The sequence below is a fragment of the Phaethon aethereus genome, assembly GCF_964289735.1.
Source record: "Phaethon aethereus genome assembly, chromosome: Z".
Taxonomy (NCBI): Eukaryota; Metazoa; Chordata; class Aves; order Phaethontiformes; family Phaethontidae; genus Phaethon; species Phaethon aethereus.
The window spans coordinates 48,522,607-48,666,785 of record NC_138577.1 but is presented as its reverse complement, the minus strand read 5'-3'; the positions used below and the strand labels follow the sequence as shown (position 1 = coordinate 48,666,785).

At 38.7% G+C, this 144,179-nt stretch overlaps 1 protein-coding gene across 1 annotated transcript; it reads right to left on the bottom strand.

Moving 5' to 3' along the window:
• Positions 1 to 68,397: 68,397 nt before the first annotated feature.
• LRRC2 (leucine rich repeat containing 2) lies at positions 68,398 to 125,794 on the bottom strand (the record flags this gene model as incomplete). The annotated part of the gene is made up of 8 exons (XM_082013650.1): positions 125,652 to 125,794; positions 115,574 to 115,784; positions 107,718 to 107,874; positions 97,340 to 97,476; positions 73,670 to 73,815; positions 71,352 to 71,507; positions 69,920 to 70,056; positions 68,398 to 68,447 (listed from the first exon to the last, which is right to left on the bottom strand). Exons 1-8 carry the CDS (start codon positions 125,774 to 125,776, stop codon positions 68,398 to 68,400), a joined length of 1,119 nt encoding a protein of 372 aa, XP_081869776.1. The 5' UTR covers positions 125,777 to 125,794.
• Between the last annotated feature and the right edge of the window lie 18,385 nt (positions 125,795 to 144,179).

The window sequence follows — 144,179 nt, the reverse complement described above, 5'->3', positions numbered from 1 at the left end:
AACATACTTAGATCCTCTGCAGATCAATCTGGAGCTCCACTGAGACACCGACAGACTCTCATGCTAACACATGTATATAAATATACTACTTTTCTTCTTGCAATTTGTTAGACCTATTTCTTCTAGACAACATGGAACAAAAATGCTTGGAGATTAACCCCTTCTGTACATAGAAATATATATTTTGACCAGCAGACATACATATAAAACTTCAAAATAAAAGGCCTTGGGTAACAAAAATTTTTAGACACATTTTAAGTATAATGCCCATTAACATCAAGGCTGTATAAACACTCTCTTTTTTATATCATGGCCTCTGTTTCTCAGGCATGAAGTTTTCTAAGGAGTTACCTCTTTTTAACCTTTATTTATTTCTGTATTTTTACCATTTCTGTAGCTGTGAAGGAGTCATCAGGAAATCATCTCAGTGTACCATTAGAGAGTAACCTAATCCTCTCATCAAATAGCAGGACAATTACTTGGTTTGAATAACAATTTCATGAATAGATGAACTGCCCTTTTGTAATACTTGGAAGGCTCAGGACATGCTAAGAAAATTCCCAATGCATTACTTAACTTTGCAGGGATTTTGTCAGAGTGGCTGGGTCATGATCCTTGGCCCATAAGAATTTAGGGGATAGACAAAGAAGTTAAGCAAATAGAAACACATAAGCAACCGAGAATTTAAAAAAAAAAAAAAAAAGAAAGAAAAGAAAAACAAACTGGTAGCTAAATTTGAAAAATATTTTGCCAGCATTTTTTGACAACTGGCTGCTTTTCACACCAAGATTCTCCCCTTAAGCTAAAGTGAACAACTCTCACACATTAACACATCTCCTAGAGACAGTGGTGATCCATCTGGATGTAATGGTGCATTCATTGCTTTGGTTGGATGTCAGATTTAATAGCTGCAGATATTGGAGGTTTTCTTGCAATGCAGCTAGCAAGTCTTTGGTCTGCCTCTTCTCTGAAGCCCTTTAATATGCCACAGAGCACTTTTGCTAAAAAAAAAAAATTGTGTAACTTTGAAATGCATTTTTCTTTCCTTCCCCTTTGTTTAGCAAGCAAAAATAATCATGAGGTTGCATAAAGTGTATTTATTTTGTCAAATGCTAAGTGAATGAAGTGGAAATGTATATAAATGTACAGAATATCCTAAGACAAGAAGAAATGAAGATTTAAAACTAATTGCCACAAAGACACAGAGAATATTTCAAGTGATTTTAGAAATGCTCAGCTTCTACTAAGGAAAGAAACCAGAGATGTTTTTCATCTTGTTGTTTACCATTCATCTTTTTTTTTTTTTTCTACCACGTCTCAAGTTTGCAGGTATTTCTAAATCCTATTCTATCCCTTACAAATTTTTTTGTCATTTTTATGCTTGAAATGAATTTGAGACTAACATAATCTTTCCCAAAAGAAGTTTCAACTTCAGTTATCACATTATACCAACAACATATATTTGCAGCAGTAACAATGATCATTATCTCAGCACTGAAAGAAGACACACCAAAGACCGTGTTTCCAGGTTGTACACATGCAGAAAAACTCATATTTATGTCACTTTAAAAAAAAAGAGATAGTAGACTTATTTGGGGAAAACTGGTCTTTTTTTAAGAGGTTTTTTTTAAGGTTCTTCTTTTTAAGAAGTTTTAAAAATAGATGTGACTGTATTTACCTAGCCTGAAGACAGTGAATATGATCACCTTGATCAGGGGGACAAAATGAGGTAATTCAAAATATGTGTTAAATACAACTGCTCATTTATCCTCCAAGACATCGACTTAGGGTCACGGAGCAGTTTTACCAGTATGAATTCGAATGATAATTTTGTGTGTATAAAAATGGGGTTTGATAACATTTATTTTTAGCAATCATTTCTGAATGGGTGAGAAAGAAATACAAAACTTTTCCTGTAAATTTAAACAAGGCAGCCTCCTATTTTTTATGTCCATCACTGATGTATATTTAGAGTTATTAGGTATGAAGTGGCTATATTATTTGGAATCAGTAGAACATTCCTATGCAAGTTCTATGACCCAAAATAGGTCAAGTTTGGTTCTTGCAGCTTAAAGTGTTTCCTTTTATATAAAAAAAATCAATATTCATTTTAAATCAGGAAAAAAAAATATTGCTGTGCACGAAACAGTGCTGAACATACACATTTCAATAGAGAGACTGCCTAAAGGAAAATAGCCAGTAAGATTGCAAAGTCTTTTACCTGAAACTAGATATTTAGGTTAAACATTAACCTCAGGTCTTGACCAATATAGTACTAAGGGTACAATTCTGATTTTCTTATTTTAACAGGCTTTAAATAAAGTGAGCAAGAGCTTTAGCAAACCCAAGTCTTGCATAGTAATAGGGAGGAAAACTGCCTTTTTGTAGGCTCTGGAAAAGAAACAATGCCTTTCTTTGGTGCTGCACACATTTACAAAAGGGGAATGAGTGTCAAAGTCTTGGATTTGTGCAGCCACCAGCCCCTCCCACTCTATTCACTTGCAGTCATACTAACACATGAAAACATTTAACTGGCAGCCTCAAATGGCTTTCTCACTGTAGCAATTGCTCACCTCTCTTAAATTGGAAAAACTATCCCAGGAAACATACTTAAAGTATCCCTGAGAAAAAAATAATGTAGTCAGGGAAAAGTGAAGTGTCACGGAATTACTCTGGTTCCTGCCTATTGCACATACCTGAGAATCATGTTGAACAAACATTGGGCATTGTTTTTGTTTGGTTTTTTGATTGTTTATTTGTTTTTAATGGAAGTTCAAATGTGGGCAAAGATCTCTTCTTGGAGCAGCTACTCATTTATATTCCTATCCAATAATGCAGTAGCAATACCTGTGGAGACAAATATAACTGAAGTTGCTAGAACTGTCCAGGATGAGGAGAAGAGGAAATGAGATGCGAGCACAAATGAAGACTGAGCCAACATAACAGCCCAGTCTCTCAATTTTTCTTCTCCTGACTGTATGTAGCAGTGTAGTCAGAGAAGCTCAATCCAAAACTGCTTCAAGCAGACCAGTTTCAGAAGAAAGAAAAGTCATCTGAAGGAAAGACCACAGCCACAAATAAAAACTACTTTTTCTCCCTCTCACTGCCACAAGGTCTCTGTTTAGTTTCTCTCGTAATTGTTCTTGTGTCTTGAATTGCTTCTTTCTGGACAGAACCTGACTGAACTGTAATTTGTGTTTTTAGAAGAATTTAAGGTGAATAATTTTTGGAATATAGGTTGTTTGCTTTCATTGTTTCCCAATCAGATTGTGTAAGTCAATGATAAGTTTCCTGAATAATGGAATTTTCAAATTTAAACATCTCCAGCCGTAACAAAGCTGAGGTGTGCTATCTCAAGCATAGCAGACATTTGTGATACTCACTAGACTTTTCAAACCCTGAAATGTTTCCACAGATTTCAGCACCTTGAACATAACACCTTCATTTAAAAAAAAAAAGTGAAATAATTTTTATTGGAACATCTAGCTACCTCTTTCTAAAACTAAAAACAATTACAATAAGACGAGACCAAAGTAAACCCTCCTACTAAAATCATTGTCCTAGAACCAGTGAGTCACAGGATGAATTGCATGTCAAGAAAATTATTTGAAATAATACATTGAAAAATAAAATTGTTCTTACACCAGTACAATGAACAGAATCCTTTAGACAGTGGTTTTCATTAAAAAAAAAAGTCTCTCTACATTTCTGACTGTAGCAGTTTGAGTCCACATATAACCCAGAAAAACCCAGGAGTAAAACAAAAAACCCCAAAAAACCCAACCAACCAAACAAAAAAAAACCAGCCTGGGTATAGCTAAACAGGTAGGTCTGTTTATAAATAGACTCTGCATGCACACTCCACATCTGCTCAGAATATTCCATTGAAATTTGGCCCAGTTTTGGATCCCATGCCACAAAAATGTTCCTCATCAGTCTAGACTATCCTACAATGAGCAGTCCTTCCAGAACAGCTGATTTCTTTGTGTATGCCCCTGCCATAAACATCTTAAACTATCAGTGGTTCCAGACCACAGGAGTTTGTAGTGACACATTTATGCATAAGATGCTTCATCTGCAAGACCTCAATAATGAAAAGTAAATATTCCTATAAAGGCAAATATAAAAAGGGCAGTGCATATCTTCCAGGAGAGTGTGGAAGATATGCCTGAGAAACCCACAGTGCCCCTCCTCTGCTCCAGGGGTGTGCCCAGATTTTATTCCAACCTACTACAGCTGTTGATGGACAAATTGATGGGGAATCTAAAGGTCTCCATACTCTCTTTCCTCCTCAGAAAGCATGTGAAAGCAGCTACTGTGCCCACCAGACCCTCTGGGTGAACACACACTTTGTGTGGGTCATGAAATGGGGAATAATGTTTTTGCCTTCCTCTATGGCACATGCACTCCTCCCTTGGTAATATGGTCACACAACCAGTCTCAAATTCTTCATGAACTAGTTATCTGAAAGCTGACAATTATTTTTTATGTTCCAACCACAGCTGATAAAGATTCCTCATGTATCCTGCTCTTCGTACTGCCAAAGCCCTCTTCCTAAATGTCAGATGGCTTGCTCTAGAACAGAGCATTGAGAGTTGTGTTTTAGGACAACTAATAATGTCTGTAATAGAGATGATTGCTAGCATGAGTAAAATGGCAATTAAGATTATGAAATGTATAAAGCACCAAATACATTTTATCACAAAAGACATTGAGAAAGATAACTTTTATTACTGTACAGCTCTCTAACAGGTCAATCAATTATAATTTTTTAATATTGTTGAGTGATAAATCACCATCTATAAGGGAAAAATTCTGTGGCATTTTTATTGTGAATAATTTGTGAATGATTAAGCATGAGGAATGCTCCTGGGTTTACCTGCTGCCTGTAGTTTCCCAGCTGAATTCAGCACTGGAAATTAACCACTGAGCTAGTTCCTGACACATTGCTCCACCTTCTTCTGTTGCTGAATGGGCAAAAAAAAAAAAAAAAAAGAGTAATGCTGTATGAGGACAGACTGGTCTAAGTGGCTTCCACTCCTCATATTGGACTGCTCCCCCAAGTGCAACTGGCGTAGCTCTTACAGTTCCTTGGGGGCTGCTCTTTTTGCATTATCTTAAAGCAGCAGTGCCAAGTTGCTCTGAATTTTGCCTGCACAGATTAAATTTGTATTGGGCCAAAGATTAGGAGGGTGGAAATTTGTTTAGAAATTTTTTCTTGTTACCACTAATATCTTTCTTCTTCTAGTTCATATGCTGGGAACATGTTGTTCTGACAGCAACCAGTAATTAATCCATCAAGAAAGTAATGCAGCCAGTAGCTCTTTTCAGTCTCTCTCCTCAGGACTGAATGCAAGATAGGGTCTTTATTACCAGTCTTTACTACCTGACTAGGCCATTTTGTGGTCTTGAAGAGAACCCTAACACTGACAAATGAAAGCAGCATGGTGCTTTTTTAGTGCCTGAAATTTACTTGCAGAAGGGATCAGCATCCCATTTGAACAAACCCACACCATCAGAGAAGCCTCATTTATTGTTTTGTTTGAAAACAGATTTTTCCTCTTGTTTGTACACACAGCTGCTGCTGTATTTCAGATTCACTGTCTGACTAAAACCAATTCTGACTTTTACACAACACATTAAGCCCAGAAAGCACTTGTGCCCTTGCAAGGCATATTCAGTGAGTTGTCTTGGGCAGGCTGTGCAGTAGGTGCAGAGATGACCTCACCCCACCTTTTAGGCGTGCGCACAAAGGCTACTCTCTCAAGCAGTCTGTGAGCACGGGCTGTGAGCTGAGGAGCCTTTGCCAAACACAGATACCACGAGCAGCGTACCCTACACCCACCCAAGGGGAGCACGCTGGCACCATTCCCAGGGACAGTGTAACGCGTACAGGCACAGTGCTCCATCGTTTCTAGGAAAGCATTTCCCAGACTTCTTAAAGACTTACCACATTGCTTCTGGCGTCTGTTACACAGAATACCTGCAAACATTATACTGAGCTTAGGTAACGTCTTTTTCTCATGTTCATAAAATTAAAATGCTAATTATTTTTCCAGCCTAGAATCTGAAGGCAATTACACAAACATCAAGCATTTTTGATGAAACTAGGAATTCCCAACTAGGATGGGTTTGGGGGGAGGGGGAAGTTTTTCCCCATGACATCAGAATACTTGGGGGAAAAAAAAAATCATTATTCCACTACCTCAACGAAAACTATAAAGAGAAATTGCCTGCTCAGGTGAGCAAGAAAAGGATAGACTTGTGGAATGACTCCTCTCATATTTACCATGCTTAGTTCCCAGTTTAGACTTTCATCTGAAACTTGGATTTTGACAGCCTTGCTACAGGCAATAGCCTGCTTTTATTAAATAGTTTTGCCAGTTGTCAAAACAGGATTTGAGGTGTCAGTGCTTCAGGATGACTAAAACACATGAAAGGCAGAGCAACTTTGTCAGGTACAAAAGCAAATTGTTCTTTTTGAAATTCTTATTTTATTGCTCTCAAGTTGAAAAGAAAATGACAAGGACTTGTAATTAAATATATATGTATATATATATAAAAATATTTTTAATATATTTTTACGTGTGTACATATGTATACAGTATCAGCCTTTACACCTTCCAAAAAGAGACAATGAGTAAGCAATACCCAGCACTCCTTAACCAAAGATATTTTTACTGAAGAGAAATAGCAAAAAATGCTCTTTCTAGTTTCAGAGCTTCTGCAAGCGCCATATGGGAATCCCTGTTGTCCTGAGAACCTTCAATTAAAGAGTGCGTTGCAGTAATAAGTAACAGCTGCATGGGAGGTGGAAGTGTTGGATCAGGAAGGCAGAGAAGGAGGTTTTCATCATTTCTGTCAATGCTGACTGCACCAGAGAAGGCTATAGCACTGTTCATAGATGCTGTAAGGGCTGCATGTGGAGGATGCTGGTTCTTGTAATTAAAGAGGTGTAGCAGAGGGCATCTTTCCATCATTCCCCATAGAGGAACGTTGCCTTTGAAAGACATATGGTTGCCAGGAACCAGGGCTCCAGCACTGTAAGTCCTTCCCCTTCCCAGCATGGTTCAGCATTAGAAGAGGCATAATTGAGTACTCACAGTGTTAAAGGAAAAAAAAAAAAAAAAGAAAAAAAAAGGCTCATCTGGGATACAATCCAAAGCACATTGAGGGTAATGGAAAAAATCCCACTGATTCCAAAGAGATTTTGATCAGACCACAGTGTACTTAGACAAGACTTTTTTTCATTCTTTGACTACATAATTTTCTATTTGCAATGAAAAAAGACAGGTCAAGGAACTACACAGAGGTGAAGCAGTGTACAGGTTACCTTTTTAGTCTAGAGATACTAACACTAAGAGAACAACTTGGTTTTCTCATGTTTATGTTCATCCATATAACAAGCTTATATGGAGAAAATAGGTGAATCTTGTAACAATGATCTCTTTAGCTGGTAAGAGAGTTGTCAAGGGACTTAAAAACACAGAACTCTTGTCAAGGGAAGTAGAGAAGCTCCCATGGCGCAAAGGATGGGGGGACAGAAAAGGATTTCTGAGGTACAGACACAAGCAGAATGAAAGGTCAATGAGTAGACAGGAACATGAGAAATGTTTATAATTTGAGGATAAAAAAAAGAGAACAGAAAGGATAATTCTACAGAAATAAAAATGCATTTGACATGCTTAGAGGAAAAGAAGGCAAAGATGCAATGGAAAGTTTTCCACACATATAGTTAGACTGTATAGAAGAGGAAAAAGGAGAGAAAACAGTGTAGGCTGAAGCAACTGATCAACACTATCACCAGACCAACGAGGAGATTACTGAAGCTGGGAACACACTTAACAGGGAAAAACACCTCTAGATGAGGTACTGTGGACAAAATGGTAAGAAGCCTTTATAATATCAAAGCAAAACCTGTGATGATAAATGAGAAGACAGGGTAAGTCATTATACTCCAAGCTGGTTCTAGATGCCCTCTTACTAAAAGGAGATATTACTGCACCAGAAGTTAAATTCAAAGGTTTGGTGCTAAAGTTTACTAGAAGCCTTGCTGTGCAGTGAGATTGTGATTGCATTATCACAGAGGTTAATTATTTATATAACACTTTTTCTTCCTCAGAAACAAGGCGCACAAGACTGAACCTTGAGTCAAACCTGGTGACATATCTTTCAGAAGAGAAGGCCATCATTGGTTATATTCCAAGTGTTTTAAGATCACAGCTTGCAGTATATATTACTTTCACTTATTCTTGATTTTTTTTAGTGGGTGAGAGTTTCAGTATTCAGCTTTACCTAACAGCAGTGCAAGAATACACCTAGTTTCAAGAATACAGCTAGTAATATTTCAGCATGATTTCCTGAGGTGAACTCAAAACGAGGAACTACTTTACCCAAGATGGTTTATACCTTTACAATTACAAAACAGTAGAATAACCTGTCTAGAAATGAAGCCAGATCTAAGCCCTGTGTAATACCTCAATTCCTAAGAGCTATGAGCTAGGTCTCCAATAACTGTACCCACCAGCCCACCAGCACAACTCTGAAAAATACAAACAGAATATCCCTCCACACCGATCTCTCTATTCAGTGCTGAGAAAGGAAGTTGTCATCAGATCACAGTTACTTGGCCATTGCAGAAGACCTGTTTAATACAACAGTCTTTTCATAAACTTTCTGAGTTTCTGAACGGGAAAAGGTGATAAAGAAGGATTATATTTCACATAATGTCTTCAAGATTATTTAACATTTCTGTGAGGAGAGAAATTCTTTAGGTAGCAAGAAGCAAACACACAACTGACAGTTGTTTTTACAAAGTGAAAGAAAATGTGTTATAAAAGGCTACCAAGTCAGAATAGATGCCCAAAGGGAACTGACTACCAGGAGGCACAGAGTAATGTTAGGATGTATTGAGGCTACATTCTCATCATTTCTTTTTCAGTCCTCTCTCTTGGTCTCTTTGAAATTCACCTGTTTGTAATCACTTTTTGCTTTTGGCAAATTATCATAAGCTTGTTCCAAAACAGGTAGTTGCTCAGAGCAGGCCAAATTTACTCTCTTTCCTCTAACCCTTGCCTACCTGCCATTTTCAAAGAAACATTTCTGGATGGCATAGAAAGAGCACCATAGTCAATGAAGGAAATATTTCTGTGGCTGAACTACCCGTTTACTAAGAAGTCAGAGTGTACACAGGCAGTTACCTGGCTGGTTAACACACTGTGTGTACACTTTAGCTATTCCACAGCATCATGTTTGCATATACATCCTTTTGTTGAAGAATAAGAACACAAATATCATAACTCCCTTTTAAGAAACAGTCATTTCTCATGAAGATTCCAATGGTGACAATGATTCAAAGAAAGTTCAATGGATCTATAATTGAATTGGCAGTGGATATATGACCAGAACATCTTATGTGTGGACTTGTATCTCTCTCCTTCTAAAAGGGAAGACTATTGTATATTAAACCATTTATTTTGGACTTGATTTCCAGGTGAACTGCAAGTAGTAGGATGCATTGCCATTGTCCAATATGAAGGTGACAAATAGGTGAATCACCATTGCCAGACCTGCATTCCAGCGATAAGTGTAGCTAAGAGAGGGAAGCTGGTATTTTGGCTACTGCTATACCCTGGCAATAAAGAAAAAAATCCCTCATATATGTTTATTTTACCCTCTTCTTTTCCATTTCTAATGGACTGCTGATGTGCCCAGAAACACCTAGCAACCACAGACCTCCTTATATTAATTATCAGCTATTCTAATGGAAAATTAGAAGCATCATAAGAGCAGCTAATCTCCCATGGATGGAGGAAAACAAAAATCAGCAGGCACATATTTCAGCCGGAAGACAACAACTCTTGCTTGAGTTCTTACACAATTTTGTAGCGCATCTTCAAGCTTCCCTGGATTAAGAGACAAGTCACTGAAGCTCCGTTAGAAAAATTTTTAGACAGTTAATGGAGGACAAAATCAACATGGGTTTACATCACAAGTAATATGATAAGAGTTTCACTGTCAGTCTCTGAGGGACTTTATTGTGTGGATAGGAAAGGAAGATAGACTTCAGGATTTTTAGATTATGTAAATCACAAAGGAACATGATTTGTTCTAGTGCAATTACTGAATGATCTACTTGTTTAATTTGAAGATTACCCTAAAAGAGTCACGCTTTTCCCATCAACATAGTACAAATATTTAATCCTGAAGTGCTGTATCCTTTTCTATGGAAGTCTGATACCCTTCCACGAGCAGGCTCCCCTGTGTCTAACACAGTAAGGCAGACTGGAGAAAACAACTTCTTCTAACTTAAACCCAAAAACCATCCAGTAAACATTGCAGCAGCTAATACTTAAGCTGTATATAGCCAGTACAAGAATCTTCCTCCTTAAAAGCTTTAGAAAAAGTGGTAACTGGGCCAATGTCAGCTCAATAAATCCAATCTTCAATCTGCGCTTTTACCTGCCTGCTCATTCTCATATTAACCTGCATTTAACTTCTGGCTTCAAGTTTATCATTTATTTATCCAACCTGAGAACAAATAATCTCATTCTAAAATTGGTTCCTTGAAAATTCTAAACATATTATTTCTATTATTATTCATGATGGTTTAGAAACAAATGCACGTAACTCATAATTTGAAAGTTTCCTTCTATTATTTACAGAGTGTCTAAAAGAAATCCTCAGCCTTTAGTAATTATGTTATTTTAATTAAGTCTTCCTATATTTGGGTCTTTAAGAAACTAATGTTTGTCACAGAAAAATTGACCTAAGCAAAATTTAAGAATCTGTATGGAAAGAGGGGTGAAATTTTGAGGTGACAGATCATAAATTATTTGTTTTAATAAAATAGAGAGTATATGTTCCAAAAATCTTTAATGCCCTCATACAATACTCCCTAAAACTCTATTGCTTCTCCTTAAACAAACACACCAGAAGAGACCACACAAAAATCATTTTTATGTGATGAAGTGTACTCAGCATGACTAGGTAGAGACACTACAGAATTTTCCTAATGGTCAAGATCTCAAAAAAATTACCATTGCAACTGACACTAATTGGTGCCCTTACTGGCAGCCTGAGCGTAGCTACTAATCCTTGTCCCTGGAGAAAGTGTCTCTAAGTCAGTGTTTCTATATATCAATTGACCTGCATGGGCAGGCTTGCATTGCCACTGCCTGTTTTATGTCTGTACTTCCAGCATGCTTCTGTCTTTCACGTACTTTTTAAAGAGCATCTGTGCACTCTAGTGAAAATGAAGGTGTGCCCTAATCACCTAAATTGGACTGAAAGAGGAAGGGAGCAGGAATTTTTGAGAGCACAACGTTTAGGAACATTAAATACTACGCATACTCTAAAAAGTAACCAAACATTTTGCTGCAAATCAGGGAATCCGAGGACTAGATTAGTGTGGTGCAGTAAATCAGAGATGATAGACATGGCAAGAAAATTCTCCACTGGCTGATTGGGAGATCCCAGTCAAGGTACTGAAGTTTAACTCAGTAAAAAGATCTGCAAACCCCTGTTATCCTTTAATTCCCTGAAACAATAATTTAAATAGGAACAGATCAGCCACAAGGATGCAAATTATGTTACCTTTCAAACACTGGGATGTCATCCACAGAAGATTGCACAACTCTGTCAGTAAACTGCTTTGTGATATAATCCAGAGCATCTTTATGGATTTTTTTCCCAACTTCTTCTAATTCTAGGTAAAGACAACCATCTTAAGAAACAATCTAGTCCTCCATTTTACATTAAATACAGATCACTAAAATAAATCAGTCTGAGAGAGCAGGAAAAAAATAGTCCGGACTTTGCTAAGTCATAGTGAGATCAGGTGCTATTTGAGACTTTCAGATATATCAACACAGACTCTATCAAATTAATCTTACCTCTGACTCACAACACCTGTAACATTCACCTCCTGAGCCTCTATTGACATTCACCAGCTAGAGAGGGGATGATGCTCTGGTAAAGCCCTGTGAGACAGTACAAAGCCCCACATTGCCCTGAAGTGAGTCCACCACTCCTATATCCTGTAGGCAAGTCTCACACTCCATGGCCAACCTTAATTTCTATGCCCAAGTTTAAAGCAATTGATAAAACATTTACTTAATACAGTGAGAAATGTTCTAATAAGCACATTCTGCCTCTCATTATCTAAAAACATTTAATGATGGCATCCCAATTACTTTAGATATGCAAAGTATTCTACAATGAATTTTAAATAATTGCTTTTTCAGTTCTCCTTTCCCTCCACCAGCCCCTTATATTAGAATTCTTTTAAGCATAATTTTTATTAAGATATTTGCCAAAAAATGGAAAGAATATTCTTGATTAGACAGGTTTCAACTACATTAAGCTTCCATAGTTTAGCACATAACTTTTAATAACAAAGATGTTGCATCTCTAAATGATGTGTGTATTTAGCCTTCTCGGGCTTTAGTAGAGTGCTTCCGTATTCTTCATCTGGGGACTCCTTTTTCTATTTTTTTTTTCCTTTTTTTAAACAACACTTGCTCCATCTAGTGGCCCTTTCTCAAGGCAGGAAAAAAAAAAGCCCATACAATGCCAAGTATAAAATGCAGCATGTAGAAACAGAAATCTCGTGTCAAAATGAGGAATGTTTCCATTCAGATAATTTGGCCTGTTTCACAGCTTTTTGCTTTAACAACTACACAGAAAGAAGTAAAAACATATGACAACTTTTCATCCTTACCACAAAATAAACAGATGAACTACTATGGGGTAAAAATTCGCTGTATCTTTTTGTACAACATCATTAGCAAATACATGAAAACAAATAATTCCTGTTTTAACTCTACGGAGATTTATTGTAACCATTTTTAATGTACTGATTAGCATCATAAATAATCTACTTCATCAATAAAATACCTCACCTTGCTGACCCATCCAGCTGTAATTGGCTGGTGGTGTCTATTTAGTCAGGCCTATTACCTGATAGCACTGTTTCAGGTACACAAGGGAGAGGTTATCTTTAAACTAATTACACTGACTGCATGATGAGCAGAACCTCTTCTGGCCCAGCTTTGTCTCACAACAGTATCTCGGTAAGCACCTGCCAGTAGATCTGTAAATTATTTTTTGATGGCAATAACTGAAGTGCTAATGGCTGGAGATTACTGTTTCAGCAATTTTTTTATTTACGTTTTTTTAAAGTATCTTCCATATTAGTTACAAGATGCACTTTTTTTTTTCCCATATGATAAGAGTAGTCATTCTTACAAAAAAATTGTCAGATGCTGAGGGCACAGACAATTATTTTTTTTTATATATTTTCTCTGACAGCCTACTCTGAAGAAACAAGGGATTCATATTAGCTTATCTGTACTCTTCTTGGTCCTTTGTTTCTCTCTCACCTTCTCTGCCTGAAAACCTGGAGAAATATAGCTTACAATTCCAAACTTAAAATCAGGCATTCCATGTTACGTATTTTGGCAAAATGAATTAGTCACTAAATTTCTCCATATCTCTTACCCCATCTCTAGTCATTGTAGAGACTAATGTTTGAACATCGAACTATTGAAGCTGATTAATACCAAGACCTCCTCTAGTTTTCCTAAAGTAAACCAGGGTGAAAGTTTATCATCTAAAGTCTTAATAAAATTGAGAAAGGCTAACTACTCCACATAAAAATGGGATTTTATTTAAGTTGGTTTCAAGTAATGCCATTTTAATTTCATTTGTTCATAATACCATTTTAATTTCACTTGTCCGTACAACAGATTAAGTGGAAAAGACTACACAGTTGAATAAACAGACTATTGAGGAAGGTGGCTGTAGAATATCATAAACAATATAGCATTTTACAGACACATTCATGTCCCTCCCTGACCACTCTACACAAAAGCAAAGCATGCCTTCCTGTTTGCACACTATGCCGTGCTCACTGAGTTGAGGAGAGACAAGAACTCCAAGCATACGTTTCAGCAAATGCCTGACCAGCCAGCTCAGTTCAAGTGAGTGCTGTTTTTCTGCAATCAGAAAATATATTCTTCCATTAGAAAATATATCCTTAACTGCTGTTTGCCTGGTGTAAATTCTAAGAATTTATGGTGTCATATTCTGCCCCACTGAGTACCGTGACACTTGTTAGAATGAATGATTTAAAAGTGTAGGTACCTTTTTAGTCCAAGTTCAGTTACTCTAAGCTTATTGAGCAAAAAATGTTACGCTTGATTGCCTTGGGGATGTCACACTCAGAGTATGTTCACATGTTACTAGAAATTCTAGCGTGCTGCAATCACTACAGGCAATATCAGTCCTTCACTTACCATCTGTAAGCCTCACACTTTTTGTTTAACTAGGTAACCGAATAACTGAGAAACACAGTGATACAAAAAGAGAGATAACATTCAGAAGATTGCAGCCAAGAGTATTCTTCAAGTCTGAAGCTAAATTGAAAAAAATATTGTTTGGGGGTTAACACAATTTCTCCTTCCTCTTCTTTGGTGAGAGAAAATGAAGTTTTAAGCTGAAAAAGGCAATATTTTAAATCAAAACAAAGGAAATAAACACTTGAAAAGTTAGACATAAAAACATTTCCCTACCAGTCACAAAACAGTAGCAGAACCAATATATGAAGTGTGAATTCAGATAGTCCCTTTGCCTGGTAACCAGAAGACTTGGGTTTAAGTGGCTGTAAGACAGAAGAATGTCCCGTATACCCAGCTACAACACATGGCATCTCTGCTGGGGCCTGCGTGTATATCTACTCATTAGTGGAAAAACTGCAACATGAACATCTACCAGTCAATGTGATAGTGAATGGGTACAAGCAGGCAAACACACATCCCTCCATTGCAAAGAATATTTTATGTAACATCAAACATTTGAGAAGGACAGCAAGAGTTACCCACAGAAATGTTGCATGATCCAGTATTTGGGACAGTCTTTTGGATTCCCATCTTTGTTCTAATTAGAAGATAAACAGACAACTCTAAAGAAAATCAAGACAGTACCCTTCTCAAATGTATAGCAGTCATCTCCTTTATCAGTTCTAGTCCCAAATATCTACCAAATACATTGGATTGGGGTGGGGGATATCACTGTTTTGGGGGGGTTCTTCTAAAGTATCTGCAAACTGACTTAAAACCACACCTTTGGCAAACAAGAAATCTACCTTTTTAGCAGTGGTATTATATAGCTTTGATGCCTACAACTAAGCAATTCTATTGGTTTGAAAGGCATTTAAACAAAACATCTATTTTTAATTGCTCAGTGACATGCTATTCAAAGAACTCTTTGGGAGCTTCAGGTGACCTCTACCTCTGGGAAAAGGATTTAATTGCTGAAATAAGTACATGTTGGTCTACTTTTCTGCCTGACTCTATTTTTAAACAACAAAGAGGATGTGTTTATGAACTGCAAATAACCCAAATAGAAGAAATTAATGGAGTAAGGGGATTAAACTGCATAGAAATTTGCGCAGGTGCATGCCAAAAAACCGGATACCAAACAACATCAGCAACTATTACTTTTGGTGCCTATTTTTAGTTTGGGGTTTTTTTTTACCTCACTGAAGCAAGTTAAGAAAAAAAAAATCACTCCTTACCTAAGGTAAATTAGAATCTGCTTTATCTGGCATTTTGATATCTTTGGTTATTAAAACCCTCTTCCCGGAAGATAAAAGAAAGTTAATGCTCTCTGTCCTCAGTCATTATTAGATTTACCTTAGATTAACCCTCCTTCAAATCTTTATGAGCATGTTTTGTACAAAGTTAAACAATGCTGAAATCATCCTAATACTTCACAGTTTATGTGTGATTGTCTAGCAGCCCAATTAGCCACCACTTACACTAGAATGTTTTGATTGGATTAATTGATCCAGCCAAACTGGAAAAGACTCAGCCTTTAGAAGAAGTGAGAGTAGTAAGGTTAACTGGAGCCTTGCAAACTGAATAGATAACCTCTCATTAAGTCTGTAAAGAGCGGAATGTTCTCTTAACATCCATTTCAAAGTACGTACGTCTCATTCCTACATCTAATCCCAGCTGGCACCAAACTAATACAATTGTACTTTGCATTGTTATGTATACAAAGGATTGTTGTATACAACAGGTATATCTGGAGCAGTTTTGAAAAGGAAGACACCTGCCACCAAGACAATTAAGCCTGTAGTCTTTTCCTATCTCTCACATGAATCTCCTAAAGCATTTTTTCTTCAGGCATGAGTGGCTATTCCCTTCTGAAATCCCAGCATCTTGAGCTATGCATAATCTTCCCTTTGAGCCTAAACTTCCATTGTGTGTGTGTAACCCTGCTTACTACCTCATCTGCTGCATTAGGTATGAACACAGTTACTCCAGTCTTGGCTGAATAAGTTGTTTCTACCTTTTTTCAGTTACAAAATCCTGCAGTTTCTAAATCCAGCTGCCTGGAAAATGGCTGTCTTACATTCCCACGTGCATGTCAGCACATTTCTGCATGCACAAAGGCAGACTTCTTCTCAATTCAGGATGAAATTTTCAATTACATTCTCATGGCTCCCAGCTACACTCTTGGTTTTCTGCCTGCATACAACCCCTGACTTGTTGCGATAAGAATCACTCCTGTCTCAGAAAATAACAGTCTCTCATTATCACTATATTTTTAAACCTCATCTTAACACCTCTTCTCCTCTTTGCTTTCACTGTGGATATCTTTCTTATTCTTGCCTGATGGCTGAAAGATTTCATTTATCCACTGAACAATGTTTTTCTGCCATTTATCTGCAATTCAGGCCATGTTATCAACTTGATTGTTTCTTCTCTCACACACATGCTTTGACCATTTAAATGTATTACTCAAGTTTTAATTTCATGTATCTTAAAGCATTAAGAAGTTCATGATGATTTTTCTGCTACAAATTAAAAAACAAAACAAAACAAAAACCCCACCTCTCTACTCTAGCTTCTGTCTCTCTTTTTGAAGTTACATTTGACAAATGACCAATATAAGCTCCCTGACAGTATTAAAACAAAGTAACTTTCCTGAGTGGCTTCCCCAGCAGTTCAAATGGGTCAGCAAGCTGGTGCAAGAGAAACTGGGAGATCCCCATTAGCCTCTGAGTTATCATTCGTCTGGACAGAAGTAACATAAATATTACTTTTCTTAACCTGTCAGAAATGAGACCAAAGTGTCTTTCACATGTGATAGCAGGTGTATCACAAAGCTCATGGACGTACCATATTATTACCAGAGTCACACGTCCACACTGAAGGGATTAATACAAACACAACCTTTTAAAGAAACCTCTCTCAAACATTCTCTTGGATCTTTTGTAATTAGTAATAGACGTTAGCACAAACAAGGACAAGCCAACAGAGTATTCAGATTTCAGAAGGGTCTCTGGTCTGAGTTCCACACAAAATGTAAGAAAAACATACAGCCTCCTGGTTGTAAGATGCACTATTTTATTACTGTGAATCAAACCAGAAGACAAAAGAAGAGGAATAAAATGTCAATTTTTTAAATGGTAGAAGGTTAATAGTGCACTCCCCTCATGGCTCACATGAGATCTTATGCTTTTCAGGGGTCTGGAAACAGAGAGACATTAGATTATTTTGAAACTGCAGGTAAGAAAAAGCAATTCAGATTCAACACAAAGAGAAGCCATGAGGAACTTCAGGGACATCCTTACCCAAGTTAGGCAAATGGGCAAAAGGATGGCAATGGAAACTGACTATTGGCATATACAGACTATGAACACTAGAGGGGAAAAAACAAACTATTCATATGCCTTATCAATTCATAAAAGCACCTTGCCACCTCTGTGGGCAGCATAATGAAAACTTTTCTTCAGCATTCCAGCTGCAATCAAAAAAAAAAAAAAGTAAGTACAACGTTACTCTACATGGAGTGACACTGTGATAAAGCATATTATGCTCTTATATTGAAATCAATGGCTCACAAAGCTGTTTAAAAGAAACACTTTTAAAACATGACCTGTAATTATCTCTTGAATGTTATTGACACAGCAGGTTGCAAAGGACAAGAATTTAAACACTAATGAAATGAATGAAAATGGATTAGATATTCATTTGAATATCACAAATAACCAGTGCTGTAAATGTAGGCCTTCTGCCAAGCACTGGCTGGCAGCAACCAGGATTTGAGGGGTCGTTATTAAATTATGTAACAGTGGGTAAAGCCACCACCACCAAAAACAGGATGCTTCCCCATGTGTTAATTACACCACAGACATTGTAATGTGGGGGGTAGCACTTCCCCACTCAATGACAGAGTTAAGGAGGCTCCAACATAAAGGGAAAAAAAAAAATATTTTTAAGAGGACGAGAAAGAACACAATAGATTGATTTGAACAAAACAATTTGTCCACAGAGGGCAAAACTCCCAACACTCCCAGAACATATCTCCCAGTCCTGAAAACATACCTGACTGTAGGTAGGCAAGGCAAGGTTAATTTTTTTGCTTGGTTGCCCAGCCACATCACTTCGAACCTCCAAGCTCTGTCTGTTGTGGTCTACTGGGCCACCTTTCAGAGAAACCCTGTCAGTGTTCCAGTTCAGAAGTGCAACAGCCTTGAGTATTCACAGGCATCTTCCTGTGAATCCCAATTTATGACTCTTCCTAATAAATATACAGACACACACACACAAAAACATACACTGAAAAAATCCCCTCTCAAGAACTACCTTTTCACACATTTTATTCATCCCAAGGCTTCTCAGTTAAGAAGAATGGGTAAACAGGGCAGCTTTCCACAATAAAATTAAAAAAAAAAAAAAGGCCTAAGTGTTGTGACAAAACCCACCTTTGCTGTATTTAACAGCAAAAGCTTTCCCTACCCAAGATCTCAAATTATAAGTGTGAATTACACCTACAAAGATGGATTCGCTAGTTTCTTCTGCTGGTACTGATTGCTCACTGTCAGAGGCCCTTTCTCTTAATGGGCCTTCATTCCTCTTCTCACAAAGCAGCTGATATTTTCTGTTGGACTGGTTAATATAACTAATCAGATTTCAGAAATAATATTAATATTTTTTAAAACCTAAACCAATCTCTAACCAAAGCAGCTGGCTGGTCTTTCACTGAGGAAGGTGCTGGAGCAATGTGCTGGAAGACACACTGCAGTGGCTGGACACCTCTCTGCTAAGATGTGAAAAAAATGACCATGAGGTATCTAAACAAAAATTCAATACAGAGAAAACAAAGGAGTTGCACCTACGTGAAGCATCTAGAAACTGCAGCAAACAATGACACGAGCCTACAGCAGCAAAAAATTGAGCTTATGCTCCATGTAGGAAAGGAAATAACTTGTATTTCTGTTAAATATCATCAAGGTGAAATCTAACATAACGTCTCTTCTCTGTCTGCATTCTTCCCTGCTCCCAACTTCTCAGCACGGCTACTGGCGCCCCGAGAATCAAGGCAAGCACATCAGCTGCACCTGCAAGGTGAAGGCTGTAAGGAGGAGACAACCTTTCCCAAGGGACAGGCCACAATTTCTGTTTTCAGTTGTTTCCGAAGCACAGCCCAATGCACAGCACCTCTGTAACAAAAGTCACAGAACTGACCTAGCCTTTCCTGTGAAAGGTGTTTGATAGGATCCCTGCATGAATGTTTATCTAGCTGTTGTCAAAAAATCTCCCATATATCCATGCTTCTCCATATTCTTCAGGTAAGAGGAGAGCTTACAGAAAAATTTACCTCATATTGTATGTTTTCCATCAGGTCAGTATTGCAAAACAGCTGCTAATTCTTTAGTCTTCAATAAAACTTAGCCAAGTTCAAATATTTCATTTATGATACAAAGAAAGTTTAAATACAGCTGGTACAAAACAAAAGCAATCCTGTTTTTGTAAAATACTGAGAATGCACTGAAATGCTAAAGTACCGGTCAGGCATTGAGTACAGATTATACATTCCTAGCATTCCTGAAAACATGTAAAATGAAAATGATACACCCAAAGAAGCACAGGCATGAAAACTGGCCCCAGAAATAAGCACTGCAGTTGCAAGCTCCAGAAAAAAAGTCCAGTGCAGTACAGACAGAAAGGAGTATTCATGGCAAACAAGATGTCACAAGAAAAATAAGAAAAGTAATAAGAAAAGTAATAAGAAAATAAGGAAATACAGAGCTCAGGAAATACATATCTATGGATAGACAGATAGAAGTACATATATATATATATGCGCCTATCTTTAATGCTGGCAGAAAATGTAATACATGCAGTTCTGCTGTTTGTTTCAATATTTGTTTGACAACTGTTGTAAATTAGGACCCATTAGATTACAGTAGGGTATGAAATTTGTCTCCCTGTAATGTTTCCCAAGAGTTACATATAGCATGAAAGCAGAAATTAACATATATCACAACTACTACAGTATTAAATGTTAATTAGGTTTTCTATCACAACTGCAAATATTTATTGGCCAAAGTTCATGTTAAATGTGTTGAGAAAGAAATGGCAAGAAGTTGTACAGATGTTTCTGTTGGAAGGAAGGAAGGAAGGAAGGAAGGAAGGAAGGAAGGAAGGAAGGAAGGAAGGAAGGAAGGAAGGAAGGAAGGAAGGAAGGAAGGAAGGAAGGAAGGAAGGAAGGAAGGAAGGAAGGAAGGAAGGAAGGAAGGAAGGAAGGAAGGAAGGAAGGAAGGAAGGAAGGAAGGAAGGAAGGAAGGAAGGAAGGAAGGAAGGAAGGAAGGAAGGAAGGAAGGAAGGAAGGAAGGAAGGAAGGAAGGAAGGAAGGGAGGGAGGGAGGGAGGGAGGGAGGGAGGGAGGGAGGGAGGGAGAGGAAACATGCTGAGGCCCTGATGCAGACAAATGTGAATTTCTCTGCTGGTATCTTAGTCATTTTAACAGCTGTATTGGTCCAACAGACTTTCATATAAACTGCAGACTTTGGCTAAAAGTTAAAAAAAAAAAAAAGAAAGTGGAACCTTTTACACTCTTGATTTATACCACTCTAACAACATTATAACAGTCTTAGGTAGCAAGCAAACCAGTTTTCACATTCAGAGTTAGACTTGAACTGTAACAGACAAAAGTTTAAAGGATTAATATTAGACATATAACCAAACTCAGTACTTCATAATTATAACTCTTTTGTCTCTTACCAGAAAACACCATTATTAAAAAAATGTATTTGAATGTAATTATTTATGAACAGCTCATATAAGGTGCATTTTGAAGTTTTGATAAATAAGTATGCAACACAATTAAAACTGATTTTGCAAAGCAATTGTCAGAGACTAATTGCATCCACAAAAACAATAGTTGTCAAAAAAATCACTAGTATTTCACAGAATAAATATTTGATTTTATCTGAAACATTTCTGATTTAACTTCCTAGTTCAAATTTAAAAAAAACAACTTCCTTTTTTTATTTTACAGTGTGACTTATCCTCACACACAAACTTTAAAACATGGCTGAAAGAGCATCTTGTCTGACAAAGTGACATAGTTGCAATCTTTTACAGGTACACAGAGCTTAAGCATCAGAAGAACACAATATTTAATTCATCCACAGCATGTAATCAGATTTGTATTTCTAAAGTCAGCTCAGTTTTCTCTTAATTTTATATTATTTTCTTAAATGTCAAAATAAATACAGGTCTAGAAATTTAATTGGATTGTTTCAATAGTCAATTTTATCTCTTGAGGAGCTTCAGTAGTTTCAGTCAACTTGTATTTCATCAGGAGGGAAATAATTTTTCAGTTCATAAAGTTGTACTCAAGATTTTTCTGTTCCATCAGATATTTTAAAATTACTAGATACTTACCACTGCTTCTTGAACAAATTTCAAGTTTTTCTTCATACAACCATTTTAGATTAAACCTTGAAACATAGATATTAGGCCATGACACTGACTTCACAGGTAGATTTCTTTGCTTGGATAATACAGGTCTTGGTAATACTTTAATATTATATGAAAACATTCAAAGCAATCTATACATTCTTTAAAAAATAGATGTTAAGCATATTATTTAAACAAGCCCATTTGTTGAAGAACAAAATATAGCAAGAGCATCCTGTTCTTGTATAACACCATTTTGGCCCTGAATCAGCTAATTTTTTAAAGAAATGTCTAACTTTGAAGACAAAATTAATGCCAAGAACTTTAATGAAATTACATTTTTTTTTAATTAAGGTTTCAGCTAGGCAGAGTCCTCTAACTGCATTTTTTCTGGATAGTGTAACAGACTTCCCAACAAGAGAAGTGAGCAACCTTACAGTAATCTAGCACAGAAAAACATAAAAAAGTTCAACAGGGTGGGCTTGGGATCTGAATGTCAAAATGCACTCTCTAACTCTTTTCACATGATATTAAGGAGTTCAGAAAATGTTTTTCAATCCAGTTCTGCCTCTAGAAATTTGTTTTACTGATTTTTGTACTAGCCCAACTCAAGAAATAGTACCAACAATAATCTATTCATCTCAGTATTCCTTTCATGTTTGTAACCACAATAACTTCTTGTTCCCAGCAAACACTGAAAAATGGGTTACTACTCTGACATGAAAACAAGACCAAACACTACTCTAAGCATGACAACTGACTTTTTTGTTTTAAGCTTTACATTATAACAGCAACTCACATACCCAGACTGCTCAGGAGTTGCTCATTCCCTTGATCAGTTTGTAACTTCCCAACGAGGTTAACTTTATTAGATCATTTTAGCAGCACTTGCTAGTCAAAAGATTTAGTTATCTCCAAGGTACATTTCCATACTTCTCCAAACATTTAATATCTTTATCAATTGGGGTGCTGCAGCATTGTAATATTGGGGGGACATCAGTCAAGAGGAAAAGACAGCAGCAATCTCCAGAAAGGAAACAGATAAACAATTCAGAGAGAACATTATTTTATCAAATATTTTACTAAAATGTTAATTTTTCTTGATAATGTCTGAGAACTTTCCCCATGGCTTTCAAAATACCGTTTCTAACCATTTGTACTCAGAAATCTGTGTATGCACCCATGTTTCTCATTTGAAGATTCACATTGAAATGCAATGTTATGAGGCAAAGTCTTAGGAAACCATGCCTACTATGTGTCTTTCTCTGCTGGAAGAATTGTTTTTCAATTCTACAGGTTTCCTCTACAGGGTCAGGCAGGCATCTACACAGGTTTTGAGGGTGCTTCCTCAAAAACCACAGTACAGCATCATATTCCAACCAGTTGATTAATTCTGGTGCACAGGAGAAAAAAGACAACTTGCTGGTGTGGTGCACCACAGCTGATACCTCATCAAGTGCCTGTATAAAGTGCTGCACTGCACTGTAAGCATCACCCAACACATTCAGAGGCAGCTCAAGTATCACCAGCCTGTGCAGCCTAGAACACCACTGCTCTTTTCAATGCCTTAATATGCTATAAATGCAGTATCTCTCGTACTCACAGAATTTATTTATATTTAAATATATATATTTCCTTTTTTTCCTTCAAATAAAAAGAAAAAAACCCCAATGTTTCACCAAAAATGTATCACTTGCTTCACACTGCTCCCATTGAAGACAGTGTTAAATCTCCTGCTAATCTCAACAGCAGCAGAGTTTGGTCAACATCAAGTACTCTTGAAAAATCCCAGCCTTCATCTCTAGTGTCTTGAGAACACACAATGAAAGGCTCAAGTTGTTACCGTACGTGTGTCATAATGTTTCCTGCAAGAGATGTCACTGTACCTTGAGTTTAATGAGCTGTGACATTTGGTGGTGAGAATTTAAATGGAATTTTTTTTTCTTCTTCATACTGTGGTACAAAAGAAAAACAAAATTTAAATTACATTCTCTTGTTTCCCAAGATGTGTTTACTTAAACAACACCTCTCACACCCTCTGCCTCCCTTAGTGACTCACTCTCCACAAACCTCAGGTGTACACCAGAGAAATGTGACACCATTTTGAAACCCCACAAGGCATTTTCGCCTGGGACAGGGGCCTGAGCATAAAGCGGTGCTTAAAATACTCCAGCTGCCGTTCTCATCCACGGGACTTTTCTTGGCCCTCCATCATGGTATGGTTATTAACCTCTGTTTCTGTGGCCAGAGAGGTAGACAGAAGGTTTGTTGGATGGGGGGTAGCTGGTTGCCCATGCAGGGGCCCCCAGCTTGACCCTTCAAAGCAGCCCGGCTCTCACCACTTCCTCACTGTGCCTATATTCACTAAGGAAGGAAGACATTTGTCAAGAGGACATGGTTTTCCACAGCAACATTGGTGTTTCTTGGGCTTGATTTTGAGGGCAGAGTTTGCGTGGTGTGAGTGGGAAGCAAGGGTGGAGGAGAGAAAGGAGAATACAAAAGCTTTGAGAAATATCAGTTCAGCTTAAAACGTCTCAGAAATCAAATCAGCCAGGAGAAAAATAGAAATCATTAGGGAGACAAAGAATTGGATTCGTTTAACCTGTTAGTCTATAATAAGAGGTATGGACAGAGCTGTTCACAAAAATTCTACGTGGAAAAACTTAAGAATTCATAACTGAAGCAAAAAGGCGGCTGTGTCATTTGGTGTGTTTCCTGGCTCAAAAATGACAAAATCCAGAAAGCACTGACTGACAGTCAATGCAGGACTTCCTGAAGCAAACAAAAAAGAATCAGAATTTCAGATTGGCAATAAAGTTTTCGGTATCTGCAGGAATGGAAAAAACCCTTTTCTTTCACCAAAGTATTAAAAAGATATTATGCACCTTACTCCCCCTCTTTACCACAAGTATGTTAATCAGGTGAATTACAAATCAACATACAACATAACTTGCTCACGTGCTTCTTGCTTACATCCTTACTTCTTACTCGCTTACATTGCTCACATGCTTACTTCTGACAGTAAGGGACTGGAGGTTAGCAGTGAAGGGTTTTTGTCTCCGATGGGAAGCCATGAATTAATTCCTTGTTTTGCTTTGCTTGTGTGTGCATCTTTTGCTTTACCTTTTAAACTGTCTTTACCTCAACCAATGAGTTTTCTCACTTTTACTATTCTGACTCTCTCCCCCATCCCACTGTGAGGGACTGAGCGAGCAACTGTGTGGTGCTTTGTTGCTGGCTGGAGTGCTAGAGGTATTGACTGATGAGCTGAAGTTTTCCTACACAATGTAAAAAGTAAAACCGAAGACATTGCATTCTCAAAACCAATTTCTATATAATTTCAAAACTTGCATCTCTATACCAACATATACTCCTTCCAGATCCAGCTGAGATTTTATAGTTCAAAATAAGTTTTGTTTAATTTTAAATATTGCTTGAGGATACTGCTGCAGGGTATAATAATGATTTCAGGCTTGAGGGTAGATGATGCTCCCATGACAAAATCCACAACAAAACTCTTCTTGAATTTAGTGGCATGAGGATCAGACCTGCTAGTCTGCATTCTTCACTTCAACAAGACAAACTGCCTGTGTCAGAGTACATCTGAAATAGCCAGTTTGCAATAACAAAAAAATTATATTAATATTCTTTCTACTGACTAACCCTCTGGCTGCAATAGAGCACAGGGTTCATTATCTTTGATAGACTAAAAGTTAATAAATTATGTAGGCAGTAAATCTAACATGATGACTGAGTAAAATGAAGATATTAGTGAGGAAAAGTTTGGGATTATTAAATTATTTGTGTGTGGTAAAGGAAAGACAGAATTCTATGGATCGCACACAAATGGCAATAGAAGTATAAAGTTAACAGATGCCTGATCATATGTTTTTTTTACTTAGGCTGTGTTTTGGAAAAGTTCAGTTAGTAAATGCCAGTAGTACTAATGCTCATACATTCCAACTATGCAAAGTTTTTGAGTTTGTTTTCAAATCTATGTAATCTAGTAATATTTAAAAGCTATGAAATGAAAAATGATCAGATAAATACTGATATATCAGAACTGCTGAAACAAAATCTTTTGTCATAAAGGAAACAAAGTGGTCCAGTACATCACAACAAAGTCCAGAAAAGCACTAGAAAAAACCAAATCCTAGCTTTTCAGTGCAAATATTTCTAACACTAATCAATCATGCAACATGAGATAAAAGACACTCTAGAGCAAGTTCTACTCAGGACCAAACTAGGACTGAAAATTTCTGTTAATGCTAGAAGCTAACAGTAACTTTCAGAGATCATTCTTTACAGCAGATCTTCTATGTTAGAAAGAAAATAAAACTTAAAAGGAATTCAGAGGTTTTCTTTTTTGTGTCTACAAAAATAAGTCCATCAGAGATGTATTAATGAGCAAGTTACAGGAGAGCAGAGAAAGGGACAACTTGAATTTAACTGGTTAGATGGTTTTACAAATTATACTTTAAGTACAAATAAGGCTTTCCCAGAGCAACATATAAATTGGATCCTTTCTAAATTCCCAGAGTCGCTCAGGGAACAAGCTATCTGTATTAAACAAGTATCCAATTCTTAGAATTGAGCCAACATGTATAATCTGGCAAAAAAGCTTCTAAAGAATTTACAATAAGCTGTGAGGCATCATATATTTATAGAGGAAAGAAAACTTAATAAGCAGAAAAATGTTAGGTATGAACACTAACCGTTTCCAAGTGGCACATTCTGTCAACTTGAACATTCAGTAATCTATTACTGGCATATGTTTCATGTATTGAGATACATATCATCGTGATAACCCTATATGGCAACTCAGCACCACACAGCCACTCACTCGTTCCCTTGGTGGGATGGGGAAAAGAATCAGAATAGTAAAAGTGGGAAAACTCATGAGTTGAGATAAAGACATTTCATAAGTAAAGCAAAAGCCATGTATACAAACAAGCAAAATAAGGAATTCATTCACTACTCCCCATCAGCAGGCAGGTGTTCAGTCATCTCCAGGAAATCAGGGCTCCATCACACGTAATGGTTACTTGGGAAGAAAAAATGTTATTACTCCAAATGTCCCTGCCTTCCTTCTTCCTCCCCCAGATTTTTATTGCTGAGCATGTTGTCATATCGTATGGAATATTCCATTTGTCGGCTGGGGTTGGCTTTCCTGGCTATGTCCCCTCCCAGCTTCTTGTGCACCCCCAGCCTACTCGCTGGTGGGGTGGGGTGAGAAGCAGAAAAGGCCTTGACTCTGTGTAAGCACTGCTCAGCAATAAAGAAAACATCCCTGTGTTGTCAACACTGTTTTCCGCAGAAATCCAAAATGTATTTCTATACAAGCTACTATGGAAAAAAATTAACTCTATCCCTGTCAAAACCAGCACACATATGAATGTATGTATCAACTGATAAAAGCTATTGACAGGCAATGACAATTTACAGAAACAGAGAATAGTGCAGGCTAGATTCACAATTAAAAAATAACATTTATGTGTGAAGAGCCATATATTGTAACACTGATGATTGCAGACTGAATATTAATTTGCAAAGGGGTTGAACCTTCAGGATAATTAGTGATAGAAGCAGAGATAATTGGCTGAGGTATCACAGAAACAGAAGAAAAATCACTGTGGAGTGGAAACCACGGGTATAAATGAAAAAAATTTATCAAAAAATAAGAGCTAAAACCCAAATCTTCTTAAATATCTTTTGCACAGAGGTGCTTTAGAGCATATTTTAGTAGTTGTTTTAGGAATACTAAATCAGAAAAAAAACATTTTTACTCAGCCAAAAAACTCACCAAACCCACACATAGCTGGATCTGGACAGACTGGAGAGTTGCGTGGAGGGGAACCTCATGAAACAAGGACAAGTGTAGAGTTCTGCACCTCGGGAGGAACAACCCCAGGCACCAGTACAGGTTAGGGGTTGACCTACTGGAAAGCAGCTCCATGGAGAAGGACCTTGGAGTCCTGGTAGACAATAAGTTATCCATGGGACTGCAATGTGCCCTGGTGGCCAAGAGGCCCAATGGTATCCTGGGGTGCATTAAAAAGAGTGTGACCAGCAGGTCAAGAGAGGTTATCCTCCCCCTCTACTCTGTGCTGGTGAGGCCTCATCTGGAGTATTGTGTCCAGTTCTGGGCTCCCCAGTTCAAGAGAGACAGGGAACTTTTCAAGAGAGTCCAACGGAGGGCTACGAGGATGATTAAGGGACTGGAACATCTCTCATGTGAGGAAAGGCTGAGAGACCTGGGGCTGTTTAGTCTGGAGAAGAGAAGGCTGAGAGGGGACCTTATCAATGTCTATAAATATCTGAAGGGTGGCTGTCAGGAGGAAGGAGCCAGTCTCTTTTCAGTAGTGCCCAGGGATGGGACGAGGGGCAATGGGCACAAACTGCAGCACAGGAAGTTCCACCTCAACATGAGGAAAAAGTTCTTTACTTGTGAGGGTGACGGACCACCGGGACAGGCTGCCCAGAGAGGTTGTGGAGTCTTCTTCTCTGGACACCTTCAAAACCTGACTGGACACATTCCTGTGCAACCTGCCCTAGGTGATCCTGCCTTGGCAGGAGGTTTGGACCAGATGATCATCAGACGTCCTTTCCAACCCCTACCATTCTGTGATTCTGTGATAGCTATAGACCTTTTATTGTTTAAAATTGTGTGATGTGTTTTTCTTCACTTTTTTGTATTCTACACAGGAAATATGAGATACACTGTAGAAACTTCCTTTTTGAACTGAAGCAAAAGATATGTGAGAATGTAAGAACACAAGTTCTTAAAATTTTCACAAAAAACGACTTTCCTTCTACCATCCTAACACTAAGACTTGTTACATTTTGCCCCCAATTATGAAAGTCAGACTTAAAAATTTTAAAAAGCACCCAAAAACCTCCACACACACTGGGTGTGTTACTTATAGTCACCACGCAACGTTTTGCAGGGTGTGGTGCTAGGTTGAATTTCCATTTAAAATAGTTTTTAAAAATTTCAAGGTCAGAGACATCAGTCCTACCATTCATAAGATTACAGCCACCATGTAATGCATAAACTTGTCACAAATTTTCCTCAACAAGACCGTCAATTCTTAAAGCACATTTATATCATAATAGTCCTCTCAGAAAATAAGATCTATTCAGATGACCTCCCCTCACTGGAAAGAAGAGGTTCAATTAAATAACTTGTCTGAGCAGCAAAAGCCATTACCCAGAACACAAAGCTTGCTGAAATCATTTGTGACATCCCCATTTCCAAGACTTTGGATAGGAAGATTCTTGCGTTACTTTTACCCCTTCCCCCCAAAAGGCAATAACTCATTGGTGTCAGAAGTTTTAAAATAATTTATTCAAGGTCAGGTTGGACGGGGCTCTGAGCAACCTGATCTAGTTGAAGATGTCCCTGTTCATTGCAGGGGCATTGGACTAGATGACCTTAAAAGGTCCCTTGCAACTCAAGGATTCTATGGTTCTGTGATCTAACAGCAGCTGCTATCTTTAAAATCTAACAGATTTGGGGATTTAAATGGTTTATGAAGCAGACAATATAGTGATGACTGTCTGCAGCCCAGCAAGGCCCGAGACAGTTTGAAACTGAACAGGAAGAATCACACCTGGGATAGGTAACATGGGACATATTAGGCAAAAGAACTTGAAAGAACCGTAATCATTCAAGTTGCTTGAACACACAAGATCTATATAGAACAACATAACAAAACTTTTATCCAAACTAACATTTTGGCCAAAGCATAATATATTCAATACATTGCGATACAGCCTCTCATAGTACTAGAAACAAATCTGTAATGAATTAAAAAAAAAAAAAAACCCAGAGAAAAAGACAAGCCAGCTGACTCCATTGGTGCCAGTCACAAACTCCTGAGGATAATTGTTTCAAAAATATTCCTCTAGGAGATTAAATACCAGGTCCACAGACAACCTTACAGCAATTATAGTTCACTCACATTCAGAAACACAATCCTAAAAAATCTTGTCCAATATCATGAGTATTTGATTTTAGTAGATAGATTCCACAAACACCAAAAGATCTGCTTGGGCACATATTAGAAGGTCTTTTCTTTTGTAAGCGAGGAGTAGAACCTCTGAGATTAACAAAACAGATCCTTCCCATCAACAGCAGATGTACTCAAAAGTGGCCAAACACACATTTGCATTAACATAAGTCACAAGTTGTTTTGTGAACATACTTTAAGGTGAAGTGGCTTTTTTCCCTCTTAGATAAAGTTTAGCATTAGGAACTTATAGAACAATATAGAACAATATAGAACAATATAACATGAATTTGTAATGTAAATGACACCACTTTCTACCCAGTCAGAAGCATTTGATCCCATTGTCCCAGAAGTATCATCCCAAGTCACAGATTAATGTAAAATCCTGGGAATGAAAAAATGAGGCCTTGACCGTCCCACTGTTTTCAGTTTTGTGCAAAAGAGTTCAGACGTTATGCAGCAGGGTAAGAAAGAGGGCTCTGTCCCATCCCAACATTGATTTCAGTGTCAGTTAGGGTATTAACAGAATGGCACTTGTGACTGGGCTGCACTGAGCTGTTTCAGTGAAGCAAGAGTGTAATAAATGCAGCCTAATTTATTGGTTACATTTTTCTTACAGCTAATACTTGTTACTGACAGAAACTCAATTTGTACTGCAAGTTCTTTAGGTTAGAGACTATCTTTTCCATTACATATTTTTAACATGCAGGAAAAAAACTTGAGCTTCAGAACAGAAATGACTGCAACAGCAGCAAACAGAGCCTGCTCGTGAACCAGCTTGACATTTGTTCTAGACAGCTATTTCAGAGCACTGCTGTTTAACTTTGGACCACATGATTAGACTCATAATAAGTATTTACAGAGGGAGCCTCTGCTGGCTTTACATCATGTCCAAAGCAAATAAATGGCAAGTATTTCTACATCACATTTTCCAAATAAATATTTTTCCATTCTTTGGAGTGATGGAGACAAGGGGGAAGAATGAAAATGCCCCTTCCCAAGCAATTTCTCCAGTCTTGCTCTCAACCATTTTTGAGAGTTCAACATTTCTTTATCAGTTGTTCCAACCAATGCTAGCCTGGTAAGTTTAGCATTATGAAGAGTTAGATAGTGCTTCACCTTATGGAGCTGTAAATATCAATGTTACTCTTGCTGGCCTTTTCTAAAGTGAATATGACAACTTTGATTTTTTATATGTAGCATAATACAACATCAGGTTGAACAGCTGGATAGGCTAGAGCAGAGCTTTATACTGATTACAAGGTTTTCTGAAATATTAAATCAGAAATTTATTTACAATATAAGCTATTTTCTTTCCTGTTATAGTCAAAAATCTGAAAGCTTGAATAGATCTCATTTTTTAAAAAAATATGTACTTGTGCATGTGGAGGTTGTGTGTATATAAGTACACAAACTTTGCATGTATACAACCTCTCACACATCACACACACATGCACAGAGATCACTGAAAGTAGATGTTTGGGGTTGGTTGGGTTTTTCTTTAATTTCAAGGAGGTTTCAAGATGTCTGTCAACTTTCTGACTCAGCATCCTTCCACAACTTCTTGTAAATTATTCTTAGGTTTTATCCTGTCTGAAATCAAACATAGGATAGCATAGCATAGCTTCAGCTGGAAGAGATCTACAATGAACATCTAGTCCAACTGCCTGACCACTTTAGGGCTGATCAAAAGTTAAAGCATATTTTGAAGGGCATTGCCCATCTGCCAAAGAAGGGTCCTTTCCAAGTGGAGGAGAAAGAATACCAGTGCCAAGGCTAGATCTGGAAGAGCAGAAAGGAAGCCTGTGCTTGAGGGCAGCAGCATGGTCACTTTTCCCTGTCTGCTTTCCAGCCAGGCAGCCCACCACACGTGTTGGTACCTGGCGTTATCCCTCCCCGGGTACAGGTCTTTGCACTTCCCCTTGTGGGAAGTGCACTTCCCCACTTTCTGGGGCTCCTGCCTTGGCAGGGTACAACCCTAGGCTGATGCAGAGAACAGTACCAGGTTGTGACTCTGTGCAGGAGGAGCGATTTGGGTGCTGCTGCAACAAGGCTGCAGCCATCAGTGCCGGCTGGCAGGAGAGCAGAGACGCGTGATGTGGTGGTGGAGGGTGCGGTGAGGAGGAGGCCAGACCTGGGCTGCTGAGCGGTGGGGCACGGGCTGGCCCTGGAGACCCTCTGGCTGAAAATACCTGCCCCAGGACCAGTTGCAGAGGTACAGGCCTGGAGCTGGGCAGTGCTTGCCTTTGTGGAGAACAACAGAAGAGGACCTGGCAGGCGTAGAAGGACCCCTCAGTGTTAACATCCCACCCCTCCCAGCAAGAAAGCAAAAAAGGGTGAGAATAGCAACTCATGAAGTTCAAAAAGGACAAGTGCAAGGTCCTGCACCTGGGTTAGAGCAATCCCCAATATCAGTACAAGCTGGGGAATGGGTTGAGAGCAGCCCTGCAGAGAAGGACTTGGGGATATTTGTAGATTAAAAAATAGATATGATCCAGCAATGTGCACTTTGCAGCCCAGAAAGCCGACCGTATCCTCGGCTGCATCAAAAGGACCATGCCCAGCAGGTTGAGGGAGTTCATTTTTCCCTTTTACTTTGTTCTCATGAGGCCTTCATCTGGAGTACTGTATTCAGCTCTGGTGTCTCCAGCACAAAACAGACATGGACCTGTTAGAGCATGTCCAGAGGAGAGACATGAAAATGATCAGAAGACTGGAACACCTCTCCTATGAGGAAAGGCTGAGAGATCTGGGATTGTCCAGGCTGGAGAAGAGAAGGCTCCAGGGAGACCTTATTGCAGCTTTTCAGCACATAAAGCAGGCTTATGAGAAAGACAGAGAGAGACTTTTTACCAGGGCCTTTAGTGACAGGACAAGGGGCAACATTTTTAAAATGAAAGAGAATAGATTTAGATTGGCTATGAGGAAGAATTTTTTTACAGTGATGGTGGTGATATACTGGAACAGGTTGCCTGGAGAAGTTGCAGAAGCCCTGTCACCGAAAGTGTTCCAGGTCAGGCTTTACAGGACTATGAGCAATCTGATCCAGTGAAAGATGTCCCTGCCTGTGGCAGGGGCAGTTGGACAAAATGGTCTTAGAAGGTCCCTTCAAACTCAAACTATTCTGTGATTCTGTGATTCTACAAAAGCAGACCCTTGAGAAAGAGATTTGAAGTTCAAAAACTCTAACATAAATAATTTGCCAATCAGTCAAGGAAACTGCAAAAATCCATACTATTCTAAATTTTCTTTTCTTTTTCCTCTTCTCTTCAATATGAAATTTGTTGGTCTTAAAGAAAAAAATTCAAAGTGTAACTGTGGTCCAAACAGGTCAGGGTTACGCTCATACGTATGCTTATACAGCATATTCTGGTCTGTGCCCACAGCACAAGAACATTTTGCCTAGATCTTCTAGGCTTGCAAAGATTCCTCCACATCCTTCAGGAAATGTATTTCTTTTCATTCCTTCAGGCCTGGGAGGACCTGCTCTCTCAACTGCACAGGCACCACATGGCGCTTGTGGCACTTGGAGGAGTGGCAGCTGGTAATCATCTTCCCACTGAGCAGGGTTCAATACAAGCTACTCAGCAAACTCAGCCTGCCACAGGAAACAAACATAGGTCACTTGGACGGCCTACTTTTAAGGACATTTTGGTTGGGGGGTAGAGTTAAGGAAAAGAAGGAGATTGACTAAAGCCTTAGACAGTTTCCTCTTCTACAAGGTGGAGCAGCACATCTTTATCCCAATATTATATCATGGTAGCCCTTTATGTGTCACAAGAGGCAAATACTACATGATTCCACCTTCAACAAACATATAAAAGGTGTCTGCAGGGAAATTAACATCTGTAGTCCTCTAGTTTCATGAAAAATTTCACTGCTGATTGATATAAAATCTTACACAGAAGTAGAATCTTTTACTGAACATCTGCACCCCCTGCTAACCTTGGCCACGTTTACCAAGGATGATCATCATACTTGCCTCATAAATATTTACATGACCTATAAAAATGTTTATAGACTCACCCTCAATTCCAGTAGCACATTAGAATACATTCTGCAAAGCATCTTAACCCATTCAGTGCCCTGTAGCTTAACGGCTAGCAGTGCAATTTCTTGCCAACTATAAAAAATACAGATACAAGATAATTGAAGAGTACAGCTGTGCATAGTTTTATCCAGATTATTTCTGTGAGGACATTTTAACAGTCATGATCCCACTTAAGAAATGCCCAGATTCATATACTATATTTTAGTTTCATCAGTGGAGACAGTGACTAATTATAACATGGAAAACCTTAGAAAAAAAGGAACAGAGTGAAATAATATTCATTTAAGTTTTGTAAAAATACAGATAACTGATGCAACTCCTATCATGCCTGTGGAAAGCCAACCAACTTCCTTGGCTTCAGAGTTGCAGCGTCAATTTGTTGGCCCTGAAAAGGTAATATTGTTTTTCTAGTGCTAGAATATCAGTAAATATGGGTCATCATAGACAACAGTTTTGCTCCTGGAACTGCTGCCAAGAAGCTTGCTCAGTAAATGCTAAGTCCTTTGATGCAAATCCTTTGCAGTCCTATGTGACTGACCATCAGCAATTTTCAGAGAGGAGACACTTTTTAAAAAAAAGGGAGAAATGAGGAAAAACAAAAACTTTCAAAACAGTTTATCGCAAATCAGACAATGATATTTGAAAAAATAATTACCTTTGCATTACTTTTAAAGTGAATTAACAGAGCATTATAGTAGCAGCTGGTGAGTGGAAGCCTATGGAAGTCAAGCTTAAGACTGGCCTGTCATCTTCAAGAGAGATCGAGGGTTAAATAACTATTGGACAACTTCGTACAGCTGCAGCACTGCTGGACTCAATCTGGCTGTTGTGTACTTCATTATTAAGAACATTTAAAAACAAGGGTATTACCTTGTTTGGTTTTTTTTAACTTATTTTTTTTAGTTGCTATAGTTCAAGTTAAACATAGATAAACTAAAAGCTAAATAGTTCATTTACCTGTAATTTTTTTATCCATAACCATAAATCACACCAAACAAAAAAGCATTGATTTTAATAGCCACAAAGTGCCTATTCATGCCTTATCAGTAGGATGGAAAGATTAAGGATAGCCAGTCCTATAATTAACAAGCATAGCGATCATCCTGCATATCACATTTGTTAGAAGACATATTCCAGATGGGCTCAAAATTAATGAAACACTAGTTAATAAGTGTACATCAATGTGCCCTTCTAGTCTAGTTTTTTTCATTATACCTCAGCCTGTTGCTATATTCGCGCATCTTTCACTGTGCTACTGGGATGCATTTTCACTTCTGTACAACCTGTCAATATCATCTTAAGACTTTTGCTTTCTGCTGTGAATATCATCCACAGCTTCAGTTCAGTACCATCTGCTATACACCTTAGGACTCCCAAACAAAAGCCTTTTCCTTCAAAACAACAATGATTTGGAGGCATAAAATTCCCTACTGTGTTGGTATAATTTGGAAAGCATCACATAATCACAAATTTCATTTAATGTTTTTCCACTGATTATTTTACTTACTTTTTTTCCTTCATTTTTATTAGCATTTTGAGTCAAAGCATGCTAGATAGAATTGCTCTCTCTTTTTCCTGCTGATTTGAAAGTGACAAAACATGAAGAAGAGACAGCATAAGGAGAGCATGTTATATTTTCTGTGTTGCTGATACTCTTTGTTGTTCAGACGTTTATGAAGAATGGCCACCTTTCTAGAAACCTTTGTCCTCAGTTCTCCAGTTTTCAAGGACAAGGAAAGATATAAGGGTAAATTCTGGTGTTGAACTGGCAACTGGTTTGAAGACTGAAGACAAAGGTAGGTAAATTATTTTTCCTGTCCTTTGAAACAATGTTTAGAAATATACTCAGATTTGATCAGTCTGAAAGGAAATTACCTGTTTCAGAAATTTCCTTCAAGTTTGAAAAAAACCTTTCACAGCCCTCTAAAATATTTAAAATTGAAGAAATAAAGTATAGTCACATTTTCAAAAATGCTTCGAAGGCAGCTTTACCATGGCTCTGGGCTAAGGCAACACTAAGCCTTGTGGAGCCAGCGGCTCAGCACTTCAGATGTGTGTACTTCAGATAGTGGTGTTGGTACATAAATTGTATCTAACAAGTGAGTTTGTACCAAAACATCTAGCAGTGATTGCACAGAGCTTCATGTGATAAGCAGGGTAAACCAGTCTGTAAAGGTACAAGACTGCAAAAGGACTGATTCCAGTATCCAAGGTGGCTCAGCTAGCACTTGTTTCTTCTACAGTCTGCACTATAACCCAGCCACAGACAAACTGAGGACTTGGGAGCTTTGTTTAGTTTTCATTAGTACCCAAAGCATACCCTAGTGTTGTATCTGTGTGCATACAGAGTTTTTGTCTTTCCATAGATCAGCATCACAGAGCACAAATACTCACGAGACTAGACTGCACGGATGCTAAATTAGCAGTGTTGCCATCACATGGCACGTCAATGTGACCAAATATCCCATGCACCAACACAATTTCATTTTCTTTCATTTGCTTATTTATGCAGGAAATTACTAAAGGAAAAATTAAATTCAAATTGACTCCAGCTCTGCTGAAAACATAACTGGATTCCTGACTGTTTTATCAATTCCTGACTGAAAGTACACTGTACTTTTTTATATAATAAAAAGAGAACAGCATACCATGATTATGAATTAATGTATTGTTTGAGGAGATATGACTGGCTAAGCTGATCTTGTCTACTTGCAAATAACCAGAACTGTGGTTATGGTCCAGCAAACATACTTTCACAAAGCCAACAATAGTCAAAGGCATTTGGATACAACACACATAAAATCGTAATAGCATAATGTACATGAGGTTTTTATTTTTTTTAATAGATACCATAGATGAATGCAGTTTGACTGAAAAAGTCAATTAAATAAAATGCCAGGAATCACTGCACGGTAACTGAAACCTATAATAAGGTCAAACAGCCAGTATGAGATGACAAATAATATTATGTCTTTTTGAAATGATTGCTCTAGATTTCCCCAGCTGTCACGGTGTAGAAATAGCAAATATATTCCTCACTGTATTTTTATTGTCTTTTCTTGGTTGCTTTGTTGGTTAGTTGTTTTTTTTGTTAGACAACAACTCTGCTACAACATAGAATTAAGAGTTTTGTACCTAATCTTGATCTATGCCACATCACATACAGGTTGGTAAGTCTGAATAAGAATCATAGAATCACAGAATGGTTTTGGTTGGAAGGGACCTTAAAGTTCATCTAGTCCTAACCCCCGCCCCTGCCATGGGCAGGGACATCTTTCACTAGACCATGTTGCCCAAAGCTTCATTCAATCTGGCCTTGAACACTTCCAGCAAGGAGACATCCACAACTCCTCTGTGCAACAAGCTCCAGTGTCTCACCACCCTCACAGTAAATAATTTCTTCCTAATATCTAATCAGAATCTACCCTTTTTCCATTTAAAACCATTAACCCTCGTCCTATTACGAGACTCCCTGATAAAGAGTCCCTCCCCACCTTTTCTGTAGGCCCCCTTTAAGTACTGAAAGGCTGCTATAAGGTCTCTCCAGAACATTCTCTTCTTTTCTAAATGCCATAAATTTAAACACAAAGTAAAATTTATCTGTGTTAAACAGGCATACATAGAAATATATTATACAACCAGCTTTAAAAACAAGAAGTAATTTTATTTGCATCTTGGTTTGTAATAAAACAAAGATCTCTTTGATCAGTTTTTCAGTTTGTATCATGCAATTTTAAGGCCTATGAAAAGTAATTTTATAGCAAATTAATGAATTTGCTATAAGAAACATGAATTTTCACAAGAAACATGGTAAGAATTTCCTTGTATCCTTTCCAAAGGAAGACATACATCAAGGGATCTTTTTTTTGTTTCCCTTTCCTCTGCCTCCCTTATCCATAAGATCATAGAATCATGGAATCATAGAATCTTTGGGTTGAAAGGGACCTTTTAAGGTCATCTAGTCCAATCCCTCTGCAATGAGCAGGGACATCTCTAGGGCATCTCCAGCATACAATCATAAACAGAAAGAGGAAAGATTTCAACTAGAGTTGAAATATGCCTTCACTGAAACTGACACAGGAGTCTGAGTGCCATAGCTCAGCTTCATTTCTGCAGTCCTGTTCTAAATTTGCTGTAGGTACACACATTGACACTACTGGATCCTCCCCTTTTTGCCAAAGAGCGTGTTAAACTCTCTTTTGTAGAGCTTCCTCATTTTTTCCCAACATTTTTTTTCTTGTTGTGGTATCACTATATCTTTTATTTTAATCTTTCCCATTAAATTTTTCAGCCCTCCTTGGAGCTTTCAGCCTACAAAAAAGGAACATAGTGAACTACAGACTTGCTTCATTAACGATATTCACAAAGCACCCTACTTCCAGAAATTGTCTGGAAATAGATTTCACAATTACTTCAGGCTTTCCAGTTTGGGGTTGTTCTTTTTTCTGGCTTGCTTTTTCCCAGGAGATTCTTCCAATCTGTTCAGAAATGAGACTTTGGGCTAATGGCAGGGAAATGGAAATACAAACTAATGCTGAAATGTAACACTGCTGGGGACTGAAAGCTTGGGGAATCAGCAACAGGAGATGAAACATTCAGCTCCTAGGTCATTTTTTAGCTTGCAAAATCCAAGTCAGCAGCAAGCCTGGAAAAGCTGCAAGAAGGTAATGCTTATATTAAAAGCACACAGATTGTACAGGTAGTTTCCTGACAATCCAGGCAGTGCCCAGTACAGAATACCCCTATTGGCTACCATAACCTGGAGAAATCAAATACTGCTACATTTTTATTATTAATATTTGCCTTTTGAAGTTGATAATTAAGTCAGTATTCATGACATAAAATTTCCAGAAATATAAGTGTATTTCATATTTGACATAAGTGCTGATCAATTAATTGTTTAGATATCATGACTTTTCAAAACTAGTTTCCATTCAGCAGTGAGTTTTTTTTAAATCTTCTGGACTTAACAGTTCACCATTTAATTTGAAGACTTTTGAGAAAGCAAGTTTCTACCTCTTGCAATAATTTGCAGCCTTGTGCTCTTGGACAATTTCATAGACATCTGTGACCCTTAACATCACTTGCCCTTTATCTTTCACTGCCTGCTCCAGGGCAGTAATATGCATCCTGTGTTGATTCAGTAGTTCTTTCTTTTCATGTCACAAGTAAAATTTTTTCCCTGAAGAGAAATACTTATTGTTTAAATGTCTGATATTCCCATTAAATGAAGACACAGGTAGAGGAATAGTGAAACTGCATGTTAGAATCAACAACAAAACCAATTCTCTTTGATGACTGCAGTTGAAAGTATTAAGAAAAGGAGCGGGGAGGGAACTAAGTAGAAGACATTTTGGTCTTCTTTATGCAAAGAACAAACCTTTTTAAGTTTCTGTGTTACACTGTTATCTAAGTTGGACTTTCTCATAACCCATTAACCTTTGTCTGGTTCAGTGGAAAATTTACAAAAGTATATCTTGCTTTCAGCCACCCTGCCAGAAAGAAGCATGGGATGTTTCAGCTGTATAACTTTGTAACTACATTTAAACTGTAAGTTTCTTGGTACATGTATTACAGCTTGTAAGTAAAGCCTGAACAGGGGCTATACAAGGTGTTGGTTTAAAACAATAAACAGACTTATTACCTATAAGACATCCTGGAACATATGAGGTTCTCATACTTAGCATCTGAAAGCCATTGCTTAACGCAAAGTATATGCTAAAGTCAATTTTTATTTATCTGAAATTAAATATGTGCTAATATTTTAATATTTTTAATATCTTTATAAACTGAAATAGTATGTTCCAGATGGTAATTCTCCCTGACCTCAGAAATCACAAGCACCCTTGCATGAATGCAGAACAGGTACATACAGAATCCTGTACATAGTAAAGGCAAATCATTACGCTGTTAAAGCACCAGTCTCATCATTGCACTGATGGAAACCATAGGAGCTGGTTACATGGTGAAGAAAATTACATAGAAGAGTTTGAAGAACATTTGGAAAACAAAAAAAAGAAAACCTAACAAAACACAAACGATAGCGAAGTTAACCTCTGACTATAATTAATGCTTGAAAATATCAATTTCCTTGTTTAATTTCTTTTTTACCAAGTTAAAAATATGGAAATCTTTTCTAAAAAGAGGGCCACCAACAGAGTAACCAATTCATTTTATGTATGAATACTGTTAAGAAAATAATAATAAAAGCAGGAAACATTGCTTTTGTGTCAGCTTCAGAATAAATGTAGACTGTTCTGTTGCATGCCTTCTGTTAGTCATGCTCCTAGTACAAATAAGCACTTCTTCAAAACGGAAAGAGGAGAGAGAAAAAAAATCCTCTTTACTAATTGCAAACAAGTCTCTGCTCAATTAAAATTTAAACTAAGTGGAATAATTGTACGTATGGTATGCATAATAACGACAGTGATAGCATCCTGTTCAATCCACTGTAAAGGAAATCTACTACTACTGCTAATGGTATATAATAGCACCAAATTAAAAGAATTTAATGAAATAACAGGTAAAAAGTACAGTCCCTCAAGAAGCCTCATGCAAACAAAGAATTAGTACCTGACAGGACATCAGAAAATAAGTTTGAGAGTGTAAGATGGAAGAAGGTTTAACAAATAAAGACAACCTTCATTGCACAGTCCTTAGTTTCCTAGTCTTTGCAAAAAACTTCTCCCAACATATAGGGCCCAAGATCCAACTGCAACAGCACCAAATTTCTAAGCTTCATGCATTCATCCAACACAGTAGGAAAGAACTACAAATTTTGAGTCACATCAGATTATATCAAATATCATGACATCTATGATTAAAAGACATATAATTAAAAGGGCTGCTCATGAGAATCTGACACCAAACTTTATTGCAACTCTTGCTGACAGGGTAGCAAAAATAGCTGTAAGTTTGCCACAGATAACATAATGTCTTTGATTATTCGGAAAATCAGTACCTATAATTTTCAGCCTATTTTTCAAACCTAGGCAGTTGATTTCCCAACAAAAGACCTCAGTTCCTTGCCAGTTAGAGCACTGTGAACTGATACTCATTATAAAATTAACAGACATCATCAACAGACATCTCATTCCTCAGCATCTGGTTAGCTGACTAGTGTGATCACGTATCCTATGCCATTAGGCCCAGGCAACTCAGTATTTTCTTCCTTGATATCTGTTCTCTCCAATTTTTTTAAGCTTGGAATACAAGTTTTAGAAAAAGCTGATGATCTTTATCTCTTAAATCAGGTTTCAACTGATTTACAACCTACGTAATTGCATTTTTTTGATAGAAAAAAAAATATTCTAAGCTACTGAGTGACTATGCTATCCACAAGACAATTGACAAACATGATCATAAATTGTTTTTATTCAGTGTTAGATGGGCTGTGAAAAACTATGGGTTTAATCATAGTTAGATGGCTTGTGAAAAAGAAAAAACTGCTTGTACAACATTTTTTATTAGACCTTCCCATCAGTTTTCACAATGTGTTCAAAACATTTTTATCTGTTTAATGGTTTCTAATATTCAGACTCCCAATCACATCAAAATTGAAGACTTCAATTTCCATAAAAGGATTTTATTGCAGCTCATAACCAGCTAGCATCCAACCTGTCATTCGTTAGTTTCACAGAATCTTCTTTTTCATATCCATTATTTAATTCTAATTCTATGTATGCAAGACTTGTTGCCCTAAACTTGACTTTATATCAATTCCTTTTTATTCTTTTTATCTCTTATATTTTGTTCTGGAAAGGGATTTTTTGTTTTGTTCAAGACTTTTGATATACAAAGCAGTTGCATTTCTTCAAATGCACAACATTGTCTTCTAGACCAGAGAGGTGAAGGAAGCGAGAGAGAAAAGGAAATGAAGAGAGAGAAGGAAGCACCAAGGCATCAGCCAGTCAGTCTTAATTGAGTAAGTTACTGTCAAGTGTTTATTTCTTCTTCCTCTTCTGAGACGATAGCAATTTCTTCCTGAGGACAGTTATATTTAAATTTCTGAGGCAAAGACAGACATAGTAGGCATGGAAACAAAAAGTTCCGGCATGGCTTCAGGTGAAAGACAGTCTGATGGTTGTGGCCAGTTAATCTGGAAATATCTGATAGATACTTCACAGTTATTCAGAAATTACGTAAGTCAAACCTTCCTCAGTCAAAGTGCAGGGATTTACATAATTGAGAAATAAACATATAAATATAGGTCAGTAGTGGCAAAACATTGAGGTACTTGAGAGGAAACATTTCAGTATCAATTGTATTTAAACCAAAAATGTGGAGTAATTGAAGGAAATAGATGCAGCATGGTAAGCCTAAGTCTACAGAAATACAAATCCTATGAAAAAGTTCATTCTATGCTTCAGAATATAGTACCAATCCTCAGCTGCTGAAGGCCTGCACAGCTTCATTGATTGAAATGGAGTTACTTCAATTTCTATAACTAGAAACAGAGCATTGGTAGAATAAGTCAGCGTACTGTGCAATCAAGAAGATAAGGACATGGAACCAAGGAAAAATTTCTTAAAGAATGACAGAAAATGTTTTTCAACTTGCCCTGCAGCATCAAATATGGTTTGGAATTAGGATTACCTCTGATGTTATGGAGACCAGATCGATTCCCTACCAGGATCAAAGCTGCAAGTGCTGTCAGCATCCTAGTCTCCCCAGTTCTCTGCTTTTGCTACATACCAGCATCCACAGGACTTGTATGGTTTGGGCTTGGTGGCAGATGTTTGGGTAAAACTCTTTTGCCTTCATAAGATGGGATTAAATAATTTAATAATGCCTTCTGGTATAATCTTTCTCCATCTATAACAGGTAAGTACCTGGCCCATTTAGTTTGATCTCAAGTTTCACAAATGCATAAAAAGAAAGTTTCAAAGCTAGATATTATTTTTACCTACGTCACAGTATCCTTTCATTAAAAGAAAAGAAAGTGGGAAAACCACAATAGACCTTCCACACTTGTCCCAACATTATTTTAACTTTTTTTAAGAAACTAATGCACCCCTTGGTACAGGCTCCACAACACTGTAAGAGCTAATTTTCAGCTAGCTGCTGAAGGACTGTATGATCTTCTATATATCTCTTCAGACTCTGAAAATTTGGACCTCAATTCCTGTTCATGACATTCAGATTTGTTTTTTCTTTCATGACGGTTTTCCAGATCAAATATCCTACTTTCTAAATCATTTAGTTTCTTGCCAAACATTGTTTCCGTCTCTCTTTTGCTATTCGTGCTGGAATTGATGCTACCCTTGAATGTCAAGCAGGAAAACAGAATTAATGAAGTCACATAAATATGTCAGATTTTACAGACACTTCTTAAACTGACTAGTAAAAAGAAAAAAAAGTAGGCCAGACTCCAGATAGAAACAAGGTTAATAAACCCACACATATACTCTGTATTTGTTCATTGGGACAGGGAGCTGGCGGGACAGGGAAACATTTCTCTGAGTCAAAGATGCCCATTAACCTTTGTTGGCACATCATACATTATATCATAGAAGATACAGGGATTCCCAACATGACAAAAGTGGCCTTGTCCTTACTATTGGTACTTTTTACTTTTCTGTTGAAATTTCTTGAGTGTACTTAGCTAATGAAGAGGTCTGTCCTTTTGTTCATTTATTTGTTTGTTTGCTTGTTTCTTTGTTTGTTTTGCAAAAGCCTAAATACACCCACAGGCTGATGTCTGTTTACATAGCCGAAATACATCTAAGAGCAACTGAAATAACATATCATGTCAATTTTCAATGTAGCATCAGCTTAATCTTGTTTATTTACTCTGTGAAGGCTGTTTCCTACTTGTTGGGTTACAAGTAGTCTTTTTGAAAATCTCTTTTGCTCTCTGCAGTTTCTCCTCCAACACACTGTTATTTCAGTAGCAATTAAAAACACACAACACAAAAGCATCACAGAAACCACATTTGTTAAACAATTCAACCAAACTGTGTGAATGCTCTCATTTGTCAAAATATGAAACATACACAATTATAAACTATTGGTTATGACAAAAAGCAAGATCAAGGGGGTCCTGTATCCTCCCTCTGTCAGGCTGAAGGAAGTAGCTTAAAGGAAAGGAGCAAATGGAGGCATGTACATGCTCAGGGTGGCAGGCGAACCCCCTCTTTGCCCACCTCACCTTCCCAGGTGCCTGTGTACAACAGGTATGAGGCTCTGGACTAGGAATAACAGGCCACACATGAAGTGGACAATGGTCCAGTTACACCAGAGGTGCTGCCAAGGTCAGAAAGGCCTAGCCCCCCCATCATGACCACCCCCCTGAGGAAGAAAAGATGGGTTATAGTTGTAGGCGACTCCCTTCTGAAGGGAACCAAAGGTTCAATATGCCAGACAGACCCTTCTTTTAGGGAAGTCTCTTGCCTCCCTGGGGCCCAGGTTAAGACATCACTTGGAAACTTCCTAGCCTGGTGCGGCCCTCAGACTATTACCCACTACTGCTCTTCCATGTGAGTGGAGACAAAGCTGCAACTCACAGTCCAAGAGTGATCAAAAGAGACTTCAGGGCCTTGGGACAGATGGTAAGGAAATCTGGAGTACAGGTAATTTTTTACTCCCTCCTGCAAGCACTGACATAGGAAGAAACAGACGGGTCCAGTCTATTAATGCATGGCTCCGTGAGTGGTGCCACCACCACAATTTTGGGGGTTTTGATACTGGGATAGCCTACATGGCACCTGGCTTGCTGGCATCAGATGGGATTAACCTTTCTCAAAAGGGGAAAAGGGTCTTTGCTTGCAAGCTAACAGGACTTATAGACAGGGCTTGAAACTAGACTCAAAGTGGGAGGAGGTTAGAGGGACAGGGTGTTACAGAGGTCACTCAGCCTGTTGCACCAGAGAAAGACCTCAGAGGAACTAAAGGAGGTTCCTCTAAGTGGGTGATATGGATGACAGCCCAGCTGAAGTGCCTCTACACCGATGCATGCAGTGTGGACAACAAACAGGAGGAGCTGGAAGCCACCATGCTGATAGAAAGCTATGATCCGGTCACCATTACAGAAATTTAGTGGGACGAATCCCACGACTATGTGGTGAAACTATCGATGGCTACAGGCTCATTGATGGTTACAGGCTCTTTAGAAGAGACAGGCAGGAAAGAAGGGTGGAAGTGTTACCCTCTACATCAAGAAATGGATAGAGTGCGAAGAGCTGCCTCTGAGTAACAGTCACAAGCAGGTCAAAAGCTTATGGGTAAGAATCAGAGACTGAGGCAACAAAGGGAACATTGTGGTTGGTGTCTACTACAGACCACTCAACCAAGGGGAAATCTCCTGATGAAACGTTCTCATTCCAGTTACCTGAGGAATCATGCTTACAGGCTCTTGAACTGCTGGGAGACTTCAACCACCCTCACATCTGCTGGAAAAGAAGGACGATGAGCTGTAGGCAATCCAGCAGACTCCTGGAGTGCCTGGAGGACAACTTCCTATGGCAGGTAATGGACAGGCCCTACAAGGGATGCCACACTGGACCTGTTGGTCACCAATGCATGTGAGCTAATTGGTGACATCAAGGCTGGAGGCACACTGGGCTGCAGTAATTATGCAGTGGTGGAGTTCACAGTTCTGAGAGATATGAGGCAAGCAGTGAGTAAAGTCAGGACCCTGAATTTTAGGAAAGAAGAGCTGGAATAGTTCTTCCAGGAGTTAGTCAATAGGACCCGCTGGGAAACTGCCCTCAGGGACAAGGGAGCAGAACAGAGCTGGCAGATCTTTAAGGACACTTTCCAGAGATTACAAGAGCTCTTGGTCCCCAGGTGTAAGAAATCAGGAAAGGAAGGCAAGAGACCAGCATGCCCTGCTGGTCAAACTAAAGAGCAAGAAAGAAATGCACAGGCAATGGAAGCAGGGACAGGTATCCTGGGAAGAGCACAGGGACACTGCCTGCTTATGTAGGGATAGGGTCAGAAAAGCCAAGGTACAGCTGGAGCTGAACTTGGCAAGGGATGCAAAGAATAATAAGGAACTCTTCTATAGGTATGTCAGCCAGAAAAGGAAGGGCAAAGAAAACATACTCCCCTTCATGAGCAAGACTCGCAAACTGGCAACAACGGATGAGGAGAAAGCTGAGGTACTCAACGACTTCTTTGCCTCAGTCTTCACTGGCAGTGTCTGTTTCCACACCTCTTGAGGGGGTGGACCTCAAGACAGGGACTGAAGGAGCAAAATCCCTCCCGCTGTAAGAGAAGATCAAGTACGAGACCACCTGAGGAATATGAACATGCACAAGCCTATTGTACGTGATGATGCATCCCAGAGTCCTGAGGGAATTGGTTGATGGAGTTGCTAAGCCACTCTCCATCATATCTGAAAAGTCCTGGCAGTCAGGTGAAGACCCTGGAGACTGGAAAAAGGGAGACATTGCACCCATTTTTAAAAAGAGCAGCAAGGAGGGCCCTGGGAACTACCAAACTTTCAGCCTCAACTCTGTGCCTGGGAAAATCATGGAACAGATCCTGACAGAAGCCATGCTAAGGCACATGCAGGACAGGGAGCTGATTTGAGACAGCCGGCACGGCTTCACCAAAGGCAAGTCCTGACTGACCAACCAACTGGCCTTCTAGGATGGAGTCACCACAACAGTGGACAAGGGAAGAGCTACTGATGTTGTCCATCTGACCTCGGTAAGACCTTTGACATGGTCCCCCCCAACATCTTTCTTGCTCAATTGGAGAGCTATGCGTTTGATGGGTGGACTGTTGGGTGGATGAGGAATTGGTTGGATGCTCACATGGAGAGGGTAGTGGTCAATGACTTGATGTCCAGATGGAGATCATCAATGAGTGGTGTCCCTCAGGAGTTGGAATTGGGACCAGTACTCTTTAATATCTTCATCAATGACATAGTGGGATCTCAGCAAGCTTGCAGATGGCACCAAGCTGAGTAATGCATTTGACACGCCTGAGGGGTGGGATGCCTTCCAGAAGGACCTGGACAAGCTCAAGGAATGGGCCCTTGTGATCCTCATGAGGTTCAACAAGGCCAAGTGCAGGGTCCTGCACCTGAGTTCTGGCAACCCCTGTATCAATACAGGGTGGGAGATGAAGGGTTGTAGAGCAATCCTGCCAGGAAGGACTTGGGGGTATTGGTGGATGAAAAGCTGCACATGAGCCTGCTGAACATGTGCACTCGTAGCCCAGAAGTCTAACCATCTCCTGGGCTGCATCAAAAGCAGCATGGCCAGCAGGTCAAGGGAGGGGATTCTGCCCCTCTACTCCACTCTGGTGAGACCCCACCTGGAGTCCAGAGTCCAGCTCTGCAGCCCTTGCCACAGGGAAGACATGGACTTGTTGGAGCGCATCAAGAGGAGGGCCACAAAAATTATCAGAGGGTTGGAACACCTGTCCTCTGAGGACAGGCTGAGAGAGTTGTGGTTGTTCATCCTGAAGAAGAGGAGGCTCTGGGGAGACCTTATTGCAGCCTTCTGGTACTTAAAGGGGGCTTAGAAAAAAGGTGAGGACAAGCTTTTTAGCAGGGCCTGAAGTGACAGGACAAGGGGTAATGGTTTTAAACTAAAAGAGGGCAGGTTTTGACTAGATATAAGGAAGAAATTTTTGACAATGGGGGTGGTGAAACACTGGAACAGGTTGCCCAGAGAGGTGGTAGATGCCCCATCCCTGGAAACATTCAAGGTCAGGTTGGATGAGGCTCTGAGCAACCTCATCTAGCTGAAGATGTCCCTGCTCACTGCCAGGGACTTGGGCTAAATGACCTTTAAAGGTGCCTTCCAACCCAAATATTCTGTGATTCTCTGATTCTATGAGTCTATGATACAAATTCACTATATGAAAACACATCTGTAAGGCAGGCTCAGAAAATATAGCAAATATAAAACAAAAGAATGGTAGGAAATGCCAGATTAAAACAGAGAATATGAACCATATACCATGTAAGTCACACCTTATATCAACATTGATTTTGAAAGGAAATTATTTTTTTTTAATAGAAGGGAGAATTTAAATACAAGGAAGATATTTTGATCCCTGTTATTCGATTTTGCTAGAGTATCTTCTTTTCCCAGTGGCCTCATACTAGCATTTTCCAACTCATGTTTTCATTATACCAATTAATCCTCCAGAGTGGAAAGTTGCTGGAGCAAATTTAACAGAAGGACTAAAATCTGCTTTCTGACTCATCTGAAAGCTGGTATAAAGTACTGGGCCTTGTTTTCCTTTCATTCAAGTTGTTTTTAAAAAATAGAACAAAATCAAGAACTGAATCAAAACTTCCCCCTTGTTAGTCCTACAACTTGCATACAGTGGCATAGGAACCCTGCAATTCACATATCCACACTAACAATGGCAATATAAAAGCATGAATTAGCTGCTATGCTAATTAAAAGTTGTAAACATTCATATCCACTTGGTTTTTATATTGCAGCAGATTTTGCACACCTCCTTAGTAAGTACCAGGCTGCCAGAGAGCAGGAAGGAGAAAACATCCAGAGCTCCAACGTTAGTAGCAATCCAGACCTTGACAGTAACATATGGCAGAGACAACTCAAGTGTTGGGAAGTAACCTCAAAGAAGGGACTTTAAATCACACCTTTAAGTTTTTATATGAAAAGGGCAAGCTGCTTTTTGACTTCACAGTGGCTAAAGTTTTTTTACTTCCTAGCTAAAGTTTTAAAGGTGAGTGAGGTATGTCAGTGATTGTTTTTTACTATATTTAAACATGCTTGCATTTTATTCAAAACAGGAGGTGTTGTAAACTGAATGAAGAACCCATTGTATAGCAATAAAAGATAAGAATGAGTAGCACATTATCAAAAGCACTTAAAGGTACTAAGACAACCTCTGCAGACAGAATATCACGCTTTTAGCAGACAAGCAGAGGTATCTGCACAGTCAGTGCCTGAAGTCTCACACATCTCTCAGTTTTCCACCTGCAAATATTCTGCAGTAGTCATTGTTTGTACAAAGCCAGGGCTGTTTGGACAAGCAGCCAGACTGTAAGTGTCACTTTTTATCAGCAGGAAACTTTTTCCAGAAAGCGTACTGTGGAGGTTGAGCAGGCCAGTCCTAAGTATACTTCTGTAAAGCAAGTGGTTCAAAATGGGCCTGGCTATATGAATGATAAATACAGAGAAAAGACAATTTTACCTAGCTAATACCCTCTGTACTAACGTTTGGCATCTGCAGTGCATTGACTGATGAAAGTGTAACTACAAGTACGAATTTGCAGGCTTTGCTTTAGTAATTAGGAATGTTTCTTAAGGTTTAGAAAATAAACATTAGACCATGTACAAACAAAGCCGAGGCAAACTACATCAAACATCACAGTGTAATGTAATGTAGAGAGCCAAGAGCCAGTGTCCCAAGTGCAGTGCACAGCTCCACATGCACATGTTAGGGATGACTTGTGGATCTCCAGCCTACAAGGAGCATTTCAGTGGTGGCTGAAGTAGGAGAAGCTTTTCTTCAGTGCAAGCAGAGGGATACAAGATCTCTCAGATCTTTCCTAATTCGAGCTATTTTTATCAACCATTAACTCAAGATCATTAACACATTTAAAAGAGCTCTTCCTGAACATCATAATCATGATGGTCACCGTCTAGTTGTTGTACATCTAGGATAGAATCTTCTGTTTATTAAATTAATATAAATAGGTCACCTGTACAGAACACAAACTCATCTGATAACAGAGAAAGAAGGGTTACAGAAAACTCCAGTGGTGGTAAAATAAAAGTAAAAGAATTAAACCATTGGAGTTAAACCAAAAATAGCTTTATCTCTCATTAGATGAAGAAGAAATCCTAGTTGCAATGTACTGTAAAGCATTCTTTGTACAGGCACAGACATGGCAGATGACCAGAAAATACTGCCCATTGTCAAAAGGGCAGGAAGGAAGGAGTTGATAAAAGAGGTGTGTTAGCATATGAAGAGGGACAGATGAAGGAAAAAAAAGTCAGGTCTTTTAGCACAGCCCTAGTACGAGGACAGAGCAAATAAATGTTGTATACCTGAATTACAAGAAAATGCAAAGGACAGGGGAAGAAAAAATGTGAGGTTAAAATAACAGATTAGCCTACGTTAACTGAGATCTCTACACTACGTGACCAACATTCAGATGTTGCATCTGCAAAGAAAAATTTCCATTTCCTTTTTGATAAAAACTCCCAGCAAAGTAATGAAACTGATCTTAACGAAACACTTGATTACCTTGTTCCAAAATGCATTGCTATAACAAACTGATGAATTTCTGAGAGGTAGAAAACTGCACTGAATGTCCTTGTTATTTTTCAGTTGGAAAGGAAAAAAAACCTCTAATATTCGACTGACTAACAACATTGATTCTGAAATGTTGAGAGTCTATAAAATTAACATTTCTAAATGATAATTGTATTTAGCATTGTACTGGGTCTGGCCAGGATGAAATTAACTTTCTACATCACAGCCCTTAGAGTCCTGTGCTCTGCATTCATGGCTAGAACAATACTGGTAACACACCTGTGTTTTGGCCCTGCATGCTTGCGTAGCATTAAGGCTTTCTCTCTTCTCCCTTCTCCCCCTGTGAGTGGGCTGAGGATGGGAAAGAGGATGGGAGGACGCATAGCCAAGACAGCTGACCCAAACTGGCCAAAGTGTTATCCCATACCATATGATGTCATGCTCGGCAATAAAAAATCAGTAAGAGGAGGAAGGAGGGACCTTTGTGGTTCTGGCATTTGTATTCCCAAGAAACCATTGCCCTTGTTGAGGCCCTGCTTCACAGGGAGTGGCATCTGCCAGTGATGCATGAATTCCTCATTTTGTTTTCCTTGCACATGCAGCTTTTGCTTTTCTTATTAAATTGTCATTGTTTTTATCTAAGCGTCTTCTCACCTTTCTTCTGTTTTCTCCCCATCCTCCAAGAGTGATTAAGAAGCCGGGTGGGTGTTTGACTGCTGGCTGGTGTCAACCCACCATACTCATTCTATGATTTAACATGATTTTTTGCACTGTCCATTTACTTTAATATCTCCTCTTTATTGTTTACTTTCTCTGATTAAAATATTCTCTGGAAAATCTTGAAAATACTTTTCCCCTTCCTTCCTTTTTTTATTTCCCCATGGAAAACGTGTTTGAAAATTTTCAAAATACAGGATAATTCAATGAGTCAAATGAAACAATTATGCGTATCTTTGACCACACACAAAATAAATAAAGATTCTTAAACAGAAGAATTCTTAAAGAAGTTCCAATTTGACCTTTTTCTCTTTTGAGGGTGGTAGAAGGCATATGTTTACGGTTTGAGATACACTTAAAAGCATCCATATAAACTCTTTACAGTATTATAAACAAGCAGAAGGACTTACCTTTGACCATAATTCAAACAATAACAATATCATCTATTTTAAGGTGGAATATTTCATCAGGAGAGCATACTAAACATGAACAATATTTTAAGAGTCATTGCAATAGTATCACTTTTTTTTTTATAGAACTTTTCCTAAAGCAAAAAACCCTCCTTCAAAATCAAGTACATTCATGTTGCTTCATTGCAGATGAGTGGATAAGTACTTGTGGACAGCTGAAATCAAGAAGATGGAGACTAGCACAAGTTCTGTGAGATAAAGAATTGGTTAAAATGAGAGTCTTGTGGCTTCTCTTTGATCATTGTCAACATCATGAGAAGAATCCAGATTTGTCAGTAAGCAACAGCAAGAGAAGTCACCAGTGCAGGACAGCCATAGAAAAACAGTGGGTTCTTCTGCATACCTAGCAAAACGTTAATGTTGTTGCACACAGCAGTGCTGAAATACATATGTAATTCAACATACTGCTTTAGTCATGAGTGCAAAAAAAACAGGCAAAAAAAAAAACAGACAAAAAGAAAACAAAACAAAACAAAATAAAGGTTTATTCAAAGCAACCACCCAGACTAAAGCTCCTAGGATCAGTGCAAATAGCATGAAGGGAGACCAACAGATCTTATCAGAGAAAATGAGAATGGTTTAAGAACAATGTTGCTGACAGTATGCATTAGAGAATTAAGTATAAGGACAGGAAAAAAATCCATTTAAGGCCAACCTTGGTACAAGAGCAAGCAAATACTGACTGGACAAAAATAAGCAGGGAGAAGGAAGTTCCTAATTGTCAGAATACAAGGCTTGACAATAGCCTCTGAGAGCACTGATAATGTATGAACTCTGGAAAAGGGTAAGGAAAAGAGCTCCTGCAATTTTCAGCTGGAACATGCCAGTTTGCAAGAGTGAATGTTACGAGCATTAGTCGTGAATGAAGTACGCCTGGACTTGAAGGATATGCCCTCCAGTCCTACATGTCAAAACACCATGTTGCCTGTGGCACAAAAACTGTGAAGGTCTTCTACAAATAACAAATGTGACAAGATGAGATGCACTTCACTCAATTTCTAAAACAGCTTGCTGTTTCTTGGAGAAAAAGAAAACAAATATTTTACTTCTGAAATCTTCCTCTGTAATTATAAATGAATACAAAAATGATGGATATTCATCATCTGAAATATGCACTGCAAGTCATGGTCAACGTTAAATTCTATGCACCTGGCATTGTACAGAACAGCACAGTCTCAAGTATTTTAGAAAGTTAACATGTGCAGTAAAAAAGGTACCATTGCTAAGAAAATACACTACAGTGTGACCAGGAGATGCTTTAAATCACATATTGGTTCCAACTGAAAAAAAAAGCATGTCATTATAGTAATAAAGAGCACAATAGCTAAACATTAAAAGAATAACCCTGAAAACATTTGTCAGACTGCAGAAAGAGAGAGAAGAACATTAAAAACATAGGTTTTGTGTCTTGAATTGTGTCAAGGCACCAGGATGCTATGGTATTTCACATTCTGTGTGGCCAAGGAAAACATGCATTCACTGATTTTGAAAAAAGTTATATCCATCAAAAGACAGGCTGAAGAAGCAATTTTTGCAGTAAGATATATCAGTCTTCCCACAACAACAACAACAATACGTTATTAAGAAATTTGTATACTGATATGTTAGCATGAAATACTTATTTAATATAAAAAACTATAAAGCTGGGCAATTTTATAAGTATTTCAAATGCAACTCGTAAAATGTTAAAGATGCCAGAAATGGTAAATCTTTCAAAATTCTCAATGAACAGTCAACTTATTCAACACTCTGTGAAGCCCTAGCAATCAAATCTAGAAATACAGCAAAGAATGTGGAGAATCAACTTCAAATTTCATCATCACATTCTCTTAATTACTTGTAAGTTTGGGATGATGTCTCAGAAGAAATTTTTTTAAAAACACAAATATAATTTTGCAGTTAACATTAACACCTATGCTGGTTTACAAAAACAGTGAAAAGGAAAATCTTCCTATGGCCAACCAAGGAGAAAACAGCAACTGCTGATTTCAGATGAATAGAGCCCTTTTTCTGCCACTAGCCACCCATCGAATTCTGACTGCTTTCTTTTGATATCTGCAGAATTCTTTGCCAAATATATTAATATATTGATTATATACTAATAATATCAATTTATAATTTCTTTTGTGAGGAAGAACTACATTTTCAACATTACAAATGGTGAAAAAAACAATAGATTTCTAAACCGTCTAAATATTTGCTGAAAACACCTGTAAACATAGAGAAAAATAAAAATATACTTGATCTAAAAGACATGGCTGAAAAAAAATATTAATCTAAAATTTTTTAAACTCTCAAGAAAAGCAATGTGATACCCTTATGAAATTTATATATCCATAATGTAAGTCAGGCTACAACCTATATTATATTAAAGCTATAGAAATTAACACGTTGTACTCCCCTGTCTTTTGGTATCATATTATAATTTCTGAAAAACTTCCTCATAACTGGGGTGGGAGGAGAGGTAGAGCAATGGATGGCTCACATTTTTAAAAACTATTCTCAGCTTTGAAGTTAAACCAACAAGCTTCAAAAACTTCATGGAAGAAAATTCATCAAGACTGATACTTCCAGTATTCTAACAAAAGGGGACTTCAATGGTGTGAGACACTCCACAGAAGCAAGAAAGCACACAGAACACCCCTTTTTGAGGTAGTGGGGTCTGTAAGATAGTCTGGCTAGAAATCAGTCACAGGGTACTTAAGTTAGGAGTTACAGTCACTATGAACCCAGGAAGAACCTAAACTTTGCAGGATATTCATATCTCATGAATCAAAAGACATTGCTTCATAGACATGAAGGAGACAGTAGTAACAAATATGCAAGCTAGAGAGAAAGTGAAATACTCATCCAGCCTCAGAGCTGTTCAAAATAATCTGATCAGTTGTGTGTAATGTAACCATGATACTGTAAATTTACACTTACTTTTTAATTTTGTCATTTTATATGAAAATTCTAGGGGAAGAGAAAAGCCTTACTTATCCGCCCATGCAGTGCATTTGATAGTCTGTTCCACAACGATGCATGTCTCATCTAGATATCTTAAACTTATTTATGTTGCCAAATGATCCTTTTCAATCAATTTCATTGCTCCAGTGTACTTGCTGCTGTAGCCTTCTTCCTTCAACAGTTCTACTACAAACACCTGATTAAAAAAAAAGAATTATGTGAACATAAAATTCAGGCTATTTTCTTTAACTAAACTAATCTGGACAGACATTAAAATGCAGACAAATGTCTAGCTTTAGACTTGTTAATGCAAAAGAAATTAATGTATATGACTGTATGTAATTCCCTGAAAGTGTCTACTATAACTTCAGAAGTCAAAGTAGAACTTGGTAACCCTTCTCCATTGGCAAAGTGACACTGATTTCCAAGGCATAATTACATGGAATCAGAACAATCACCGCAATGCCAGATAGCTTCTCTTCTAATAACCCTTTCTACATCTAGAGTATGACAAAGTTTTAATTTAAAGTGATAGATATTACAGTAATCTTCAGCAGCAGTAATACTGGGGAGGGAAATCTTTGTGTAGCGTACTTACTAAACGTGACTCCTAATAATTTGATCAAAGCCTCCCTCAAGTAGTTGTGAAATAAATAATAATAAAAGCATGCCACACATATTTGTATACCTCTAGGCCATAACACAAATCCCAAGGATAAGGTAGACAGCGATACACCTAGCATTTGTGCTGCACGAGGCACTTTCGGCAGCTACATGACAGCCCTGGGCTTACATCTTTTCTCCAGCCAGGCAAGGAAAGGACATGAAATGACAATAAACTGAGGTGCTGGCAAACTGCTCTCCCCAGCCTGCACTACTACCAGTGCATGTTGCAGAGCCACAACCAGCAGGATAAAATATGAGATTTTAGGATTACTGGGTGGGCTGGAGCTCTGCTTTGTGAATGTCAGGAGGTCGCTAGGGGCAGGTAGCCAGCCTCCCATGGCAGAGAAGGAGGCCAAGCAAGGTATAGAGTGGGACTGGGGAAAAGGGGCTGGAGGGTGCTACCTGGCTCCTACACATGGCAGTAGCTGTCAGGTCCAGCTCATCAAGCCTCTTCTTTGTTCATGCTGCTTGTGGTGCCTTAATATGTCACATTTAGGAATCTCTGAACCAAAGCAGAAAGCAAGTATCTCCTGCACTCAGCTGTCATTCCCTCAGTGCTCCAGTGTCAAGCAGAAGACAGGAGAGCTGGTAGTTTTCTTGTCCATAGAAGTCATCCAGGTACACCACTTCTCTCACTACCTGCCCTTGCAGTGAGCCTCTACGCTCCCCCCATGTCTCCTAAAAACCAGGAGCAGACTGCATCCAGCTCAGCTGGAAATGGTCCCGCACTCACTCTTAGCACTCCTCACTCTGTGTCTGTGTGTGTGCCACAGCTACAGTAGTAAATGTCCAATCCATATTCCAAAAAGACTGAAGAACTGTAACAAGCCATGAAAATTTCTACCGACAGCAGTAGTTACTACACTTTATATGAACAAGTGCAACCTGCCGTAAAATTAAAGTGAGAATCTCTTTCCCACAAAGATGGAACCACAGAGATTCAGGATAAATTTCCTTCCTTCTGCCCAGACTGTACTACTACTTAGTATGAAGATTTGTCAAAAGGTAGCTGGCTAATTTGTATCTTGAAGTGACATGAATGAGAAGGAACAGCTAAGTCTTCTGGGATAAAATTCTGAAACCTCAGAAAGCAAAGCTTATACAACTTTGGAGGCATGCTTTCATTTATAGACCACTGATTAACGGTAAGTTAATAAAAGCCTTTTGTGCTGAATGTAGAGTTTAAGCTACCATGCCTAGAGTGGACAGCAGACAGTCTTTTTTGCAAAAGACCACTTCTGTGACTGTGAAATGTTGTACCTTGTCCAGCATCCACCTGAAAACTGCACAGGTCCTACAGCCTCTACTGTCCCTGCATTGCAGCATTTCTGCTACCTAGTCAGTCCTTGTTATTTGCCAGCACATGCTGAAATTTAACCTACAGAAACAGCCAGATAAAACTAAATTCTAATTCACTGGCTGCACATTACATTTTGCCATAATTGTTGCTGCATCTGGACGCAGGCTTTCAGGATGCTCCTTTTGGTAAGAATGAACACAAAACACTTGTCCAGGGAGTTGTTTAATAAATAATTTTATCTCAGGTTTTGTTTTTGAAATGTAGCTAATGTTGCATGTTAGAGCTGAAAAACATTAAGCAACTTAGAAAAAAAATTCTTTTTCTTAAACTCAAGTGTATTTTAAAGCTATATAATACACAAGGAATAAAATAGTAAGGGTGCAATGTAAGGTGAAGCATGCCAAGAAGATAAAACAAGGAAAACACATATCTGATGAAGGTATTTGATAAGGACTAACCTTCACTGAAATACCCAACAGAGCTTCAAAACACAGTAGTTCATCTAACCTTTATTAAGCTGTTGCTTTGGTGCCATTGTTGTTGGGTTTAGTTTTCATAAAAACTACCTCTGTTAGTAGGTTAGATAAATAAAATTTGTGCTGACATTTGTAAAGACCTATGTAACACATGAAGTTGAAGATCTAGAAAAAATAGAAATTTGACAAATTAGCCAGAGCAATTATAGGGAGGAAAGAAGTTGCCCTGGTTTTGGCTGGGATAGACTTAATTTTCTTTCTAGTAGCTGGTATAGTACTGTGTTTTCGATTTAGGGTGAGAATAATGTTCATAATACACTGACATTTTACTTGTTCCTGAGCAATGCTTACACTAAGTCAAGGACTTTTCAGCTTCTCATATGTCAATGTACACTTTGTGGATATATGTGGACATTTTATGGGCATTTTATGGACATATTACAGGAGTGGTCTGTAGATGAAGGGAATTATATCTGTGGATTATATCAAAGGATGGGAAGGGGAGTGGTGGTTAATGAGGATGTACTGGATAGTGTGGGATCTAAGCACGGCATAAATGCTATGGAGTAAGGCATGGAGAATGTGCTGGTTTTGACTGGGGTAGAGTTAATTGTTTCCCTGGTAGCTGGCATGGGACTACTTTTTGGATTTGTGCTGGAAACAGAGTTGATAATACAGGGATGATTTTGTTATTGCTGAGCAGGGCTTACACGGCATCAAGGCCTTTTCTGTTTCTCACACCACTCTGACAACAAGTAGGCTGGGGGTGCACAAGAAGTTGGGAGGAGACACAGAGAGGACAGTTGATCCAAACTGGCCAAAGGGGTATTCCGTACTATGTGACATCATGCTGAACAATAAAACTGGGTGGAGTTGACCTCCTTGGGGACTGGCTGGGCATCAACGAGTGGTGTGCAATTGCATTGTGCATCATTTGTTTTGTGTATTCTTTTATCACTATTACTGTTTTCCCTTCCTTTTCTGTCCTATTAAATTGTCTTTATCTTAATCCACGAGTTTTACCTTTTTTTCTGATTCTCTCCCACATCCCGCTGGGGGGGAGTGAACAAATAGGTATGTAGTGTTTAGCTGCCTGCTGGGTTAAACCACAACAGAAGTCCATAATTCACACCCAAATTCCAGTGTGTGTTTTACATTAAAAAGGTTTTTGTGGTATTCCAGTACTGGCTGAGAGTCTTTTAGACTTGGAAGAACACAACTGTTTATGTATTGCAATGCTAAGAATAGCAGGTGATAGGTTTGACAGCCTTTTGGCATTTTTCAAGGAACAGATCCCAGCAAAAACTTCCACTCCTGTATCAGAATAAAGAGTGGGCTATTTTTCCCATTTGCCCAAGGAAATTTTATCCAAAGAGACTGAAAAAGGAAACTGTTCCAACTACAGTTGCTAGAAGTGGCATTTTGAAATCAAAAGGTAGTCTTGGGTAAAGATGTACATTTCTGGTCCTTTCTGAAACTCCTCTCTCACGTATCATGCAGCAATTATTTCTCTAACATTTACAATCATCTAAAACAAAGTTGCCTACAAAACAAGTGAAAGATTGAAGCCTCAGACCCATGTAATATATCAATATGAATCAAAACCTTTCCAAAATACTGAAGCATATATTCATCCCTTCAAAACAATAAAAAGCTATTCATTTCATTCTGAAACACCACGAGAAACACCTCAGTTTTGTAACCTTTTTGGACTTTCCCTCTCCCAAAGCCTCAAGCTTCCCCCTCCAATCACATCATTTGATTTGCAAATACCTCATCTTACCTCCTAGAAACTTCGAAAATAAAACAGGGGAAAAATGCCATAAAATTGAAAGATCTTAAAAAAAAGTAACCCTTGAAATTGAACTGTGATTTGAAAGTGCATACAGATCAGTATTTCCATCCAATCAGCTGACCCTTGATGCGGTACTCAAAATTAAAGCCTTGAGCTTATAAAAAAAAATGTTGAGGACACAAGGATATTCACCAGTTTCCCCACATATAATCTATAAAATCAATTTTGATTAAATTAAAAGTTCCAGTGGAAAAGTGCTCCAGAAATGATTATTTCTCTCTGAAAAAAGTATAGGAACCATCAGTGAATTCTGTTCAGAGCTGTCATTTCTCAGGCAGTGGTTAGTCTGCCTTGGATTTTCTTTGTTTCTCATATTTTTATGTCTATATGGGTATTAAGTGGGTCATAAAGAATTCATTATGAGCTTTTTTTGAGGAAAGGAAGTAAAATAATCAACCAGCTGTGAAAGCCGTTGATATAAAGCACTGCACAGTGCATGAAGGGCAGAGTACAATTCTCAGAAGACTGCATATAAGATACAGTACTTAAGTACCATAGATGCGGCTGACATTTTGTTTTCCAGTGTGCATTTTTATTCCCATGATACAGGGGTGCAAATTACAGTTGTTATTCTGGTTGTTCACAGTGGCACTTCCCATGTGTATCTGTTACATTGATTTTAAATAGATCACACAATGTCAGGAGCCAGGACTAACTAGGAAACCTACAACTCCTTCACAACCTGCTTGCTAATGCAGCAAGGCTGTAGTTTGGTGAACATTTATTTCAGAAGCAATGCTGAAGTTTCTTTTCAGAGGAGATGCTTTCCTAAGCCCCTTTGGTTGATAGTAGATACAGTCAGACTGAGGATCTGATCTGAATTAAAAATAACCCAAAAAAACCTTAACCCACATCAGTTCCCTGGGGGGCAGAAAGCAATATGAAGAACTAATTATGCTGACACTACCACAAAAGGATGTGACTGTCAAATTCTGACCAGGATATCTTATTAGTGCCTTCAGATATTTCCACTGAAATTGTTCTCCCCTTCACTTAGTCTTTTGTATTTAAAATGACTTTACTTACTGACTAGACCCTGTCAGTGCTCCTCATATTTCAGACTGCATTTTAAACACAGCCAAGAGCCTTTTTTTTTTTAAATGCAAGAAGCAACAAGCTCTAACAAAAGCAGTAGCATCCAAGCACATCAAACCAATTTTCCACTTAGATACTTGTTCACTACCTTTACAGGAAAACCCTGTAGTACTAATGAGGAAGATTGTTTCCAGGATGAGCTGCTCCATCACTTTTCCAGGGATCAAGGTGAAGCAGACTGACCTGTAGTTCCCTTGGTCCTCCTTCTTGCCCTTCTTGAAGATAAGGGTTATGTGTGCTTTCCACCATTCTTCAGGCACTTCTCCCAGTCACTAAGACTGATAAATGATTATTCAGACTGGCCTTGATATGACATCATCCAGCTCCCTCAGCACTCATGGGTGCACCCCATCAGTGCCCATGTACTGAGGTATGTCCAGTTTGCTGATGTATTCCCTGACCTGATCCTCATCCACCAAGGGTGCATACTCCTTGCTCCAGCCTTTCCCTCTCGTCTCTGGGACCTGGGAGACCTGAAGGCCAGGCTTGCTAGTAAAGACTGAGGCAAAGTCATTCAGTACCTCAGCCTTTTCCATGCCCTGTGTAAAGGTCCCCACCCCATTCAACAGTGCGCCCACATATTCCCTAGTCTTTCCTTTGCCACTTATGTATTTACAGAAGCTCTTTCTGTTACCCTTGACATTCCTGGCCAGTTTCAGCTCCAGCTGGCCTTTGGCTTTCCTAGCCATGCTTTCCTGCTTGGACAGTGTCTCATTAATCCTCCCAGGTTACCTGTTTCTGCTCCCACCATAGGTATCCTTTTTTCTCTTTGAGTTTTGCCAAGGGCTCATTGTTCATCCACACAGGCCTCCTGGCATTTTTACTTGACTTCTTGCTCACTGGCATGAAATGCTCTTGAGCTTGGAGGAGGTGATCCTTAGAGATGAACCAGCTTTCTTGGCCTCTTATTTCTTCCAAGGCCTTATCCCATGGAACATTTCAAGCACATTCGTGAAGAAGCCAAAGACTGCTCTCCTGAAGTCCAAAATTGTGATCTTGTTTTTACTCTGCTCCCTCCCCTCTCAGGATCCCAATCTCCACCATCTCATAGTCAGTGCAACCAAGGCATCCTTCAACCTTCACATCACCAGCAAACCCTTGCTTGTTTGTAAGTATAAGGTCCAGCAAAACACCTCTCCTAGATGGGTCCTCTATCATTTCCATCGGGAAGTTTTCATTGATTTTCTCCAGGAAACTCCTGGATTGCTTATGCCCTGATGTCTTGTCCATCTAGCAGAAATTGGGGTAGTTGAAGTCCTCCACAAGGACCAGGGCCTGCTAACATGAGGCTGCTTCTAGCTGTCTGTAGAAGGCCTCATCCACTTGTTCTTTCTGATCAGATGGCCTATAGCAGACACACACTGTAGCCTCACACATACTGGTCTACTTGTTAACTCTTACCCATCAACTCTCTGTTGGCTCCTCATCCACTCCTGGGGAGATCTTCATGCATTCCAGCTCTTCTCTCACATAAAGAGGAGCTCCATCTCATCATTTCTCCAGACTGTCCTTTCTAAAGACCCTGAACCCTTCCTTTGCAACACTCCAGTCACACAAACCATCCCACCACATCCCAGTGACCCCAATAGGATCACAACCCTGCAACTGCACACAGATCTCTAATTCCTCATGTTTATTCTCCATGCTGTATGCACTAGTGTGCAGACACTTCAAAGAGCCACTCCAGCATGCTGTTTTCCCAGAGATTACCTGTGAGGTTTCCCCATAATTATGTCTTGTAAGCACTTGCTTATATGCAGATGCTTGAACACTGTCTTGTGAATTTTGCTGTCTTTCACCCACATCACTCCACTCCTTTATGTCAGTGCTGTCCATCACTCCCTCACAGGGCTGCTGGTAACTGTGTCCCTCTCCCGCCATTCCCAGTTTAAACCTTTTCTTACCAGGCCAACCATCCTGCTGGCAAAGGTATCTTGATATCTTTGTTCCACTTATTTAGGTGGATCCCATCTCTCCCAAGCAGATATTGATCCTCAAACAGGGTGCTATGGTCATAGAAACCAAACCCAGCTGGCAACACCAGCTCTGCAACCAGTTGATAACATGTAGTCAACCCTTTCCCCTCACCAGCGGATTGAGAGGAACACCAGCTGGGTCCCATAACCCTGACTATCACCCCCAGAACTTGGTACTCTTGAGATTGTACCTGGTAGTATTATTCATGGCCATGTGGGACAAGAGCAGCAGATAATAGAGAGTAGGACAAGCTTTAGCAGTCTTTCCACAACATGCTGGATTAACGCCCCTAGGAAGCAGCAAAATTCTTTGGACAACAGGTCAGCTTGGCAGGTGAGTGCCTCAGTCCCCTGCAGCAGGGAGCTGCCCACCACTATCATTTGCCATTTCCTTCAGGTTATCCGGCATGGTCCAATTAGTCATCCTGGTTGCTTCACTTGAAAGCACACCCATCTCTGCTGCTTTGAGGGCACCAAACCTGTCTCACATGTGCAAAGCTTCAGGTAGAGCAAGAGCTTTCCTGTCTGTAATGTGCCCTGGGACAAACCATGCAAAGGAATGGTTAAGTAGCAAATATCAGAGTGTTAATTTAGTATCATACCTAGAGCATTAAGTGACAGACAGGCAGGAGAGAAAAGGGATATAAATTAATCCCCTCAGCCAGGATATAGTATTTCTCTGTTAAGAACTTCTAACCAGGATGCCAACACCTGTTATACACATAACCTGCCAAATGCTAATTACTGCAACTGATTCAGGGACAAGCCAGTTTAGCAATTGATTGTCAGTACCAGGTAGCCAACAAGCTCTTGAAAATTACATGCTGAATTTGTAGAAGAGATTTCTAATATGAACTTCTGATTTTTTAATTGTTAGGTATATAAGAGAGTGGGAAAAAAAAGAAAGAGTAGGAAAGGAAAAGACAGGTGAAACAGAGTCCTGACACCTTTCCCCATTTACCCTAAGCCTGAAAGCTGCAGGTAGTTTGCCTTAATACAGTACAATCTTACACTAGTCCAAAGAGGAAAAGGAACTACAGGACATCTTCTGGGCCGAGGTTTTCCTACAGCAAGACCTTCCAACATATGCAAAGCCTACTTATAACATAAAAGCAGATATATCCTAATCATTTTCAGCCATATCACAGTATTGTCAATGGTCACTTTAACTAAAATACTACTGCTTTCTTTAAACCTTCATTCCTTAAGTCATACACTACCTTAAAATGCCAACAAATGCTTTGATGTACAGCTCCCATAGCTGTAGAGGAAGGAACCCTGGTGATATGGACCTTTTTAAAATGTAAAAACAAAACCTGATTTACACTTTTAAAAAATGAAAAGCATAGTCACCTTTAGCTATCTGGTTGTATCAAGTGTTGCCCCTTGTAGTTCCTGCAGTTGCCAACGTTTAACCACTGAACTCATCTTCTCTGAATGTACCCAGAGCAGAGAGCTGACCTGCTCTACCTCCTTGAGGCCAGGGCAGCACCACAACAAACTTGGGATCAACTTATTTTCAAATATTTATCTTGACAAAAAGTTATACAGATACCACAGGTGACATATCATTGCAGCTTTTAAACCAGCAAACACAGACCAAAAATGACACATTAAATAACCTTTCATGCCATTCAAAAACCTGTAGGAAGTCTGAAAGAAGTATGTTGTGGTGTTCCTCTGTGCAAAACACTGCAACTAGTGTACACGCAAAAAATCTGACACGTCACAGACACAGACATCAGCTTCAGTAGCTCAGAGGAACACCACATGTATTCCACAGCTTAAGGCCCTACAGTGTAACACATTGTTTTTTCTAAACTTATTATTTTATGTCATGAAGTAATACACAGGGCCAAAGGCTGACTTAGCCTCAACTTGTCTGGACCTGTGTAATGAATGAAAAAAAAAATGTGATGTTGTATATGTAAACCTGGTTTCGAACATTGCTCTTGTATAGCCTAAGACTGATTTTTAGTTCTCTGTGCTCATATCCTTCCTTACAGATCTATTCACCATGCTTTGACAGCTTATTTAATTACTTTATAAATGTTGCTGTTGGTTTTAGGAAAATGCTGGAAGCATTAGTGGAAAATAGAAGCTCTGAACATAGCAGAGGCAGTATGTTTAAGATGTAATTGATTTTTAGATATAAAATGCATCTTTATAAAAATTTTTGCTGAATCTCAAGTAGTTATGTTGCAGTTGGCAACAAGAAAATAGGGAAAGCTAAGAGATAGTAATGACCCTTTTGTATTAATGCCAGTTGGCACGTAATGAAAACACCATGCAGATCCCGTATTGACACTAGGCAACAACCATATCTGTTAATGGGCCAGTGAAGTGAAGAAGCGAGCAAGATGTAGGACAGGATATAGTCACAGCCCAAGTAGCAGATTCAGCTAGTGAAAAGAGAGGACCCTCTTCCTGAACTGCTCAACATATACAGGGGTTCCCCGAGAGGTACGTAACCAGAGTTATGTTGAGTTACTGTCCTCCTATTTATTAGGACTAGTTCAAATGATGCCTCAAAATCAGAATTAAAAAATAACAAACCTACTTTCCAATCTTATCCCATCGTCTATGAAGCAGGAGATAATCTGTATGGAAATCCTCCACAGATCAAGATCTAACAGCTACTGAAATCAAGTCACATCATCAAGAAAAGAACATTCCCTGTTTAGCATTTTGCTCAATGCTTCATTTGCAGAAAATAAACACACTAAACAGTTCTGATGGTATTCAAGGAGAAAAAAAAAGATATATTATCCAGTGTAAACTGTAAATTTTAAACCAATATCTTGTGCAAGACTATATTATTTCTAGGTACCCATTAATTAAATTTAAGGTTATTTGCTTTCATTATAAGTTCATCTTCCTAGTTTATACTTTACTATCCTTAAAAACAAAGCCAAAACAATGCAGAACAAGGAAAAGGAACACAGTGGAAAATCATTATCTGATTTACTTTTGCACATTGAGCCAGTGAGTATTCTTTAACACATATTTCAGTTGCTCCCAGTCTTCCTGCTTTTGAATAGTGGCTACTTGCGAAGCAGAAGAAAAGTGTTGGGGTTTAGGCAGTGTAGTGTTTGGCAAGCAGTCACAGCCAATAGAAGTGCTGTACACAAACATGCTTGTTGATTTTGCAGCTCAGGAGAAAAAACACGTTGTTTTCCTTTAGGTCTCTAAGTATCTGACATCAGAATCTTGAAAATAGCATAAATTGCCATTAGTACACACAATTCCTTTAATTAACAAAATTATTTCCTTTCAAAAATTGAAAAAGAAAGTATGCAACCTGCCAACCACAGCATTCTCTTCTCTGGAAGTGTTCTTTTTTAGTGAAAGATAATTGTTTAAATTAAAATTACTAGTAAACTAACTTGGGTACCAAACCAATAAAATTAGACCAAATTCAAAATGAGGTGTCTTTTGACACACTGATTCTGTACTGCAATGACACTAATAAAATTGTATTTAACAGCATGTGATTAGTACGTTCGCACAGTATTTTTGCTGTACAGGACATAGAAGTAGAACCTAAATGCACTTATGCTGAAATCAGGACTTTCAGTTATAGCTGACATTACCCACTGGATGTCTTAGGTGTAATAGAGACAGTCGTATATGTACGTCATCCTCCCCTTAAACACAGGTACTTAACAAATTCTGTGACAAAAATAATCCTTTCTTTCTCTGGATAAGATTCTAGGAAGTAATGTTCTACAAGAGCCAGAAATAAAAGCTCTCAGCCCTGCAGGGAAGTAGCTGGGGATACTGGTGGATGAAAAGCAGGACATGAGCTGGCAATGTGCACTTGAAGACCATAAAGCCAATCATATCTTGCATCAAAAGGACCATGGCCAGCCCTTCAAGGGCTTTATTCTGCTTTATATCCCCTTTACTCTGCTGCCATGAGACCCCACCTGGAATGTTGCATCCAGATCTGGGGTTTCCAATACCAGAAAGACATGGACCTGTTAGAGCAGGACCAGAGGAGGGCCACAAAAATGATCAGAGGGATGGAACACCTCTCCTATGAGGACAGGCTGAGAGAGTTGGGGTTGTCCAGCCTGCAGAAGACACCAGAGACACCTTATTGCAGCTTTTCAATACATAAAGCAGGCTTATGACAAAGATGGAGAAAGATTTTTTACCAGATTCTGCAGTGATGGGACAAGGGATAACACTTTTAACCAGAAGTAGGATAGATTTAAATTGGATCTAAGGAAGAAATAAATTATGATGAGGGTGGTGAGACATTGGAACAGGTTTCCTAGAGAAGTTGTGGATTCCCCATCATGGGAAGTATCCCGGGGGACATGGCTTTGAAAGCCTGATCTAGTGAAAGATGTCCCTGCCTGTGGCAGAAGACTTGGGCTAGGTGACCTTTGAAGGTCCTTCACCCAGCTGAAACCACTCTGTGATTCTATGAACATTAGATTCACAGAGGTCCAAAGTCAAGTTGGGGAACACTGGTTTGATCCCCTGTGTACCACTGACCTTGAATTTTGCATGGCTTAATTGTTACAGCTTTTTTTTAAGGAAAATGTTAATCTGAACTTAAAAATTGCTAGTGACTGAGAATTCATCAATGTTTTCTGAGTTGTCCGTGGTTACTTTTACTGAAAAACAGGCCTTTTGTTTCTAGTTCACATCTGTGAATTGAAGTTTTAGCCTTCTGCCTTATGTTTGACTGCAGAAGTAAAAAATCTTATTTCTAGACTGATTTTTCATTGATAAACATTGTCAAGAAAATGGACTTCTTCACTGTTCAATGAACTTAAAAATGCATGTTTTCTATTTATGCTATTCATTTTCTTCTGAATGTTCCTCAGTTTATCTGCATCCCTCTTATCTGTGAACAGCAATCTTTCAAGTAAGGTTAGCAGCAATGCTAAATAAGTACTAATACAACTTCTCTATTCAGGTAACTTCTGTTTATATATCCAACAATTCTGACACTAGAATTTGCACTGGGAACTTTTATTTAGTTAATTACATTTTCAACCCTAGGTTTTCTTAAAGTTACAACTCTCATAATGGACATCTCCATTCTATTAACACAGCAGCTGTGATTTCCATTCCTATGATTTTTAGTGGATCATATTAGACTGCAATAGAATGTTAGAAATAGAATTTCAAGCAATGACGAATCAGATGATTTACAGAAGTTTATTACATCAATATCAATACCTAATCAACCAAATTTATAATTTCACTAAAAGAAAGTTTGGTAGGACAGTTTCAGATAGTCTGATTTCCATAAGCCCACTTTGATTGCCACTATTTTATCATATTTCAATATCTTTGTAATAAAAAAAATTTCAGATCTTCTATTATTCTGTTTCAGATCAATGTCAAGTTTTCTTGGAGTTTTTTGAAATTTTCACTTTGTTCCAGGACTTGCTTAAAATTAGCATTAATACCTAGAGACCAACTCAAAAGGTTTCATTTCGTATAATAATATAATGGCAGAAGTTTGTGACTGGAATAAATAACACACCTAGTATTTACAGATTCTCTTCTTTCAGAATATTGAAAGTTAAAAAATTAAAAAGGAAAGAAAACATCAAAAGCAGAATTTTTTTAATGAAAATCTTGAGAACCACATCCGCTGTTGTTTTGCTTTTTAGATATGACTGGCTTAAGTGACACTCCACTGCACAAAACTGGACATAGCTCATCTATAATAAAAAAGCAAGTTGTAAATATGATTTCCCCTAATTGCACTCATACGTTTAGGACTACTTAAATTCTCTAATTTGAGTCCAAATTCTCAAAGACTCAAGTCTTTTTAGATTAAAAAGTACTGATTTATTAAACAAAATATATGTAAAACTAGATTTCTGAAACTCTACAGTATATACACTTACATAATTATATATAAACAGATTATTAAATAGCAAGCAACATAACTTTTTATCCAGCAAACTCATTCTTATACAACTTGGAAAATTCCAATAAATGTCCACAAAATCCTGTAATCTGAAACCATTAGTAGAAGAACTTTATCATCATTTTGCTGATAGCATTTGTTCACGCTGCTTAGTCCTTAAAATCTTACTTAATACACTGCTGTATTATAATAGTGCTTAGCACAGAAGTTTCAGTTAAGTTGATACTTGAATTTGCAAACAGGTAAAAGCTTATAATATGCTTGAAAAAAAGCAGCAGAATTGCTACTTTTTCTATATATAAAGTTCTTGAAACATATCTAAGCTGAAAATCCCAAGGACAAATTCCTTGAAGAGCAGAAAGTAAATGCAAACAACTATGTATGTGGCTTTTTAAAACTGTTTGCATTTAAAAGTTTTTATTTTCATTAAAAAATAAGTTTTTAGGTTTTATTTTCATTTTTTGTAAGTTTTTTATTTAAAAGTGTTTGCACTTTTAAATATTGTAAAAAACTAAATGTGTTATTTGGTCTTAAGAACACAACAGATCATATACATTTTCTAAGCTAATCCTTCCGCTCTTATAAAATCAAATCTCTTTTTAAGATGATGATATATGTTCCGCTGTTTCAACTACAACGTACATTGTTTTCATCCTGAGAGGATCTATGCCTGTGTTATGCTTTAGTACAGTGAACTTTTACTTTCAGCAGGTCTATATGTAAATTAGTGGCTGTTGCTGTGGACTTGAAAATAAATATATTGATTTAAAAGGTGGAACAGCATCTTACAAAGGCTCTGCTGCTCTTTGTTTTATCTGTAGTTACTGGGAGCAACTACAATAACAAGTAATAACTTCATTATGATTTTGAAGTGCTTCTGGCCATCTATGGTTTCCAGTGTTTTCTATTCAGGTGGATAAAAATAGATTTATTCTGATATTCACTAGTGATGTAGAGATTTTTGATCTTCAGAGCTGAAGACTGAATAATACTTTCGTAGTGTAGGAAGGAGTAGAATCTGTGAAAAGAGAAAAAGAAATAAATCTCGGACTTCAGCTATGTAAGCCAGCACAAATAAATGGAGCCTTTAGCTAGCAACAGCTAGGTTTGGTTTTATTTCAAAGGTACTCTATGAGTGATCTCCATGCTGTTTTTCAGAAATTCTGCTGGCTTGTATTGTATAGAAGCTATTCCTCGTCCAGTCTGCTTTTCAAAAGCAGGTATTGGCATAAAATATAGCACAAGAGTTCAGAAGCAGGAAATCCAAGAGTGATTCATGATACAGCCTCATCATAAAAAGCATGGAGAGAAGGTTTGTCTAAGAAGGCAGAGAAGTGTACCCCTAAGCTGCATTACCCCAAAGGAGCATAAAGCTTACCTATGCATGACAGGACTAAATGCAGGTTTCAGGCAGCCTGGTAGCCATTATCTTAGACTCCACATTTCACAACTATGTAAATACAACTCTACTGTATTTACATGTTTCACGACATGTTTCATGAGTATCTCTAAAGCCAAATTATGATCTTATTTTTTCCTCCATTCCTTCTCTGCATTTTAACCACTGTTGCTTCCATTATCAGAATCTGGCGTATTTATAGCAGACTTCATTTTAGAAATAGACAGCTTGAATACTCAAGTGTGCAGCTCACAGACATTAAAGGACAAAAGTCCAGTATCACAACATGAAAAGTATTATGCAGCCACATCCTGTGGCCTTTCTTTACATTTCTGTCTTACATTTCTCTCTCACTTACATGAAATGAAAGGAATGAAAAGACACTGTAAGATTAATTCTACAAAAATTCATTTCTACACACAAAATGTCAGATTTCACAGAGCCTATAAGGTATTTTGTCTCACAGGAAATTTTCCATTTATTTCCTAACACATTTTACTAAACAAGACTCAAGACACTGACAGTTACTTAATTACAGTAAATATAAGACAGAAGAGCAAAATAAAATAATATGTAAATTTTCAGGTACTATGCAATAAAGAAAAAGGCAGTGATTTTTCTACAATTATTTTAGAGTGGTTAAACAATTAGTATTTTGATACAGATCCACTGTTAAAGAATGTTCTACCAATGCAAAATTTCATATATACAGTGTTTGTTTTTGAGGAGGAGAAGCACTTCTGCAGGAATTCAAAATCACTAATGTTAATCCCAAGAGAGGTAAATAAATCTGGAGAATGAGGATAATCATTGCATACATTATCATTGAGTTAAGGTTAATGCATATACAAACATGCCATTAATTTTGTATATATTTCTTCAATATCAAGTGTTTTAGTTAGAGCCCAAACTTTTAACAAAACACATTCAACGTTTTCACTTCTAGTCTTATTTAATACTATAACAGACAATTACTGTTTAAGGGTAATCAAGCTGTACTTGTATGCTTGTACTTTTAAAATGAATGTTTTTTATGTATGTCTGCATTTATATCTAAGATAACGGGAAGTTTACTGCAAGTTAACACATACCCCTTTCCTTTAGGTCTTCAATGTATGCTTTCATAAACTCTTTCTCAAATTGCTCCCGTTCACGTTCACTTTCTACAATTTCTTCAGTGTCTTCACACACAATAGTTTCAACTGGGCTGTCCTTGAGGCTTATGAATCTAGAGGGAGATTAACACAGAAATGTACGCAACAGGCTTCTGAACATCACTGGACAACATGAATGACCACTTAGAAGTTGCTACTACAGCCAGAAGGGGAAATGTAAAGCACATTTGTCCAATTTTTGCATTATGTCATTGTTAATATCCATCTATTATTAGAAATAAAAATTTCAAATGGCACCTTCTCTATACTGCATTTTCCATATAAAAATGATCATATTTATCTCTTCTCACCTATCTACAGATATAATTCTTTGCAATAACAGGTATATTTCTTTATTATGGAATTTCTGACAGGCTACACTGTAATTTCACGTCTGTTAATGAGCAGTATGAACTCCATCCTAACAACATTGTCTAACAATCTGGAATTTTGCCAGTATCACTTAGCTGACAATATGTATCTCCGTTTTTTGTTTGTTGTTATGGTACTTCTCTTTTGCAATGCAAAACTGGACACGCATTGTTGTATTTGCAAATTTCCTAAATACACACATTGCAGGTGAAAAACTTGATGGTTACATAAACAACTTAAATAATGTGCAAATTAAGTGCACAACGTTCTGAAAATCTCTGATGATATTACCATTTCAAGAAGGAAAAAAAATTTAAAAAGTCAATAAAATTGTTACTTTCAAAAGAACAGATATTCCAACAAATCTTAAGGCTTTTTAAAATCTCATTAATTGCTGTGAGTCTGAGGTTGGTTGAACTTGGCTTGCCAGGTGCCCACCAAGCATCTCTCACTCCCCTTCCTCAGCAGGACAGGGGGAAGAATATAAGATTAAAAACTCATAGGTTGAGCTAAAGACAGCTTAATGAAGAAAACCAAATCCATGCACAGAAGCAAAGCAAAGCAAAGCAAAACAAAAAAAATTATTCTCTACTCATCAACAGGTGATGTCCAGCCACTTCTTGGAAAGCAGGAACTCAGTATGTGTAGTTCTCTTGCTTTGGAAGACAAACACCTTAACAAGAAATGAACCACCTCCCTTCTCATTTTTCTTAGTTTTTATTGCTGAGCATGATCTCATATGGTATGGAATATCCCTTTGGCCAGTTTGAGTCAGCTGTCCCAGGCTCGGTTCCTCACAATGTAGGGGAACTGGCAGATGAGAATCAGAAAGCTGTGGGTCCTCTGCAATTTCCAATCTCTCTAGTGCCCTCTTAAGGGCTCTGATATAAATTGGGTCAGAATTTGACTACTAGATATGGTAGAAACTGATGCTTGTGAAAGTATTTCTACCTTATCTTCTTAAGAACATATTCCTTTCTTTCTCATTTTTACTTACTTTAAACCTGTGGTTGACTCACAGACAGCTGTGGGTATCTCAACCAGGTCATCACCACTGACAACTAGCAAAGCGAGCTTTGGCATATTGACCAGAGCTCGTGGAAGATAAGTCAACTTGTTTTTCTGCAGGAGAAGTGTCTGTAGTTGATCTAACCTGTAAAAATATAAAAGATAAAAATAAGTTAAAATATTTATTTCAGACAGGAACATCTATCCAAAACAGCAATACAGACTTAATCTTGTATAAAAGAAGAACAATTACATGCACCATCTTTGGCTTCTCAAAAATGATTCAAACTACACTTCCACAGATTTTCATCAACTTTAACATAAATTTCCAGTCATGATTCAACATTATAGCTCTTAATAGCACACCTCTGACAAGTACTCAGAAGCATACCCAAGTTAAAGGTTACAAAAATTGCTGTGCTTTCATACAGAAGATATTGACAGAATATGATATAAAGCCTCACCATGTGTATCCTGGACCTAATGAAAAATATGGGTGACCAGTTCACACCTTTGCCTGTATGTTGGTTTCTGTGAACTAGATATGTCCATTCTAGGTAGTATATTCCCATCTCTAGTTTTTCGCTAGTAATTAGTACTGTGGGGAGCAAGAGAAAGACGAACTCCTGGTCATACGGCTCTTGCAAGCTGTCCCACTGAAATCAATTTAATGACAATGTTTTGTAGAAGAAGGCACTGGGCTTCTTTTGCTTTATTTCCCCTGGATTTTCCTAATGCAATAGTAATTTGTGGCTGAACAGTTATTCCTTGGAGTAGATAGAAGAGAAAAAGCACAGCAAACTGATGAAACAACTTTGTCTCATTTGAGCAGAAGGATCCACTCCTAAAACACTGTTGCAGGCTATTGCTTATCAGGCCCATATGGTCCGTCTGAATTCAGGGAAAGTAAGGCTTCAGTTTACTGCCAGCTCATCATCTTTAATCACAGACTTCATGGTGGTTCATTGAGGTTTTTCGACATTGCAGGCATTGAAATCATGAGTCTCAATAAGAGGATCAGTTTACTGCAGGTGGGATATCCTAACATTTTCTAGTCTTCAGAATGCATATGAAACCAAGAGATCTCAAAATGCAAAACCCAAAGTCAAACAAAGAAAATCTTATTTTGTGGTGTTTGACTATGATGCTTTGGTGTCGAGGCTGGCAACTCCATGTGAAATGGAGGAGATGAAATGTAGAAAAGGAATATTTTTCAGATAGGGAAACGTATATAGGTTACAGGGAAAAAATGACCTTTAAGTTAAGTGGGTATCCTTCCATAAAACAAAAATATTCTCTTAGAAGCTCTTTGAAGCTAATCAAATCTCTGCTCAGATCCCCTGGAAAAAAATGGCAGGTTTATGCTGCTGGGGCTAGAGCATGTGAATTACTAATACAAATTAAGATTTCATCCCTGCTGTCAGAGAAATCTGTGATTATACAATGTCCCAGAAAAGTCTTTTTGCCCAGCAACAAAGGTCTTGTGAAAGTTAAGGCTGAACGTGTTTTCTGTGAAGTTTTTTCTGCCTCAGGGATCTCTATTCCCAGATCAATAAACAAACCATATTTTTTTCAATAAACTTTAGTTAATATGTGTTTTGGTTTACTTATGGCTATGTAAAGTTTTGTAAACCAAGTTTACAACAGGACTCCAGAGTGAATAAATGGGCCTCAGGTTAGTAACTTCTATTAAAAAGATCAGCATGATTTTTTTAAAACTAGTTCTAGTGGATGTCTAAATTGAGAGAGTGTATATAAGTGTGCACATGCATATATACTTCAGAGAAGGAAGAGAGGATTGTCAGTGTTTTCTTAATCTTAATAATATTTTTCTGCTTTACTGTCAAAGTTTATCAGGTTCTTTCAGTAATTTAAATGTGCTTTAGTTCATCTTTCCTTCCACACCATCTACCCTCTAGAGGGATACTGCTGCTAACTCTACATGGTGAGTGCCCTTCACTGGAACTGAGGCAGAGTATGCCCCATGAAATTCCCAAATAACAATGCTTAGATGTAATGACAAATTATCATGAATGCAGCAGAAAACATAATTAGTTAACTAAACAGTAGAGGTGCTGACTGTGCAATCTGCCATCAATGATCTGGAAAATGTAGTTTCTGTTTTCTGACCTAGTCCGTCAATAATAATGGTAAAGCTTAGATGCAAAACTATCTATCTGTCTGATGCATTTCCAGACTGATTTTTTTCATGTGATTTTTTCATTAATGATGTACCTTGAAAGCTTGTTACTTTCTAGATTTGTTTTATAGTTCACAAGCCTGTCAATGAATTAAAACATAAACTACCTGTCTATGTCTTCTGGGAGGTCTTTCAGGTTGTTGCTGCTAATATCCAACCACTGCAAGTTAGACATCCGGAGTACACAAATTGGAATAGAATGGAACTTGTTTGCTGACACGTCCACAACTGTGACTTGTTTCAGGTTACTCAGCTAGAAAGAAGCGGTGCTTTATTTACATTTTGCAAATACAAGATGACATTTCATTCACCAAACATTCTTATTCCTCTCAAAACACTTAGAAAAATAAGAATTGCATTATCTTTTTACTGAATTTTTTGCCAACGTTCTCTCTTAATCATTTTATATGGAAAACAATTTCAGAACTAATTACCTCCCAAAGTGTTCATCACCTTTCTAATACTGTCATGGTATTGAATGAAACTTTCATTCTGAAAAAAACTACAGTTTTGGACAACAACAAGGCTGAAACCACACAATGATTGGGTTCCTTCCTAGGTTACATATGAACTAAGCTCTGCTGACAAAACAGTTTTGATAATTAATAGATGCCAGATTACTATTCTCAAAATCAGAAATTTTATAACTCTCATCAAAAATATATAGAATTCTGTTCCTGTAAGTCTTTTATGCACCAAGAGTGTATTGCTAGAAGACCCTTGGAAAATTAAATTGCCAGTTTAAGCCAAGAGAAAATTTAGTTCAATATCTTTCAAAGATATTTAAAAATACATCTTCTGTACTGCAAACTAAATATATAATAAGGTGCACCAGAGTTTTTTATTTGAATACTTTTTAAAGGAATTACATTTTTTAAGTAATAAACCTTTAGTACAATGAAGGTTAACTACTAATGTAAAATATACCTGTTAAAAAATAAATATGTTAACTCAAGCTCTCTGTGTACTGAATCAATTATTCACACTACCAGTGTTCATAAAACCATGCAGCTAACTAAAATGAATGTCAAAGGAGTATAAATGTTAACCCAAAAAAGGTGCTTTAGAATGGAAATTATGTCTCTGATCTTCTAATCATATATCATCATCACAATCTAGCTCTACAGATCCTGATACGAAAGAAAAAAATAACAGAAAAAATTCACTGGTCTTTGCCTGAAGGTTTTGTAGAATGTAGAAAATAATTAGGAACCAAAAAGCCCAAAACAAATACATTTTCCACTTCCAAAGTGAGCAAAATGCAAGCAGCATAATAAATTATGAAAAAAATAGAAAGTAATAAAATACATTCTGAATCTTTGAGAAGGATTTTTTAATTATTTTTTATTAAGGGTCAAGTCCTGTTGTGTTATATTTTATGGTGAAACTTATTTTCACTGCAATACTGAAAGACTTTCATCTTGATTTGACCTTTGCCATTTAAAATGCTCACACTCACAGCTTTGTGCTGTGTCAGAGCCACTTTGGTTAGGGATATTTTGGCAATTTTTTTTTTCTTTGTGGGGTGTGGGGTTTTTATTTGGTTGTTTTTTTGTTTTGTTTTTTTTAGATACTACCTCATATTGCTGCCAGACCTTAAAATTTGTGAAAATCTTTCCAGGGAGATTTACTGAAGTTATTGTATTACAAATGATTACATAATTAAGTTTATCTTTCAAAAGCACAACAGAGGTTCAGAGTTTCTCAAGTCAAAAAATATAACTTTGAAATCTGCCCACCACTGCATTAAGACAGCCTTGGTGAGGCATTACCATGGAAATGTCTCACTCCTGATTCAGAACAGGTAAGCATTCATTTTATTCTGACACTTCTCACTTCCAAACCATTTTGTCATTTTGAGGACTGACTACTAGCAATGAACACTCACTCCTATACTGTAAATTTTCCAGACACTGAATCTTTTTTCTAACAAAACAGAACTTCCCTTCGAACAAGGAAAGCGCAGTGACTTTTCTAGATTGTAGCAATGAAAGAATAGAGAAAATAATTGTCACATCTTTACACTGCACTTGCGTTATAGTTTCAAATTATTGTCACAATTCCAAATCCCAAGAAAATATTTCAAGTTTCTCTGCACTCAGAACAATTTGTTGAAACTGCTGATACATTTCTTTCAACAAACTCTCCCTAAAAGGAATTTAACAGGCACAGAATTAAAACAATGGTGTCCCACAGGCTTAAATGGCACCCAACATGTTCTCAAACCATCCCCAAAGAGGAAAAGCCACAGTCTCCAAACACCAAGCAGCGGGTTATTTTAAAATAAACTGACATCACTGTTCCCTCAAGTTTCTAAACACTTTGCTTTCACATGTAGTCACCTGTCATGCTGAAACAACTTTGTAACATTAACACTAGGTGGTAAAATCATATTTCTTCAACAGCAGTAATTTGTTTTACATGTTTTCCTGAAATTACTTTATTGCATTAAATATTAAAAGTAACATTAATATAGCAGTATTATTTTTTAATAAACAGAGCTGTTTCTGCCATTTTTCATATAATATTGAAAATAGATTGTTTTAATACTTGATTAGATGAAAACCTACATTTTTCAGGAGTCTATACTCCCATAAAAATGTACCAGCAAAACATGGCCATGGACTCTCTTGAAATAAAGTTGGGTTCAGCAAGCCACAGAGTATATGGAGCCATGATTATATTGTGTAAGCTGCAAGCCCTCAGTACTCATTCCTTTAGGGTAATATTTAACAAAACCTGTCCATTTTCTATAGTATGTTGAAACCTAATAGAGTTTTTATTTAATCTGTCTCTGATATGTTACCAACAAACACCGATGATGTATGATGCATTTGAAATTATGGCAGCTATGTATTATATTTTCTAAAGAAAACCCTGTGTATTTTATTTCTTCTTGAAGGACTGATGGATTTTTGCACCTTTTATAACATTTCATTTTCAAACAAGCATGGGTCCCTTATCATTTTTACGTTATAATTTATTTTTGCTTGATGTTGATTTTTTGCTATTTTCCTCTATTATGTGACTTTGAATCAATCAGTACATAGGCTTTATGCAAGTTCCCTTTCAAAAAATTGCTATATTTGATAGTCTAGCTACCTGAACTCACTTATTGTGGTCCTTATGTTTAATCGCTCTTGTCATTTTTATTTGACAAACTGCCCCATTTTGCCTATCCTAATAATTTTGTTCATAGAAATAATCCAGATAACATTGTAGAACTCCACTGCTGCTCTTTCCCTCTGACAGTTAAACCTTCAGTTGAAAGAAAAGGACACCATGTCCTGGGCTGAACAAGTTGTTTGATTAATGGGTGTGTTTTTATTTCTGTTCTGCTTTTTGCCATGAAAAGGATTTACTGATAATGTTGTATGCAAGTTTATCATGAGTTGCCTACTACTTAGCACCAACAAATGAAAAGGTGTAAAATCACCTCAAGTTGTACCACAAAAATACTGTATTTTTCAATTACACGTAAACATTCTGTGACAGAAACGCACCCCATCAAAGTCAATGTATGACAAGACATACAAAGGATTAACCCAGAAATGTCTATCAATGCATTACAAATGTACTTTTGCCAACAAATTTCAGACTCAATGAATTCAAAGAAAATTTGTACCACTTCAGTAGGATAAGGTTATCACATAAGTTGTCTCCCAAAATGCATAGATTGGCACTTAGCATCTCATTAGCTTGCTGAAAGCTGTATGGTATATATGACAGAGGAGCACCCTGGGTGCAAACTACATAGTTGCCCATTTAGATCTCAGGCATTCAAACCAAATCCCCAGCTTTTCTTTCACAGATCTATAAGTGCAACCTCTTCTATAATCTCATTGACATTCCTGGAGAAAAACAACAATTAAAGAAACAGGGTACAAGCATCTTTAGAGGCAAAAGATACCTTTCATTAAGATATACTTAGATATATATAGCCCAGTCCACCATCGGACTTCCAAACTGGACTCTTAAACTTGAGGAGGCAAAGACATTTAACAGTCAATCCCACCCCTTAAGTAACAGGGTACTCATTCACATATTTTTTGACAAAATCCTCTGAAGCATAAAAATGCATGACTTCAAAGAGCACTTCATTTGGTGGTAACATGATAAGCTAAATCCAAGAAATGTATGTGGAAATAAGTCTTTACCCAAATGGCATTATTCTGATTTTGCAATGCTAAAATCCTAAATCTTTTGCAGAGTTAATCCACACAGAGACCCTATTATTCTGATGCCAATGGAAGTTCTTGCCAAGTAAGAACTTCTTACTTGGAAGTTTAACATTATCCCCTTTCATCTTTGGAGCATTACCATCGTTCAAACACCTAATGTTTAAAGTCTAATAGAGTAATTATAGCTATGATGATCTAAGCATAAAAAGTTCACAGAAAGGGACTTTGCTTTTTATTAGAGCAGTTTTTTGTATACACAAACCTTTCATCTGATCTGCAAAGAACAAGAAAGATGGCTGCATATGCAATATTCACAAAAATATCAGGCATTGATCAGTCACAGGTGTTTGAAGAATGACATAGCAGTAGGAGCAGGACTATCTTTATACAGTTAAAATCCCTAAGAATGGGGATCATGTGTTTAAATTTAAGTACAGGAGTTGTTCCAAGCCAATAGATGAGTCATATGCATGATATTAAGTACCCGATCAATGATTTTCTAGGCTGAAGCCAAAACAAGTCTGCTGTCTCAAAAAATAAATTTATGTTGATTAGTTACATTAAATTTTCATAGTATTAGTGCTGCAGCTACACGCAGTCTGCATATATTATTGCACTTTTTCCATCATAAAGTCATCCTATCTTCAAATCTCCAAAACTTGTAAATTAAGGACACACATTAGAAGGACAAACTAGGCTCCACCAAAAGTCAGTTACAGTTAAATGAATCCAGTATCTCACTTTCGGGGTATACTCTTCACATGTTTTAATTAAAACCATTAGAAGAGGAAGAACAGCAATGTCAATAGCATATGGTCATTAACTGACCTCTCCAGAATGTTTGGGTAGGAAGTGCCCTTTGAATATACTAAAAGACCCTTTTAATATAAAGTCTGTTCCTTCACTAAGAGATGACCAAAATTGTTCACTTTCACAACAGAATAGGGACAAAGTCAAATTTTTTTTTAATTTCTGCTCCAAGATGCAACAGCAATTGAAGAGATACAATTCAAATGGTGCCATCTTACTTATGATTTAAACATATACAAAAATTTGGTTTTGCCATGACAATACACTGTAGCTTGTGAAGTTAATCTTCTGATTTTAAAAACTGAGTATGTTTATTTGAGCTCATTCTGAAACACAGATTAAATCAGTATTTGTCAAGGTGGGGCAAATGGAAAACACCCAAAAGAAAAGGAGACCTTATTCTGTAGCAAGTCAAAAAAGATATTACAAACAAAAATGACAGCAAAAGTAAAGAATTATAACACATTGTTTGATGGTTTTATTTTAGATTGATAAAATAGTATCCATTCATTTGGAAGGAAAAAAATATCAAGGATATTTGAAGACATGATATCAGTAGACGACAAGCAGGTAACGGTATAATATTGACAGAAGCAAAATAAATACTAAGAAAAATGATGTGAGAAAAACATTCAAGCAGAACTAAAAATGTGGTCCTGTGGCTTTAACCTGTTACAGTAGCACTATTTTGATGATTGATGATGAAATCTTTTCACCTTATGTATATTGGTGCTGGGCAATGACAACAGCTTTCTATACAAGATTGAACAGCTATAGCCTGATAAACTTGGAAAAAAGACTTTCATGGAATGTCAGCCAGAAATCAGCTGGCTTATAAATGTAAGTTGAAGACATAATATTAAGGGGAAAAAGACATTCTGACTTCAGCAGCGGAAGGCAGAAGGTTTGCGATCTGTGAGCTGCCTCCTACGATAACAGGAATAAGCATCTCCATGTTTTTTTGCTTTACAAACAGAAATGGTAGAACTTCTTTTTGCCTTGGCATGACGTAGCTTCACTAAAATGCACAAGATTCTTGTCTGCTGTGGTGCCAGGCACCAGAGCAGTTCAACAAATACCACTAACTGGCTACCAAGCAGGAGAATCCTGCAACTTGGAACTGGAGTTATCTGAAGCAGAAGTCTCATAAAGAAAACCCCTAAATTCAGGAAAGTCACAATGGAGGTACGTCTGTTTTGCAGCCTGTGACATGTCTGATCTGAAATTAGACCTTATCTAGTTGACAAAACCGTTGCAAAATATCTATCATCAAAACTATTTTTCTTTTAATGTCACAGACTACATGTGCATGACACTGATAGTACAGAAACCTACAGCTGAGAACACTGTCAACAGTTAAACACAACAGTTCACAGCTTTGTGGCTTGCCAGAATTATAGCAAATTTTCTCTCCCTTCTCTTCCGTCCTGTCTCATAGTGGTGTTAGATACATGCGGGGTTTTTTTATATACTTTCTCTGAGGTGGTGACAAACCTAACATGAAAAAATTTGAGTTCATCTCTTCCCAAAGGATTCTTTTCTTTCTAGATTAAACAATATTGCTAGGAGGCTTTAGGACTTGCTCTGATACAAACATGTAAAATTTGGAGAAATAGCTAATATTAGTAAATGGCTTAGATATGGGAGAGATCTTTTCCTGACCTGAACAAGAAAGCTGAGGAATGGTTGGACTTGATGACCTTGAAGGTCCTTTCCAACCTAGTGATTCTGTGATATGCTGTATGCACAATGGGCAGGTTTTTTGCACAAATAGATATTTGGCTACTTTCTATGAATTTGCTGGTGCAATTAAGAGCATGAGGCTATGACGTCTTGGGGTGCTTAGTGCTTCATTGTTATTTTGCACTACTCCATCCAGGCTGTGTCCAAGTAACCTGAGTGTGTCCAAGTAATTTAAGGTATTAAATTATTATTGTCCTTATTAAGAGCCTGATAATAAAAATATAATTGAATACTTATTCATGTACTTACTTAAGAAAGCTTGTAATGAAGCTAGGCTTCCAAGACTCATTTTACAGGAAGAATTCCCCTGACATGGAATTTACAGAGACCTGGCACAGGCACTGGACACATTGCAGCCCTCCTGTAATAACACCCAGACACATGATCTTTGTTACTACCCCAATGATGAGAACATAACAAGCTTACAAAACTCATGTGCTTTTTACTAGAAATTCTTTAATGCTTCTTTTCTTTCTTTTTCTCTTTTTTTTTTTTTACTTATATATTGATGAAGCACTTGTTGAAATTGCCTTTTAGAAAAAAAAATTGCCTTTGTAGAAAATAACTGGCCAGGTCCCGAGTGTAGCCAAGAGGCCTCCATATTTCAGGCAAGGTCCTAGGTCTAGATTACATCAGGAGCTCTTCCATTAACTCAGAGTACCTCAGGAATAGGTAGGCACAAACACAACTGAAGACTTGGTCCATAATGCTCCTTAAATTGCTAAATTTTGTCCTGTGTCACTTAAACAACAAGGAAAATATGTCTAATAAAATCAGTCACCTGGCCTGTCCCAGCATAGTTACTCAGAAGATAAATTTTGTAGAATCAGGTTTCATGTTACTGAAACAGTATAAGCTCAGATATATTTCACACTTTTCTTCTATGTCCTATATCAAAATAACCAGCTTCCAAACAAGTGTTTTACTACCCAATCCCCTTCAGATTGTGTCCAAGCAACTTAACTTTGCTTAGCTACACATTGTTGCTAGAGACTTATATTAGCCTCATAATTTTTTAATAGTAAACAACAAAAAACTTTTGCATATCTGTGTATATCATGTTCAATGCCAGATAGTATCTTCTGTGAACACGAAATTTTACAAATACCTATGTAATGCTTTGAGTATATAAAAACATGAATATAACAAAGGAAACTATGACTACTGAACAAATACTTAGGAGTAACTTTTATCATTAACAGCATGCATCTAAAGCTGTCAAGATTTCCACAACTGCAAATAATATCTAATATGGTGAAGTTCAAACTAACATAAGAACAGTGAACTACACACTTCTTAAACTGATTGAAACCTGGGAAAAGATCGAAAGATGAAAAAAGTAACTATATACAACTTAGTGAAAGTCTTGTTTCAATATGCACTAATGGTCAAAAAAAGTAAATAAATAGTTGGATATATATGTAATATGGTATACAATAATTAACACCAAAATTACTTGCCACTAAATAAAACAATTGTACATACAAAACACCATACTTCTTGTCAGTTTTTCTCAAGGAAAAATACCACAGTAGATGGGATTCAGAGATGAGAAACAGTCATTAACAGAATGGAAAATCTTTATTATTTTTGTTAATTTTTTTGTTTTGCAGTAGTTCTGAAAGACCTAAATAATAGATAGGAAATACTGTAAATATTGGAAGAGTTTAGCAAGAAATTATAAATTTGTCATGCTTTCTTCCTTCACAATACCAGATCAACATAACCAAAAACTGCTGCACTTCCCAATAAAATGTTGCACTTCCCAATAAAATTAAAACTTTATACAATTAGGCTATAGGATTTGCAATAGCAACATGTTTTTCAGTTTAACAGCTTTGCAGAATTCAGAGGAAGCTGATATTGACACAAATAATGAAAACCTCTATTTCTATGTTACAGTTAAAACAAGCATAGCTCAGATTTTTTCACGCTCAGAAAATGGCACAAACACCTCACTGATGTTCTAGTAGAATAATACTGAACACTCTATATTCAGCTTGTGTATTGAGATTTCAAAGGTGAAAACTGCTAAAAGCTGAATTCTTTGGAAAGCAGATCTTCAACTCCGCACGTTACTAGTATACTAGCATCATTATTACCAGAGCATGTAGAACTGCAAATAAAGCTCTGTGATGTTACACTGTAAAAACACATGTTGAGAGATCTATGCTGTGCAGTTTTAATATCATTTATAGCCATGACAAGCAAATGGGAGAAAGCTAACAGAAACACAATGGCAAGTCACTTAACCAAGGTCAAAAAATATGCCAGAGAAAGTAAAACACAGGTTTCCTGATTTCTAGTCTTGACATACTAAGGACCACTCCAGTTACATGTTACAAAAAGTCTCAGGCACCTATCAAGAATTTCTTTAATTATGGTAGTGAAATTAGTGGGGATTTAAGATGCTCTGTATTTTTATAACCTACTCATTCTTTCCTTTTTTTTTAAAAAAAGCATTCTACAATTCTGAAGTATCACATTAGGACCTCGAGTCTAGTCAAACTTTTTATTGCCGCTAACCAGCATTTCAAAGAGCATTTTGTATTAATAACCTGAAGACTTGGAGCCAGTTTCTGAGAAGTAAAAATATTTCAACTATATTAAAAGGAGTTCGGGGTAGCCTACCCTCTTCTTAAACATCTCCCTGCCCTGCAAGGAGTGTATTCAAAGAGAAACCAAAAACCACAATCAAAACCACAAACAAACAAAAAAAACCCCACCAGTAACAGAGGCAGAAAGGAAGAACAGCAGATAAATGACATGGTGATGCCCACATGTAATCCTGACACATGTATCTTCTAATTCATTGCAGCCCCTCTGCCATCATGATCACACAGGTCAGACATAACTTTTAACTAAGCAGCTTTTTATTTCAAGATGAGACAAAACAGCAGCCTCCAGAGAGCTTGGCAGCCAGCAACCACCACCTGACAAGATTGAAGCTAGGAGTCATAGCCCCCAGCAGCAGTCTAGTGCTGAATATTCTCCCCAGTCATATAGCCATATAATTATCACAGAATCACTAGGTTGGAAAGGACCTTCAAGATCATCAAGTCCAACCATTAATCCAGTGCCACAATGTTCCCTAAACCATGTCCTGAAGCGCCACATCCACATGTTTTTTGAACAGTTCCAGGGATGGCGCCTCCACCACCTCCCTGGGCAGCCTGTTCCAATGCCTGACCACCCTCTCAGTGAAGAAATTTTTCCTAATATCCAATCTAAACCTCCCCCAGTGCAACTTGAGGCCATTTCCTCTTGTCCTATCACTAGTTACTTGGGAGAAGACACCAATACCCTCGTCGCCACAACCCCCTTTCAGGTAGTTGTAGAGAGCGATGAGGTCTCCCCTCAGCCTCCTCTTCTCCACACTAAACAACCCCAGTTCCCTCAGCTGCTCCTCATAAGACTTGTGCTCCAGAGCCCTCACCAGCTTCGTTGCCCTTCTCTGGACACGTTCCAGCACCTCAGCATCCTTCTTGTAGTGAGGGGCCCAAAACTGAACACAGGATTCAAGCTGGAGCCTCACCAGTGCCAAGTACAGGGGTACAATCACTTCCCTACTCCTCCTGGCCACACTATTTCTGATACAGGCCAGGACGCTGTTGGCCTTCTTGGCCACCTGGGCACACTGCCGGCTCATGTTCAGCCAGCTGTCAACCAGCACCCTCAGGTCCCCATCTGCCAGGCAGCTCTCCAGCCACTCCTCCCCAAGCCTGGAGTGTTGCATGGGGTTGTTGTGGCCAAAATGCAGGACCCTGCACTTGGCCTTATTAAACGTCATACAGTTGGCCTCTGCCCATCGACCCAGCCTGTCCAGATGCCTCTGCAGAGCCCTCCTACCCTCCAGCAGATCAACACTCCCACTCAACTTGGTGTCATCTGCAAACTTACTGAGGGAGCACTCCATTCCCTCATCTAGATCATCGATAAAGATATTGAACAAGACCGGCCCCAGAAACAAGCCCTGGGGAACACCACTTGTGACCAGCCGCCAGCCGGATTTAACGCCGTTCACCACAACTCTCTGGGCTCGGCCATCCAGCCAGTTCCTGACCCAGCGAAGAGTAAACCTGTCTAAGCCATGAGCCACCAGTTTCCCCAGCAGCATCTTGCTCTGGGAGACGCTGTCAAAGGCTTTACTAAAGTCCAGGTAGGCAACATCCACAGCCTTTCCCTCATCCACTAGGCAGGTCACCTGGTCATAGAAGGAGATTGGGTTGGTCAAGCAGGACCTGCCTTTCATGAACCCATGCTGGCTGGGCCTGATCCCTTGGTTGTCCTGCACATGCCCTGTGAGCACTCTCAAGACCAACCACTCCATAATCTTCCCCGGTACAGAGGTCAAGCTGACAGGCCTGTCGTTCCCGGGATCCTCCTTCCAGCCTTTCTTGTAGACGGGTGTCACATTGGCAAGCCTCCAGTCTTCTGGGACCTCCCTTGTTAACCAGGACTGCTGATAAATGTTGGAGAGTGGCTTGGCAAGCTCCTTCACCTGCTCTCTCAGTACTCTCGGGTGGATCCCATCAGGCCCCATAGACAGTGTGTCTAGGTGGCTTAACATGTCCTTAACTGCTTCCTCCTGGATTATGAGGAGTATATTGTGCTCTCCATCCCCATCTTCCAGCTCAGGGGGCTGAATACATGGACTGGCTATTAAAGACTGAGGCAAAGAAGGCATTAAGTACCTCAGCCTTGTCCTCATCCTTGGAGACAATGTTCCCTGCCCTATCCAGTAGCGGATGGAGATTCTCCTTGCCTCTCTTTTTCTTGTTAATATATTTGTAAAAACATTTTTTTTTATCCTTTACGACTGTAGCCAGACTGAGCTCTAGCTGGGCATTTGCCTTTCTAATTTTCTCTCTGCATCACCTGATGAGATCCCTGTACTCTTCTTGAGTTGCCTGCCCCTTCTTCCAGAGGTGATAAACTCTCCTCTTTTCCCTGAGTCCCAGCAAAATCTCCCTGTTCAGCGAGGACTGTCACCTTCCCCGCCAGCTCTTCTTACAGCACATGGGCACTGCCTGCTCCTGCGCCTTTAAGATTTCCTTCTTGAAGGCCGTCCAGCCTTCCTGGACCCCTTTGTCCTTCAGGATGGTCTCCCAAGGGACTCTCTCAACCAGTGACCTGAACAGGCCAAAGTCTGCCCTCCGGAAGTCCATGATAGCAGTTTTGCTGACGCCTCTCCTTACTTCCCTCACAACTGAGAATTCTATCATGTCGTGATCGCTAAGCCCAAGACGGCCTTCGACCACCACATCTCTCACCAGTCCTTCTCTGTTTGTAAACAGCAGGTCCAGCAAGGCACTCACCAGCTGTGTCAGGAAGTTATCCTCCACACACTCCAGGAACCTCCCAGATTGTTTCCTCTCTGCCATGTTATACTTCCAGCAGATGTCCAGTAGATTGAAGTCCCTCACAAGAACAAGGGCCAGCGAATGCGAGACTTCTGCCAGTCGCTTATAGAATGTCTCATCCGTCTCCTCGTCCCGGTTGGGTGGTCTGTAACAGACTCCCAGCAAGGTATCTGCCTCATTGGCCTTCCCCCTCATCCTTACCCATAAGCACTCTACTTGGTCTTCACAATCATTGATTTCTATGCAATCAAAACATTCCCTAACATACAGAGCCACCCCACCACCTCTCCTTCCCTGCCTATCCCTTCGGAAGAGCTTATAGCCATCCATTGCAGCACTCCAGTCATGAGAAGCATCCCACCATGTTTCTGTGATGGCAACTACGTCATAGCTGTCCCGCTGCACAATGGCTTCCAGCTCCTCCTGTTTGGTGCCCATGCTGCGTGCATTGGTGTAGATGCACCTGAGCTGGGCTATCGATTTCAACTCTGGCATGCTACCCCTAGGCTCAACTCTAGTGAGCCTGGTTTTATCCCCTCCCCCCTCCAAATCTAGTTTAAAGCCCTCTCAATGAGGCCTGCACCTGGGGAGGAACAACCCCAGGCACCAGTACAGGTTAGAGGTTGACCTACTGGAAAGCAGCTCCATGGAGAAGGACCTTGGAGTCCTGGTAGACAATAAGTTATCCATGGGACAGCAATGTGCCCTGGTGGCCAAGAGGCCCAATGGTATCCTGGAGCGCATTAAAAAGAGTATGACCAGCAGGTCGAGAGAGGTTAACCTGCCCCTCTACGCTGCACTGGTGAGGCCTCATCTGGAGTATTGTGCCCAGTTCTGGGCTCCCCAGTCCAAGAGAGACAGGGAACTTTTGGAGAGAGTCCGATGGAGGGCTACGAAGACAATTAAGAGACTGGAACATCTCTCATATGAGGAAAGGCTGAGAGACCTGGGGCTGTTTAGTCTGGAGAAGGGAAGGCTGAGAGGGGACCTTATCAATGTCTATAAATATCTGAAGGGTGGCTGTCAGGAGGAAGGAGCCAGTCTCTTTTCCGTAGTGCCCAGTGATAGGACAAGGGGCAATGGGCACAAACTGCAGCACAGGAAGTTCCACCTCAACATGAGGAAAAAATTCTTTACTGTGAGGGTGATGGAGCACTGGGACAGGCTGCCCAGAGAGGTTGTGGAGTCTCCTTCTCTGGACACCTTCAAAACCCGACTGGACGTGCTCCTGTGCAACCTGCCCTAGGTGATCCTGCCTTGGCAGGGGGGTTGGACCAGATGATCATCAGAAGTCCCTTCCAACCCCTACCATTCTGTGGTTCTGTGATTCTGTGATTTTGCAAAGTAAAAGATTAGGGAGGTCTGTGAAATCTTATTTCTGCAAAGTTGTGTTTACACCATAAAGCATGAAGCTACTTTAACCTTACCATAATCTTTATAACTTGTGGTTTTTATTGTTCATAAAATTACCCACCTCCTTCTGAACTCCATCAGTAGTAACCAGCTCTATGACAAGCCACAATAGTGAGTTAGATAGAGAGTCTAAACAGCAGGTGAAGAGACACCTCTTTTTTATATTTGCTCTAAGTTTTCTAGCCATTAATTTCTTAACCTGAAACTCATTGTGCTTTGCACTGCAGTTCAAAAGCGTGACAGAGGACTGTGTTTGTGAGCTGGCATCTCTTCAATAAGAAAAACAGGAATCATTGGGCTATATCCTCCATTGAATTCCCTTGAATCTTCAGCATCAATTCCACTACACCCTTTTTAGTAAAGCAGAGATCTTACCTCACTGAGCTCTAAATGAGATGAAAAAATAGGATGATATCTGCTTTCAACTGGCAGGGCTGGCTTTTGTCTTTATGGCTTTCACACTGATAAATGATGATGAATAAAAATTACAGTCAACCTTACCAAGTGTTGTTTACAGCTGTGAAGAACTGATCGATCATTTAACTACCTATAATTAGTTAACAACTGATAGGAATGTATTGAGTAATAAATTAAATGCATTAACTTCACTTAGACTCTCCAACTTTATTCTTCTTACAGAATAAATAATACCTCTCATTAGCTGCACTTTATGGAATAACAAATAACATGTTTTTCTCTCCCTTCACCTACAGCTCCCTTCTGACTCTCATCAATCCATGTATGTGGGCACCAGAGACATTTTTCTTTAAGTTAAAATATGCAAATGTGATAGTGCTATGTATTTGTAGTGGGCTGATCCTGGCAGAATGCCAGGTGCCCACCCTGTCACTCCCCTTCTTAGCTGGTCGGCGGAGAGAAAATATAACAAAAAGGCTCATGGGTCAAGATAAGGAAAGGGAGAGATCACCAATTACCATCACGGGTAAAACAGACATAACTTGGGTAAATCAGTTTAATTTATTAACAATCAAATCAGAGCAGGATAATGAGAACTAAAACCATATCTTAAAACACCTTCTTCATGGGCTTAACTTCACTATGAATTTCTTCTACCTCTTCCCCACCCAGCAGTGCAGGTGGATGGGGAATTGGGATTACGGTCAGTTCATCACACTTGTCTCTACCGCTCGTTCCTCCTGAGGGGGAGGACTCCTCACACTCTTCCCCTGCTCCAGCATGGGCTCCCTCCTACCACAGGAGACAGTCCTCCACAAATATCTCCAACATGAGTCTTTCCTACTGGCTGCAGTTCTTCACAAACTGCTCCAGCCTGGGTTCCTTCCACAGGGTGCCATCCTTCAGGAACAGACTGCTCCAGCGTGGGTCCCCCATGGGGTCACAAGTCCTGCCAGAAAAAGCTACTCCCTCATGGGCTCCTCTCTCCATGAGCTCACAGGCCCTGCCAGGAGCCTGCTCCAGCACACGCTTCCCACTGGGTCACAGCCTCCTTTGGGCCTCCATCTGCTCCAGCATGGAGCTCCATGGGCTTCAGAGGAACAACCTGCCTCACCATGGTTTTCACCATGGGCTGACTGGGAATGTCTGCTCTAGCACCTGGAGCACCTCCTGCCCCACTTTCTTCACTGACCTTGGTGTCTGCAGAGTTGTTTCTCTCACATATTCTCACTCTTCTCACTGGCTGCAACTGCTGTGCCTTTTTTTTTCCCTTGTTAAATATGTTATAGGAGAGGCACTGCCACCACCACTGATGGGTTCAGTCTTGGCCAGCAGCATGTCCATCCTGGAGCCAGCTGGCATTGGCTCTGTTGGACATAAGGGAAGCTTCTAACAACTTCTTGCAGAAGCCACCCCTGCACACCCCCCCGCTACCAGACCTTGTCACACAAACCCAATACAGTATTTGTTCTCCTGTCTGCTTCTATTAAATAGTTATATAAAACCCGCGTCAGATTACCTTACTGGTGAATGGAGGGTACATAAGCAGGGTAATGAAAGCCTATTTTGCTATTGGACTCAACGAGATTTTGAACAGGTTTCAGAGAAATCAGAGCTGGAACAGTACCAAATACTCTTTCCTACCACTGAATTCTTTTACAATTAGATTCATGCTTTTTGTAGTAACATAGCCATGTTGTAGTGTTCACATTATGCCCCTTTGCTGATTGTTAAGTCTCCCCTTACGCTGTAAAACTACTTCTCTATCATTCCCTACTATAAAAAAATTTCAGACCATGAAAGGTGATGTTACTTTCATTGAACTCATGTTGAAGTCGAAGGAAAGGTCACTGGCACCACTGGCACAGAGGTAGGCATGGGTCAGTTCTCCAATGAAGTGGGCTGTTATTATTAGCTGCTGGCTTGCTCTGATACTGGAGTGTTTTGAAGTGATGCTATATGAATTAGTAGACTTTGGAAGCACAACATCAAGAAGAGGATCAACTGACACACTCCTGTGCCTAACTGCATAATCCTGTTTCCTAACATAGACCCATGCCCTTCCTTAGTCCCTTGTCTATTGAAACATTTATGAGAGCTCCTGCAGCAGAAAAGCGTCCATGAATCTCCTCTGACACCTAACACCTTTGCACCTGCTTTTTTGGGTTTCACACCCCTCCTCCTAATATTTGATGTTACATCTTATACCAGTTCCATAAAGCAGCTGTTGCTTTGCATGGATTGACAGTCCTTTGGCCAACTGTATCGGAAAGCAACTTGTTATGAGCATTAAGCAAATTTGAAGAGAATACAAGCATTGAGCAAAGAAAGGCAAGATTAAATCCTGTCTAACAGAAATGTATGCAAGCCAATCAACTGGAAAAGCATTTCTGAGGCTGCAAAATGTATGCACAGAAATGCTGGTCTGATTAAAGTCAACTGGACTTTTGCCAGTGATTTAAAATGAAGAATTTCACCAGCGGTTGATTTAATGCTGTTGGCTTCACACTACCAAGTTAAGCCCTTTATTGCACTACTACCTCCTGTTTTGTGGTCTTGGAAAACCCACACAAATAAAACCCATTTTTTTACAAATCCAGCACAGGAATCCTTTGTACCTTTCTGAAATTCTACAAATGTGAAGGTTTTACATGTTCTTTATGATCCCATTGAATGAGAGAGGAAGGACCAAAGGGTGAGTTCTTCCAGTGCCTGACTGGATAGTGAAACCCCTGGGAAATTTGTGTCCTGTACATCCCCCTGATTGTGTTTTTCATTTTATAATTGTTACACACGTAAAAAACAAATAGCAAAGGAAAGAAACAGATTGGGAAATTTACAGCATTGAAGAATAATGTGCTGGTAAAACAAGCTGTCATTTTACATTTCTGTTGAGCCTGCTGGTGTTTTGCTTGCTTAACCAGGGTATGGCTTTGGGATGTGTGAGTCACAGATCACAAAAACAAAAAGTTACATGGAAGTGCCCAGTGGGGACTTATGTGAAGTCTCCCTACACTTGCATAGAGCTTGTGAGCTAATTGGTGTCGTAAAGATTGGAGGCAGCCTGGGCTGCAGTGACCATGAACTGGTGGAGTTTACAGTCCTGAGGGATATGCGTCAGGTAAAGAATAAAGTCACGACCCTGAATTTTAGGAAAGCAAACTTCCATATCTTCAGGAAGTTAGCCAATAGGACCCCTTGGGAAACTGCCCTCAGGGACAATGGAGCAGAACAGAGATGGCAAATCTTTAAGGGCACTTTCCAGAGAGCACAAGAGCTTTTGATCCCCAGGCATAAGAAATCAGGAAAGGAAGGCAAGAGGCTGGCATGACTGAGTGGACACCTGCTGATCGAACTAAAGGGCAAGAAGGAAATGCACAGGCAGTGGAAGCAGGGACAGGTATCCTGGCAAGAGTACAGGGACGCTGCCCAGTTGTGTAGGGTGGGGTCAGGAGGGCCAAGGTGTGGCTGGAGCTGAACTTGGCAAGGGACACAAAGAATAATAAGGGCGGCTTCTATAGGTATGTTGGACAGAAAAGGAAGGTCAAATAAAGCATATCTCCCTGATGAGCAAGACTGGTAAACTAGTAACAACGGATGAGAAGGTTGAGGTACCTAAAAAATTCTTTGCCTCAGCCTCACAGTCAAGTGAAGACCCTGGAGACTGGAAAAAGGGAGACATTGCACCCATTTTTAAAAAGAGTAGCAAGGAGGGCCCTGGGAACTACCAAACTTTCATCCTCAACTCTGTGCCTGGGAAGATCATGGAACAGATCCTGACAGAAGCCATGCTAAGGCACATGCAGGACAGGGAGCTGATTTGAGACAGCCAGCACAGCTTCACCAAAGACAAGTCCTGCCTGACCAACCCAGTGGCCTTCTAAGATGGAATCACCACATCAGTAGACAAGGGCAGAGCTACCGATGTCATCTATCTGACCTCGGTAAGGCCTTTGACATGGTCCCCCACAATATCTTTCTTGCTCAATTGGAAAGCTATGCATTTGATGGGTGGACTGTTGGGTGGATGAGGAATTGGTTGGATGGTTGCATCAAGAGGGTAGTGGTCAATGGCTTGATGTCCAGATGGAGATCCGTGACAAGTGGTGCACCTCACGGGTGCGTACTGGGACCAGTGCTCTTTAATATCTTCATCAATGACATAGACAGTGGGATCGAGTGCACCCTTAGCAAGTTTGCAGATGACATCAAGCTGAGTGGTGTGGTTGACATGCCTGAGGGGTGGCATGCCATCCAGAAGGACCTGGACAAGCTCAAGGAATGGGTCTGTGTGAACCTCATAAGGTTCAACAAGGTCAAGTGCAGGGTCCTGCATCTGAGCCGGGGCAACCCCCAGTATCAATACAGGGTGGGGGATGAAGGGTTGTAGAGCAGCCCTGCCGGGCAGGACTGCACGGTACTGGTGGATGAAAAGCTGCACATGAGTCAGAAAGGTGCGCTCACAACCCAGAAGGCCAGCTGTCTCCCTGGGCATTTTTGCCCAGAGACTGAAAAAGGTGGATGTGTCGCCAACAGATATGGAATCTATTAACAGAAAATGAAGATCCACAAGATTTCAGTTGTGCTAGAGCACCTCAGTCATAGCATACCTCAGCTTAAAACAGCTGCACTGAAAAATGAGATTGGTAGATTAAAAAAGCAAGAAGTATAGTCCATATGCATGCTGGAAACCTCCTTAGTAACTGTAGTTTACCTCAAAAGTAGTACAAGTTAAAGGTGCTTAGCACCTTGTGTTTCCTGAAGTTTCCCTGTTTACAACAAAAATTAACAGACTTAACAGACATCATAACAGTCTGTGAATTTCTTATGTGGCTGACGAACAAATTCAGGCACCAAAACAACTAATATGCCAGCAAAAATTTATACATATATATGGTAGTTGTCTTCACAAACTTCAATTCAAAATGGGTATTTGGTGACACTGTATGGTTTTGTGTAATAAGCTACATTCACGCTCTACCACTTCTGGGTAGCAACTACAGTCATGTGTTATACGATCCATCTCATTGAGATTTACCCCCCTGAATTAGCTCATCAAGTAATATTGTGTGTCTAATTAAAAAAAAAAAAAAGACAACTGAACTTTTTTCCTAGGAAAACAAGCAACTAAATAACCAAATAAACTAAGAGCTTCAAGACTGCTTTATTTTTTGCACCTGTCATACAGAAAATGGATAGAAAGGGAACAGGGAGATTGATTACTGAAGATGTAATTCAGTCCTAGAGTTCTGATGATCTCATAAGCTGTTATGAGTCTGTCAAAAATTCTTGACTGAATTACAGGTATGTTATCCATCTCTTTGAATCTATTTTTGCACGTTATCAGTGTCTCTCTGGCCATTATTCTATGTACAAAACCAAGGTAAAATTAGACTTCGATCATTTCTGCTGGGCTGAAGTTTGCCTTTATTTCTTTCTAGTAAGTTTTACACTGGAGAATATTGTTGCTGTTCTCATGCATTTCTTTAACCTTCCCAGAAGAAACTTTTAAGGATTTGAAAGTCAAATAAAATTGAACTTTCTAAAAGATGATAAACAGGAAAAATTTTTAGCAACTCTCTACCTTATTTTGCGTATTGGTTTACAAGTTTACTCTTTTTTTCATAACATTGTAAAAGTAACCTATTCACCTATCAAAACAGAGCTTGCACGTACTTGCTACCTGACCTCAGTACCTGGGAAAATTATGGAGCAGTTCGCCTTGAGGGTGCTTACAGGGCATGTGCAGGACAACGAAGGGATCAGGCCCAGCCAGCACGGGGTTCATGAAAGGCAGGTCCTGCTTGACCAACCTGATTTCCTGCTAGGACCAAATGACGCGTCTAATGGATGAGGGAAAGGCTGTGGATGTTGCCTACCTGGACTTTAGTAAAGCCTTTGACAGCGTCTCCCAGAGCATGCTGCTGGAGAAACTGGTGGCTCGTGGCTTAGACAGGTTTACTCTTCACTGGATGAGGAACTGGCTGGACGGCCGAGCCCAGAGAGTCGTGGTGAATGGTGTTAAATCCGGCTGGCGGCCGGTCACAAGCAGTGTTCCCCAGGGCTCGGTTCTGGGGCCGGTCTTGTTCAATATCTTTATCGATGATCTAGATGAGGGAATCGAGTGCTCCCTCAGTAAGTTTGCAGATGACACCAAGTTGGGTGGGAGTGTTGATCTGCTGGAGGGTAGGAGGGCTCTGCAGAGGCATCTGGACAGGCTGGATCGATGGGCAGAGGCCAACTGTATGACGTTTAATAAGGCCAAGTGCAGGGTCCTGCACTTGGCACAACAAATGCAACGCTCCAGGCTTGGGGAGGAGTGGCTGGAGAGCTGCCCGGCGGAAAGGGACCTGGGGGTGGTGGTGGACAGCCAGCTGAATATGAGCCAGCAGTGCGCCCAGGTGGCCAAGAAGGCCAACAGCGTCCTGGCCTGTATCAGGAATAGTGTGGCCAGCAGGAGTAGGGAAGTGATTGTGCCCCTGTACTTGGCACTGGTGAGGCCACACCTCAAAGACTCTGTTCAGTTTTGGGCCTCTCACTACAAAAAGGACATTGAGGTGCTGGAGCATGTCCAAAGAAGGGCAATGAAAATGGTGAGGGCTCTGGAGCACAAGTCTTATGGGGAGCGGCTGAGGGAGCTGGGGTTGTTCAGTCTGGAGAAGAGGAGGCTGAGGGGAGACCTTATCGCTCTCTACAACTGCCTGAAAGGGAGTTGTGGAGAAGTGAGTGTTAATCTCTTCTCCCAAGTAACTAGTGATAGTACGAGAGGAAATGGCCTCAAGTTGCACCAGGGGAGGTTTAGACTGGATATTAGGAAAAATTTCTTCACGGAGAGAGTGGTCAAGCATTGGAACAGGCTGTCCAGGGAGGTGGTGGAGACACCATCACTGGAAGTCTTCAAAAAACATGTGGATGTGGCACTTGGGGACATGGTTTAGTGGTTGTGATGGTGTTGGGTTGATGGTTGGACTTGATGATCTTGAAGATCTTTTCCAACCTTAATGATTCTGTGATTCTGTGCTCATTTACACTCTCCAGTGCCCAGTACTTACACCACAGGAGAGAATGATGACCAACCCTTATGAGCATTTCACTGAATTAGTAGATGTTAGCAACAATAGTATTAGGCAATAATTGACCTAATCTGTCTAACTGGGGGTCATAAATACTTGTATTGAGTGTCCATGGCAAGGTGTTGTCAGTGTGGGGGCTTCAGGATGGCCTTTGTGGGAAGAGACTGGGGGCTGCTCCCTGGGGAACACAGACAGTTCCAGCCAGCTCCAGTGGACCCACCACAGGACACGACCAAGCTCCTCAGCCAAGTGTGTGATGCCACTGTAAAAATTTATATAGGAAAGGGGCAAAAAACACCAGAGAAAGAGGGAGAGAATAAAAAGAGTGAAAAAGAGCAGAGGGAACACCAAGGTCCAAGCAGGAGGAAAAGGAGGTGCTCCATGGTGGACTACTTCTCCACACTGCAGCTTGTGGAAGACCCATGCTGCTGCAGATGGATATTCCTGAAGAAAATGCAGCCCATAGAAACTCCATGCTGGAGCAGAGAAAAAGTAGGAGGAAGAAGGAGAAAGAGCTAGAACTCCCCCAGCCATCCTGCACCGCTCAGGCCTGGGGGAGGAATCTGGAGTGAAGGAGTGAAGTTTACATTGGGAGAGAAAAGATGTTGTTTGAATGTGTTTGTTTCTCACTATCCAAATACATATTGCCAACTATTAATCTTCCCCAAGTACAGTCTGTTTTGCTTGCAATAGTAAACAGTAAACAATCTCCCTATCTTTTATCTCATCCCATGAGCTTTCTTAACCTATTTTCTCCCTATGTCATGCTGAGGAGGGGGAGGGAGTGAGCAGCTGGGTGGGCATTTAGCTATTGGCCAAGGTAAGCCCACCACAACACTTTACAGTGTCTTTCTGTTTTCCCTTTTTAGACTGTTCAGATTAATTCAATATTTTAATTCATTAAATAGTTATCTGCCAGTGACTACCAGCTTTTGCCCATCTGAAAATCAAACATCAGACATCTACTACACTAGCAAGGCTACTGATGCAATTGCTCTGAATAATATCAACCCTATTAAGTACACTAAAGGCCAAAGACTTTGCAGCATTTTAAATCTTTTAACAAAAGTGTTCCTTTAACTGTATTCTCAGCTTCCAAAGCTGCCCTTGAAATGTTCATTCTGGGAAACTAATTTTATAAACTATATCAGAAAGGTTTGTGCAACCTGCCTCCTAGGTCACTGCAAGTATAAATTAAGTGCTGGCCTCCAGAGAAACAAGGAAAGACGGTAGACAATGCCAATATTTTTCTTCTTGACCTTTTGGACCACGCTGACATGATGTTGCTTAAGGTTTTTGCTGTTATATAAAAGTCATCTGCACAGGTCCAGATTTTTTCCATAGATTGAAAGTGAACCATTACCCAGTAGCATCCATTCACTTTTAGCAGATTTCAAACCTATTGAATAGGAAGTGGCATAAAGGAACATTTTTGAGCTTTCCAAGAGAAACACTGGTCTCTTAGGACTCATCCCTGGAAAGACATACATGCAGGTTGACATGCGAAGGCTGCCCATAATGCATAGACATGGGTAAGCCTTTGCACTACAAGGCCTTTAGAAGCAACTGGGAAAATACTCGTTGATTTTAACATAGCAATGACTGGGGCTAAATTCACTGTTCTAGTCCACTGGTTTGAATGCACTCACTTTCCCTAGATGTTTAATTCTTTTGCCTGTTCAGGATATATGTTTTTCTCATTACATTATGGTCCATTTTAACAGTTACTTTTTATCTGGTTTGTCCCCTATCTTTGTTATCTGAAGGAGGAGTAGAGGAAGGAGAGAGGAGACCTGCACTATTTGTGGTGTTGTGAATTTTTCTATGCAGTGTCCGCTTATGATGTGAAGCTACTGTTCAGCCTTTTTTTCTGTTTCCTTTACATAATTTTTTAACAATTCTTTTCAGATAAATTACCTTACAGTGAAAAGTCAGAGGCAAAAGTTAATTACTGTTTGCATTTCTTCAAAACATAAGCATGGCCAAACCAGACCTCACATAAGTTTAATCCACTCCAACATTGCCTGTAAATCACCAGTAACAGATGTTTAGAGAAAAAACAGTAGTCAATAAAGAGGAGCCTGACACTTATCCCTAAAACTCCCAACTCATCCTCCAGGAATCAGGTTATTAAGAACCTGAGAAATACACATGACATCTGAAACTGTAGTTAGTACCAGTCAATGGTTTAATTTCATTATGAACAATAAGTCTCAGAGCAGCTGTGGCAGAGGGCATTTATGCATCCAACACAAGAATCAATGTTGGTGCATGCCTGGCAGTCCTTTTCTCAGTCTTTATTATATATTCATACCATGTCTCATATGTAATGACCCTTTCAGACAGATATTTGTGCTCACAGGAACATGCAGTGCTGTTTATAGAATTTTCCATACTGTTTTTAAAGGAAAACAGACGCTGAGAACAAATGAAGTTCATGTGTGAATTTTACTGTCAAGATGCACTTTAATTTCACAGAAAATAGCTATTTGCAGCCACCTTCTTATCAACACTGGCCAAATCCCCTTTGGGATCAGGTGTTCCTTCATATATCAGAATAAACACAAGCAAAACTTAGTCACTTGAAATAAAAAAAAAAAAAACAGCTTGGTCCCATTTAACAGCTTCTAAGGCATTTTCAGTAATATTACTACTAAAACACTATTGCTAAAAACTGTAAGGAATGTGTTTTAATCTGTTAGGCAAAGATATGTAAGACACTGATAAAATACTTTATAAGACAAATAAAAAAGATTGCACATAGTTTGTTATCTTACTTCAAAAGGGAGCTCTGTTATTTCCATATTTCCAGACAAGTCCAGTTTTTCCAGATTCTCACAATCACCCAATTCTGGAGGGACTGACTTCAAATTATTGAAACTCACATTGAGAACTCTGAGGTTTTTTAAGCAGCCTGTGAGGGAAAGATAATTAAAATCAGTGCATTAAAAAAAAATTAAGAGAGAAGGTAAAAATAAAAGGCATACTCAATTTAGCAAAGAAAAAAAACTCCTTAATGTGATGATGAGCAAGTGATTAATAAGTGTTTTCTGCAGTAATCACTAACATGGGGTGGGGGGGCAATAATGCTGTGTTGCACCCATGTGGACTTCCATTAATCAGCAATGTTTTTGGCAAGAGTTTGAAAGGAGGGAGCAAAGACCTGTAAAGATCTTGGTTCTACCGGAGGTGAGATACCTGCTGACCTCAGTTGAAACTAGAAAAGTTGGCTTTCGGTTTGGCCACTTTAGAAAACTTGCCTGATAACTGAAAAGCATCTTAGTATTTTTTATAGAACCTGTTCATTGGGAAAAATCTCTCCTACTAAATTTACTACATCAAGAATTCTGCCTTTGGTATCCAGCATTGCTTACTTTTGATTATAAATTTTAATGGACATGTGTATTTGTTTCATTATTTTCTTTATTGCAATTTATCATCCTTGTAGGCTTAATTTTAAGTCCTTTATAATATTCTAGGCTACATTTAGCCACATTGTATTTTGTGTTTCTCCATTTTATAGCATTACATAATTTTCAGTAAAAATATGTTTAGAAACATCATTAAAATGCAAAATGTATTCTACTGAAAAAATGCAAATTATACTGTGGCATAGACAAAGGGGAATGAAGTAAGGAATTTGAATGTATCAAATAGCTGATGTGTTAACAAAGGGATCATGAAATACATGACAAAATGAGAACATTCTATGGACAGTTGTGCTGTTGTATTACATGGGCAATCATAGAATCACAGAATCACAAAATGGTTTCAATTGAAATGGGCCTTTAAAGTCACCTAGTCCAAAGCCCCATCCTACCTGACCTTGAACACTTCCCATGATGAGGCATCCACAACTTCTCTAGGAAACCTGTTCCAGTGTCTCATAACCTCCATTGTGAATAATTTCTTCCTTATGTCCAATCTAAATCTACCCTGTTTCAGTTTAAAACTATTAACCCTTGTCCTGTCTATACAGGCCCTGGTGAAAACTTCATCTTTGTCATAAGCCTGCTTTATATATTGAAAAGCTGCAATAAGGTCTCCCTGGAGCCTTCTCTTCTCCAGGCTGAACAACCCCAACTCTCTCAGCCTGTCCTCACAGGAGAGGTGTTCCACCCCTCTGATCATTTTTGTGGCCTCCTCTGAACCCACTCCAACAGGTCCATGTCTTTCCTGTGCTGAGGGCTCCAGAGCTGGATACAGGACTCCAGGTGGAATTTCACAAGTGTGGAGTATAAGGGGAGAATCACTTCCTTTGACCTGCTGGCCATGTTTCTTTTGACGCAGCCCAGGATACAGCTGGCTTTCTGGGCTGTGAGCACACATTGTCAGCTCATGTCCAACTTTTCATCCACCAGTACCCCCAAGTTCTTCTCAGCAGGGCTGCTCTCAATCCATTCATGCCCCAGTCTGTATGGATATTGGAAATTGACCTAGCGCAGGTGCAGGATCTTGCACTTGGCCTTGTTGACTTTCATGAGGTCCACATAAGTCCACTCCTAAAACCTGTCAAGGTCTTCTTGGATGGCATCCCCTCCCTCAAGCCTATTAACTGTACCACTCAGCTTGGTAGCATCTGTGATATTCCCGTCCATCTTCATCTTGACACACAAGTTTTCTCACTTTTGCCTTTCCAGTTCTCTCCTCATCCTGCTGTGGGACACTGAACAAGCAGCTGTGGGGGACTGAGAAAGCTGTATGAGCCTCAGCTGCCTATAAGTGTTAACCCACAACAGATGTATTTCCTAACTTTTCAGCTACTGAAATTTCTACCTCTCAGTTCCATTAGTAGCTAGAGAACTAATGTAGACAAGACATCTAGTGCCACCAACATCCTAGTCACCTTCTTATCTAACTGCTCAGATGATGCATGGCCAGTGCATAAGTGGGAAATATGGAGCAGAATTGCTTACCAAAAAATTTAAAAAAAAATTTTAAAAAATTAACTCTGCCTTTCTGGGCAGAGTGACGAAGGCAAGCACCGCTTCCCTTTCTGACTTTCCTGCCTTCTGAAACTATGGCTTTTCAAGCTTTTTGATCCTTTCATAATATCTAACATGTATGTCAATGTTCACAATATGGTTTGTCCAGCTTGTAGGTGTGAGAAAGCAAGTAGAAGATGCATCATTTTTTTTCTTGTCATATATAATCTCTCTCTAATCAGACAGAAGCACACTACAGAATCTACAGTCAAGTGCCAGTAATTGTTGTGGCTAAGATTATGAAAATTACTGGAAAAAACCATGAGTCTTACAACTTAATTTAATTCTGATAACTAACTCAGGACTACATAAATGAGTGCGATACAGTTCACAAAGATCTGCCTGCAGGGAGCTGTTTCTTGCAATTCTGGGCAATGGCTATTTTTTCACTTATGGGCTCTCCAGTGGATTAAGTTATGTCACTGACAGCTGAGCAGTAGTCAAGCAATAAACATCCCTCTAGGACCATAAGACATACACAGGACTTGCCAGGACTTCCTGGATAAAACCCATACAGCACCACTTCTCATAATCCCATTTTTTGATTTATCACATTCTGTCTTAAAAGTAGTTTGTTTTTTCACATCCATGGCTCTTATGGAAAAACAAAGTTACAGAGGTTCATCCTTTTCAGGATTTGGAATGGTCTTTGGATTGCTGGTCTGAATTTATTTGTAGAATTTTTACAACTATTAATTCTTTTGACAATTTTAAATTTAAATAGATATTTCTTTCCCTGGTGTTTACTTCTCTGATGTTTTCATAGGTAGCAGACATATCAGAATTTATTTTACTAACCTGAACAAGCCAATTCTTCTAATCTCCTCTCACAAAATAAAAATTCCTCTCATTGAGTGGTCCTAATAAACTTCTTTTGCATCTGTTCCCATATGAAATAACTTTTCCTTGAAGCTGTGTGACCACAACTTTATGTATGTATCATACGGGATTTTCCTTCTGTGACTCTTAGATTAGGAATTTAATTTCTTCAATTATTTGCATTTAATGAGCTCATGACTCGCTGCACAAATTTTTAGCTCCTGGCTGCATGACCTTGAACTCTGCAATCATGAATTTAATGTCTACTTTTTTGAAAGCCCATCTGCTCAACCAGCTTTTTGTATTTCCTCCTGTTTATGCAGTGACAATAACAGCCAAACTGTCAGCAGAAAATTTCAGCAGCCCAATTGCTCAAAATAATTAAGAAATAAACTCAAGACTGATCCTTGAGAAACTCTATAAATCATCTTCCTCCTGACCCACGGCTTCTCTTTCCAAAGAAGTACCTTGTTGCCTCTGCTTTAGCAAGTCCTTTGTTCATTTTTACAATTATTGCATCAAAGTCCATTTTCTTAGATTGAAACATTAACTTTCCATAGTTCACTGTATCAAGTACAATATGAGATTCCACAAAGAAAAGATCTACTACCTGAAGCTCAATCACCTTCTCAAAAGATAGATAGAAACAAAATTAGTTGGGCACAACTTGCTTTTCCTTTATAAATTTTTAATTTCCACCTAGTTTCCATTCAGCTCCACGTCTCTAATTACTCCTTCCTCTAAAAAGGTGTTTAAAATTCTTACAAGCAGCAAACCATACAGGGATAGAATTAGGCTGTATAAGCTGCCTGAATGGTAGTCCACGTTACAGACTGAGATCTTTTCCATTTGCAGACAAAAGGATTAACACTGTCACCCTCCTTTTCCCCTAGACCTGTTAAACAAGGCTGCTAGGCTATTTTTGTCAGAGAAAGAGACAAATATATGACTATAGGACAACATTAATGACAATTCAAAATTCTCAAATACAGGCATCTTGGCTGAAGTAGTGCAAAATTAAGGAGCAATGAATCTCTAAATAATCTTCAAACACCATAGGCATTGTCAGTAAAATGCCAGCCATTCTCACCCATATTTGGAGTTTATTGCAATTGCAATAACAGCTGGGGAATTGAGGGGGGTGAAGGGGGTTATAAGGCAGCATGAACAACTTTCACTGCCCTGTAATCTGTATTTAGGGGCTTATTTATACCTTCTTAGTGCAGAAGTTCTCCCCTCTCTAAGGTATGGTACGCAACTACCACCAGGCTTAATGAGCACGCAATACAGCCGTTGAAGCAGCCTTAGGAGGGGACAGAGGAGGTGACACTCCTTTCACCCCCTTCACAGCTGCACAAATGAAGAGCATGATTTGACCTCCACACCTGCTACCTATATATTAAAATAATAAGTACAACTTCTCAGTTAAAAGTAGTAATAATAAAAACATTACTGTTACAACAGTGTTGTTAGCTATACACAATGGCACTGAATTTTCAGTTCAATAAAAATTGCAAATTAGGGAGTTTAACAGCTAACATCTCTGTGTTTTCCAAGGAGACACAGTAAAAACAGTAATGAAACGCACGGCTTCCCTGGCAGTTTTACAATTAAGAATATTTTATTTTTAAGTGGAAGCTGCAATGACATAGTTGTTGCCTAAGATAATGTTTATTCCCAGTTTAAATTTTTAATTAATTATTTAGAAAAATTAAACCAGTAATTAAACTCTATAATTTCTGATGGGCAATGCAACATGGTAATAATGGTAATGCAACTTCACCATTTAGACAAGCGGACATTAGTGCTCTTAACAAGGTGTCAGAGACAAAATACAGATGAGGTTACAGAAAGCCCGTATTATCTAAGGATCCCATTCAATGCAGATGCAGATCCACTTGTATAAACTGCAGTAAAACGCAAAGCAAATTTTTGCATTGATCTGCAATGATCTGATAGCAGCTTCCTATGGGCCAAGACAAATATTCTCCTTTTTCCAGTCTTCTCTACTGAATCAGTGCCATTGCCTTTGATTTATCTGAAAGGAGGTATTGATGTTCAAGCTTACAGGTAACAGTTAAAACATCATTTTATATTTTTTTTTTTACTTCTGCTTAAAGCATCCAAACAAAGGAGGGATGAAGACCTCCTGAACTGCTTTTGCATAATAAAGTTTCAAAACCTTTTTCTGCCATTAGGGTTTATAAAAGCTGTAGCACAGTAACAGATTGACCCTGGGCTAGTAGAATTTCAGTTGTTAACCAGTCTTCACATGTTTAATTAAAAAAATTTAAACATGCTGATGGAAATTGCAAGTGACTACTACAAAGAACAAATAAAAAGGATAAAGCTTGGGATCTCAGTCTGTGGTCAGAACAGTATTAGTAAAATGTAAGGGATGAAAAAAAAAAGGTGGTCTTCCTGTACCAAAATAGAGGTAGAAAAACATGAAGACGTTCTTGTGGGTTGAATGGTAGAGAGATATAGCTTAGGGGAAAAAAATGTAGGGTGAGGGTCTACTGGAAGGTCCGAAAAGGAGATTAGTGAAAATAAAAATGCAATGACCTGAACTGAAGATGTTTTGGTAGATCAGAAATTCTATAGAAAAGTATATGACTTCCTTTTTTCATGTGAGCAGATAACCTGAAACATGGACTCTGATAACCCTGGGGATCCCCAAAAAAGGGTATATCTCTCAAGGGCAAAGTAGAGTATAAGCTCAATCTCTGGGCTGGAAAACACTTTCCGAGCATCAGAAATAAACGTGGAGTAATCTGTTTGGGAAGGGTAGAACAATATATTCTGATCACCTTCGAAATTCAAAAAGCTTCTCCTTGGATAAAACTTTTCCATCATAACCAGAACGGTGTGCACAGCCTCCATTCCCACTGTGACCCAAGTGAAGACAGAGAAATAAACCACAGAGTTTGCTAATACCAATGTGCTCTGTGTGGAAGGAGCGTATTCTAACATTGTTATATATAATGTAGTTACATAAAGCAATATGACAAAGTCTATAGATAGGAATCTTTCAGCAAAAAGAATTTATGTAATGAGTACTTTCCATGGCAGGGTTTACAGTCTGAGCTTAATGCCCGATGGTACTATTTAAAATCCTTTCAAGAATGCAAGATCTAATGATGTTGAAATTTGTTAAAGCAGTGTGTTTGTATTACATTTTAGTACAATATTCCCATTTATGTTAGCTTAATCAGATGAACAAAAGAGATTGTTTCCTCTCTAGTTGGTCCAATAAAAAGCATAATCTTGTACTTTTGGGAGTACAAAAAGTTAAATTTTGAGGAGCTTACCAGCTATTCCAGTAGGAGCAAGCCCTCATGTGAGCAGCTAGCCTTAAAGCAACTGGCATCTTCTTAAAAACAGTCAACTTGCAACAGAGGTGTTTAATACTGCCCCTTCAAATGGGGAATATAAACAAAATTTTCCCCAGTTGTATACAAGACTGAGCTGTTGGACAGATAATATTCAATACTGAATAAACGGCAAGCGTAAAGATGAGTCTGCAACTCCTCAGAATTAGACTGCATTTAAACTGAGAATTTACATTTTCTTCTTCGAAACTCACAAATCAGCACACTGGGATTCTTATTAATAAAAAAAGATAATTTAGGTATTTACAAGTAATTTAAAACTGTATTACTCATAGTTTTCCCCTCTGAGTTCTGGGAAATTGGATTAATGTTATGCACAAATGAAATTTTATACTGTGAGGTAGGGAGGAGACCAAAAAAATCCCTGTGATTTCTTATTAAAATATGTTTCAAAAGCGCAGTTATTTTCCCTTTTAAATATTTGGCATATCAAAAATGTAAGAGAACATAATGAGGTACAAAGATTTTATTAGCAGCTCTTTGAGATATTTCATTAATAATTTGTGGGACAAAAAATTCTGATATAGCCTCACTATCCCATCCCAGCATAAAAACTCTGGGATCACATGAATATGCAGTTCACCACTTCCTATGTGCAAGTGGGAATATATTCTGCTGGATATTTTAAATTATAGCAATTACTAATGTACCAGCACTAACTGATATAAAGTGACTGTACTGCAGCCATGCAGTCAGAGCCAGAACTGCAAACTCACCCAGAAATCATTGCCAAAGAAAATCCTCCAGCTACACCCCTGCTTACGATTTTTTCTGTTATTCCTGGGAAAACCAGACCTGACAACTTTGAGACAGACAACTCCATTTTACAGTTTTCTCCATTTTTGTTTACTAGCTTCCCATGAAAATATTTGCTATTCCACACAAAAGAATCAAATCAAAAGTATTCTCATCTGCCTTTTGATCCAAATTTGATCTGTTCAAGTGCATAGGTGATTATAGGTAAGAGTGTGGTTTGAAATAGCTGAGAATGGATTCAGGTCTTTCTTCTCTCTGCTTTAGAGTATAGCATTCCCTTCTAAATCAGGTAAAACAGGAACATGAACTTCAGTTCCTGCAGATATTTTAGTCCAGAGTCTGCTACTGAAAATACTACTATACTTTTTCCACTGAAAATACTCTTAGCACCTCCTGTTCTCTCACACCTTTAAAGCCCTCTTGTGAGAATCAAAAGTAGTCTGAACATGGCTCACCAGTTTAGCTTCTGCTGGATGATTTGTTGGTCCAAACTTGGCAATTCTGTCTGAAGATTAAAGACTCAACAGCATGCGTGTCATTGCCAACTTCAACCATCTGTCATTGCTCTCAAGTATGTTTTAGCTGTGATATTTACCTACTTACTGCTGTTTTGTAAACAGAACACACAATGATGAATACCTTAGCACTTAACCTTTCCAGAGACCTTCCTTTCTGATTTAGCACCCAGTCCTCACTCCTTGCTTAGATACAACTTCCAAACTAAACCCACATCGATTATTTTCCCTGTGATAATTTGGCAGCTCTATGACTAAAGTATGAAAGGTTTCATTTTGAAGCAACATCCAAAAACTTCAAAATATCCAAGACCTTTCATAATAATGTCTTATTAAAATAATGAACATTTCCAGTACATATCAGTGTCTGTATGCATATATAGTACCTGAAATAAAAGTATAACCATTTGCAAGCGTCTCACCTTACATGTCAACAAAAGAGTGCATTATACAAATTGAGATAAAAACTTCTCTGTAATTTATGCCATAATAACAAGGGCAGTTCCATTGCATTACTAATAGGTGGTCTGTCAACACAGGACATTCAGTAAGACTGAAAATCGTTAGGCAGTTTTGGCAAAAAAAAACCTCTGAACAGTTAGGTTGCATAGTTCTGGAGTGGCTTTTTTGTATTACTTCTTTTTAAACTACATTAGTGAATCTCTGTCTTTGCATGGATAGGCTAGAATTACTGCTGTGATGTAGAACTACTGTATAAATAGCATCTATGGCTAATCTAACTTATTAATTTGGTTATGTAGTGTCTCAAATGAAAGGTTCAAGTCCAGGTTTCTCCAGATAAATGTTTAGTAGAGTCATGCCTGCTCTTATTTAATGAAGCTTGAAAAAAATTTCTGAAGAAGAGTTCACTGTTAAGAGGAGGACAGTGAGTGCTATAGCATTGTGTCTGAGGCAGGACCTACAGCAAACAGTTTTCTAATATTCACTAACCTTTCCAGTCAAACATTGACATAAAGAAGCAGCAACAAAAACATTGAAAGAAAGCAAGCAACACCTTGGGTATGAGGGATGAGCATACTGGAGGGCAAGTGAATAAATGAGAATAATATGAAAGATACTGATGAGCAGAAATCACATCATGTAAACGCAATTGAAAGAACAGTGGTTGCTACTAGAAGCATTTGAAACTTTATTCCTTGTTTCCCAAGAAAGGTCTGATATGGCCTCTATATTACCCTCTATAGAGAATTGGTTAGAATTGCTAGAATGATCTGGGTTTGTGTGTTTTTTCTGGAATATAATTTATTAGCATTCACAATCACTTTTTCTTGGGGATTATTTTCATTAACAATGGACAATAGTAAAAGAAGAAATAAAAAACTTTCTTAGCCTTTACTTGCCTCAGTTGTTAAGCAGCAACACCTTAAAACCTTATGTTTAATGGTTTACAGTAGACTCTGGAAGGGAACTATGTACTTTCCCCTTTCTTCCACACACCTGGTAGAAGGTGTTTGTCCACTAAACTCACTAATCTATCTGAGTTCCATGGTCAAAGTGCTGACAAAACAATTAGGTTTTATTTTATGTCCATTATCTCCTGCTTGTGTCTTGTTTATGATTTGTTAGTGTATTCAGCTGCCAAGATGAAACCATAAAATATATCTCAACGTCAGTGGGAAATTTTCTGTGTAAAATACAATGTTAGTAAATAAATCAAAAGCATTAGTGTTATTCCACTAATAGAGTAGAAAATAAGAGTAGAAAAGTCTAGCACTGATTTCTGTGTTTCAGGATGCTTGTGCCCTTCCTGGTTTTCTGAGTTAAAACTATGATAACTATGGAGGTGGAGGTTTTAGTTTTTATCTTTTTTTTTTAAAGTTGTTAGTTCTTCATGTACATAAGGAATACCAACCATTGGGAAAGCTTAGGACTACTGCTTTTAAAAACAATGGCTGAAGTCTTAGTACATCTGGGTGCATGGAGTTGACTATGGGGGCCTCATAGTGGACTTAGTTTCCCCAGCTCTTAAAGGTATCACTGGTTACAGCAACACTCTTCCTTGAAAGAGCAGTAAATCCCTCTCAAACCATTAGTGTCTTTCAAACAAGACTTTTACATTGTAAGATCAGAAAACACAGGAGTGCCAAACTAAAATTCTTTTTATTATGTAGCTTAAAATGTCAAAGGCCAAAGTATGTAAGCATTAAGAATTTGTTTCTTTAAAAACCCTGATGTCATGTTGGATACACCACTTTATTAAATGGGGTTCATTACTGAACACATTATAAAATTCAAAAGATGGATTTTATGCAACATTATATGTTTGATTCCTTTTTACCACAACCTTATGTTTCAATTCATCTTGTCTGAGGTCTACAATTCTGTAACATTGCTATTTTTCTTAGACTGTAAGGAACATAAAACACCACCTGTTCTCAGGAAGAATTCTCCATCTACTTGAATACAAGCAATAACTTCCTTATAGTCATATAACAAAAATGTCAGTTTTTTCCCATGTTTGGGCCATACTACACACATAGTATTGCATAAAATTCAGCAAGTATAATTACATCCGGGGAGCTGTAAACATTTAGAGGGGGCTGTTCACTAGAAACAAGCAAGAAGACAACTATCAGCAAGTTAATAAGAATATACACGGATGCTCATTTCCCTGCAAAATAGTTAAATGACATAAGTATAAATAGCTGAGTAGTGCAACCAGCTTACCAATTTCCACTGGGAGATGGTTGATTTGATTTTTTGACAAGTCCAGTACTCTCAGATCTTGAAATAATGCAATGTAGGCTGGAATGGTTTGTATCAACGTATTGTGCACGTGCCATTCTTTCAGGTAGGTCTGTTCTTTCAGAGAATCTGGGAATTCCTGTAGATGAAATAAGAACATGTAAATAGAAAGAATCAGGTTAGAATTTTGTTCTACCATGTTTCTAAATACAAGGGGAAAAAATTCCACAGCGAAACCTCAACACATTTTCTTTATTATCTTGATGTAGGTAGAACAGCCGTTTGCCAAACCCTCATAAGAGCTGTTTGCTTTTGAAGAGCATTGCAGCTGTCTGTCACCACATATTTATTTTTTAACTGCTAATGCAATCATTTTGCTCTAAAACAGAAACCTATCTGAGGCACTCAACCTGTTTGGTGTCTCCCATACTATCTCCTTTTTCCAGCTGAAGGATTTTTTTAGAACACATTTCAGTGCTTTAACTCACTCATCAAGATGTAGTAAAATGCAACACAGAACAGAAGAGTGGGTATATGGAGAATATCTAAACAGGGTATGCCACAAACAAAAAAAAAAAGTGTGACTATGTTTGTAATACCTGCCAATGTTTCAAAATTTTCTTGCCAAGATGGAACACAGTCCAAGGAAGAGAAACAGTTCAGATAGGATACACACATATCACTATTTGAAAGTCTTTTTCCAAATAAGTGACTTAACTTTCTAAGTTATTTCAGAAATGTTTGAAAACTTTTACCAAATTTCTTTAGGAAAAATAAAAATACTCCATTTTTAAATCAGTCCACAGCTGCAACTAATTCTTGCTTTAGCGATGGAGAATCTTTTTCTTTAAGAATTTAGTATTGTTCTAAATACGCAGCAAATAAACTTGCTTCTGAGTAATTTACAGAATACTCTATTTGTCCAAAATCTCCAATGTATACAGTTACTAAATCTAAAAGTTTTAAAACTTTTAATTCCTGTAAAATTGCTTTAGTTAATTGCTATTCAGTTCAGATGTACACACTTTGTTTGAATTATGTCATCAAATTCCTTGAACTTGAAACAGACAAATATCAATTCATAAAGTTGAAGGTCAGATCACTTAAACTCCACATTCCAAAGCAGCACATAATTTACCTGTCTGTCCTGAGTTTTATACCACTGTGCATTGGTAACATCTGGAATAAATAATCTGGATGAGGCGCTATCACTAACTTTGCTCCATATAAAGAGATGTAAGAGTTTCAGCCTTTAATTCCTTTATGACTTCCAAATTTGTTTCCTGTGCATGAAGAATACGACACAGTAAGAATTACTGGTTTTTATTCAGAGGACATTGACCACTTTTTTTTTTTCCTTATAGATTTCATAGATCTCCTAAGACATTAACAAGGGTGATGCACTTTAATTGTTTTTTATTAATTCTGAACTTCTGAAGTAGGAATAGTGCTACTTAACTCTCAGCTAAATTAAAACTTCTAACTGTAATTGAAGATACATTGGACTTACCATTAACTGTTCTTTGTTTGGTTGTTGCTGCCTCTAATTTCAGTTCTTTTCAAATTTACACATGCAGACGCTTAGCCTTTAGATGTAGTTCTGCCTTCCTACCTGCCCTTCCATATTTGATATGGATCGTTTAATTTCTTACTTCATTTTCCCACCAGGTATATATTGCATTGTGATCCATCTTCTACATTTGTCAGTTTATGGCAGTTAAAAAATAAAATGCCAGAAATGCCTCAGGGCTAGTAATGAGAAATCTCTCCGACTTTCTGGAGTGGGTTTCCACTCCTCCACCTTCAGTCCTGCACATTTTTCTGCAGCAAAATAAAAGAATAAATACCAACTGCAGATTCAATTAGTATTGTTTTTCCCACCTGTACAGAATTGAAAATGTGGCACATAGGGGATAACATTTAGCTGGAGTGTCATAGATGTCTGTAAGGAAGAACCCTGATTCACAGAGAAAGCAGGTGCAGAATAGTCATACTGGAGGGAAATAGACGTATGGGTAACAGATACCATTTGCCACTCTATTTCTCCACAGTCCAGGTCTGTCTTTGTCTTTCTACTGTCATACTGGCTTTCTGCACCTTGTCACAACAGACTGCCTCCAGCTCCTTACTGGCAGATGCATCTGGGAGCAAAGGGGAACACTTACCCCTGTGAAACCAAGAGCCTACTGAAGGGGCCATCTCACAAACTTCTCCTTGACACATTGAAAACTGCAGCACACAAAGCACTCTCACAAACTAAGATCAAACTCCTTCAAAATTTCATAAAAATTTAGCCAAAATATTTTTTAAATTGTCTGTTATTAATGCAAAAAAGATTTTTAAGATCTTTACTTCTGTATTAAGGGTAATTTAAAGCACCAAGATATTCTTGTGCAGCAACTGAAATAAATCCAGACATGACTTCAAAAGAATGGAAGGAGTTTCCATTCATCTACAAATTACCCTGACTTACTTTTTTTTCTTCAGATTCTTTCTTTATATCTTATAATCATATTTACAATTTGCAAATGTAAGTTTACAAATATTTTGCTATAATGTGTTTTTTAACATTCTCCATCTTACAATATATTTTATTTGTGTTGCTGAAACCTAAATTGATGTGATATTTTACTTCATTTATAAACTAGATAGGGATGGGAACTGAAATTTGCACAAGCTTTATGTTTGCTTTACTCTCTGATTCCCTGGTGTTCTTTTGTAATCTTCTGCTGCCATGCTAAAGCTGGCAGCCTGCTGATAAATTGTTCCATGAAGACTGACACTTGGAGGATAGCCAGTCTTTTGCATTTCACAGCAAAACAATACCTCAAGCTCCTTTGATTTTTGGGAGGGGAAAATAAAAAGTATTAAAAGGAAATAAAAAACAAACTTACAACCATCAATGATTATGTAATTTCTAATTAGTAGAGAATTTACCTGCTAGACACGAACCTGAACTAAAACTGTGATCAAAGCTCTGAGAAGTTTCAATTCTGTTTCTTTTCCAGCTCTATGATTTTATCTGTCACGGGCCAAACCAAGGCCTTGGATCCAAATCTCTCTCATCTTTGACAAAGTTTGGAGCTAGTTCCAAAACTAGTCTGCCTCAGGGCCACCTGTACTACCTGACCGGGTCAAGAATTTTATACATTTTTGGGGAAAAAATATCTCTGCAAGTCAAATAAGCACAAGAAAGATTTTCTCTGTCCTTTCAATACAGCAGTTCTACTTGATCCTTTGTGGCAAATAAATACCTCACTGTCACTAACAGTTGGGAATACCAAATTGAAGTACTCTGTTCTCTCTGAAAATACACAGCATGTTAGACGATAAAACTGGGGGAATAAATAGAATGTAGTAATTAATTTGCTGCCCTTTTCTGTGAAGAAATGATATGCAAGAAGGTCATGAGTTACAAGTAAAGAATTTTACCATCATTCATTCATTTAGTTGTTGTACACATTTGACATTAAAGTTGTTTAAAGTGGGTATGCATCCAGATCCTCTGCTTAGATAAAGCAGCACAATCAAGAACAGTCCTGCTCTGTATTTGAGTGAACATCGTCACCTTTCCTTTGGCAATATTGGTATCACAAATTCAAAAATTTGTTTTTATTGAATGTTTTCAGAAAATCATTTAAAATTCACTGATCCATTAGAGAATAAACATTCATTAGTTAGAAGCAGAAAGTAAACACTCAGAGGGGAAAAGCAGAGTTAAAGTGAATTCACTGAAAAATTCATATGAATATTCATGGCATTATTTTGCCACAGTATTCATTCTGCTCTAATAGAAGTGCTATTTCTCTGAAGAACTAATTTAATTCAGTAGATACATGTTTACATGTACAAAGGATCTCAATTAAGTGTTTCATCAAGTCTCCATCATTTCTTCCGAGGCAACAGATTCAAACACACAATTCAAGACTCCAAAGTCCTTATACAGCTCCTTTTCATGGTGGGTTTGCCTGGAAAACTCTCAGATAAATAAAAAGGTTTTCTGAAACACACCTTGGGAACCTCAAATTACTTGTGGCACAGTGCATCATTCTCATGCTGTCAAGTCCCAAGGGTTTTGCAAATACAGGAGGATTTAGGAGATTCACTGCTGGGGCAATACAACCTGGTTCTGCCCATTCTTTATAAAGAGAAAGGAAAAGCCTGTCTGATTTTATTCACAACATCAGATGATGAGACTAGCCCATTTGTTATTGAAAGATCTTTTCGTTCCTGAATACAAATATTAATTCATCGCTGTTCCCAGCTGGCAGAAATGCACCACACAGGGACATAGACACTTGAGTCATAAATATTTGATGGGTATGTAAAAGAGGAGGCACAGGATCCACTGAAACTAGTGGATGTTGTCACACAGCCTCTTCCAGGTGGAGCTCTGACAGACAAAGGTAAAACTACCTCATCACTGCAGTTATCAACCACTGTCCACCGCCAGAAGCTAACCACCCTGGACAGGCATGGCCAAACCAGTACCCACATTACATGAGGACTTTCAGATTCAGAAAGACTCACTGAGTGTGTTCTCCAAGCAAGTCTTTATACTAATCCGTCTTACAGCATTGCAGTTCAGAAGGTTTCCATTAAGTAGTGTGACCATGCTGTTAGAATACTGTAGAGACATGAAATGTCTAGAGGTTCAAGCTGCATTTCTCAAAAAATTACCCTAAAAGTGAACAATAACTAGTAAGAATTAAAGATCTACAGGAAATTATGGATCTGCACAAACAGAATACAATTCCTCAGAATTCATGTACTGTAAAATCAAGCATTACTCTCTTTAGTCAGTACTCTGTGCCTATTTGCCTAATCTAATATTCATTGTATGAGCTTTATCTTTCCTCAGATACGTTAAAATAATTACCTTACAATTACAAGGAACAGTGAATCTCCACCTAAAGAAAATACATTATCATCTCAATGACATTTGAGAGGTGGGAAAAATATGGCACAGAGGTCCTGAAGGAAGGAATTCCTATTAGGAATTCAAAATGTGTGATCTGCTCTGATTTTCTCCCTTACAAAGGTTCTCAGAAGGAGATCTGAGATGATTTTCAAAAGACCATTATCCAGATGATTTTCAAAACAATTGTCCAAGCTACCCCAGTATATGATGGAGTGTTTTAAAAAAAATATTTTTAACCTCGTACTCAACAATGCAGAATCAGTGGCCCAGATTCACTGTTATGCTGTATGGATACGGAGCATGAGACAATAGCATCTTCGTAACATGTCTACATTTTCACCATCTAGACAGCCTGGGCACTGATTAGTGCCCAACGCAAGCTACTGTTCTAATTGGCTGCAACATTGCAAAGAACACCATTAGCTGATTTATGGACTCAGCTCATTTGCTGCTGAGGTTTCCAATGAGAGCCCTTACACTGAGACCTGTGGGGAGGATGTGGCAAAGCCACTTGCTTTGATCTTGAAAAATCCCTATGCTGGGGATTACTCCTCTGTGAGACTTAAGTTCACAGCTTCCAGAAAGAGATCTGCTGCATCCCAGAAGCAAGCCCAGTTCTCAAAATTAAATCTGTAATTCATACCAGCAACCTACTTAGATTTAGTTATCAACTGTCTAGAGGATATATTCCTGCTTCATTGATAAGAGGAAAGGGGAAACATAATAGAAATACTTATCAGCTAAAAGCAAGTGAGGTAGAGTATTCAGCAACTAGTTCCCAAATGGGCACTTTGCGGGCTGTGCTGTTTGCTGCTGCCAACAGCAAACCAAGCTGGTTATGTGCCTGTAAAACTGCACAAGCAAGCCCAGCTCTGATTTCTCCTAGTGTCCGAGAGCTTAATCTTCCAAACTTTCAACTCATAGATGTATTTGTGTGCAAAACACATTACAAAAACTAAGCCACAATCGATACCACAACTCCCAGCTGCATAACATACGAGCTTCTCTGAGAAAATTGTCACATGCCCACAGACCTTTTCACCTGCAAATTGCCAGCCTGTGCAGATTTGGTTGTGTAGTGTGCAAATCCATTTTGCCTAAGTGTATTTTTTAAGAGTGTCATGTCTGATTCTGTCTTTGGTTTAGGAGCAGCAGTTCGGATTAAAAAAAGCAAAATAAAATAAGTGGTATGATTTGTATAACTGATATAATTTTTACAAAATTTCTGCAATAACAGGAAATACACTTCTTTCAGAACTCTGTCAAGTGGATTTTTGCATTTTTAAAATATTTTTCAAGTGTTAGAGACTGAAAATGTACTTTGATTTTGAAGGACCATTGGTCTTCTCCATATACAGCAACTTTGATTTTGTCTTTGTCTGCAGACACCTGAACTCTGTCACAGTATCTTGTTAGGAAACAGGAAGCCCCCTTTAAGGAGGCTAGAGATGGATAATGAGGCACAGTTGTTGTGTGATATGGCCACAGTGAGCATATGATTCGGAGACAGAATCAAAGCGCATGGTGTTAGCAATGTACTGCTCAGGGTAGCATAATGTACATAACAGTACACTCATCTCTCTTAAATATGATCTTTCAGCATGTCAAATTGAAATTAAATGCTCTGGAAAGCTGAACAAATTATGTATGTTTGATTTTGCCTCCTAATGTAAAGCCTTCTTTATGGTGACAAAGCAAAGTATTAACAGTTTGGCAAAAGAGAATGAGCAACAGAAAAGTTTAGTTATGTAGCTCTCTGCTCCCTGATGCACTGAAAATTTTGCAGTTGCTACTATACTAGTGTCTAAGGAGATGTAATATGTCCTTTTTTCCTCCTAAGATACCTACAAAGTTTACAACACAAGAAAGTGTGCAGTATAAGACTACACAGCTTTAACATTATTTTCATTATCCCAGGTTCTCGAAAGATAAGACATGATAGCTCTCCAGCAACCAATCCTACCACATGAATGATTGGCATTAGTTGAAGAAACAGTCTTCTTACTAGAGCTGGATGGGAACCAGAGTTTTCTATTTCCCCAAAATCTAATCTGTTTCATGTTTATTCAGAAAAAAACTAAAGCCAAAAAAAACCCAAAAGTTGAAAGAGAAAACACTTTCATATTCAAGATCAAATCTGGGCCAAAGTTACATTTCAGGTCAATCGAAAGAATTGTTTTAGTAAAATTTAGCCACTTCATCAATTGACTTTTTAACTTGCATTTTTTTGTAATAAAAATCAGAAAAATATATCTCAAAATTATAAACTACAAAAGAGTCAAAATTCTAATTTCACTTTCTCATTAATAAAGTAACGTATATTCAAAATACATTTCAGTCAAAGCTTTAACAACAGAAGAAAACTTCAGACCAACTCCAATCCACCCTTTGCTGAATTTCAAAACAGCATTAATGCAGATTTTACTTCCAAACTGCTATTTCACATCAAACACAACTGCAAGTAAAAAGTGCTTTTTTCAGCCACACCACTGTGGATTGATGTTAATATTAGTTTTGATTTCAACAGAGATTGAGCAAAATGTTATCGTACTATTAGAGCAAAAAGACAGATCTCTGAGTAGTAGAAGACATCAACAAGCCAACAAAGCTGAATATTATTTTCTTCTCTTTCCATCCATTGGGGAATTTCAGACAAAGATACCTTATTGCAATATGATTGCTTATACCAAAATTTTGAGAGAGCTAAATTATATGTATCAGTAGAGAATTTAAAATAAGAATATTTGAAAACTAATCCACTAGTTCAGGGTAAGATAGGAAATGTTTTTGTCACCTCTAACACTGTGAAAAACATCAATTTCATATGCATTGGCAAAAAAAAATGTTCTGGGGTATTAAAGGGTACAGTGCTAAGCTACCCAAACTCTTTAACAATAGAAACATATTTTCCATTTACCATCCATTGCTCTCCAGAAAGCTGAAAGATATACTTGTTTCTTTCCTTATTTGCTTCATCTGAAAACACATGCCTCTTCTGGAGCTGAGGAGTCTTTCCATAAGTGTCCAAGATGTTGTTATCAGTGTCTACAAAGCCATTCTTGAGGTATTTTGATTGAGGAATGCCTTTCTTCCTGCACTCTAGTATGAAATTCCATTCCTGCTTTATCCTGAAATAGTGTCAAAAAGGGTTTATGTGAATCAACTGAAACAATATGGCAAATAAGTTTTAAAGCTTGATCTTTGTTTGTACAAATACTTAACAGAATATAATTATGCACCTAATGTATTGACTGGGTTTTTTTTAAAAAAAAAGATGGATTCCTGGAGTCTTGCTTAGATTTTCTAGACTTACATATAGATTTCAGATGAGCACGATTTCATTTACTGACTATAAAATTGTGACACCCAGGGAATAACAGAAAAGTGGAGACTGAGCACACTGTCACAGAAAACAGGATGAATGATACCCTTTATTTGAATAAGGTAGGAAATATATTCTCATAGAACAAGTCATATGAATAAACAAAAACAAGGACCTGGTGATAGATGCAAAATTTTTCAGTTGCAAAAAAGTAATTTTAGAAAGTACAAAGTTAGAAATATTCCTTTTCCCTGTCCCTTCTTGTTCAAGTATAATGATCTGTTTTCATTTTTTACACATTATCTTCCAATGTCATCTTAGAAGGTGGAGGTAAAGGTCAAAGTTATCACATCCTCACTAATTTCAGATTCAATTTCAGTGTAACTTCAGGCTCACCTCCAGGGCAAACTCTTACCCACATAACTTCAGGTGCAAATTCAATTTGATACAATTAAGCATTGCCAAAAGCATGTGCTTTAATTTAAGAGAGATTTATTTCAGCTTAGCTAATTAAGGAAGAGGTTGATTAACTGAAGCAAGTCTTCCTTATACCAAAATAAGACTCTGCAGAACACCTTGCATCATAAATCACATCTCACGCTTTGAATGCTGGATTCTTGTGGTACATGAGAATCTTTTATGTGACCTTCACCCTCTGGCAGAAATTTTAAGCTAAAGACTTGAAGAAAACTATCAGGTGAAGAGGGCACTAAGTTCAGGATAATGTTCCCCCCTAAGAGAAAGTCAAAAATGGCATGTCCTAGAATGAGAATCAGATGCAAGTTTGTAAAGTTCAAGTAGGAAGTAACAAATCCTGTACACATATGGCCAGCTAAGCGCAGCATTTTCTCTGAAATGCTAAGATGATAAAACACTGGGTGCATAAAACAGAATGTCTGGTTTTAAGTTACATATAAGAAATCAGTTACAAGCTTAAGGGCAAGAAGCATCTTCTAAACTTGGTGAAAATAAGTAATTTTTGGACACTCGTAGCAAAGTAGGAGACAGAAAATGCAGGGAAGAGTATATTTATGGGAATAGGATAACGTAGATTAGAAGTCATGTTTGACTCAATGCTATCAAAGCAAATCTTCAGGGATCAAAACTGCATGCCGAAATAGGAAAGGTGTTACTGAGACAGCTGTAAACTGCCCAGCACAAACTGCGGCACTTACTGAAACCTTAGGAGATGTTAGAGAGGCTTGAAAGCGGAGAGCGCAGCGACAGCAGGAGACTTCCACTATCGGCATACACAGAGCGCATTGACACGCTGCAGGCAATATACACTTTGGGAAACTACGTATGACTGTTTATCAAGGCAGCTACCGTGAGAGAGCACAAGAGGACCTGATTTAGTTTCAAGGAGCAGCACACTATACATGGGTCATCAGAGAACTACAGAAAGCCGCTTCTGTAATAATGGCCACAATGTATTCCCATGCAACATCTTTATAAAGAGAAAATAAGGAAAAGCATCAAATAACAGTAAAGCTGGTTAAAAGTGCAGCTCACTGGGTAAAGTGCTGGCAGACCGCAGGAAGACAAGTACACTTTCAGAGTAAGTACATTCTAACAAAGATAATGTAAAGACGTCTCTCTCCCCTCATTTCCAAAAACAGAAAAATAAAAAAAAAAAAGGATAAAATAACTTTTATGTTCAAATTAAGAAACTAGAAGGCAGTATAAGCTCTGATAATTAAATGTAAAAACACAAAAAGCCCAAGTGTTACTGCAGGTATACAAGTGAATAGGAAAATGATTTCTAGCATATCGGAAGCAGAAAGCCTCTCAGAGAGATGATTGGGACAATAACATATAAAGGTGTGAAAGAAGCAATAAGGAAATGGTCGAAGAAGCTATTGAGAGCTGCAGAAAAGTTACTCACTCTTGGCTTCAGTTTTCATTAGTGAGATCAGTATGCTTTTTACAAGTAGGCATCTGGAGGGCTTTCTGGTATGTAAAGTGTCAGTAGAGGAGGCATGAGAAAAAACAAAGTACATATTTGAAGTAAATGTCCCAGTTTCTCTCAGTGTGTAATTATGGACTGTTTCATACCACGGCAAGCTGTGATATGTAAAGAAGTTAGCAAGAAAAAGACTGGACAGACAGAAAAGGTGTCCAACAACATGTTCAGCTAGGGAGTCCCTGGAGGGGTACAGAACCTGCTAGTACAGCTAAGAAAGAGTCCACCACCAACCCACAACAACTCAAAATCTTTTCTGAAGCTACTTGATATAACAAAGACAAGAAAATAGGTTAGAGCAGACACAGCTCCTTAGACCATTTTGTGATCCATCAACGTGCTGCAGCTGATATTTCTGGTTACAGAGGGAGAGACACCTGCGTACCTGATTGCACTAGGCAGTTGAAACATCTCTTTCAGATGCTTTGACACATGAACTAATTCTATTTTTAGTGTTGATCTTGCGCATTCAGTCTTTTGAACCTGGAGACCACCAGCACAACAGAGGGCAAGCAATGCAATAGCAAGAGATCACTACGAAAATCTAGAAAATGACACTTCCATGTACGATAAGAAAAATAAACAGGCCCAAACCACTTACTCATCTTTTTTCCAAAACTCATCTACCAGTGAGCATAGCTAATTAACTGTAAAATCTCTGTATTACTGTGCAGAGGTAGGTGGGAGTTGAAGTGGGTGGGGAGAGGGAGTGAATTGAATCCCCAGGGAAAGGAACAACAAAAGGATCTGAACCATTAAAAGGCAGGAACTGAAAAGCACCAAAACCTTGGCGTTCTTTTCTTCTAAAATCTTCTAAATAATCTTAGCTTTACTTACCACTGCTGTACTGCTGTTTCTCACATCCTCCTCCAGTCCTCCACATACAGCTTTTCTGTCCCTCTGTGAAGCTTAACTCTGCATTACTGCCCTCTCATTTCCATGGAATTCCTTCATTTTCTACCAAAGCAATAAACATTTGATCTCAGTGCATAATATGATGCACTGAAAAACCTTGCCCCCAAGATGCCTTTTTTGTACTCCTTGCTCTTCACTCATGCACAAAAAATGATTGACTCATTCCTCACAGTATAAATTTAAGAATGTTAGAATTTAACAAACAAAAAGAGGATGTCAAAAAATCTAAGTGTCAATAAAAAGTAAGGCACTAAACTGCCCTACTACACCTCAGTGTTGGCTCTGTCAGGTAGACTCCAGGAACACAAAAGCAGAGGGCTCAGATCTAAAATTTTGCTCTCTCACAACATAGAAATATAGAAAATAATAAGAAGGGATCTACATTAAAGATAAAAGAACAAACTGTCCTCTGACACTTTACTGATAACCTGTACACAACGCAAATATCAGGAGGTAATGACACATTGTTAGCCAAATAAAATAAAATGCACATCACAAAAAATGCTGTTAACCAAATCAGTCAATGAAATATTGACCTCAGAAGAACGACAGGCATTAAAAATTAAACCTGATTAAGAATTCAACATGGATGTCACACACCGATGTGGAAATCCTGTGTCAAATCCTTCTTTACCCATGCATTAAACAATGGCAACATGCTCTGTTAAGCTTTTAAAGAATGCCCACTTACACTCGCCAGACTAAGTACTATGTACAAGCACGTTTTGAACAGATGGAAACAGAATTAATAATGGAACAACACACATGCGTAATTTTATGCAGTACATCTCAGAATGAAAACATGATATATCCCAAGGGCAGAAGGTCTAACAATTTACAACCCCTGCTTGTACTCTTAGGATACACACTAACCAAATGGATCAATATGAGCCTTCCTGGCCTGGAGGTGCGACTTACATCAAGCCGATATGTATCATTAAGCAAAGATGAGAAATCTGTAATTTCCAGATTACAGCTGAGATCAAACCAACAGCATCTATACAGATACATGGTTGTCACTCAGCTCAGTCATTCTCAAAAAAATTGAGATGATGGTACTTTTTAAAGGATCTTTATGAAAATAAAGACCATTTTAAGTCTTCCTTTGGTGACAACCTCAAATAAAATAATTACCACCATGTTTGTCATATCTGGAGACTATTGCATGAATCTTCAGGAAAGACAGGAAAGGCATCTAAACCAGTGTCTCAAACAGAAGAAAAAAAATCCATACAAATAAATTTGGCCTTTAAATATGTTAATATACAGAGAAATTAAACTTCTGGTTTTAGCACTGGCTTCTGATATTCCAGGAACACATTTTCATATATGAGAAAAAAATGAGTTGGTTACAAAATCACAGCCCTCCTGAAGTTTATGTCTTTTTATTACTATTCAACAATAAAATATTTTTATCTTCCTCTAAAACTTGGTAAACAGTTGCAGTCAGATTAAAGAAACAACTATCATTTTCAATATCAAAAAAGTGGGTGTTAGTCAAGTCAAACCTAATTTAGGTGGGAGTAGGAACACAAAAACTTTTTTTCTGGACATAGGACCCAGATGAGATCTAACATTCCAACTCAGCAAACTACTCCAGTATTTCCACTTCAACAAAGCAAATAGTCCACTAATTTTAAAAAAAAAGCTTATAGTGTGCTGTCAAAAAACCCTTGTTTCATACCTTTATACCTGTAACACAAAAGCATACCTGTCACTAAAGCAGACTGTAAATGGTATAAAAAAAAGGTTAATTCTGGCAAACCATTTCCCAATACATTGCTGTTTTTAAGCTTTCGGGACAATACACCATAGATATGAAACAGGATCAGCAGGGAAATGGAATATTCAAGTATTTCCATTTTCATTAGTGATGAACTTGTCTTCAGGTAATCATTCCCCAAACATTATTTCACTATTGGAGTATATTTGCAGCAAAGACATTTAACAACATAAAATTAATTTTTTTATTATAAATATTTTCTTTCAAGGATATGGGAGTTCCTTGCTTGGCATTTTATATTCTCCAACAAAAACCTGAATCTAATCAACCTGATGCAAATAATTACCGTAGAATAATTCAGTGATTGTGCCCTTCAAAAGAGCGACCAGCTTGGAAAACAAGAAGTTTGCATTAGTAAGGATTTCAGAGCCACCCCGGTAAATGACGAGTAGCTGGACTTCTTTGAATGGTTCTTCCTTCAGCAGTTACCAACTGTTCAATGTCTTATTAGGACGTCTTGAGGAAAAGCTATGCTTCTTAGATAAAGAAGGGAAGTTTCATTAGATGGCACTGTTTTCCTCTAAATCAGGGGGGAAGAAATAGCCAGGACACTACATGATGACACCAGTTTAGTACTCCTGGGTGATGTTTAAATCAGAACCACTAGCCACTCAGGATCATTAAATAATCCTATGGAATATTTATAAGAGCGGTACAGTTAAACTGGAGTTCAGCCCAGACTAATATTCCTGATGGAAAAGTAACATTTGCTTCAAATTCAACTGGATTCATTTAATTTCAGTCTCTCTGCCAGGTTCTTCCATGAGTTGTAAAGGATTGTGGCTGAACAGCAGCCTTTATCTTTCAACCCATTTGCATGCATTATATTAGATGCAAGGTCTGTACGCACAAGTGCCTAAGAACAAAGGCAAATAGCTTAAATGGTTATTAGTGCTGCATATCTACTCCCAACTTGTTGCCTGTAATTTGTGTTTGGGGCTAAGGACTCCCATCTTGAGCTTTAGTCATGTTTAGAAAAATTTCTGAATTGCATATTGAGTGGGAGAATAAAGGTCTCATAAATAAGCATATATTAAATATGTTTATAAATTAAGCATGTGTATATTTATAAGAATTTATCAAGCATATTTATATTAAGATAAATGGACATCACAAATAAAATCTTAGTTCAGGTACAAACAGAGTTGTAACACTGAAGTTTGGCAGAGAGATAGAGACAAATCTATTTTATTAAACAAACATATAACCTCTCAGGGAAAAAAGTCACTGCCTACCTGTAGAGTGAAAGGTTTCTTTTGCCTTTTGTAGAGTGAAAGTTTCCTTTTGACTTTTACTATTCAGGAAGTGCATAGCTTGGAAAAGTAATACATGCACATTTAGCTAGCTGGACCTTAAAAGGAAATTTTTGGAGAAGAGACACACTGGAAAAGGTAGCTGAGCAAACTGTTATCTTTGCTGCATGTTTGGTTGGTGGACAGGGGAGGCTGTGCCATTTCACAGCAAAGATTTAGATAGCTAATCTGGGCAAACAGCTGTGCCATTTCCTCACTTGAATGTTTAATTTGTCAGCCTTCAATTTTTACCTTACCTGTTTTTCACACAGAAGATAGATGTTACAATCCTTCAAAAAAAAAAATGCTAACTGTAAACTTTCACCTTCATTCTCTTTCCAAAAAAATTACAAGTAGAAAGGAAACATTAATGAGGAAAATCATCATGCCAGATCAAGTTAACCTGACAGCTTTCAGGATTTCAGGGTACAATGTATGATTGTTCACCACCACCAGAATCTAGAAGATTAAATATAAAACAGTGCTATAAACACAAACTTCTTTCCATAATACAGACTTTCATAAACATGTAGATAACCACGGAACAGTACACATTTTTTGTAATAGTTCACGTTTCATAGCCTATAAGAGATTTAGAATGGGCTTGTCTGATGGGATTAAGGACATGAAGTAAAATGAAGAGTCCTGTACAACACTGTAATGTTTCTTTTTCTTTTATGCTCAGTTGCTGATTTGTATGTGCCCCCCAGAAGCACATAAGGGGTTCCTTAAACTTCTGAACTTCCAGAGACCCACAAAACCAAAGGGGAAAAAGAGGACTGAATTAACTCCACCCAAAGCAATCTGATACCAGTATCTCGGAGAGTCAGATATGAGCCTCTCACAACGTTCTCAGCAGACAGTTCTGCAAAAGTAGCTTTCACTGGCCAGCTGCTTAAACATCTGTTCTAGACCTGTAATTCCCAAAATCTTTACAAGACCTCCCCATTCATGCAAACACAGTTCAAGCTTTGCATTTATTTGTGAAGTTTTCCTCTTAGAAAATCTTCAGTCAAAAAAATATCTTACATGTGACTGCTTACTGACCCTGCATGAACTACATTACCTTGCCCCAAGGCAAGCAAAGTTCCCTAGAGGTTAATTGGGAGTTTTTCCCCAAATAAGACATACTACATTTCACTACATATTACCAGGTCATTTTACATAGCAAAACAGCTGATAAGGAACTGCACAATCTCAAGGGCATTAGTGAATTGTAAGCTCTTTGAGAAAAACTGGATTTTGTTTTAAAAAAAAAAAGCAAAGCAGCCTCAGCAGGCCAGATTCCAAAGTCATCTGTTACAAGAGTATATTTGTAGAGAAACTCTATTAATTTCAGCCCTACTTGGGAATTCACTCTGGCTGCTGGCAATAGTAAATATCTAGAATCTTAAATACTAGAATGCAGTCCACAATTCAGGAAACTGTCTTCTTTGAATGTCTTTTTGAAACTATCATTCTGGGTCACAATCTTTCCCAAAATACTTTCTTACTGTGACTGGACAGTAAGTACTAGCATTGATTTCAGTGGACCTACCTGACACTGGTAAAATTCTAATCTCTGAGTAGAATACCAGAATTTGGTCACACATAGAACTCCCTAAAATAACTAAATTTATTTCTACAGGGAAACATTATTTCTATTAAGCATTTAATTATAATTATTATTTTATCAATACTTTCAAGCTAGTAACGAGCAAAATCTTGTCCTATTTTTGGCCCAACATTTGGAAGGACTGAAAAGCATCTAAGAAATAAATTGTGGTCTAACCTTCAGGACCCAAAGGTCACTACACACCTTATAAAACAAAGAAGATTTTTCTTTTAACTGGATTTTACATTTTATTACCAATATTTTTATGACTTTGTTATTCTACCCGCTTTTTCAATTCGATGAGGCCTGCATCATAAGAATGAACATAAACTTTGTCATTCATTTCATTTTCATGGGTGAAATAATGATCAGTCATGTTTAGGAAAGAAAGTCTGATGCATTTCCCCCTTTCTTCCAGGACCTCTAAAAGAAGTGGGACTAACTGGAAAGTAATCTGATTGCATGAAGACATGCAACAAGACAAAGTACCGTATGCAAATTGCAAGCTAAAGGAAGAAAACAAAAATCCTTTGTGAATGCTGAAAGTGCACTTGGAACCTTTTACTTCTCTGCGTCATAACCCAAATTCCCCATCTCTAGTTGGTGCAGGAAGATAACAGAATGACTTTGGACCTCGTTAGTGGAAAAGAGCAGAACAGGCTGTCAGGCTCCACTCTTTCAGCTGGAGGGGTGGCTACAGACAAATAACAAAAGGCAGAAATGTTAAGGAGAATGTGTTCTTTTTGTGGAAAACACAAGTCACAGAAAGAAACGAGGCTTAACATACACTACTGGCAAAAAACATGGGAGCTGAAATTGGGTACCTCAGAGCACATAAGGCTACTCTCTTTCCCTCTTCCATGCAGAAGCTCCCCATGCCTGGCGTTTGTGGCTTGCTTTTGTACTAGTGAACTCAGAAGTTATCTTCTGCACTACAGAAACCCCAAAACCAAACTAAATGTGGCAGGGGGATGTGACATTTAGGTCCACATTGCAACTGACCTTTTATCAGGTCTGAAGATGACTGCATGTGCCATTAGAAGCTACGGATGTGGATTCCTAGTCATAATATTATTTTTATGAAGAAGGCTGCAGTGGCACCCCAAGAGTCACTTTCTTTTTTTCATTATGATTATGGGTTTTAATGCAGGTTTTGGGTAGAGACAGGAGAACCAAGACTGCAACTATGGAAGTTCTGAAGAGAAAGGTCTTGCAGAAAGGGCAGTCAGACGTTGTATTATCCTGGTCTCCTCAGCCCAGCTGCTCAGTTGTCAGGGTAGCTGCACTGGCAGTGAGAATCTGTGAGTGGAGGTCTCCTGAGACAGCCAAAATACCGCACGAAGGTTCAATGCAATGATGCTCTTAAACAAGGGCACTGCTTAACCCTGTGCATTTTATTTTTAAAGCAGAAAGTGATTTTTACTGCTTTGTTCTCTTGCTAGAATGGAAAAATTATGTCATATGTTTCCAACATTAACAGCATGGTATAATATTTCACTGTCTCTAATGGGAATGAACATAAAGAAACCAAAATATTGCTTAAAGAAACAATAAATTAAATATAATAAAAATAATAACATGATTAGTGGGTATAAGCATTATAATCAAGGCTCTCTTTAATATTTAAACAAGAAAAAACTCCTCTGATAATTCTGTTATTCTATCCTCTCTCTCCTATTCAGAAGCAATTGTGTTTGTCCATTTATTTAATTCCTTTTGTTTCTTCTGTCAACTCAACAAAACCACTTAAAGTATTTTAGTACTGAATTTTATGAGCATGTTTTCATGAATTCCATCCTAAAAAGACATACTTCTATAGAGCATATAAGCAATAGAAAGGTACAAAATGTGTTATTTTTCTCTTCAAATTAAATCTACACAGCAGACAATAAAATACACCACTAGTAAATCACAACCTACATAAGAAAGAGCAGGGACTAATGAAATACAAGCACAGTTTGTGCTGCATTTCTCTTACAATCTTCTGAGGAAAGGAAGCAAGAAATAATTGAAATCACACACAAAAAAATAAAATTTGAATCTTCTGATAATACTTCATATATGGCGATGTTAGTAGATAATAAGAATGGATTTAATTAAAATGAACAGAAGAAAAGTTGGCTTACTTCTCCAATGAGCTTTTTTCTAATCTTTCTTTCTCTTTCCTCTGACGTTCTTTGCTCTTCTTAACTCGAGTTTCCCACAGTCCTCTTATGAGAGAAAAGTCAAATATTATCACCTGATGCCCCATACAGTCAACATTAAGCTTCTCCTGCAACAACAAGTCATCATGAACATTTCAGGAAAGAAATAATGAGAAAAACAGAGAACTAAACAATCATGCTTCATTAAAATTATCTGGGAAAAAAAGCAGAAGCCATGAGAAATATTAACATAGTACGCTTTCCATCTTACCTAATTTGTCTAGGGTTTTGTGCTGGCAGTAACCAGTGTAGCATAATATTGACTTCTACATAAAATCTATGGCAACAGCTAAATGTTGGAATTTTTTGTATTCCTTTCATTTTTCCCTTTCCAAGATAAAGACACAGTTGCAAAGAAATATTAATTTGATTAAGTAACAGTGATGAAAATAACTTTAAATACTTTGTCATAAGCCCATAAAGAATTTACTTATTGTAAATCATGCAAAAGCACTTCATGTTGGGTTCTCATGTATTGACCTTTATGCACCCAAGCCATCCTGTTCCAGTGGAATTTGGGAATTTACAGTGTTTGCATAAGTAGGTGCTTATCTGTCAAAGACATTAAAGGATCAGCCTTGTAACATACAGTGAAAACTTCCTAAGGCAGAGATAAGGTGAAGGATATCTGAATACATGCTTCCCTTTAATTAATATGTGTAGAATTACCTTCCAACAGTTGAAGGCTTTGGTATCAATGTATTATGTCCTGCGCAGTTAAGAATGGAGCTGAACTGGACCCTAACTCACCAAGCTTTCCATATTCAGTGAAAACCACGGAAACCTCTTGCAGGAACCACGCCCCTACCGAAGTCCATGACAATGCTCTCATTCCCTTTAGCAGGCCTGATGCTTGACCTTGACCCAAAATGAATGCTACCTTCCTTTTTACTTAAGGAAAAAAACATACCGTAGTATCTTTAACAACCAAAACAGATAAAGACCTTGGATTTACATCTTGTGAAATACAGCGTGACTGGCAACATGGTGTAGCAATGGTTCAGTACTGAGGTGGGTTAACCCTGGCTGGATGCCAGGTACACACCAAAGCCTCTCTATCACTCCGCTCCTCAACTGGACACGGGAGCAAAAATATAACCAAAGGCTCGTGGGTCAAGATAAGGAAAGGGAGAGATCATTCACCAATTACCAAGGGCAAAACAGACATAACTTGGGGAAATTAGTTTAATTTATTAACAATCAAATCAGGGTAGGATAATTAGAACTAAAACCAAATCTTAACACAATTTCTTCCTGGTCTTAACTTCACTACTGATTTTCTCTATCTCTTCCCCACCCAGCAGTGCAGGGGGACGGGGAATGGGGACTGTGGTCAGTTCATCACACTTTGTCTCTGCCGCTCCTTCCTCCTCAGGGGAATGACTCCTCACACTCTTCCCCTGCTCCAGCGTGGGGTCCCTCCCACCACGGGAGACCATCTTCCACAGATTTCTCCAACATGAGTCCTTCCCACAGGCTGCAGTTCTTCACAAACCGTTCCATCCTGGGTCCCTTCCACAGGGTGCAGGAACAGACTGCTCCAGCATGGGTCCCCCATGGAGTCACAAGTCCTGCTGGAAAAGCTGCTCCCACATGGGCTCCTCTCTCCATGAGTCCACAGGCGCTGCCAGGAGCCGGCTCCAGCGTGGGCTTCCCACAGGGTCACAGCCTCCTTCGGGCATCCACCTACTCTGGCGTGGGATCCTCCATGGGCTGCAGGTGGAGATCTGCTCCAGCGTGGAGCTCCATGAGCTGCAGGGTCACAGCCGGCCTCACCATGGTCTCCCCCACGGGCTGCAGGGGAAACTCTGCTCTAGTGCCTGGAGCCCCTCCTGCCCCTCCTGCTGCTCTGACCTGGGGGCTTCAGGGCTGTTTCTCTCACATATTCTCTCTCCTCTCTTTGACTGCAGTTGTGCGGTTTTCTTTTTCCCCTTCTTAAACATGTTATCTCAGAGGTGCTACCACCATCGCTGACGGGCTCAGCCTTAGCCGGCAGCAGGTGTGAGTCGGTTGACGTTGGCTCTCTTGGACAAAGGGGAAGCTTCTAACAGCTTCTCACGGAAGCCACCCCTGTAGCCTGCCTGCTACCTAAACCTTTCCATGCAAACCCATGCAAGTACTAACAAAGGAAACAAATCACCTACTAAATCACTAATGCAAGTACAGATACAAATCTTGATAAAATAAGTAAAACTGTACTCTCTTGCTTGGAGTCACTGGTGGGGGTACAATTAGACAATACACTGGTTTTCATTAAATGCAGCTAGATTGTCTACAGAGGACTTTTGTCATGTTTACTTCTTTATAAAATGGTTTGCTGAACCACTGCAAACAAGTCTTATAAAATAGAAGTTCGAAGTTTGTACCAAGATAAAAACAGAGAAAAGGAAAATCAGTTATTTAAAATTTTCTTGAGGTTTAACTAGATACTACATTTATTTTACCATTCATAATCTTAAAAAAAAAAAAGAAAGAAAGCAAAGAAGAAATGCCCTCTGGACCATCTACTGATCATTTAAAAAGAAATCTGCCCCTTCCTCTATTGGGTGTTTTCAAGCTTATATCTATAACTTTTTACTCAGATTTTACTGTGATAATTTTTTCCAAGCTCTGCATCCTTCAGCAGGAGGTATTTATTATCTATCCTTCTGTCATAGTACTGAGGAAGGGGAAATAATTCTTATCTCTGCATTTTTCTCTTTCACCTCCTTTCACCTATACACCTTTCTATTACACATAACACATAAAGGAATAATTTCTTCTGAGCCAGCAAAACACCCTCATGCCCTTTGGACAATGCACAGCATGGGTTAAAAAGAATTATCCATAGGTACACCAAGAGGAAAGATTCTTACCTGTCCACCTTATTTGTCATCTCATTAAGAAACACCCTTACAAATACCTCCAAGTACTGGCACAGAGGCTGGTCAGAGACCAATATTTTTCTTTGACATAGTCTTCTGTACCTTAGGATGTTTATATAAATTGCTATCCTTGCTGTTCATAAAGCTGCTTCTATTTTTTGTTTGTCTTTACGAGCACTATCAATGAGGCAAAAATAGTTCATAACCTATCTGGAAGCAACTGCTGACAACAGCCAAGTCAAAACCCCATTAATAGCAGTGTAATGAGAATGGTGACCTTAATCTCAGTGAAAAGTTTTCTCTATAATCAGCTGCACCTTTCTAAAATGTATTCACTAATAATTTACAGGAAACTGTTTACCACATAAAATAAAACACTCTGCTGCCCAAATCAAGAAACCCAGTGACAAGGACTTCCCCCTCACAGTAACTGCAGACCAGCAGTTACTCTGCAGGATCAAATTCATTTTAATAGACCAGTTCATAGCAGTGTGTTTTCATAGAAGAGCTATTGCAGGAGCTGAATTGCTGAGAGACAGTGAAGTGGCAGCTGGACACTTGACCTCTTTTGGAACTAAATGGCCTTAATCAACACAAAGTCTGAATAAACTGTGAAAGTACTCTATTTCGGTGACTTGTTCCCCACCTTCCTGTCTCCCCAGTTAAGTCATCTGTTCTTTATTGAGACACTGATTTTTTAGACACTCGGGTTGGAAAAGGTCATACAGCTTTTATCCACATATTGGATTAGGCTGCAGTGCATTGGGGTTTTTCTTCAATGGTAAAACCAAGCAGAATAAAAATGTGGGTGAAAGGGGAGAGGTGTCCATCATAACGCCTCAGAACTAATCTCTTCAGAAAGAGCAAAGCCACAAATCCTGATCAGATCACAAGATGGCTAAGACTTTAGAAATACCCATCAGGACAAGTATGAAAATGTGTTACTATCTACAGCTCCAAAAAGGTCACCCAACAACCTTCACTGTTGCTGTTGCTTTACCCCATATCCTAGTCAAAAAAATGGACATGAAATATCAAGTGTGATGGCAGAATGCATATTTCACAAAGTCCAGGTGCCACTATTTTCCTGACGATGAGATGTTGCCCAAAAAAGAGACCCTGACAAGCTGGCAGAAACAAGACTTATATGATCCTAAGTGTAGGTTCTTCAGGGTGCTTACTTATGTATGGCAAGAATTTGTGACAGAAGAAACAACTACCAGTAATAATTTCCATTTCTGGAAATACATAGGGCTGTACCTGTTCCAGTTCACATACAGCAGTTGCTTTCTTCCAATCATCAGGTTAGGTCTGCACCAGAAAACCCAAAGCTATCATCTCCTAGTCACAGGTGGGAAGTTACATTTAGGTGGAGAAATGCCTCATTACAGACTTCTTTCTAACTTCTTCCCTTCAGCTGGCATTCCACACCTGTGTTCCCTCCCATACTTTAGGCTCTTCACAGGTAATGAGTGTTAGCATTTTACCCATTGTCAGAAATCACAGAATCAGTGAGGTTGGAAAGGGCCTCTGGAGGTCACCTAGTCCAACCGCCCTGCTCAAAGCAGTCACATGGTTATTCATGCCAAATCTACACATACTCCAGCCCCCTTCCTCTTCCAATTTCTGCATTCTTTTGTAATTCGGCATTGCTCCTTTCACAGCCCATACTTAGACATGCTCATTAAGGACAAGCTTTGGTCATACTTATGAGGATTACCCAACCCACTAATGTGGCAGTAAATGAAAAACAGAAACCATACTCGAGTTATTTCTCACCCAAGAAACAGGCAACCTTGTTTTCATTAAGGACAAGTCCTGACCACAAAAGCAACCATGACCTGCATCTGCAAGGCCCTACTTCATAACTACACTGAGTTTGCAGCTTAATACCATCTTCCTCGGGTGACATGTACATCTAAATGATGCTGTTGATCTTCAGCACACCTTTCTTAGATGATACATGGTTATAACATTCATTCAGTCTTATGAGTTATTAGTGAGGTAGATCACAAAAGCAAGGCTCTTCACTATGATAATGAAAGCACAGTGCTTTCCAAGGGAAAAGGGATTCAGGAACAGAAAGAGAAGGCAAAGATGTCATTTACAAGGGAATAATTTGTAGAGAAAATAGTTCTCTGTGTGTGTCTATGGAAGCAAACAAACTTATCCCTAGCCATTTACACCTTCCAAGAAGTAATCTACAAGGCCTTAATCAATATCCTTAAAAGGCAACATACTGAGAAGTCAATCTGTTTTCATCTTTCTCGTAATGGGTAGCTCAGAAACAAAGCTGGCCATTCAGGATACGTTTCTTTTTTTAATGATTGCAAGATTTTCCCTTCATAAGCAGCTACACATTACATTTAAGGCATTATTTCTAAGTAATATACATTTAAAAGAGCCTTTTTCATAATAAACATTTGCATTATTTGGCAAAGTGATACCAGAGTTTTTAACCAGAGAAACTTGTACTAATGGCAGAGGAAAGAAGTTTCCCTTTGCTTCACTCCTTCTCTCTTTCTATACTTTTTGCAAGAAGAGGGAGAAGAAAAAAATAACACTTATTTTTTGGGGGAAAAAAATCCCTTTGAACACCATGGTCTTTGCAACATCTCTTCCTCAACAAGCAGGCTAGGTCATCTGCAACCTTGCACCAATTTTCATCAATAAGGGTCTCACAAGGATTCTTATAACTAGCATTTCCCCTCTCTACATTCTAAACCACAAATTCATATATGTCCCCTCAGGACTGTACTTTCAGTCCCAGATACTGTGACTATAAACTTTGCTCAATTTCACCATTCCAGAGCCCCATGCCTTCACTAGAGCACCTTACCTAGCCCCTCTCCTCAGCAGCTCTCTCAGCCCTACCCTACTGCAAGCCCCATCTCAACACTGAAACCCATCTTTGCTTCTTTCCAGGTAAATTTAATAATCCACCACCTTTTGGGGACAGCTCAGGTGAGAAGAAGCACTTGCTCACTTAAGAACACTCCTTTGCTATCAATATTAGGGTTTAGGTTTCTGATTGCCATGAGCTATCCCTGCATGCATGGAACAGAACAAATGCATTTACAGACACTCCTGGGAGATTCCTGGTCTTAAAAAGAAGACAACACCGTTCCTTTACAATCTTGCAACAATTTTATTCATTTAGCTGCATATATAAATAGGCCTATTAAAATCAAACACAGTCCTTATATGTGTAAAGATATTGACATTCTTAAGTGTTTGGAAGATTAGCTGGCAAAAAACCAAAATCTTCATGATATTCATCATGATACTCATCATATGTTTTCATTTAAATGATACATTAATGCAAATGTTATTGCTAGTAAAAGCATCTGCTTAAGTATCTGCATGGATTATTTTCATTTTATCATTTATATTATCATTTATTTTATTTTATTGTATAAATTCACCTAAAGGTATGCAGATATTTTAATCTACTTCAGACTTTCTTCTTTAAAGAGTTGAAGTACCCAGGAGCTCTAGACCAGAATCTGAGTAAGGTGATGAAAAACTACAGCATGGAAAAGAAGATACCTGTTTTGTAATTTCTATAATCTTTATTACTTTCTATTTATTGTCATTTATGTTGTTGTTACAAAGATAGGCATACTTCAGACCATGTTGGTCCACTGGTAAAACTGGAGAGATTTAGTATGTTACCCCTTAAATGCCCTTGCTCCCTTCAGCTACTGATATCTCCTTGGTTTACCTTGTTCACAGCTCTGCCACAGACCTATCAGATGTTTCCACAGCCATCTTTGACAGCAGCCAGTGATCTCATGACCGCTTAGTTGTATTTGTTCCCACTTGGCCTCTGAACCTGGAGCAGATATTTGATGCTTTTTTTTTTAACCTGGGTTTAATAAAAATGGGGAAATTATACATCTGGAAGTGTAATCAACCTGGGATATGGAGGAATACTCAGGCAACTGGCTTTTAAAATGGAACTGCTTTTTGGCAGCTCCTGGTGTTTAATGTTGAGGGAGTTTCATCTCAGTTACCTGTGCTTGCATCACAAGATGCCATGGTCTGCCTGTTCTTCGAGAAGCAAACTGTTTTAAGCATCCATAAGCTAAAAGTAACACTGAATTCCAGACAGAAGGCCTTCCACAGAGAAGTACTCTTCAAATTAGCAGCTTCATTGAATGAACAGTTTGCAATCTTTCTGCACTCATCTCAGCATCTGAGCTATATCAATGTATATATGGACTGAGGAGCGTACTACAAATAATTAAGGACAAGGCAAGGTCTTCTTTGGAAAGGAAAGTAGTGGAGCACAGGAGAAAAGTTTCTTACATATGATTACTCTGTGGCCTTCCAAGATGAACCATACCAACACTTCTACAGCTCATCCCTGTTTGCCAATTCTATCTCTGCCTTGTCTGGAGTGTGTTGGATACAGCCAGTCATAAGCCAAAATTATATCGGCCTTATACTACAGTCTAGCCGCCTCTGAACATAGCTGGCATCACTGTTAATGCTGGCCAACTTGCCTGTGCATAGTGTATTCCGTAGAACAAGATCTGTGTCTTCTCTTGAGTCTGGAAGATGTCCAACATAGTTTTGATACTACAGATACAGCCAATATTAGTCTCTGTTACAGCCCTCATCGTATGGGGCCTGGTTGCCCTCAATACCAACACAGCATATACTTTGCTGCTTTACATGAATTACCACATTATTAATGTTTTGGTTTCTCCAATTTATTTAACAGCCTTGTTCACTTGGGTCCTTTTTGTTTCAGATAATCACTGTGGGAGGTCTGCTGCAATCTTATGAATATTACTGGCAGGATTACATAGGGGAAAATGTGGGTAAACGTATTTCCTACCAATCCTGCAAATGATTTCTTAGGAAATAAGCTCACTCACACTGTGCTTCAGAATGATCAAGGCATTTATCTCACAAGTCTTTAAATAATTCAAAGGAAACCTGACATTTGGATAGCAACTGAACACATTTTTTGTGTTATCAAGGAAAGATTAAATTACAGAAACATGCTGTGATCGAAAGAGCAATAGATATGGTGACAATGTTCATAGTACACAACTGTATTGTGCTAACTGTGCACAGCTTGTAGGTGAGGTAGTGCTTCCCTGTGCCAGTTGGAGAGTGGGAGAGGACTGCAAAGTGGGAAGCTGCTCTTCCCTACCTAGTCTTGCTGTGGGTAACAATCTCTTGTTGTTCTACACCAGCAGGGAATTATCCTCCCTGCTAGTTTGGCTGGTTTATCTGTCGCTAGATTTGCTGAATGTGCAGATTCAACAGTCAGAATTTTGGGTCAGGGATCCAAGTTAGATTGTGCATCAGATCACATATGCATGCATGTGATGGCTGGGTCCTGGGGAGCACGAGGGCAGAGCAATGCTATGGATCACAGCAGGTGCCCCCCTGCAGGCTTGGGTCCACAGAGATCCAGCAAATGCAGCTGCACCGCAGAATAAATAGAAGAGGAAAGGGACAAGCTGCTCCAGGGCTGGAGAAAGCAGTCCTGACACCTGGATGTGAGCCCAGAGGTTTTGGGAGTTTGAAATGTTCCCTTCTGCTCTCTCAAGAGCATAGTCTCAGCCAGCATGGATAAACAAACACAGACAGACAGTAACACTTTCAAGCTATTAATTAGTCCAGCTTTCATTGAAGTTAATTTCAGAAATTAGTGTCTTTGCATATCACAGAGCTTAATCTTGAATGCTCTGATGAATCAAGTTCTTTTTGAGTTTTCGGCTTTAGCTATTTCATAAAAGAAGCATTTAAGAACAGAATCTGGCATCAGCCTCTTTCACATACAAATAAACAAATTTTGTATTGTTTACGTACCACAGCTAAGAGAGCAAATATGTCTTCTCTTAACCTACTCCCTATATTTCAAGTAGAAAGAACTATGAACATCATAAAATTAAAAAGATATGTGAATATAGATATGCAAAGGCTGAGTTTGGTTTCCACACATTTTTATGTGCATATTTCTTTTTGTCCAGCACTGCAGTGCAATGTCTTACTGACAGTTTTCATTAATCAGTTCTTGTTCTAGATGTAAATTAACCAGTCTCATAAACAAGATTCCTCTTTATCACTGCAGTCTTCACATCTTGATTTTTAGACAATTTTTCACGGGGTTATTCATTAATTAGGTCTTTAATTATGGATTAATTAGCAGCTGAATTACAATATTCCTTATACTTCCTCAACTCTTGTAGCACTAATATGTTTGCCATCAAGCATGATAGATGTTACATATGCAAGGGGATTTATTACAGATGTATTCCCCTAGTACTTCAGTGAGCTGACTAATTATTCAAAGCGATTCTTCCACTGACAATGAAGCTAATGAAACACTGGACTGACGTTTGTGGCATAAATCCATTCTTTTTTTTTTCACTAGGCGTTGCTGAAGAAAGGTCTAATTCTCATAAGACTGAGACAGGGCTGATGTATTTGAAATGTGCTTGTATTTTAAGGCTGTTTCTTGTCAAAGAAAAAACAGTAAGCTCAAGAGTGTATTAAATATTTTTAAAGGTGGTTGAATCTATGAATGTAGCTGTAGTTAGTCGGTGAAAACAATTGTCTTTGGTAGCAGACAACAGAGTCCTGTGAAAGGTAGAATATGTGCTAAGAATTGATTATGAGACCCCACTTAATTACTCATAAAAAGACCCCTGGCAAATAAAATTGCACTCAGGACCACTGAACAAAACATGGAGGATTTCATAGACAATTAGATTATCTTAATTAAGCATAAAATTACAGTCTCAGGTTTCTCAGACCTGTTTTATGCCATCCTTTTTTTAGCACAATATTTCATTGACTTATTCTCATTTGTCTTAAGGTTAATAGACCTGGACCATTCCCAGGAAGTGAGGTTACTACTGTTACCTTTCGGGTACAGGGTCCAGCCTCTGAAGTTTTCTGTGTGGATGATAGCATCATAAACATTATTTTAGGTTCCCTGCCTTAATTGAGACTAACCAAAGACCCTCAAAATTTTAATCACTCCCTTTTGCTCCCAGAGGTCCTTTTTCATGTATTGATCTAAGAATCCAATCCTATCACCTGTGCCTTCCTCTACTGCAGAAAGACAGCAAAAACCTACATCTGACGTATGGCATCAAGCCTCTTAGTCCTATTTCCAGTGTTAGATACAAGATATTACTCATATTGTGAGTAAAATGCCCACAGCCAGTTCCTAAGCAGTCAAATTCTGTCATTTAAGAAGATACGGCAATTTATATCAGCAAGAGGAGATGCTGCTTTCAACTACTCCAGCAGCCGAGTTATTGTAACTCAAATGGTCCAAACCCCACCACGCAGTCATGAGGTGGCAGCTGTATTCTATCAGCTCTCTTCCCTCACCACAGCTGTGTCCTCTCCCACAAAACCTTCCCATGCCTGTGGATAAGGGACACAGGTGGCACGGACAGCTAGACATCCTCCTTGGAATAATTCTTCACCTTCACCTTCTGTATGAGAAAAGTGGACGAAACTCTTTGGTAGGATCTACTTCTTTGGCTAATGGGCATTATCATCCATCACTGATCCTTGAAATAGTGCTGTTTACTAGTCTTCAGAGGAAGAGCATTGGTCAGTACCTTTTAGACTACAGAAAGTAACTTGTCAGTGATAGGCAGCACATAAATACTTACAGTAGCAATAACAACAACAATAATGAAAATATTTTACTTTAAATGATGGGCTTTGTCCACAAAAGATTTATCAGGCTAGATGTCCTATACCAGTTAGATTAGCTGTAAGTGGCCTTCAGAAACTGAAGTTCTATAACTCTCTTTAAATCCCACTCTAAATTTTGACAGACAACAAAGATAAATGACCAACCTCTCCAACCATTTTTTTATTGAAAATCATTCTCACACCAGCATATGTCCTTGAGATGTAATAGAAAGGGTTTATTACAACTGAGTCATAGAGTGAGTCTTGAAAGCTTTCCTAAATTATAAAGTTTGGATTTGTCACAGGTATAAATTTACTTAGAGGAACTATATATGGGATGACTCTTCCTATCTTTAATGGTATACAGCAAACTCACTAGTTTGGACTAACACTCTGTGTTTCAGCTATTTTTCCCATATACATTAACATTTAAAAATCCACAGCACAGTAGCAGCAATGAAGACCTGATAACATCTCCTCGCTTTCCCTGCATTTCCCACCTTGACCCCACACATCTGAAGAAACACCATAATCAGCAAAACTGCCACTTACCTACTACTAAAAAACACGAGCGTCCAGAGCTCCCGAGTGTGCTCTGCAGTTATTCAATTTGGGACACTGGGGTTGTTTATAGCAGCAGCGTAGCTCACGGACAGACAGACCTGTTTGAACCCCACAGCGTGACTAGCCTTCCAGATGTACTAATATGCTATATTTGTAAAGCGATAACATGATCTGTGGTCTTCCAGCAGAGGCACGGGCAGGATAAAGTATCTACACTGCATGACTCAACACAGGATGAGAAACAACTGTGCTAGGGCAGCATCTCATTTGTACCAAGGAAAGTCTGACGGAGCTAATGTTACTCATGCTTATGCATTTCCCTTGGAAAAGGACATGGAAAATAAAAAAAAAATAAACATAGTCTGCATTCCTCTGGTATAGTCTCTCTCTTCCTCCCCACGACCATGCAAGTGCAAGAGATACATAGACACATGCAGTTGCCATGAGTGACTGATGTACAGCAAATTCTGCTTTTACTTGCTGATGGTGACTCACTATTTTTATGCCCTCTACTTCGTATTGATGGCAGTATTCCTGCCTGCTGTTAGTGCTGCCCCATGGCCCAGCAGGGCAGGGCTGTGGGGAGCTGCTGGAGACCACCCCTTCTGCATCACCACTGGGGCAGGGACTGAGAGCCCCTGGGGGCTGACATGGGGTCCTGGGCCTTGGGCAGATGGGGAGGCCCCGGAGTCAGGGCTGGAGGGAAGGGATGCAGGCAGGGACCAGTGCCCTCAGGGCTCTGATGATTCAGCATGAATGGTTGAAATTTTCTGATTGTACCTTTGATAACATGAGCCCATTCATTCCTAATTAGAAAATCTTTCCTAGTCAAAAAATAACTGATTTACATCTAACCAGAGAAAGAAAGAAAACACTTTTGGTGCAAGGTTTGAGGTCTGATATTTTCAAGAAATGAAGTTTTTCATCAGAAACATTTCTAAAAACTGCTTTTGATTTAATTTCCTTTTAAATTCAACTTTTCAATTAAAATATTATTTAATTTTCTAATTTTAAAAAAACTGGTATTTTTCAAACCTCCTTGTTCATTATTCATCACTGCCAATAATAATAGGCATTAATTACAGCATCGGGGCTTGGCTGAAACTCAGATACTAGTTTCACACTGCTGTGTTTTCAGTGCCCTCACTGAAATCACATCACATTGGTACCAACAGAAGGGAACATCAAGGAAAACCATGAACTGTAGATTTAAACATTCAATTTTGTCTTCAAGCCTGAAGTAGGTAATATCAAGATTCACTATGATCTTTTTTCATGCAGCATGTTTTGAGACATGGTGACATACTTGAAGGATCTGCATCACAAGTCTTTAATGTTTGGTCATCTTATTCTTCAGAAACGTCGGTGTTAAAAAGTGTATTGATCACCACTACCATGTCTGAGTTGCCTAAGATATTTTTATAGTCTGATACATCTGCCCATCAACATGCACATTTTTGCCAAATAGCTCTCCGGGTTTCTTGCAGCAGTGATGCACATCAGACTTCAGATGCAAGAGCTGACAAAGTCACCAGTGAGGAAGACAATACTTTGGAGCAGAGAAAATGCATCCCTTGTGTAATTAAAAGTGCGCTCCATATTTCTGCTTTCTTGTACACTGCCTAGGAAAACATGTTCCACTATTTTTGTTCAGAACACAGTAGCATGAAATAATCCTTAATTAGCAATTGTATTAAGAAACTTGTGATCTCCATCTCACCATTTCAGGATCCACCAGTTACTGTACAGGTGTTGATTTTGGCTAAGGAAGGTAAGAGGTCTTGTGCTCTTTCAATGTTGAAATATTGAGATGTGTCTCAGCAACAGACAGCTGACCTTGCAATTGCTTCCCTGGCCCTAGCCAAGGAATCATAGATCACCTATTCTTCAAATTACAACCATAGCCTATCCATCAGAAGGAGAGATTTGGGATATGTGCTGAGAAGGGAATGAGAAAAAAAGTTCAGCTGGTGAAATAGGCATGACCTAATTAAAAAAAAAGGCTGTCCTATGAAGGAGAAAACTAATAATGGAAGAACAGCTGAGGAAAGGCATGAGAGATTTAGAGATGGGGAGAGAGAAAGAGACAGAATAAATATTATTGTTTAGTGGTGAATCTCAGTGTATTTTACTAAAAAAAAATCACAGAAAAAGAGAATTATAAGCTAAGTCAATACCTAAAAACATCTCCACAAGCAGCTTCATTCAAAGACTATCTTGCATCTAAGGTTGCACAAACCAAGTCAAAGCATATTCCATTCTTGGAGTTCACAGGGGAGCTGCTATACCAGCTAGTGGGAAAATCTCAGATCATATGGATAAAACCACAGACAAGGGAATAATAGACAACACAGACCAGTGAACAGACAGAAGGCTTGTTTGCATCCAGCCAAATTTATTGGTAGGCTTGAACCAATTTAAGGCATGCTTGGTTGACAGAGGCTAGTTCCCTCAAAGGTATTCTCTGCATACTCCATCCCAGTGCAGCAGCAGCAAGTGTTAGTCTGCCAGAGCCAAACTGGCCTCAGCAAAGGCTCAAACATCGCACTGCATGCCTGCCATAGTGCTCCCCTGGGAAATGCTTCTCATCCAGCTGACCCAGCAGACCGACCAGGGTCTACGTACTCGTGATACCGCAGTCTACTGAATCAACTTCCTGGATCAGGAGCACTGCCTGGGAAGTGGCACCAAAACTGTCATTTCGTAAAGAAGCAGGTCCATTTTGGCTGCTGGAGCTCCTCAGCCTCACCAGACTGGAGCTAATGCCAAATAGAGATGGAGCCTAGCCTGTACCTGGCACCCCAGAGCAACATGCAAAAATGCCCAAGCTGCCGCAATGTGAAACCAGCTGCTCCATGAGACAGGAGCTATATTTCTTTGAGTGATGAGCTCGCCCTGAAAGCAATACAGCCTTGGTCATGAATCACTGTACTCATCTAACCCTGCTATTACCCTAGGATAGTAGATCCTCTGCCCATGACACTGATAAATCCACCCACAACTAAGATAATCTAACTCGGGTAATTGAGAGTTGACTATTAACATACCAACCAACGGATGTTTCTTTTTTCCACTTCTGCTCTAGCTGCTGTACAGTCCTTCTACTTAAACAGTCTCTTCTGGTGTGCCACTTAATGGAAAACTCACAAAGTAAAGGCAACAAAGGTACTAACAACACAATCATCTACTGTATTAATGATTGATATAGACAAACAATTGCAATAGATATACTTATTTTTCTGGTCTCTTTTCCTTGTTTGTTCTACTGTGGATAATAATACTTGAGTACATTGAGGTCAGTAGAAGACTTTGGACATTCAGGTGAGTGCCTTGGTAACACAGGCTCCAGCCAAGACCTAGCATGGGTAGAAGTAAGCAGAACATTTAGTGCAGACAAGACACACTAACACTTCAGACAAAAAAGACTGACAACAGCAGTGCTTCTCGCATAGCTGTCATCAAAACACCTACTGGAAGGAAACATACGACAATTAACAACTTTTTAGGGTCACATTTCCCATAAACACACAACAAAGCAAAATTTTTGAGAAGACGTACACAAAATGAAACTGAAGAAGGGATAGAACTTGCTATACGAATTTATCATGTGCTGAACAGAACTGTCCAGCAAAACAAAATATTTTTCTTCTTGATTTGTTTTCACACTATCCATGTGGCCTTCAGTCTAGAGCTGTCAGAGCTGCAGAATGACTGTAGTAATACTGTAGAATCCATAAGTCACATTACAAATCACTTCAGCAGGGCAAATTCTTATATCTGTGACCTTTCAGTCTTGAGGGGTGAGCCCTTTCCAGTACTATCTCAGTATGCACCAAGGGAAAGATCCAGTTTATAACTGCTGACAGTGCTACAGCCCAGAGACGGCTGTTCTGAAAAGTGCCCGGAGCTTTGATATGATGGGCAAAGTCTCAGGCAATGTTTGTAAATCTGGGCTGTAAGTCGCACCATCCTGCTGACCCACCTCTGCTATGAAGTCTTTTGTGCAGACTTGCCTCTGCTATCACACAAGTGCCTCACCAGCACTGGCTTATGGCTCAGCTTACAAGTTTTTTGGTGGGGTTGCACAGCTCTGCTGAAAACTAACCCTTCTTCTGCTGCGGTTTAGGGACTTCATCAGGGACTCTGTTGACATAGTAGGTAAGTCCTCAAGAATCACAGCTCCCAAGTGATCTGGGAACAAGCAACTCTCAAAGAACCACAAGATACCTATAGAGTTGTCCCTGGTATTTCATGAGTATATTAAAAATAATTTCAGCACACTGAAGCTGTTTGTCCTCCAGTAAAGGTACAAGGATCTTTAAAATTATGACAGCAAGAATGTCTAAGAGTTCCTGAAGGATTTTGCAGGCACTGTGAGGAAGAAATACAGCATGTAAAATCAAGAGTTGTACAAGATACCACAGACTTTGCCAGTCTCTTTGAGTAGACAAGTCTGTGACTGGATGAGTTCTTCCCAGGAGGTGATTAACAAGGTTGTAAGGGATCCCAAGATGAAACTCTGTCACTACCAATAATAATCTTAGCATTAGCATTTGATGATCAGCCCTCCATGTGAAAGATGCACAACGATGTAAGTGGAAGTACAGTTTTATTCAACCTCAGGCTCCTTTTAGAGCTACTTACACTTGTACCTAATTTGAACTGAATCACCTCATTTAAGAAGCATTTTCTGAGAAAAATAATGGACATGTTATCTATTGATCTCTCTCTTCTTACATTTAATTGTGCCACAAATTAAAAGCACAGGAGCTGACTGGTGTGAATGAACAGAAATGAGATGCATGCTACATTTGATTGACCAGCAATTGCTGAGAACAGGAGGCACTTTGGTAGGAGCAAGGCTCAGTAGACAACCTCATTAGACGTGTCATTAAAGGGAGCAAACCGTATCTATTCATCCACCCTGACCAAGTCGGTGAAGCAGCACAGGTTCTTTCCAGGGGTGCATATCTTCATCTAGGTGTAATAGGACACTAATAAGGGATACAAACCCACTGTTTTCCAAGGACGATTAAACCTGGAAAAAGAAGGAGAAACACAGGGAAACTCAGTTCCCTTTATAGTCACCTTTGTCCACCCAGAGCACAGGAGCGAACAGACCGCTGGGCTATCAAATGCAAAAGCCTGCCGTGGCAGCCTGTTCAGGTAATATGTCTGAGCAGACGAGGCAACTCACTGGCCCTGTGAAAACTGCATCGCACTGTAAATCCCCACAGATTTATGACTTATGCCCCGTTGCACACCGCTGTGGTACACTAAAGAAAATCAAAGAAATGTTCCCACTCTGAGCCAGCTACGAAGCAGCACACACGTTGCTGTCACCCTGCTCCTGCAGACCTGCTGCGTTACAAAACCACAGCAAAAAGGCTGTTTTTAAGAACGAAACAAATGGTGCCATCTACTGTCCAAATGGCAGGAACATCTAGCTCGTTGAATCTATAGCATTGAGCCCTGAGGTTTTTCTGCCTTCGACAATGCTGCTACAGAGAGATGAATAGAAATCTCTGCTTTTTCCTTTATTGCTGTGTACCACATGGAGCCTCGGAGAGAAATCTTCTTTGGCAGCCTATTTTCAAGAATACGTGAGAAAACGTGTTACTAGAATATGTAACGCGCTGGCGTGACTGCCTTGTCCCAGTAGTCCCACTGTAGTCTCATATACAGTATGCAGTAGATAGGGGTCTATGTCTCTATTATTAGGCTACAGGCAGTAATTTTGCTGGAGGAACAGCCTGTATGAGTATTAGCTACAGATAGAAAAGAAAGAGAGAGGGAGAAAAGCTGTCTCTGTCTTCTAATCTAGGAACATGTTTTTATTTAATTCCTGATCTGTTGCTAGTAAGCTAAAAAGTTCTCCAATAAGCATTGTTTGATATTTAACCTTTTTTTGTAACCAACATGCCTTGTAAGCATTCCTTAAATACCTCATGGTTGGAATTAATTGTCACAAGAAGACACAAAAACAAGTGAAACAATAGAACTGGCCTTTGCAGAGCCCCAAATCCAAGGAAAATAAACTTGAGTTTGATTAAATAAAGGAATAGATATACCAAAGAATTAAAAAAAAAAAAAAAATCATTGTAGCTTCCTCATGAGAACTCATGAGGTGGTCACATGGGTCAGGCTAGCAAGTGAGGAAATACTGTGACATTGGAAAACAAATTTGCCCTGGAGTGCCAGGTGGTCACTCCTGTCTTTAGAGGGGAAAAGGTGTAATCTGACCTCATATTACCATTCTGACACACAGTTAATCAAAGGAAGCTGAACTGAAGTTTCTCAGTGAACTTTAGGATTCTGACTCACGACCCAGGGCTGCCCACCAGGATAGCAAATATTCTTACACTGCCCATTGTCTGCTTCCCACCAACTGTGATGATATAAGAGCAGCCCATGAAGGGGCTCTGAAGCATGTTTGCAGGCAACGTTTTGAGGTTGGCTGGTGCCAGTTTCAATTTACCTAAAAACACCAGTCAGTTTTAATGTTTTGCTGACTCAGGAGCCACCTCTTGGGCTACACATGAGCCAGAAGAAAGAGTTAATTACAGTAAAGGCATAACCCAAGTGGCTTAAATAGAAAATTTGCCTCAAGAGCTTTTAAAACTTGTTTCTTGCTCATGTGCAGCCACCTACCTCTTTCTGCCCCTACCTGCACAATTTTTTTGAGCTTTTGCCAAATTCTTATCATACCTTTATAAGGCTTTATAAGGTAAGATAAAGCCATGGGGAAAAGGAGCTTTAACCCATACCTAGAAACTATAGGCAGAGGAAGTGGGAATCTGGACATGATCTTCTCAAACTGAAGCAACTTTCAGATAAGCATAGCAAAAAAATTGCTGAGTGACTTCTCAACTCAGTGTCATGCTACTGATTATAGATTAAATATAGGTGACGCTAGCATGACCTAATAAATATGACAACAACAACTCAGGTGAGTTTCTTATGCTTGCAGCCCAGATGAAAGGGCCATCAGACAATGATAATTTCTAGTTTCAAAGTGACACATAAAAAACTAGCTTAAACTAGGGTAATAAAGCTCAATCCTAGGGTAGTAATGAAAAGTTTGTGGTCACTGTAGGTCTTGTGTCATCAGAGTTAAGCTAATTTTGTAGCGCTTCTCTCTATGCTTTATTTCTTGCTCTATACTGCAAACAGAGCTGAAAGAAACTACAGTGAATGAAAGTTTGGCCTAAGAAGGCACCATTTTAACACTGCAGTTGTAAAAACTTCAAGAAGAGTCCTGAAAGGAAGAGAAATAACTTAATTGCACCAGTCTGATTGGTTGTTAATGGTTTTTGTTCAAATAGAGTACTGGGTTTTAACT